The sequence below is a fragment of the Thamnophis elegans genome, chromosome 3 (assembly GCF_009769535.1).
Source record: "Thamnophis elegans isolate rThaEle1 chromosome 3, rThaEle1.pri, whole genome shotgun sequence".
In the NCBI taxonomy this organism is placed as follows: domain Eukaryota; kingdom Metazoa; phylum Chordata; class Lepidosauria; order Squamata; family Colubridae; genus Thamnophis; species Thamnophis elegans.
In genome coordinates this window covers 126,539,922-126,684,100 of record NC_045543.1, presented here as the reverse complement: position 1 = coordinate 126,684,100, position 144,179 = coordinate 126,539,922, and the positions used below count along the sequence as shown (strand labels likewise).

The 144,179-nt window shown below is 40.3% G+C and overlaps 3 protein-coding genes across 3 annotated transcripts; 2 read left to right on the top strand and 1 right to left on the bottom strand.

Moving 5' to 3' along the window:
* Positions 1-37,617: 37,617 nt before the first annotated feature.
* Positions 37,618-118,510, bottom strand: OXCT1 (3-oxoacid CoA-transferase 1). Its single transcript, XM_032214461.1, has 17 exons — positions 117,926-118,510; positions 109,999-110,107; positions 106,800-106,890; positions 89,890-90,025; positions 87,803-87,952; positions 87,064-87,170; positions 83,423-83,483; positions 77,348-77,455; positions 67,741-67,855; positions 67,538-67,632; positions 67,250-67,298; positions 65,361-65,433; positions 64,610-64,685; positions 49,079-49,168; positions 45,272-45,352; positions 43,511-43,612; positions 37,618-39,666 (listed from the first exon to the last, which is right to left on the bottom strand). Exons 1-17 carry the CDS (start codon positions 118,034-118,036, stop codon positions 39,631-39,633), a joined length of 1,590 nt encoding a protein of 529 aa, XP_032070352.1. The 5' UTR covers positions 118,037-118,510; the 3' UTR covers positions 37,618-39,630.
* Positions 118,511-123,367: 4,857 nt separating this feature from the next.
* On the top strand, positions 123,368-133,397 carry C3H5orf51 (chromosome 3 C5orf51 homolog). The gene is made up of 6 exons (XM_032214576.1): positions 123,368-123,505; positions 126,448-126,554; positions 129,664-129,810; positions 130,462-130,593; positions 132,181-132,295; positions 133,066-133,397. Exons 1-6 carry the CDS (start codon positions 123,412-123,414, stop codon positions 133,329-133,331), a joined length of 861 nt encoding a protein of 286 aa, XP_032070467.1. The 5' UTR covers positions 123,368-123,411; the 3' UTR covers positions 133,332-133,397.
* Positions 133,398-134,542: 1,145 nt separating this feature from the next.
* On the top strand, positions 134,543-142,535 carry FBXO4 (F-box protein 4). Its single transcript, XM_032214575.1, has 7 exons — positions 134,543-135,448; positions 136,264-136,499; positions 137,757-137,977; positions 139,705-139,777; positions 141,187-141,353; positions 141,436-141,611; positions 142,412-142,535. The coding sequence occupies exons 1-7, from the start codon at positions 135,251-135,253 to the stop codon at positions 142,487-142,489; spliced, it is 1,149 nt and encodes a 382-aa protein (XP_032070466.1). The 5' UTR covers positions 134,543-135,250; the 3' UTR covers positions 142,490-142,535.
* Positions 142,536-144,179: the final 1,644 nt, after the last annotated feature.

Genomic DNA, 144,179 nt, shown 5'->3' with positions numbered 1-144,179 from the left:
TGACTGGGAGGATTTTAACATAAATTATGTTGGGGTGGAGGTGGAAATGAAGCCTCTGTAGTAAGCACTTTGGATAAAGAGCTGTGCGCTGTGGTAAGTGACTGTGTGCTGAAATAAACCATGTTTGAAAACCAGGAGGACTACTAGCTCATAAAGTTAACAGTTCATTGTCTATGATCACGGGAGCAGGGGAAATAAAGATCAGATGAGCTTCATCTCAGATGAGCCTGTCACAGAGTGGCAAATGTGATTAATGAAGGGTTGGTAGGCTGATTCCAATGCCCGAAATAGAGCAACTGAAGGATAATACCTGTTACAGGGAGGTAGAGTCTGAGTGAATGTTAGAAGATATTTCCTAACAATAGGAATACTTCAATGGTGGAGCGAATTACCCAAAGAGATTAGCTGCCTTTCACCAAATGTGTTAAAGTAGAAATTAAACAGCCTTCAGCCAGAGATTATTAACAGATTAGATTAGATTAGATTAGATTGATTTTATTTATATGCTGCCCTTTTCCCCCGAAGGGGACTCAGGGCGGCTCACAACTCAAAACCAGGGAAAGGGGGGTTACAGACAGAGTTAAAAACACGACAGAAAACAATACATGGTTTAAAACACACAGCAGTCATACCATTTGAAGCGGGGGCAACGGTTCTTTAGCCCCAGGCCTGTCGGAACAGCCAGGTTTTAAGGGCTTTGCGGAAGGCCTGGAGGGTGGTGAGGATTCGAATCTCCACGGGGAGTTCATTCCAGAGGGTCAGAGCAGCCACAGAGAAGGCTCTCCTCCGGGTAGTCGCCAGTCGACACTGGCCGGTGGATGGAATTCGGAGGAGGCCTAATCTGTGGGATCTAATCGGTCTAGTGGAGGTAACAGGAGGGCAAACCTTTTCGGCACCAAATGCTGAAAAGGGAGCACTTCGCACACACGTGTAGGCTTCGTGCACAGGCTCATCTGGGCCACAAACAGGAAGAGGAGCTGCTCAGAGGGTATGCGTGTGCCTAAAAATGAACTTCCGCTTTCTGCATGCTGGTTAGCTAGTCTTTTAGGTACTGCCATGCATGCACATGGGCCCATCAGCTGGTTGGCACGCACATTCATGCCAGAAAACGGAAGACCAGCTCTTCCAATTTCCAGCACTGCCGCACATACAAAGGCCAGCTGATCGTTGTGTGCACATGTGCTAGAAACCCGGAAGAGGAACAAGCAACACTGCGCGTGGCAGGCGAAATGGCTCCATGGGCTACTTTGGGCACACATGCCATGGGTTTGCCATCACAGGATTATTACATCTGGCTTCCTGCATTGAGTAGGATGATTGGACTCAGTGGCATGGATGGGGCATTTTGAACCCTACCGTTCTTTGAGTATATGAAACTGTTATGTTTTTAATAGATAAAATAAGATCTAGCCGCAGACAGGTAAAAGAGAGAGAACAGAAGCAGCATCTTAGAGGAAAAATTGCAGAACAGGATAAAGGGCAACATTTATATTCAGAATCCTGAGCTTCCACCTCCACCTCATGGGCCATTTGCCCCTTGAAGGTTTTAAATGCTGATCTAATACTGTTCCATTCTCTTGTTCCATGGAGGGAATCCATTAACGATAATAGGACCCTTTTAAGCCAATAGATCAATTGCAGAGGTTGCGCAATGAGAAACCCTGCATATTTAACCTGTATTCCCCCTCCCAAAATCTATACCAGAGTTAAATAATCCAGAGTGCCTTCATTTTGCTGAACAATCTTGAGTATTCCCTAAGGCAGCTGGATTTCAGTCCATTAAGAACCAAGAGGACAGAGATCATGCCAAGTTTATTTTTAGGCTTGTCAGTAGACATCCTAGAAGGCTGCTTTAACACTGAATCTATTCCTCCTCTCTCTTATATGGAAAGGGTTTGAGGCTGAAGCACAGTTCTATTAAGTAGTGATGGCAGATTGGTGTGATTTTCAGAAATGCATTTTCCTTTCAAAGAAGTGCGGACAAAACCTCTCTGTGTGTGATTTGGTATATAATGCATTGTTTGCAAACAAAACATCCCAGTAACGGTAAAGGTTCCCCTGGAACATATGTGCTAGTCATTCCCGACTCTAGGGGGCAGTGCTCATCTCCGTTTCAAAGCTGAAGAGCCAGCGCTCTGTGGTCATGTGGCCAGCATGACTAAATGTCAAAGGCACATGGAATGCTGTTACCTTCCCACCAAAGGTGGTTCCTATTTTTCTACTTGCATTTTTTACGTGCTTTCGAACTGCTAGGTTGGAAGAAGCTGGGACAAGTACGGTATCTCACTCCGTTATGCACTGCTAGGGATTCGAACCGCTGGACTGCTAACCTTCTGATCAATAAGCTCAGCATCTTAGCCACTGAGCCACTGTATCCCCAGTTTTTATCAAATTATTGTTGTTATTTCAAATAGGACAGTCCAGAAAGGTTTGTACACTCAAGCTTGAATAGCCTCATACATTGAAAAGTTCTTAATTGCTTTAATTGCTTAAGGCAAAATAATAAACCTTCCTTATTTCACTGCCACGCCCAATTCAAACTGCGCCTTATCCACAATTATCCAAATTATTTTAGCATTTTATGTGCTAAAACATCTCCTTTCCTTTGAAATAAACCTTTAATACCAATACATGAAAAAGTATGTTTCTCTAACCCTTCATAATAGTCAAGAGGCACCCATCTTGATCTGCCAATCACTGCATTTTGGTTGAAACCTATTTTGGTTGACAAAGTCGTTATGTTCTCATGCATGACTTTGTAATTGTGTATGATGGTTTAGAGTAGGGGTGTCAAACCCAAGTCCTGTGGGCTGGATCCAACCTGCAGGGTGCTTAGATCTGGCCCACGTGGCCATCCTGGAAATAGCAAAGGATCAGCCCGCAGTGCCTCTGCGGCTTCATTTTCACTGGGAGAGGGCTGTCAAAACAAACTAAAAACAAAACAAAAGGAGAAGTGTTTCCCTTTTTGCATTTGAACATACAAGAAAGGAGAGAAAAGGAGAAATAAATAAAGAAAGAAAGAAAGAATGAAACAAAGAAAGAAAGAAAGAAAGAAAGAAAGGGAAAGAGGAAGACAAATAAAAAAGGAAGAAGGTAAGAGAGCAAGGAAAGCAAAATAAGGAAAGAGGTGTAGGAAGAAGAACAGAGAATGAAGAGAGAAGGAAAACGAAGGAAGGAAGGAAGGAAGGAAGGAAGGAAGGAAGGAAGGAAGGAAGGAGATTATAAGGAAAATGAGGGCCACTACTTGGCCACCACAGGTGCCCCCGACATGGGTCCTGTGTAACACCCACCATGACCACACTCTCCCTGACAATGCCCACCCTGGCCACGTCCACCTGCCACATCCACCCTGGCCATGGCTATACCCTGGCCCTCCAAGGTAAAACACAACCCTGATGCACCCATAATGAAATTGAGTTTGACATCCGTGGCTTAGGACCCTTCCCTCCCTGTCCCGTGGAAAGTCTCTGCAAGAGCACCAGGCAAAGTCACAGAAATTCATAGAAAATCCAATGAGCTATTAGACAAGAAATTCAGTATCTGGCAAGATTTCCTTGCCAGATACTGGATTTTTCAAAACTCCCAAAAGTTTGAGGTTATTTTTTCTTTCTTTCAAGAACTCTTATAAAATGGTAGGTTGAAATGGAAAATATTGGGGGAGAGGGACTTTTCCAAGAGATCCTCCTGCCTATTATTGATAATGTGAAGAACATTCTTAGAATAGAGTAGAATTCTTTATTGGCCAAGTGTGATTGGACACACAAGCAATTTGTCTTTGGGTCAGATGCTCTCAGTGTACTTCCAACCAGTCAGATGCGAAGTCAGATTTCCCTCACTTCATGAGAGTTCAGTTTGGGCTAATTAACTATTATTTTTTGTCCAAGAATTTGCTTCATGCAACTCAAAGAAACACAACCCACGGTTACGCAATTTGTGCCAGTATAGTCAGTTTGTGCCAAATGTCTGGATTTGCCAGGATGTCTTCCAGCCCAAACCATGTGAACATTTTCCCATCAAGCCCCTTTCTGCCCTCATTCACACATGTACCAATGATCATTTACCACTTATTATTTATTTAGGAGTTGTAGGCTTTTTTGTTTTAATTTTTATATAATTGTCTGTCTTTCAACCTATTCTGGAAGGTTCCCAATCAAACATTAAAAGAACATATAAAATTGTTTTGTGTGATAGTTCTAATAATATGTTCCCCACTTACTTCCACAGTTATAATATGTACCTACCTTATTTTTCAGTCTATAAGATGCACCTGGCTTTTGGGGAGGAAAACAAGGGGGGGGAACTGCCTCTGCCCCCCAGCATCCATCCGGTATGCATCTGGCCCATTTGCCGCTGCCCTTTCGCTGCCGCTGCCCATTTGCCACTGCCGCAGCCTGTTCACTACAACAGCCCATTCACCGTGATCCATTCGCTGACTAAGAAGTCAATTTGTAGTGGTTCCATTCAGTGGTGGGTTCCTACCAGTTCGGACCAGTTCAGCTGAACTGGTAGTGGTTTGGCAGCCTGGATCACTGGAACCAATAGCAACCCAGGCCTGCCACACCCCTGAACCAGCCATAGGGGCCACCAGCTTGTTTTTATCTACTCCAATAATGGAAGCAAAGTAAATCTGGTGATGGATCTTCAGCTCTAGGTTCAGCTTTTAACCTAGCAAATCTACTGTGCATAATATAATAAATAATGCTTGAAAAAATAAATACTTCTGTGAAACTTTCTGCTTTTTGTCCACCATCTACATTAGAAATCCAATCGTAGAAGACATGGAAAAATGTTTTTACTGTACACTGAAATGAGGCAAGGAAGAATACATATTTCAGTAATATAGTGCTTATGAATAAGATTTTAAAAATCTCGGTGCATATTTGTTAGTGCTTTTGGGTTACAGAATTTGACACCTCACCCGGCAACTCACTTTTTACCACTGGTCCAATGCCTTATTTTATGAGAAATTGCTTTGTGAGAGTTTTGGGGATAATATAATCTTAGCATAAAGTATTGCTATATTTTCCCACTAGTTCTCATTCCATTTGATAACAACAATACAAGGAGAATTTATTTAGAATTATTCTTGAAGGTGGAGCCTGAGGCTCTTGCGTTTATTTAGGGGGCCGAGTGCCCTATCACTTAAAGGCATTATAGAGGAAGAAGTGTTAATATTACCACTAAGGAGATTCCTGATTAATGGATTGATCAGTTGATTCCATGTGTGGTCACTGACCTGATGGCACATAAATTTTCTCTATGACAATCTGTCCCTAACCTGGTCTTCAAGTCTTGCAATGGTGCATCCATTCATCTACCTTTCAGCCAGTTGCCTTCTTCCTCTTTCCTTCCATATTTCCCAGAATTAGAGTGTCTACTAGATCAGTGATTTCCAACCTTTCTGTCTCAGTGGTCTGGTAAAAGCAGTGGGGGAAGGGAGAGATGATGGTTTCATGTGTGCATCGCTTTCACAAGTGCAGCTTTATGCACATGGCCACTTCAGAGGTGGGTTCCTACCAGTTCGCACCTATTCGATAGAACCGGTTTGTCAAATCTACCGAACCGGTTAGAAGAGGTTCCACCAGTGGACCCGGAAAGCAAGCCACACCTACAGAAGAGGTTCCAAACTTTTTTTGAAACCTACCACTGGTCCTTGGATATGATTATTCTACACTATCATGCTCATATTTATAAAACTCAGTGCCTCTGTGAAAGGTAAGGATGACTGCTGCGTTTGTGGTGCAATCAGAACATTGCATGTATTGAAGTTGTTTTAACGCAAACCAAAGATGCCTTTTAAAAAACAAGTTTACATCATATTCTTATGCATGCCTGTGCTGTGCGTGAGGTAATTTAAGGTGGTTCTGACAAGTGTCGTCGGCATCTTCATATCCGGTCACATGGGTGGCGGCAAGCCACTCCCATCCGGTCACATGGGCGGCAAGCCACTCCCACAAAGGAGACCACACCCACAGAGTAGGTTCAAACAATTTTTGAAACCCACCACTGGGCCACTTCCACGGCTTGGTTCAAAATGGTCTGTGGCCTGGCACCAGGTTACGTAGTGAGGGTTGAGGACATCTGTTCTAGACAGCTATATGTGAGAAGAAGAAGAATTTGAGCCTAGTCATTTGTGACATCCATAAATGAGAACTCTGGGTTGATTTGTTTGGTGATCCATTTGCTTGTTTTCTTGGCTGTCCATAATATTCTCAATATTATGTTTCAATACGTTTCAAAAGCATCAACACTCTTCCTATCCTTCTTTAAGGTCCAACTGCTGCTTCCATCAAATACGGTGGTTTACATTATTCTGACCTTTGTGCGTATAGACCAGTGGTGGGATTCAACTGGTGCAACAACCGGTTCGCTTTGCACGGGTTTTGTGCGTACACATGGACCAAATGCACACTGTGCGTGCACACATTGCATTTGAAATCAGCACTAAATCTTACCTTTTCCTGCAGCCCCGTTGAATAAAACAGCTGAAACATGGCAATCCGTTCTGCCTCGCTGATCAGCTGGGCTTCAAACAAAGGAAATATAGTTCGGAAAAGAGTAGGGGTGGGTGGGCAGGGCCAACTGATCACTGAAACAACTGGTTCGGTCGAACCAGTGCGTACCGGATGAATCCCACTCCTGGTATAGACCCAACATAGTATCTGAATATCTTTTCCAATGCATTCGTGGCTACAATTGTTTTCAAGTGCTAGTCTGTAATATATCACCTGACAGCTTGTTCCTTTTTATTGATAGTTGATCCTAAAAGGCAGAAGCTATTCTACCACTTGAATGCCTTTATTGTCAATTCTTGGGGTGGCTGCTTTGCCTGTACTCATTAGTTTGATCTTCTTTACATTTTACTTCCCTTCTTTCATTATGCTCTTGGACTAGAACTTGCAGTTTTTTTGCATTTTCGGCTATCATAGTAATGTCATTAGCACAGTGCAAGTTTTATTGGTGTTTCTTCTTCCAGTTTTAAGATGATCCTCATATTCTTCCAATCCAGTTTCCTTTAATATAGATTCAGCACGTAGGCTGAATAAATAAGGGGAGAGTATACAGCCTTGTTGCATTCTTTTGCCAACATGGAGGCAGTCTATTTCATTATGTTCTGTCCATAATGTAGCTTCTTGACCTGTAGTTTTTCATGAGAACAATGAAATGTTCTAGGATTCCCATTTTTTTAGCGCATTCCCCAGCATGACATGATCGACATAATTAAAAGCCTTTCTATAATCAATGAAGTACATACTGACTTCTTTTTTTGTATTCTTTGGCTTTCTGAATTATTCATCATGTTTTGGGAGTAATGTCTCATATTCCTCAGTCAAAGCCAGCTAGAACATCTGCTATCTCTTTTTCCATGTAGGGTTCCAATCTGTGCTGGATGATCCTAATCATTATTTTTCTAGCATGCGAAATTATGAATATTCCTTCCATCCTCCTCTGATCTCCTTTAATTGGTTACTTCTATCCATTGGCTTCATTTTGTATACCAATTTGAGAGTGGCATTTCCTTCAGAATTCAGAGATTTTTAAAAAAGGCTTTCCTTGGTTTTCTATGTCTGTGTCCATCTTCTATGTCTTTAAAGTTACTGTTGAAAGATCATTTTTGTTCTCTTCTAACAGCTCTTTGTTAAGTTCCTTTCTGAGAGTTTTGACTTTCTTGGCTTCTCTTTTCTCCTTGGCAATTTCCACAATATGTTCTGATATCCAGCTTCCTTTCTTGTCTTCCTTATGGCAGTCTCATTTCACATAATATCTTCTTCAAGTTCATTCTATAATTCCTCTGGTTAACTATCAATGAGTTTCAGTACTTCAAAGCAATTTCTAGTGTTTTTCTTCAAAACAGTGGCTACATGCTCAATAATATATTGTGGATACTGACTGGTTTTCTTCACACATCAGCAGTGATGTTCTGTTCTGTAGGCAGCACCTGAATATGTCTTTATGTTATTATTGTTAGCTATGAAAAAATAATTGGAATGGTATAATTTGGGAAGTCTTTCTCCCCAACTTCCTTTCAATTTTTTATGCCATATAATTCAACTATGATTTCCTCCTTAACATTTTCAGCTTTGGCATTCCAGTCCCCAATTTCATCTATCCAGCAAATTCGATCAATTTCAAATTAAACTGTGTTATAAAACTTAATAACATTCTCTTATTCTGCATCATTGGTTGGAGCATCGACTTGGATGATGATCATATTAAAGAATTGCCCATAGGGTCTAATTTACATTATTTGGTCACTGAAAGCATTATAGTCAAGCACTGTCCCTGCAATACTCATCTCTAACTATAAAAACAATGCTTTCTTGCTTTGTATTTTATGCCTTGAGTAATAAACAAGATGACCTTCTGACTGGAAGTGTCCAATCCCCGCCCATCTCAATTCACTGATGACTAAGAAGTCAATTTGTAGTGGTTCCATTTCATCTTTCGCTGAGACAGACATTGCTATGTTCCTGCTTCTTACAATTCATGTTTCTAGTATAATTCTATTTTTGCAGCTTCAGATTTTATTTTTCTTGATGGCAACAACAGCAAGCATACATCATAAAGGCTTTAATCTAGCCATAACATAAATAGCATTAGTATTCCAAAAGATTCTCAGCATTTAGCTCAGCTGCATGCCGTCTGACCTGAGAGATCCATCATCCAGCACTGTAGTCAGCTATTTTATATTTTTCATCCATGTGGTTTTCTTCGTAAGAAACGAAGAGTTGCCTTTACCTTCTCCTATGTAGTATGAATTGATGTCATTGCCATTGTCATTAAACTGATAATTTGCCTCCAGCATCTTCCTACATGGCTGTTCTCCAGCACAGGCAACTGGTTACTTCAGCTGGGCACCTGAGATGGCCTTAACACCTTGACTAATCATGATGGGAACATATACTATACTCTTGGTGTGCACCAGAGGCAAACCAGTAAGGGAAAATTTGAGTAGTTCGGAGAACTGGCAAATACCATCTCTGGCTGGCCCCGCCCCCCATCTATTTGCTGCCTCCCGAGTCTCAGCTGATTGGCTGGGTTTTCTTTTGTGCCCTGCACAGGAGAATGGAGCTGGAATGCAGGTTAGTGGGGTGGGGTGGGAATGGAGATTTTGCAGTATCCTTCCCCCAGGAGTGGGGAGGGAATGGGGATTTTGCAGCATCTTTCCCCTGACATGCCCACCAAGACATGTGCACCCAGACACGCCATGCCCACCCAGCCATGCCCACCCAGCCACACCACTCCCACCAAGCCATGCCCACAGAACTGATAGTAAAAAAAAATTGAATCCCATCACTGGTGTGCACTCCTGGTATTCTTCACTCATCCCTGCCTGGAACACCCCACTCCCCAACCGCAATGAGGCAGCACAGCAGAGCCTGTGGGGGAAGGACAGTCCTTCCCTTTCAAAAATTGTTGAATAATTTTTTTCTTCACTGAAGAAATTTTTGCACCCATGAATGTGATGCAGAATTTCAAAAGTTCCTTTGTGTCCAACTCTGATCATAACTAATTTAACTCCTGGGTGTTCTTAAAAGGAAAGTTAAAATTAATCATTTATTTTTCTTGGCACCGTGGAAGCTTTACTTTACAGAGAAAAAGATAATCTTTTCTGATTTTAATAAGGGGGATGTGGAGCATCTCTCCTGAACTGTTCCGAGACAGGAGCAATATGCTGACGAGTATCAAATGATGACACATCCCAAATTCTGCTCTTCTTGGGTTCACTTTGTGGCTGTTAGCCAGGGACCTGCTTCTTAATGTCTCATGGAGCTGACATTTCAAAAAGGTTTCTCAAGCAGCCAAGCAGTCTTGGTTTCAAATTGCTGTTGCAAATTAGTTGAGCTTAATGATTTTGATTTAACACTATGAAGAGGAGCCAAATAATGACCTCAGCACCCAAGATGTCAGTGAAGAAAGAATCACAATGTTAATAGGCCAGAATAATGGGCCAGCACTCCTGGTCTTGGCCATTTTCTTTCTACCCCACCCCATCCTTGTCCTATATATGATGCTACTATGGCATACTTCCACTTAAGTTTCTCTCTCTCTCTGCATGTCTTTAACTGAGCAGAGTGAGCAGTGAATACTGAGACAACAAGAGAACCAAGTTAGATTTTTCCAAAATAATCCCACTCTGATACCTTTCCAAAATAAAAGTTGAAAAGGGTATTCCTTAAGCCATGGGTCCTCAAACTACAGCCCAGGGGCCAGATGTGACCCGCCAAAGCCATTAATCCAACCCACACAGGACCACGAGGCTGCCCTGCCCACATCACCCCGCCTACTCTTTGTCCAAGCACTGGACTTATCTTCACAAGCCCCATGGGCTGGAACTGAAAGGGAAGGCCAATTCTGGCCTACAGAGATGTTCTGGAGGCAGGGGAGGTGAAAAATGTGCCCACAAAGATGCCCCAGGAGGCCAAAAACCAGGCTGTTTTGATCTGTTTTTGACCAAAAAAACAGGCCATTTTTGGCCATTTTTTGCCTAGAGAGATATTCTGGAGGCAGGAGAGGTGAAAAATGGGGCATGCAGATGCCCCGGAAGGCCAAAAATGGACCCATTTTTCACCTTCTCCATCTCCAGAAGATAGAGAAAGAGAGAGAGATAGACAAAGGGAGAGAAAGACAGAAAGAGAGAGAGAGAGAGAAGGAGACAGAGAGAGAGAGAGGGAGGGAGAGAGACTCGTCAATTTTAAGCTCCTTGGGGCTGAGAAGAATTGCTTCAAAACTGTGTTTCCCAAAGTGGACCACTAGACTCCCAAGCAATTTAAAAAATGATCTAGTAAAATGAAAAGTCAACCAAAAGAGCAACATGCAAACAAAAGCACCCCCAGGAGCGAAACAAAGTTCAATTTCTTGTCTTTGTTTAATGGATTGTTAAATTGGCCAAACCCAACTAGTCACATGACCTAGCCATGCCCATCAAGTCACATGACCACTTAGCTATGCCCACCCAGCCAGTCCGGACCCCCAACATCTGAGGGACCCTGAATTGGCCTCCTGTTTAAAAAGTTTGAGGACCCCTGCCTTAAGCAGTTCTTTCAGTCCTGTGCCAAACACCCTCCTTCAACTCCCCTCAAATTTTCTTTTCAAATGTAGCTCCTGGTTTTGTATTTCAGTCTCTGAGTGCTTTAGAGCATGGGTCTCCAACCTTGGCAACATTATGACTTGTGGACTTCAACTCCCAGAATTCCTCATCCAGAACTCCTTAGGATGACCGAGAATCTCTACAGACTTTTAGCTATGCAATTTGGGATGAGCACTCTTCAAATGGTGTGGGAACTTGAACGGATTTCCAGAAAAATTGCAGACAACATGACTCATTAGCACTACTCAGGTGACCCTGAGGACACAAGTAAACCTCCAAGTGCTTCAACGACCTTCTAAAAGGATGCAAATGACCAGCATTCTGCAAGGAAGATAAATCCTTCCATTCCCCACCATTCAGTCAGAGCTGAAGAAACTTCTCGGATGAGAAGCAAAAGATCTTCAAAGAAAATACAAGAAAGTCTAGTTGCCTCCTGAAAAAGGACCTTTGGGACAACCATGACCAGGATGACTGAGAATCTCTACAGACTTCAAAGAATTCAATTCTCGTGAATTCTGCACAAAGGTAGTATGGTAAGTAGCGATAACACATCACAACTGTGGTTCTGAAACTGATATAAAATTGGTTTCTGGGTTCGTTTTAATCTAACTCAGGTTTTCCAATCTGGTACCCAACAGAAATGCTGAAAATTAGAACTCCCAGAATTTTAATCCTGGAAATTGCTAGTCTAACATAGTAGGGGATATCTAATTACAGAGCAGTTATCTGTTAAGACAGTTTCAAGTACTGCTTTCTGAACTCAGTAATTCCTTAACTTAAAATGTCTTTATAAATTTTCTCTTGGTGGTGACTCTCTTTTCTAAATACTGCACAAACTTATTGTCATTTTTTTAAAAAACAGGTGCTATGTACATTTACTTACGTGCTTGTCAGCAAACGTGCTGTGAAGCAGAAAGATTATTTGACACGTTATTACTAAATTTATTTTGCACTGACACATAATGACAAACTCCACTGGCTATATTTTCAATCATTCTATTTAAAAAAGAAATGGGGGGGGTGGGGGAAATCTGTTTTACTTTCTCTGTGCTTAAGTTTTCAACCGAGATAATTTGATGTCATTTATCAAAAACTGAAGCCTGTTCGCTATGTGACACTGTGCTAGATGAGTTACTGAACAATGGCCAATCCTTGGAAAATAACACAGCCATTCAATTACAGGTAGTCCTCGCTTAATGATAGATTGCCTCTTGACTGTTGAAAGTTACAACTGATTCCCCTCCCAAAAGGTACTTATAACCTGGTTCTGGAGTTCTGATGGTGGCACACACATACACGGCCACAGGTACTCGGCAACTGGCTCAACTTTACAATTCAGTTGCCAAGTACCTCAAAATAGTCCTGTGCCCATGGGTGTTTGTGTGTGCCACCATCAGAACTCCAGCTGGCAGCAAAGCACACCCATTGGAATGTGTTTTCTCACTTGATGACCATGATATTAGCTTAACAGCATATTTGATTTACAATGCCCATGTTTGCTGTAGGTAAAAGGGGTCAAAATCAGGTTGGTCACATGGGTGCCTTGACATAGGAGCATTGTGACTTACAATAGAAATTCCAGGCAGCATTAACAGTCATAATTTGAGGACTTCCTGTATTTCTCTAGTCCAGGGACGTGCAGTCACTAGAGGCAGGGGAGGCGGGGCCTCACCAGTCTCCTAAGGGAAAAGAAAGAATTTTAAATAATTCTTTTTAAATAATTAAAGCCAGGGTAGTTGCTACCAGATTCAAAGTCACAGTGGCTTGGTGTCTGCTCTCAGTGTTAACTATGGGAGGAGTCCAGAGAACTCGGAGCCTCTTTTGCCTAAGGAATTGTTCGCCTTTTAAAAGTTAAGGCGGAGTTAACAAGCGAACACTTTCATATGCAAAAGAGGCACTGATTCTCCTGCCTCCTGATCGGGGAGCAGCGAATCATGCCTTATGAGCACGCTTACGTTAGCACGCTTAGGTTGGGCGGACAAGAGGAGAGTTGAGAGAGTTTCCACAGCTGGAAAAGGTGGATCGGACGGAGGGAGGGGGGGATTCAAATTTATTGTAATTTAATTTGTAATTTTTTTATTGTGAGGTGTGTGTCTGTGTGTGTGTGTGTTTTTTCTTTCTTCACAGCGGTGGGGTCGGAGGAGGCAGGGAGGGGCGAGGTGGCGGAGCGCAGAGGCGGCAGGGACGTTCTTGCCGCTGTGTCCCAACAGGCCAGGTGTCCATAAAAGTGAGACACCTGGCCTGTTGGACACAGTGGTGGCAGGGGAGGAATGGGCTGGGTGGGGAGGCTGGGTGGGGAGGGGGGAGCCCTTTAAAGCCCTGCTGCCGCGCCCTCCCAGCAAGACTTCCTTTCGGCTCATGGTTTCCCTTGCCTGCCTTAACCAAAGCTTGGCGCCCTGCATCTGCTTTCGCGCTCTCCCTCTCTCAGCTGTGCAGCAGCTTCGGTGGCAGCTCTCAGCCTATGGCAGCAACATCGCACAGGCTGTGGAAGGAGAAGGAGGAGGAGGAGGGAACCAAGAGAGGCGTTTAACGGGCGTGCGCCCCACAGCCAGGACTGTCATTGCGCCTCAAGCTGCGTTTCTTCCTGCAAAGCCCTTCGGGCATCAGGCGGAGCTCTCGGGTTGCCCGAAGGGCTTTGCAGGAAGAAACGCGGCTTGAGGCGCAATTACGGTCCTGGCTGTGGGGCGCACGCCCGGTAAACACCTCTCTTGGTTCCCTCCTCCTCCTCCTTCTCCTTCCACAGCCTGTGTGATGTTGTTGCCGTAGGCTGAGAGCTGCCACCGAAGCTGCTGCACAGCTGAGAGAGGGAGAGCGCGAAAGCAGAGGCAGGGCGCAAAGCTTTGGTTAAGGCAGGCAAGGGAAACCGCGAGCCGAAAGGAAGTCTTGCTGGGAAGGCGCGGCAGCAGGGCTTTAAAGGGCTTCCCCCTCCCCAGCCAGCCAGCCCACCCAGCCCATTCCTCCCCCACCACCACTGTGTCCAACAGGCCAAGTTGCTGGGAGGAGAAAGTTTGGGCTGCAGAGCAGAGTTTGAACTGCTGAGTGACGTATGGTGAGCTTCATGGCCGGTGAGGGTCCTGCTCTATGGCGGACGCGGTGCCGGGGCTTTGGTGGGGCTTTCACGCTTGCCTCACTGGCCATGAAGGTCACCGCACATCACTGCTCTAGTCATTTGGGGCTGGATTTGGAATTTCAAATCCCAAGCACTGAAGCTTGGGGAAGGCTACAGGAGCTAATGTCAGTAGAATCCCATACTCCATGTCTACTTTGGAATAACCAGGCCTACCTTGGGAAACTGTTTTCAAAATACGAAGGAATACTATTGTGATCATCTCTTATTTCACTCATTTTCTCATCTACCTGCTATCCTGAAAGAAAATAAGCTGGATTCAGTTGCCTATTTCCAAATCTTTAGTCTGTTATGCCAAACTTTACAATCAGGATAAAGAACTGGTGGACTTTTAAAAGGGAATGTTTCTGGGTTGATCTCCACTCCTGGAACTTCCATAGACACATTCATTGAGTTTTCTTCACAACAGAAACACATATGTTTTATCATTGCCTTCTATGGGATGTTTTCAAACTTCTCAATGTAATCTGCAACCCTGGGATTTTCTGGTAGAATCACACAAACACAAGTAAGCCTGACACTTGAGAGTTTCTGAGCCCAGATAAACTCAACCAGTTGCTGGTACTATTTCTTGACCAACCTCTCCTGGAAAATGAACATTCTGAATACTATAAAAATTACTTATGCTTTCACCTGAAAGTCCTCAACTCCATATGTTGGTTTGCAAGCAAGTAGATCTGCCTGGCTTCACTGCTGGTCTGCATGTGCACTTCGCACACTGGATGTGCGCTGCACACTCATGTACAGTTCAATTAAAATTGTTCTGTGCATGCACAGAACCAAAAAACAATATAACGGCGATGACAGCAACAATGAGGGAACCAGTTTGAGGGTGTGGCAGACCTGGGTTGCTGCCGGTTCCAGTGATCCAGGCCACCATACCAGCTGAACTGGGCTCAACCAGTAGGAACCCATCACTGGTATGGATAGGAGGAAGCCACACTGAAATGTGTTGTGTTACAAATCTTTCAACCTGAAGCTAACCATGTGCAACTTGACCCAGCAGAAGTATTTTGGGATGGCCTACAGCTCATCAGTCTGTCCCTAATGAGATGAATAGCCTTGACCAAGATGAATGGCCTTCACCATCCATCAAAACACTGATCTGTCTTCCTCGTTTCTCTCTGCTTGAATAGCTTCCATTAGATAAATCCATATAGATGTTGTATGACATACTAGCTATGTTCTAGTCTAGTCTAATCTGGTCTATTCAGGGACTTTCAGCTTTCAGGACTGCAGCCAAGAAATTAAAAGGTGTTTGCTCCTGGGAATGAAACCTATTGCAAATCTAGACAGCGTACTAAAAAGCTGAGGCATCACCCTGTCAACAAAAGTGTGTATAGTCAAGGTTATGGTTTTCCCAGTTGCAATGTATGGCTGTGAAAGTTGGACCATAAGAAAGGCTGAGTGGAAAAGAATTGAGGCCTTTGAACTATGGTGCTTGAGAAGATTCCTGCAAGTCCCTTGGACTGCAAGGCGATCAAACCGGTCAGTCCTAGAGGAGATCAACCCTGACTACTCTTTAGAAGGCCAGAACTTGAAGATGAAATTCAAATACTTTGGCTACCTAATGAGAAGGAAGGACTCACTGGAGAAGAGCCTCATGCTGGGAACAATTGAGGGCAAAAGAAGAAGAGGATGTCAGAGAATGAGGTCGCTGGATGGAGTCACCAAAGCAGTAGGCATGAGCTTAAGTGGACTTCAGGGGATGGTAGAGGACAGGAAAGCCTGGAGGAACATTGTCAAAACATGTAAAAGGACTCAAAGATTATCCCTGTGTCCTTACCTGCTCCAGAGGACATTCCACCTTCTGCTGGATCCTTCTCCAGACTGGTTGCCATCTAAAAATGGTAAGGTTGTCTCTCCAGGACAGCAATTTTCTCTTCTGCAGGTAAGGTCTGTTTTAGTTCTGGGTTTCATCTTGAGCTGAACACAACATTGTTCCAGTCAATTTATTTTTCAGATGTTTTCACTTGCTTGATTGATGGATACACTGCCTTTATTTCATACAACTTAAGGCTAGGTGTACAAAATGTTCCTTCCTCCTGTTTTCCCCACAACAGTTCCTAATAAACGTAGACAGCACATTCACTACTTTTCACTACTTCTTCTATTATGGCATCTACAGATTTCTGTTTGTTGGCCATGCTTGAGTCAACCAGTCCTTCTTATAGAGGGAAGGAATGGAAGAATATCTGAAAGGTTATTGGGAGGTTTGTTTGAGGCATCTGACAGGTAAAATTGCTTTGATCTGCCCTAAGCTGGCCTCTGGTTTTGTAAGTCCTGCTGAGTTGATTGAAGCATGGTCTATCTTGATTATCTGGTAGGAATTTGAGCATGTTAACCTCAAGCAAATGGATACGGTCTCCTCAGGCGATGAGCACAGCCATCACTTTATGAGATCCAATGTTGGTTAAAATTTCTCAGTACGACAGCATGTGATGATCAGTTTTTCTTATGTGAGGGGGTAATTCTTCCTGCAATGATCTGCCTTTATTCAAGAAGTCATTGCTGAATCTAAAATATGTTAGCTAGATCTCTACTAGCCTCCAACCCAATGGTGAAATGCAATTTTTTTTACTACCGGTTCTGTGGGCGTGACTTGGTGGATGTGGTGTGGCTTGGTGGGTGTGGCTTGGTGGGCATGGCAGGGGAAGAACACTGCAAAATCTCCATTCCCACCCCACTCTGGAGTCAGCCAGAGGTGGCATTTGCCGGTTCTCTGAACTACTCAAAATTTCTGCCACCCGTTCTCAGAACCGGTAGCAGAACCTGCTGGATTTCATCCCTGCTCCAACCCTTCCCTTCTGGGGAACACCGTTGAGAAGATTATTGAACTGTGGAGGAAGTAAATTACCCAGATTTCTTCCAGTTGAATTTCAGGCATGAGCAATTTCAGGCATTGATCTTGCTTAAGGGATAGGTATGGTCTGACTGTCCTGGATCTCCCTGGACTCTCTGTGGGCGTGACTTGGTGGATGTGGTGTGGCTTGGTGGGTGTGGCTTGGTGGGCATGGCAGGGGAACTTCAGCAATCTTGGTATCCTTCTCGACTGACTCAGGGGGCTGGGAGTAGAGGCCATGGAGTTTCAGTGGTTGCCTCAATTCCTTCTCCATTCAATGAAGGAAAGATCTACCCTTAGGCCATTGCTTTGCAATCTCCTTATTCTTACTTAGCATCTATATAAATCCATTGTGTGGGGCCATCCCTCAGCATATGATTAGGCACTAAAATGATTAGGTACTAGCAACCTATAGCAATATATACTGCATAAAACATAAATAGAGCAAAACCTTAGGAATAAATATTTCTTCTCTCCTCCCAGTTGTCTGGATCTCATTTTTATTTTTCTTTCACAATCCCTGCCCAAGTTGGAACATTCTTCTGACAACCTATAGCAATTTATTAGCAATATTGTAAGCCAAGCCTAGACAATATATGGGCCACATGTGGCCCACCAAGGAGCTTTGTGCACTGTTGTTTTTTCAAAAAAGAAAGCCCTCAATAAATTGAATGCTGTCAAATGTGATTGCTACGAGGCAAGATCCCGCTGTTGCCACTGCCTGAAAGACACACTCAAATGCCTCCAACATCTCCAGGCCACATCAATCCCATTGGATCCAGAATTGCTGATGCTCTGGTAGCTGCCAAATAACTGATCTATGTTCTTTCATTTTGAAGGTAGACTTTCCCAGTATTTTTAAGACTTGTTATTCAAGGATTTCCAACCACTAAAAATTAGTTAATGAACAATTTCCACTTAGTGTTCTTGTAAAAACTCCAACTATGATTTGAGCAAGATGGTTATTCTCTCGTTGATCCCTGTCCTCAAAACCCACTGAAAACCACTGTGTCAGGGTTCCAAGTAATACACCCATAACAAACAGAACTCCGAGGCAAGTACCAGTAACTTTCTCAAAGAATTGGTTTATTGGACATATCATATTGGCATAAGCTGGTGAAAACCGACTCTGAATATTCCTGCAATTTTCATCTAATTAAAAGTAAAAGTTTCTCTCTTTTCCCAAACAATCAGTCATATTGTCCAATCAAGGTCCCGTCCGGTTGTCAGGCAACATCGCTTCTCCACTCTCCAGCCACCTGTGAGAATGTCCTTGGTTCCCAGGAGAAAGTATTTTGTTTTGACTACAAACCCCGACTATCTCTATTCCCCCCTCCCTAACCCTCAGTTCCAATGTGGCAACACTGAACCTTGAAATGCCCTCGGTCAGGTCAGCCTCAGGGTTGACACACTGTCTTGCAGTCTCCTTGTGAGGAACAACTGTTTAGAGGACTTGTGGGTAATTTCCTCTCTTTATCTGGAGAGGTTCAAATAGCTGATCTACTCATCAGCTCTTTGCCACCATCATTGGCTCTACTTTTCATCAAACTGTCTTCTGTGGTAAAAAAAAAAAATATTAAGAAGGAAATTTGTTCTTCTTTAAAAATGAGTTGCTACCAATATGTTAATTGCACAGGACATAATTAAAGCATCCACATGTGGATCTATTATCACTTTTGTCTCAGCAAAAAAAAAGAGGCTCAGAGATGCTAATTTTATTCATCTGGAAAAAAAATAGTTAGACTCATTTTGTTATATACCAGAAACCCCACAGATGAATCATATCAAGTATTTATAGCAGCTAAGGTTAAATTGGGTCTACCCAATTCAGAACAATTTGAATATTCCTTGAGATGCATTAATCTGAACTCCTGGGAATAAGGAGAGAAAACTGAAAAGTTTATAAGCTTATGGTTTGAAACAAAAACAACATTTTATATCTAGAATTCTGGCCAGTATTGGTCACTTACAAACTAAAACAGAATCTATTAATGATCAGTTTTATATTTTTTGTAGAGAATTACATAGATTATGGATAGCAAATTATTAATGTCTCGAGAAGAAATGTAAGTGATCTTTCAGGAACATAAAAATCAACTCTCTCAGCCACCAACATGAGAAATTGCAAAAATGAATCAAACTAGAGCCAAGGTGGCGCAGTAGTTAAATGTAGCACTGCAAGCTACTTCAGCTGACTGCAGTTCTGCAGTTTGGCTGTTCAAATCTCACTGGCTCAGGGTTGACTCAGCCTTCCATCCTTCCGAGGTGGGTAAAATAAGGACCCAGATTGTTGTTGGGGGCAATATGCTGACTCTGTAAACCGCTTAGAGAGGGCTGAAAGCCCTATGAAGCGATATATAAGTCTAACTGCTATTGCTATTGCTATGAATCGGAGAAAGCTCCTGGACCAGACAGTTTTCCATTTGAGTAGCACAGAGGTTTCATAGACCTATTGGAACCTAGATTGTCAAAGGTACATGATCAATCATTTATTATCACTATTATTTCTCCATTGTTGTACAAGGCTTGTATTACAGTAATAATAGTTCTGTGATATAATACTATTAGTAGTACTATATTAGAGAAAAAGATTCCACTAACCATGGAGATTATCTTTGCTTAATGTGAATGCTGAAATATTAATTGCAACACTAGACAGGGAATTACAGAAAATAACGGCATCATTGCTATGTCCAAGTCTATCCAAGACTGGATATATATATTAAAAGTAGAGAAATGACAATAGTAACTGCTATTTTGAATATTGCCACCAATACTTTGATATTGGCTGAATAATGTTGAATGCTGGAAAGGCCTTTGATGTGGTTCAGTTTAAATTTATCAAATCTATCCTAAAAAGATAGGGGTTTCTATCATTTTTCATTTACTAGATTACTATTTCACACTTTCCCTTTATGGCTGGAATTATTACAAAGGAATTTGTTATGCCATCCATCAAGGGGCAGTGGTGGCACAAGTGGTTAGAATCAGGGGTGAAAATTCTGGAAGATTCTGGAGAACCGATAGCAGAAATTTTGAATAGTTCAGAGAACTGGCAAATATCACCTCCGACTGGCCCCAGAGTGGGGTGGGAATGGAGATTTTTCAATAACCTTACCCTGGAGTGGGATGGGAATGGAGATTTTGCAGTATCCTTTCCCTGCCATGCCCACCAAGCCACACCCACAGAACTGTTTTTTTTTTTTTAATTTCACCATTGGTTAGAATGCAGTATTGCAGGCTAACTTCGCCCTTTGCTAGGAGTTCGATCATGACTTGCTCAAGGTTGATTCATTCTTCCATCCTTCCAAGGTCAGTAAAATGAGGACCCAGATTGCTGGGGGCTTAGAGAGGGCTGTAAAGCACTATGAAGTGGTATATAAATCTAAATGCTGTTGCAACCCCCATTAATGATGCCTCGGTCTTCTTAAAATTTTTGATTAACTTAAGCAGTAGAACAGTAATAGACTTGGAGGGGACCTTGGAGTTCATCTATTCCAACCCACTGTTCACGCAGGAGACCTGTACTAGGGATTCTAACTGCCGTACTGCCGACCTTTCTGATCGACAAGGGCAGTGTCTTAGCCACTGATTTCTTCTATTACAGTTAGTCCTCAGTAACCACACATTCAGTGACCATTTGAAGCAGTGATGGGATTCAAAAATTTTTACTACCGATTCTGTGGGGAAGGTTACTGCAAAATCCCTATTTCAGTGGTGGGTTCCAGATCCCATTGCAACCAGTATGCTGCAATGGGCCCAGGCGTCCACCATGTGCATGCACATAGTATGTGCCCAAGGCACACATGTGTACTTACTGCCCGTGACACTCTAGCTGCTCAGTGAAGCGTTGTGCAGGTGCCATACGCTCCGTGCACGTGTGCGAAAGCCCCGATCAGCTCAAATACATTTAACGAGGGCGGGCGGGTGGGCCCTCCGGAGCACCATACTGGAACGGTACCTGGTGCTCCCAGCAGGCACCGGTACACCTGTACCAGGGCATTCCGATCACTGTCCCATTTCTTCCAGATCATCTGGGACTTGGGAGGCAAAGAATAGATGGGTGTGGGGTCAGTTAGAGGTGGTATTTATCAGTTCTCCAAACTACTCAAAATTTCCGCTACCGGTTCTCCAGAACTGGTCAGAACTGGCTGAATACCTCCTCTGATTTGAAGTTATAACACCACCGAATGAGGAGTCTTGCAGCTTTGACAACAGCTCTGCAGTCATGCGATCATGATTCAGATGGTTGGCAACCTATACACAATTGCAATGTTCACAGCATCCCACAGTCACATAATTGGCATTTGCAATCTTCACTGCTGACCTCTAACAAGCAAAGTCAGTGGAACCGCCCCAGGGAGGGGTGGGGTGTCACAAATTGCAGTCCCAAGTCTTATACAATGCTGTGTGGTTCACTTAATGATCACAACTGGAAATTCTGGACGTGCCATCATAAGTTGGAACAGTGACATGATGTTTTTGCTTAACAAGTGTGTCACTTACAATTAGAGTTGTTAACTGCAGACTACCTATAGCGAATCTTCAGATATTTTGGGCCGTGTAGGCACTTGATACTGAGCATATATTTTTATATGCCGATGATATTTATTTTGGATAATATTCTACTGTCATTAGCAAAACAATTTGAGATTTTATAGCAATATAGTTTATACTCTGTTTATACCCTCCGGTTATACTATTACTTGGGGGGGGGGGATAATTTTCTGTCTTTGGAATTTACAGTATCCATAACTAGTAGGACTCATATTTTTTAGAGACTCTGTTTAAAAAACCTTGGGTTTATATTTTAATTGAAATATATCATAATACTTAGAATTAAAAGTGTTTAATGACCCAGATGCAATTTCATTAGATATAATTTAATGACTAAAACTTCCATTACTATAAGTCTTTGGAGAAAGGATGATGCAATTAAAATGAAGATTACATGAAGATTAGTGTATATTTTGATGATTCCTATGGTACTGCCACTTAGATCCTTTATACAAATAGCTACTTTAATAAGAATATTTTTTATGACAAGCTAAACCCATTGAATATCTCTGGCCAAAATGGAGGTTGCCTTTACCCTGAAGTTAGCTTTAATCTATCAGATCTTTAATGGTATTATTGGGCTTTCATTTTAATATTTTGAAAATGAAATGTTTATGAAATCCCCTGCTCACTCTGCCCTACTAGAACAAGCATATATTCCTCTGTATTCTTGGCAAGTTGAAGGTCCAAGTATATTAAAAAGGGATTTTTGTTTGAACCTTCTAAGCTGCCAGACACATTTGGTTATTAATTGGCAAGCAGATACATTTTGATCCTAAATCACATGAGAAATTAACGTCATGGATGAATCCAAATTTGAAAAAAGCAGCATGATGTGACTTAAGGATAGTGGTTGTATTTTTTTAGCCCCCTAAAGGACAATATTTGTAGGTTGAAATGAGGGGTCCTTGGTGCTCTCTGAGCTTGGTTAAGCACTGGCACTGATGATGTAACCAGGGTTGGGTTCTGGCCAGCACTACTGCCGGTTCGCTTGTGTGCTTGCTTTGCTGCGTGCACAACTGAAAAACAAGATGGTGGCACCAATGGTGCCAACTGGGGAACCGGTTTGGGGTGTGGCAGGCCTGGGTCGCTGCCAGTTCCAGTGACCCAGGCTAGCAAACTACTACCGATTCTCCTGAACCGGTTCGAACCAGTAGGATATAACCACTGGATATAACCTAGTTTGGGTAACGAAGTATCTGCAAGAAAACAACCAAGCTCAGAGACCACCAAGGAACGCTCCTTTTATTTTTTTTATTAACAAACATGTAAAATACATACACACAAAACTTAGACGTACACCACATTTACACAATACAATACGAACAGGGGCTTCCTCCAAGACTGAGTGGCCGTGGTTTCGGTCATCCCGATTTGTGCATCTTGTTCCATCTTTGATGATAGGGGGAGAAACTTTACCCCCCTCAGAGGGGGCCCGCAATCTGGGAGTCCTCCTGGATACGCGGCTTAGTTTAGAAGAACACCTGACGGCCGTGACCAGGGGGGCCTTTTACTAGGTTCGCCTGATACGTCAGTTGCGCCCCTTTCTGGATTGGGATGTTCTGTGCACAGTCACCCATGCCCTCGTCCTTTCTCACCTGGACTACTGTAACGCTCTCTACATGGGGCTGCCCTTGAAGAGCACCCGGCGGCTTCAACTGGTCCAGAATGCGGCTACGTGGGTGATCATGGTGGTACCTAGGTGCTCCCATGTTACACCCCTTTTAGACGGCCTGCACTGGTTGCTGGTTGTCTTCTGGGTGCGATTCAAGGTACTAATTATGATCTTTAAAGCCTGGCTTAGGCCCAGGATACATGCGAGACCACCTACTGCCACCAGTAGCATTCCACCGTCCAGTGCAATCCCACAGAGGTGGCCTCCTCAGGGTGCTGTCAGCCAGTGTCAGCTAGCGACCCCCAGGGGGAGAGCCTTCTCTGTGGGAGCGCCTTCCCTCTGGAATGAGCTGCCCCCAGAACTTTGCATAATCCCCGACCTCCGGTCCTTCCGACGCGCCCTAAAAAGTTGGCTTTTCCAGCAAGCCGGCCTGGCCTGAATAGAATAAAATATAGGATTAATTAATTGTTAATTTTAATTTAATTTTTAAATTTTTATTGTAAATATTAATTGGGGTTTTTGGGTATACTTTATTTAATGTTCCTTTTAATTTTTGTAATATGTGTTTTCTTTTATGTTGTACGCCGCCCTGAGTCCTTGGGAGAAGGGCAGCATATAAATCCAATAAACCTGAACCTAAACCTAAACCTTTCTAATAGTAATTATCAATTGATACTGCTCACCTTATATTATTTTGCCCTTCTATTGTATTTCATTCGGATTTCACCATTCTTAACTCTTATTTTACTCATAACTATTATTTTTGAGTTTTGTTATATTCCTTCATTGATTCTTGTTTCTTTCCTCCATCCACCTATACCATTTATCCCATACCTGGTAGAAAAAGCCCTCCTTTTAGATCCTTTGCTAACCCCCCAATGTCACTTGACAAATGGGCAGCCTGAATAAATAAATCATCTACTTACCTACACACCTAAAATAGCAACAAACAGCAGGCAGTAAACAGTGGTGGTTGGGACAAATAAAAAACTTGCATGGGTAGCAAGAGAGAAATGAAATGAAAAGATCTGAAAGAACAAAAAGGCTGGTTCTAGCCTTGAAAAGAGAATAGACTTGGGAACTTGTGTGCTTCTCTGAGGAGGTTAGTTCAAAAACTGGATCCAGTGCTGATATCAGAGAAGCCACCGGGTGTTTCTTGAACATGGAAGACGAAGTGAGAATATATATGAATATGCTAATGATTAAATCCTTTTTCTTTTCAATCTCTCATATTATTTTTCCTCGTCTGCCATCACATTCCTTTTTTTTAAAACCATTTTCACATACACTGAGCTGCAATCTGAACGGATTCAGGACTAATATGCGCGCCAGGAACAGGAGCCTAGTAAGTGTGAATCAGAAATCTTCTAGTATATGACCTTTGAAACTTCCAGACATCAATTTATTTATTTTTATCCCACTTTATGATCTGTATATATGTAAGAATGGGATGGGATTAAGATGGGATTGGGAAGGGATGGGATCAGTGGTGGGTTCCTGCCAGTTTGGACCAGTTTGGCTGAACCAGTAGTGGTTTGATGGCCTGGGTCGCTGGAACCAGCAGCAACCCAGGCCTGCCACGCCCCTGAAGCAGTTCTCTGGGCGGTGCCTACGGTTCCGCCATCTTGTTTATTGCTTGTGCACATGCACAGAACAGTTTTTATTGCACTGCACATGTGCGCGCAATGCACGCACAGCACGCGCACAGAGCACACCCACAAGTGAACTGGCAGTAGTGACTGCAGGAACCCATCCCTGGATGGGATAGGATGAGAATAGAATAGAATAGAATAGAATAGAATAGCAGTTAGAAAGGACTTTGGAGGTCTTCTAGTCCAACCCTCTGCTCATGTAGGAAACCCTATACCATTTCAGACAAATTGTTATCCAGTCTCTTCTTAAAAAGTTGTAGTGTTGGAGCATTTGCAACTTCTGGAGGCAAGTTGTTCTACTGTTTAATTGTTCTGCCAGGAAATTTCTCCTTAGTTCTAGGTTGCTTCTCTCCTTGATTAGTTTCCACCCATTGCTTCTTGTCCTGCCCTCAGGTGCTTTGGAGAATAGCTTGACTTCCTCTTCTTTGTGGCAACCCTTTGTTATTTATGGAGTCAATTTGTTATTTTGACAAATTATTGATTTATCCAAGTCACATTGAATATTGACCATGGGTTTGTTTTCCTTTCAAAATCCAGCACAAAGTTGGTGTCCGTAACCAAAACAGGCAAAAGATAATTTCCAACTGCAATAATTGCTATTCAACTGTCAGACTGCTTATAGTACTGCACCAACCAATTTTGTAACCCTATTTGTAGAAAAATTATAGTGGCTCTGCAAATGTCAAAATATTTTCCACTCTCATATTATTCAGGATAATCATCTTATATTTCTACAAATATGAAATGAACTATTTGAGCAGCTTCTTGTTCTTTCCCTTCAACAAGGACACTCATTTTTATGCAACTCTGTAACTTCACTTCTTCCTTCTTTGATGACTGTACGGAAGTGATTTGCCATCAACTTCTTCCTGGATGCTTTCTGACTTTTCATAACAACATTTGTTCAGAAAAGATAAGAGGATATGAATTATGGAGTTTTTAAAAAGTGACAAAGCTCTGGTACTTTTTCACAGAAGTGAAAAATGGAAGGCCTAATGAAATATGTTTCCTTGTGTGTTCTAAGATCCTTGTCTCCTTTCATTAATTCTGGTTCCCTCTTTTATTTCAAGCATAAATAACCATTTTTGGATGAAGGAAAATCAGGTGGAAAACAAGAGTAGTTGATTTATGATTATGTTTCCTTAATATTAAATTTGAAAATCAGATAAGCTAATATGGTTATTTCTCACAAATTTTAGAATCTTCCCCTTCTTCCATTAAAAAAAATAGTGTACTGATGTTTAGGGATTACATAGACTGTTTTAGGGGATACATGTAGTTCTATTGCCACAGATTTATTGATAAGGTTTTATTGACTTGCAGAAAATAAAGAAAATAACGCTAATATCATAATAGAGCTAATTTTTATTTTGTATTTGTTTCCACATTTTTGCACATTTTTGAATGTGTGTGTGTGTGAGTGAGTGAGTGTGTATGTACACAAGTATTTCCACTTATAAATTTACCAGTTTAAAAAACTATTTTATTATCATATGTTTATGAACAAAAATGATGAAGAACTTCAAGCTTCAATGATAAAGTTAAAAGAAGCAGGTATGTATGATACAATTTACAACACCGGATCTGGGTTGAATTAGGGGAACATGGCCATTATAAATAACGGTGTGGTTAATATATTCCAAAGGAAATATAGTAACGATGAATAAATCATAAACAAGATGCTTGTCGATGGAAAAGCCTTGCAGCTATTGTTCTTGGCAAGATCATGTTCTCTGAAGTAGAACTGCTCTAATTGTATTCTTGTATTCTAGAAATCTGATAGAAGACTGTTGACAAGCTGTGTCTCAAATGTGGAAGTCTACATTTCTTGCAATATGCATTCACCAAAGGTCACATGAAATGTTAAATTGAAATAAATAATACACTTTTTGAAAAATGGCTCAAGTGAAGCGTGACTGAAAGAGCCGATACCAAAATATAAATATGGTCAGAGCATCAACTGAAACGTATTCAGATATGTGTTCTGGGGTGTGCAAAAAAAGAGGACCAGATTCAATGTTCCATAGAAGACAATTTTTTGGAAAAGAAACCAGCAGGGACAGGATTATACAAAACCAGATAGTCGAACTAAAAGTTAGAAAAAATGTAAAAGCAGTAAAAACTAGAGTGATTGCATTAAAAATGCAGCAGGTTCTCTTCTGGATGTCTTTGAGGGAAAATTAGGATCTGGGATGCTTTCATTTGAGTGCTTGCACTAAACATGAGATTGGATTCGGTACACTGAATGATCCCTCCCAATTTGTGGTTCTATAAAATCATTGAATTTTGGCTGAATCGTTTCTTGGAGAGGCCCCTAGTTAATTATATGGCTCTCAATATAAGCCATTTAGGGGTTGGTTGCTGGGGATTTGCAAGGGTTCGGGAGAACCTCTAGCTAAGATTCTGTGCAGTTCAGAGAACCCCCAAATCCCACTCCTGACTGGCCTTGCCAACCCTCCCCTCCCAGGGGTCTCCACGTGGCCCGTTTTGGATGCAGATAAGTGCTGGGTGCTTGGGGAGGGTGAAAAATGGGCCTCCCACCCTCCCACCTGAGCCTCCCACCCTCCCACCTGAGCCTCCCACCCTCCCACCTGAGCCAAGGTGGCGCAGTGGTTAAATGCAGCACTGCAGGCTACTGCTAGATCAGCAGTTCAGCGGTTCAAATCTCACCGGCTCAGGGTTAACTCAGCCTTCCATCCTTCCGAGGTGGGTAAAATGAGGACCCAGATTGTTGGGGGCAATATGCTGACTCTCTGTAAACCGCTTAGAGAGGGCTGAAAGCCCTATGAAGCGGTATATAAGTCTACTGCTATTGCTATTGCTATCTCTTATTTCTTACCAACAGCCATTCTTTTATCCTTACCAAACAGCAGACTGAGAAATACAATTTGAAATTTAGCAGTCTCGGCCAGTAGTGGGATTCAGCCAATTCGCACCACTTTGGGAGAACCGGTTACGTTTCTGAGAAGTTTGGTGAACTGGCTGTTGGAAGAAATCATTAGGGCAGAGAACCGGTTGCTAAATTATTTGAATCCCACCATTGGTCTCGGCCTTCTCTTCCCTTTGCAACTTGGAGAATTTTATATTTAATTCTTGGTTTCTTGCCTGCCATCTAAACTGTCTCTTATCTGACCATTGCATAATCTGCTGCTATTTCTCCTGGCTCTCAAAGATATGGTTCTTGCAGACCATATTTTCAAGGGAGATCCAGATTTGTATTTGTATTTGTATTTGGTTTATTTGTATGCCGCCCTTCTCCAGGAGGGACTCAGGGCGGCGAACAACTCAAAGGGGAAAGGGAACATAAACAACAGTACACATAATTAAAATACACGAAAATCACACAGCCATACCAGTCGAGAGGGGAGGGGAACTCATCAACCCCAGGCCTGCCGGCACAGCCAGGTTTTGACGGCTTTCCGGAAGGCCTGGAGAGAGGTGAGGGTCCGGATCTCCGTGGGGAGTTCATTCCAAGGGGCCGGAGCTGCTACAGAGAAGGCCCTCCCCCGGGTAGTAGCCAGATGGCATTGGCTGGTGGACGGAACCCGGAGGAGGCCGACCCTATGAGATCTGACGGGTCTTTGGGAGGTAATTGGCAGCAGGCGGTCTCTCAAGTACCCAGGTCCAATACCCCCCCGAAGCTGATTTAGGACAGACCCCCTCTCAATTTCCTTTTCAGGATTGTGAGTGAAAGGAAACTTGGGAGAAAGAGTGTTGTATACATCACCATTGACTGTAGAATTTAAATCTAACAAATAAATAAATAACAGGAGATTTTGTGACAAGGTACTACAGATAATCTGGTTTGTGCAAGGTCTTTCATTTGCCTTGATGTAGAGCTGAAGGAGACAACAAGACTCTGCCAAGTCAAGCAAATGGCACCATTTGATAAGGCACATAAGAAAAATATTTTTCCAGCATGGCCAATAAGACAGAAAATGCCTTCTAAAAGTACAATCCAGGCTTACTGAATATACAATAATCGTAGATTAACTTAATAAATTATAAGAGCGTTGAAATAATAGTTGAAGCCTTTTCATGACATTTTATCATGAGGATAATCACGCTCAGCAATTCTTTATCAAAATGTAAGTGAATTTAAGAATTTAATCTAACCATCATCTTTTAAAATGAAAACGAAAAAATCCGTTAACAAGTTAATGCATTTTAGAAATATCTTTGCAGCCAAAGGTAAGAGAGAAAAGAACAGGTAGACAATTACTTGGAGATTATTTTTAAAAAACATGGTCTGTACCAGTGGTGGATTTCAAAAAATTTTAGAACCTCTTCTGTAGGTGTGGCCTGCTTTGTGGGAGTGGCTTGCCGGCCATGTGACCGGGTGGGAGTGGCTTAGCAGTCATGTGACTGGGTGGGCGTGACCAACTTATAAAACGTGGTGAAACTCACTTAACAACGCTCTTGCTTGGGAACCAAAATGTTGGCTCAGGAACTCTGGCATTTAAAGCATGAAAGTCTTAAAGCTGTCAGGTTACAAGACCCTTGTACTCCTAACCCTTTAGAAAAAAAACCCAAATTTGACAGCTTTAAGACTTGTGGACTTCAACTGAGAGACCACCTCCTGCCAATTACCTCCCAAAGACCAATTCGATCACACAGGCTTGGCCTTCTCCGGGTTCCATCTGCCAGCCAATGCCGGCTGGCGACCCCCCGGGGGAGAGCCTTCTCTGTTGCTGCTCCGGCCCTCTGGAATGAGCTCCCCATGGAGATCCGGACCCTTACTACCCTCCCGGCCTTCCGTAAAGCTACTAAGTCCTGGCTGTTCCGGCAGGCTGGGGGCTGTTAAAGCACCCAGCCCAGACTGTTATGGATTTTAAAATTGTTTGTATTGTCTTATTTATTCCCTCCCCTGTTTATTGTGAGCCGCCCGGAGTCCTTTGGGAGTGGGCGGCACACAAAACCAATAAACCAACCAACCAAACCAAACCAACTCCCAGAATTCCTCCTCTCGCTCTTCATCTTGATGATGTGTGGATGGGTGGGGGGAGGGAGCTGGAATCGGTTCTAAACGGCACTGTAGATTTGTAGAACCTCTTCTATAGAAGAGGTTAGAACTGGCAGGAACCCACCCCTGGTCTGTACACATAGTCCTTGAGTTATAACAGTTCCTTTAGTGACCGTTCAGTTACAACGGCATCATAGTTACCTTTGCAGTATCCCCATGATCATGCGATCAAAATTCAGATGCTTGGCAAGTGGTTCATACTTACGACCTTTGCTGTGTCCCAGGGACCTTCTGACAAGCAAAGTCAATGGGAAAGACAAGTTCACTGAACAACCAGTTACTAACCTTTCAACAGCAGTGATTCACTTAACAACTGAGGCAAAAATGGTCTTAAAATGGGACAAAACTCACTTAACAATTTATATATTTTCGTTTCAGTTGTGGTTGTAGGTTGAGGACTACTGTACTTTTCAAAACTAGATTAGATCAAAACCAGGTTCCACAAAGCTTTGATTCTTGTACTTCATATTCCAGGAGTGTGAACGCAAAGACAGCACATTGCACCATAGAAAAATGAAAAAGAAGAATTTTTAATAATTAGAGGCAGCTTGCAGCCACTAGTTTAGCAACCATTCAGTTATGACAACACTAAAAAAATGACTTATGACTGGTCCTCACACTTACGACTGTCATAACATCCCTTGTCACATGCTCAAAATTTGGATGAATTTGGCAATCAGCATGTATTTATGACTGTAGCAGCACGCCGGGATCATACTGTGATTATTATGCAGAGTGTGATCTCCCAGGTGACTTCTGACTTTTCAGCAAAATAAATGGGAGAAGCTGGATCCACTCAGTAATTATGTGACTCACTTAACAAATGCAACTTACTTAACAAATTCACTTAACAACCATGGCAAAAAAGGTTGTAAAATCAGGTACAATTCACTTAATAATCACCTTGCTTGGTAAAATAAATATCTGGTCCCACGTATGGCCATATCTTGAGGACTACCTGTACTTGCAGCTTGATTGCCTAACAAATTATATATCTCTAGTTTGATGAAAAGAAGGACTAGGGGAGACATAATAGCAGTGTTCTGATATCTCAGGGGCTGCAATAAAGAAGAGCGGGTCAATCTATTCTCCAAAGCATCTGAGGCAGTGGTGGGTTGCAGGTGGTACACCCTGGTACAGGCATACCGGAGCCTGCCCAGAGCACCGTATACCATTCTGATACAGTGCTCTGAAGGGCCCACCCACCCTCCCGGGCTCCTTACCTGTCCTTTAAGCCTTTGGCGCTTTCGTGCACGCGTATGGTGTGTATGGCACGTGCGCGACGCTCCATTGAGCAACTGGAATGTAGCGGAGGCTTGCGGAAGCATCACGGGCAAGAACGACGCATGCGTACGCCACGCACGTCTATGTGGGTGACACCGTACCGGTTGGATTGGAATCCAGAACCTACCACTGTCCTGAGGGTAGGACAAGAAGCAGTGGACGGAAACTAATGAAGGAGAGAAGCAACCTAGAACTAAGGAGAAATTTCCTGACAGAACAATTAATCAGTCAAACAAGTTATAAAATGCTTCAACACTGGAAGTTTTTAAGAAGAGATTGGATAACCAATTGTCTGAAGTGGTTAGGGTTTCCTCCTAAGCAGTGGGTTGGACTAGAAGACTTTCAAGGTCCTTTCCAACTCTGTAAGTCTATTCTATTCTTATAATGTACCCAATGACAGAATTCCTGAAAATGATAAATTATTTTAAAATATCCAAATGAATTCCTACTAAACAGCCCAACTTCACTCTATTGTGTGTTCTGCAAAATTAATGGAGTTCACAGCCATGGCCAGGCTAGCCGACTAAAATGAAAGATTAATGCCCAACATCTGGAGAATGTGCAGGTTGAAAAGGATTGCTCATAGGTGCTATTATCCCTTGAAAAAATACCCAGAATTATGTGATTTGAAAATATTGAACCACGACAGCAGCATCAATAACCAATTTTGTCAGCTTGTAATGATTGCTGATGAAAAAATCAGTTTTGATTTTCTTTGCTTGCAAGAATATGTCCTGGTTTAAAGGGTTAGATCAGTGGTGAAATGCATTTTTTTTTACTACTGGTTCTGTGGGCGTGGCTTGATGAATGTGGCAGGGGAAAGATATTGCAAAATCCCCTTTCCCTCCCCACTCCAGGGAAATGATACTGCAAAATCTCCATTCCCTCCTAACTCCAGGGGAAGGATACTGTAAAAATTTCCATTCCCTCTCCACTCCAGGGAAAGGATGCTGCAAAATCTCCATTCCCACCCCACTCCGGGGGAAGGATACTGCAAAATCTCCTTTCCTCCCCACTCCAGGGGAAGGATACTTCAAAAATCTCCATTCCCACCCCACTCTGGGGCTAGTCAGAGGTGGTATTTGCGGTTCTCCGAACTACTCAAAATTTCCACTACCGATTCTCCAGAACCTGTCAGAACCTGCTAGAACCTGCTGAATTTCACCCCTGGAACAGATGCACTTTAAGAAAGATTCGTTGATGAAGCCTACAACACCTTCACTTGGCAGAAGAAAAGTAGGCTCTCCGTTTTCTGTCATCCATGTTGCTTGTGTTTAAGGAAGAAGAATGATTTTTTAATCTTGAGATCTCATTTCTTGCTATCAGAAGAAGCTTAGAGCTGCCATTTTGCTTTACTTCAACACTCTCCCTTTGGGTGGCCAAATGAGGAAGGGGCACACAGCATTCCTGTGGGTTCTTGTCACTTTAACCTCTAATAAATCTTTGAAATAAATAGATCTCTAATAAATCTTTGAAATAAAAGCAATGAAATAACACTACAAAAATGAATCAAATTATTCTAAAACACCAAGAAATGAATGCAACACAAAAATGGACATAGGAGCTGGTTATCTAGTTGCACAGCCCATTAAATAAAGGATGAGAATGAATTAACTTATCTGCAGTGCCTAAAGACTCCAAGTGATGTACTATAACATTAAATTCATGCAGACTCATGAGACTGATAGAATCAGCATACCCTATAGTGAAAAATGAGCAACATTTAGGATACTCACTGAAGAAATAACAATACTGTAGTTGTTGCAATAAATAGTGTTAAGGAGACTTGGGCCTCATCTACTGTCAAAGAGGAAGTTTTATGTTTTGCTCCACCCCATTGCCCCCAAACTGTAACAGCCTATTATTTGCTACTTTAGGAAATAAGCATGCTATAGTTTTCAACACCACTGACCTCTTATTGGCCTTGCAAACAAGACCCTAGAAGAGAAGATCACATGTGCTCAGAAACAGCTTGCAAGTTTGACCACATCATTTGAAATCTTCCCCACTTTCTTTTCTATGAATTGAGATGCAATGTTAGCATTGCTTAAGGTCAAGAGCGTCAAACTGAAGGCCTGGGGGCCAGATCTGCCCCACAGGGTAATTAGATATGGCCCATGGGGCCACCCTGGAAACAGTGAAGGACCAGCAAAAACAGAACTTGGGGGTAGACATCCACGGCCCTCCTGGCACGAGGGTTGCAGGAGGCTGTTGTAGCCGGAAACGGAGCTCAAAACTCTGTTTTCTCTAGGAGAGGGTTGCAAGAGGCCATCGCAGCTAGAAACACAGCCTGGGAGCCTGTTTTCACTGGCAGAGCACTCAGGCTATTACAGCCCCCCCCTCGGTCACATGACATCGAGCTGCCCCCCCAACACACACTCACACACAAGGTCAAACACAACCCTGATGTGGCCCTTATTAAAATAGAGTTTGATACCCCTGCTAAAGATAATCATATCACAAGCCTTGAAACAGGTAATGGGAATGGTAGGCTGATACATTTAAGAACTCAGATTGGACGTTGGATAAATTTGCCATGGTAGGGAAAGATTTTTTTTACTGGCCAAATTTTCAGTGTGATCAGGCCTGTGAATGTGATTTATCATTTCCTTAGTTTGGGTTCATTCACTGTTTTATCGTAGGATTTTTAGAAACTCAGTAGAATGAATTTTCCTTCTTTCCATCCATCAATCTGATGGGGTAGGAGAGTTGACCATTGTCAACATCCATTAGCACTCACAGCAACAAATACACTTTTTACTTCTTTTATGTTGTTAAGCATTTGGGAATGCTTTCCCTCTGGTAGAGCAAATAATATGTGACAAATAACATCAAACTTCCTGGCATGTGCTTCAAGAACAAATGTATTTCAGTGATTTTTTTAAAAAAATTCTACTCAGTGGTTTATAGCTGGAATGGTTGTGTAGTGTGAGTAACCCTGCACGCAGTCGCTCCAAACCATTAACCTATTTAATCTAAATTGCTATCTTTTATGCCTGAAGGAGCTGGTTGTTCCTTCTCAATCTTCCTAATGTCACTGGTTTTTATGTCTCTCTGTATTATTTTTCCATTCAGTTCAAATGAGCCTTTTATATTTTTTTGCATAATTTTACAAGATATTTTTAAAAGAAGATAAAAACTCATAAAGGGAGAAATTGCAATGAAAGAAATCAAAGAGAAAGCTGAAAGTGCAAAAAAAAATGGAAGAAAAGAAAAATAGAAAAGTATGAAAAAGGATACAAAGAAGTCCTTTCAAATCTTATTTACCGTGTCCTATAACAATTGTATTTTACCTTACTCTTATTTTAAATTGTTTGTATAAGATTTTATTGGTGATATGTGTTTGAACCTTGTGCTTTAATATGGCCCATAGGCTAATCAATAAAACTATCAGATATATACTGTATACATTATGCAGTAAGTACAAATATAAACTTACTTCTTACTCTATAGTTATAACTCTCTTCTGGCTGGGTAATTCTGGGAATTGAAGACCAGAATTCCCCCACAAAGTTGTGCGAACTTCAATTCCTGTCTAATCATCAAAAACAAACATCCTAAATTCATTTTTTTCTTGCTTTATGCAAAAAAAAATTCGTAAGGGGCTTCCAGTCAGCAATAACTGTGGAGAAATTATCCCCTCACAAGTTACATTCTACTGAATGGCATTTCTTTCAAAAGAAAATCCTTTAGGCAGGTTGGAAAGTAAAGAAGCTGAAAATTCCAATTCAGCAAGCTGAAGGAATCTCAGATGTTTTCTATTTCTATTGGCACAATACACAGTAAACTATGCAACGGGTTTTAGCTTAGCATGTTGTGCAAACGCAGGCCATATGGACAGTTAATGACTCAGGGTGTGGCAAACCAAGAAAATGTGGTTGACTAAATCATGGATCACTGTATCAAGTGAACAAAGCCAAAATAGTCTTGCTTGAAATACACCCCCGAGTAGCTATTTCTAAACAAAAAGCAGGATAACCATATGGTGCTTATAATATTTAGGCTGGGTAGTACAAGCAACACCGCTACAGGAAACTAAACATTAATTCACAATATCACACTGCTAAGCCAAGCGACCCAAACGTTTTGCTCACTTGACCGTAACCAGTGTTAAAGCTAATGCTCCAAATCCCAAGCATACTCAGCAAATTTACTTAGGGGTAAGCCCTACTGAAATCAACACATACAATTGCTCTGGAACTTTCTGGGGATCAATTAGAATTAGAAGAGTGCCCATTTTGGATGGTAATCAAAAAGCACCAAAATTGCTTTAGATGTTTAATCAGAGATACATAATCTGCTATCCCTAAAACTTAACTGTGGGCTTATAGTAGTGGTGGGTTCCGGCTCCCGTTGCAACTGTTATGCTGAAACGGGGCCGGGCTTCCACCACGTGTACGTGCGCAGCATGCGCATGCGTACCCACCGCCGATGCTCCAGTTGCTCGGCGGAGCATCTCGCAGGCGTCGTACACCCTGTGTGCATGTGCAAATAGACGTAAGGAGAGAGGGTGGGGGTTGGGTCCTCCAGAGCACCATACCGGAACGGTACCTGGTGCTCCTAGCAGGCACCGGTACGTCCATACTTGTCGTATCCCACCACTGGCTCATAGCCTCTCCAAACATTGTCACTGAACTGAATTATGTGACAAAAAAGGAAAACTATGGCTAGTAATAATATTCCTTGTATTCAATTACATGCAGTATATTGAAGCACATTTTTTGCCTATCCCTGGCTAGCTCTTTGTCCTGGCCCCAACCAATTGTTCAAGATGTTCCAGGCACCTCTCTCAAATGCCCAGAATAGCCATAGGCTTCCAAAGTTGTGCATTGCTGCATTTCATATCTATTAAGATGCAGTGGTTAGTGTGCAGTATTGCAGGCTAATTCTAGCGATGCCAAGAGTTCGATCCTGACCGGCTCAAGATTGACTCATGCTTCCATCCTTCAAAAGTCAATAAAATGAGGATCCAGATTATTGGGGGCAATATGGTGACTCTGTAAACCACTTGAAGAGTATGTTCTGACCTAGGCTTCTCCAAAAAGCACAAAGCAGATTCTTGGTCCCAACAAAACCCCTTTTATTAAACAAATGTGAATTCCTTTCATTTACATTCAGCAAAGGCCTGATAAACAATCTTTCAAAGGTGAAGTTATGACCACAGACCTTATCTAGCTTGAAAAGCTGCCATGTAAATATTTTCCAAATGCAGTGCTGTGCAAGGAAAGACTTGGCACAAAGTCTTTTGAGATTCAGGGACAGATCTTCACACTCCTGAAACAAATGAACGAACAAATTGTTTCCTGCAAAAGCCCACTCCCCTTTCGCTCCTCTTTTATTTCCTATGGGAGGGGCCATTCAATGTCCACCTGTGGCTTTACTCCCAAGTCAACCCTGATCTCTTAGCTATTCTTTTCTTCTGGCAGCTCTGAGCATGCACAACTGGGAACAGGCTCCAGCTGTTCTTCTGCCTCACTGCTGTCTAGCTCGGAAGGCAGCTGAGAACTGCCAGACGGCCTTGGCCCCATCTCTGCCTCTGATGCAGAGCCCTCATCTGAGTCTTTCCTAGCCTCCAGGACTGACCCATGTTCCTCCCCAACCTCCTCACTGTTCGATTCTACTGCCAGGTCCGTTGGCCACTGGTGGACCACAATCAGTGGTGGGATTCAAATAATTTAACAACCGGTTCTCTACCCTAATGATTTCTTCCAGCAGCCAGTTCACCAAACTGCTCAGAAACTTAACAACTGGTTCTCCCGAAGTGGTGCGATCTGGCTGAATCCCACCACTGTCCACAACACTGTGAAGCACTGTGAAGCGGTATATACGTTTAAGTGCTATTGCTATTAAACCTGAATCAGAGGAGCTGGATTGGATTCAAGGCATAAAGCATTTCCACTATGCATGTTCATACTTAACAAAGGGCAGTACACAACCATTGTGCGCTTTGTTTTATTATTTTGAAAGTTACATATAAAAGATCGGGCATACAGTATACAGCACATTCATTTAGTCAGTTCACTTTTATTCCTTATTAGTAGGCAGAGTGAAACATTTGACAAACACAAGGCATGAAAGAGAAGGGCCAAAAAAGAAACATTCTACTGAAGGACAAAAGTACTATTATATTAGGTGTACAATCAGGAAGGGTCTCTCCCTGGATACATTGGTGGACAAGACTAGAGGATAAACTCACATATTATATGCACATTTCCCAAATCTCCAGATGATTTGGACAATAATAAATTCAATTTTTTCTGCAAATTATTCATTCCTATTTGTGCCCCTAGAACTTGGTACTACCATCCAACTATGCTAAAAAGTCACTAGAGTGTCCTGCTAATTATACTTTGTGTACAGATTGCTTCCTTTGAACCTGCCTTCAAGTTACTCCATAGGTTTCATAATAATCTCTGGGTTCAGGTGAAACCTTCTTTTGTACCACTTCATTAAATGTTAAATATAGAATGAGAAAAACTGAGATAAACTAATATTTAAGAAAAAGAAGAGGAAAGAAAGGTCAGAAGTGCTACTTATTTGTAATAACTTTCAACATCTCTTATGTTTTCCCCTTTAGCAGTCTTCTCCTCCTGCAAAATGCCTGTTCCTCCTGAGAACACCAACTTGAAGATGTGTGGACTTCAACTCCCAGAATTTCCCACCACCATGCTGGTTAGGGAATTCTGGGAGCTGAAGTCCATCCATCTTCCGGTTGCCCGAGGATTAGAAGAACTGTCCCAGGGGAACAAATATCACTAAGATGCTCATTAGCCCATAAGCAGGCATTCAACGCTTCCTACATCACCTAGAAATTAAGTTCATCTCATCACCCAAAATCTTTGCTTAGATGTTGTTCCTTAAGTTCTGTGTTTCAGATCAAAAAGGCTTCTTGGGATGGGAAAAAAAAGATCTACTTCAGATTGCACTGGGAAATAGGCACTGGTTACTGAAAACCAACCTGATTCCTTTGCACTGTCACATAAAAAAGGCAAGGACCTATCTCACTGGAATGCTAATGACCTGGCCAAACTTTAATGCTTCTACAATCAGTGTTTAGGTAGGAAAGAAAGAAATGAGGAAAGAGACTTTTACCTGGGATATTTTTTTTTTAAATCTCTCAGAGCAAGCAAGAAAAGCAGATGCTATCTGCTATTATATGAAAACCTAAAGGAAAAAAAGTCAAATTCCAAATAGCATCTAGATTGATGTAATTAAGAATCTATGTGAACAATTAATTTTGGGTATTAGTGAAAATGTGGAATCCACACATTAGATGTATGAATATGTGCATCTGAATAAATAAGGTTGGTAAGAATAAGAAAGTTATTGTAACAGCATCATAACAAAGTTCCATTGCAACAAAGCTTCTGTGCAAGATGGATAATTTATTGTACGTTTTTATACAATTCAGGGCCGTAGTTATTTGGCACTTAAATAAACAATTTTTTGTGCCAAACCAATCCAAACGGATTGATAGATACTGCAGCCAGTATTATTTCCACAAATTAAGCAATTTTCTCCCCAATTTATCTTGCACATTTTATCCTGCCAGACATTTAATTTCTAATGCATATATTCATGCTTTCAGCAAGTAAGTGCTACTGGATAACCCATCAGAAAGTGCTTATAAGTTACACAGAACAGAATCCGTGTATTACTGCAAATCATGGAAATCTAGACTTTTGGGGTTCTGAGATCTCAACAAGCAAATATATGCTCCAGTCATCTAAACTCATATTTCTATTTCACAGGATGAGTAACTGGAAGGTTTAAAAATGCTCACTGTGTCAGAGAATATAAACAGCCCTTACGTTGCCCTTTTAGCAATGCAACCATGAAAATATAATGTCTAACTGTCCTAAGATCTGGTGAGTCACAAATTTTAGGTAAACAATATGCGCCTGTTTGGGTTCAGCTCTGTGTTCGTATCTGTGTCGTAGTGGTAGTAGTAGTACCATAGTAGCTAGTGTATAGGCACTCTCAAATTGCTTTTCTGCTTGTAAAAGTAACGTTAGCATAAAATGAGTCCTATATGGCCCTGGGCACATTCAGAGGCACTGAAAATGGCTGGATTATTCTGAAGTTGGTAAATATAACCTAACTGCAATTTTTATCTGTTTGGAAAAGTTTGTGCATATTTCAACTTAAGAAGACAAGAGTATGTTCATCTTAACTGAGCCATTTCCTCTGCTACTGTTTAATAACAGTCAAACCTGCAATACTATAATTAAAAATATCTAAGTACCAAATGAAAATTTAAATTTGGAAACTGTACTGTACTGTTGCATACAAGTAAATGTTTACAAGTCAGCTTGATGCTAACTACTTAAATAAAATCTGCTTTACAAAGATCTCTGAATAATGCATAAATGCAAAAACAGACATTTGATTCCCCTTCCCCGGAAGTATGGAAGAAAGGACCACTCTACATTTCAGGTTCAAATCTGCTTCATTGGCATGAGGTTTGGAGAAACCTGTTAAGAAAGGAGAGACAAAAAATAAATTGACAGGTAATTACTAGCATTGCTGCAGCCTTCTGGAGTAGCTACTGATTACAGCCAGTGACTATCACTTTCCAGTGTTTATAGTGGTGATAAGATGACTAAAAAAATGCAATGTTTTTTTTGTCTCTGATAGAAACCTGAGTCTCAACTTCAACTTTAACTTTCCAGAAAAGAGAAGGAGAGGAGAAACAAGAATAGATTCTGGTATCATGAACCAGGAAGCCCTGAACTCTGGTTTGGAGATTCGGGAGACACTGCTGTAGTCACTTGCTTTTTTTCATTATCTAAGAATACTGACGGGACCAAAACAACTTGGAAATAAATACTATGTGGATCGGAGTACTAAAAATAACTTAGAACCCTCATGCAAATAGGTGGGGGGGGCGGAATCTTGCTTTTTCAGGTATATGAACTGGCAAAATAAACATGTGTTATGGGAGACAATGCAAGTATTGTGAATGCTTAGGTCTAATTCTACCTTCTAAATCTATGGGTCCGGAATTTGGTCCTTCTAAACTAAACCCTTATGTGGACTTTAACACCCTGAATTCCCCAGCCAAAAAAGACACTGCAGAGTTGAAGTGCCTTTAACCTGGAAGACGCTTAAGTTGGGATGTGTGTGCTAATTTAGACAAACAGCTTTTGCATTTGCACAGCTCCATTTTTTCCAATACCCCATTGTATCATAAGAGACTATAGTTTGATATCAGCTACTGCAAATTGAGGATGGAACAAGTTTTAGGTAAACTGTCAGTTACCATAAGAACAATGAGCAGTTTTATTTGATGTGTTGAATACTCAAGAAGCACTGTGCAAATTCTATTTTTCATGAGAAAAAGGCTTCAAGAATGAAGACCAGAGCAATTACCTAAAATAGCAATAATTAAAAATAAAGCCCTTGCTTGCTTCTTTTGAAGGATGGGTCAGTGCTAATTTTTGGCAGCAAGGCAGGGGAGAAAGTGTCCCATGTCTCTCATGCTCATTTAGAGAGCCCCATAGATTCTTGAGTGCTTTCTGATTTCAACCAGGTCTGGATTGCATACCATGTCTGGTGTGAGTACAGTCTCACACCCAAATTTTCATTCTACTACTACTGATTTGGATGTGCAATGTAATTCCCAAAGGTAAAACAGACCCAGCAATATTTTACATTTTCTATTTCTATTTCTGGTTTGCCCTAACACTAAAGCTGTCATGTCACAAATCACTTTCAACTCTTAAAAAAAATGACCACCTGTCTTTAACCAAAAATGATTGGTGCCTACACAACAACAACATAATCAGGACATGAGAAATGTTAGGTGCTGGAGGCAATAAAGGTTCTAGCGCATATTGATGTCTCTTCATGCATTTCAGCAGAATGGAACAGAAATAAATGTATACATGGATTAACTCAGTTATGCACAACTGTCTCCGTGCAGTGAAGCAAACCAAAAGCTTCCAACAGCTTTCCTCAACTTTGTGCCCTCCAAATATTTAGCACGAAAGTTCTGGGACTTGATCCAACACATCTGGGGGATACTAGATTGAGGAAGTTAATCCATGTATAGATTGGTTTCTCTTCTCTTTCATTAAAATCCCACTGAGTTCAGTGGGATTTAAAATACATAAGCTTGAATAGCAAGTGTGTGGGCAAACTTCTCTTGCCTTCTCTCAGTGGTAATCTGGCAAAGACTACAAGGTCTGAAACAAGCAATCAACAGGGCTTCAGCCAACACTGGTGTCATTATTTGTCGCACCCTTTTTTTTCCTCTTCCTGACACTTTGTCTCCCCACTCCTACCCATAAACAGTAGGCATCAGGTGGAGACAAAGAGCTTTTAACGGAGAGGGAGAGGTTTGATAGAGCTCTTCCAATGGATGAGTAGGCAGAAAGACTGAAATTAGGCCAAAGTCACAGGCAGCTTTGTCTACTCTTTCCAGATCTTTCTAGCTGTGATGGAATGTGCACTTGCAGAAGTGCAGGAGAGTTTTAATCTTGTGTTTTCTTCCTAAAAGTCATCTATATATATATATAAATATCTCTCCCTCCCTCCCTCCCTCCCTCCCTCTCTCTCTCTCTCTCTCTCTCTGTGTGTGTGTGTGTGTGTGTGTGTATGTGTGTGTAAGTTCCAGCATACTTTTGGAATGGCTCAAGCAATTTCAGCCAAACTTGATACACAGATGACTTACTCTCTGAAAAAAAATACTGTGGGGTAAGATACCCCAATACCCCTCAGTGTGTGTGTGTGTGTGTTCCAGAGTTATGCTGAAACACACACACATACACACAGATACACACACACACACAGACCCTGGGCCACTGAAATGAAAACGAATAAATTATATCTATAGTGTTAAATCACAGTACTTTTGACAGTGATAGTGTACCTTTTGAATTCAAGTTCTGTTAAGATGTAGCATGTTGTGCCTTAAAATGGCTTCTACTGTACAGCATGACTTGTAGGTAGAAAACACAGGATCAAAACTGATTAACTTTCAGGAAGTCCTATTTTTGTATAGTATATTCTATTTACCTCTAAGTTTGTAGAGGCAGGCCAAGAAGCTTTTCTGTCTTGGAGGCCAGATCTGAAGTTTGGGATTTTAGTTGCTGAGCCCTCTGTTTGTAAAATAGTGTCAAAATCCGTGTTGTTACCCAGATCATTTTGCTACTTTTATGTATTTTAAATACTGTATTTTTGGAGTATAAATCACACTGGAGTATAAGATGCACCAAGATTTTGAAGAGGCAATTTTTTAAAAAAAAGTTTTTGCACTGCAGACCTCACAAAAACGACCCGTTTTTCACAAAAAGGGGCTCGGGTTTTTTAAGTGCATGAATAGCCTTTAGGAGGCTTGTAGAGTGCTCCTGGGGGCTGGAGGGAGGCAAAATTGAGCAAAAAACAGGCTGTCTTTCGCTCTTTCTGCCTTCCCCAGCCCCCAGGAGTACTCTGAAAACCTCCTAAAGGCTATGCACGGCCATTTTGGTGAAGGGGGCAAGGTTGTGGGAGGCAAAAATATGCTATATTCAGTGTATAAGAAGCACCCAGATTTTAACACACACACACCTTTTTTTTAGGGAAAAAGGTGTGTCTTATACTCCGAAAAATGTGGTATGTTTATATTCCTATAATGGTCAGTTACTCCAATCTTCTTTCACAGCATCTTATGAATGTAATTAAAAACATGCAAGCATAAGACCACATTGTACAGAAACATTATAATATTGCCAGAAGATGGGCTCACTCTAAGTCAAGCCAATGAACCATCTTTTTTAAGAAACTGAAGTAGACAAATTACTTTCCTCCCCTTAGTCTGTACAAGTTGTACCACCACTGGCTTTTTTTAAAAAAAAAAAACAACTGTTAACTTTTTGTCATTCACATTTGAAAGGCCACAGCCTGCATTGCACTAGGCCAGGGATGTCAAACTCAAGGCCCACAGGCCGGATACAGCCCATGGAGGGCTTAAATCTGGCCCATAGGGCCGACCTGGAAATAACGAAGGACCAGCCCATGGAGCCTCTGCCAATGAAAACGGAGCTCCATTTTTGCTGGCAGAGGGTTGCAGGAGGCCGTTGCAGCCGAAAACGGAGGTCGGGAGTGTGTTTTTGCTGGCAGAGCACTTGGACTGCCATAGGGACCCCCCAAATGAGTGATGTTGAGCTGGCCATGCCCACCCCAGCCCCCCCCCCCGAGATCAAACACAACCCTGATGTAGCCTTCAATGAAATCGAGTTTGACTCCCCTGCACTAGATCAAGAGTAAAGGACTAAGAAAATCCTGTCTTCTTTAACAATTTATTTCTCCTCTATATTTAACTAGTTAAAGACTTACAGTAAAGTCGGTACCAGTGCATTTTTTAATCTCATCTACAGACTCGCCATCCCAGATTTCGATCAATGTCAGTCCTTTTTTCTTATCGACATCAAAAACAGCCTAAAGGATTGAAAAAAGTTATAGAGAGGTTTAGTTAGAATGGAAAACTCTGCTGACCTAGAAGCCTGATTCAAACTCTGAAAACCAATCCCTGCTCTCGAGTCCTGATGTATGGGTTGCCGGTCCCTCTGTTTTCCTACACTTATGCTTCTTCCCTTCTACCTACTTCAAAAGCAGCAATTCACTCACTCAAGAAAACTGGGTGTTGGTACTACAATTCCCAAACTCATATGACATACTGGTTGCCAGATGGTGTCATTATTAATTGCTTGGTGGAAAGAATAAGCATGGGCGGCGGAGGCCAACCAGAGTTAAGTATCTGAAAGAAATTACATTATATTTAAGCTCATTGTAAGTAAAAACCAGGAGAATGGAAGGAAGTGCTAAACCCAGTTATTTCCTTGACATGCTGGTTTTTAATCTGTCAAGAGCTTTTTAGCCCAACTATCAAGATATCTAGCCTTCCTCACCAACAATTTGTAAATGGTACAGGCCTGGCAACAGCAAGATGATAACAGATTACTATCATACGGTATGAGAAAAGAATATTATAGTCCCTTCCTTGAAACCTGTTGATAAATGAAAGGTTTGCTTCAGCAGAGCAGTCTAATATTTTCCCAGAAAACTAGAGTCAGGTAGGGGAAAAGAACCTCTTTAGGAAAATGGAGGATCACACAAAAATAAATAGATCTCAAAGAGTCCCCATTGAACCAGTCGGGAATCCGTATTCTCTAGCCAAGAGCCCACAGATGGTCTGGGATTATACTTCTGAGCCAGCAGAGCCAAAATCTGCCAGGTCGGGGAATCAAACCATAAATAATTAGGCACCCTGGAGCAATAACCTGCTAGCCTGAATGACAGCTCTAGTTGAAAAGACTAATTCTCCTTCTCGGTAAGCTTACATGGTGAAGGCAGACATAAGTTGGAAAGAAAAAAAAATGAAGAGACTATTATTTAAAATATACATTTATATCTATTAATTCTAATCTTCAGGCTGTTTCCCCTTATTAGTTGAACTGAAAATAACACAGAGCAAAAAAAATGCAGGCCTTGTTTTCTGAGACCAAGATAAAAATGGTCATTTGAACAAAACAATACCTGAATATTATTATTCAAGGGCTTACCTTAGGCAATTTATTTCCTGCTCTGACTTGCAGGTTTGTTATGAAGATAACAAGGCTCCCCTCTCCCAAAGTTTTACCGTGTTTCCCCGAAAATAAGACAGGGACTTATTTTTTCTCCCCCACGCCCTGAAATAAGCACTGGGCCTTATTTTTGGGGTGGTCTTATTATTTTTGAGGTGCAGGAGGCCCCTTAACCTCGGCCCGCAGATCAGCTGATCCAGAGAAGGCCGGAAGTTCTGTCTCTATTTCTGGCACACTCTTGCCAGCCCTAGCATCACTGGGTGTGCCAGCCACCACTACGAGAAAGGGCTCAGTAACTAGGGTTTGTGGGAGCGGCCTCCACGAGGCCGTTCCACGCAGATTGCAGGTGCATGTGGGGTGTGTGGGGCATGTCCCCCCCCTCCCCACCCAGGAAATGGCAGGGACCCGCTGCTCATGCAGGGGAGGGCTTATTTTCAGGGGAGGGCTTATTTTGGGGAAAACAGAGTATGTGAGAAAGGAAATAAGCTAAAAGTAACCAAACCAAGTACTTTACCTTTTCCGTTATGATGCGATCGACACACTGTTTCCCAGTAATCGGCAAAGTGCACTTTTCCAGTATTTTGTGGGTGTTGCCCTGCAACCAAACACAGATTTTACTTTAATAAATCTTCAAGATTTCATTCAAGAATCCTACTTGCTTCAATATCAGAAGCATGTTGCTTTTCCAATGCTACAAATACAGTACAACTCTTCAGTTAATCTTGAAGTTTTCATGAAGGATTTGGGAATCGGTATAGTCTAGGCAGATGAGGACTGCAGCCAAAAAATTAAAAGACGCTTGCTCCTGGGGAGGAAAGCTATGACAAATCTAGACAGCATACCAAAAAGCAGAGACATCACCCTGCCAGCAAAAGTGCATATAGTCAAGGCTATGGTTTTCCCAATTGCAATGTATGGCTGTGAAAGTTGGACCGACCATAAGGAAGGTTGAGCATTGAGGCCTTTGAACTCTGGTGCTGGAGAAGACTCCTGCGAGTCCCTTGGACTGCAAGGCGATCAAACAGGTCAGTCCTAAAGGAGATCAACCCTGACTGCTCTTTAGAAGGCCAGATCTTGAAGATGAAACTCAAATATTTTGGCCACCTAATGAGAAGGAAGGACTCACTGGAGAAGAGCCTAATGCTGGGAAAAATTGAGTGCAAAAGAAGAAGGGGACGTCAGAGAATGAGGTGGCTGGATGGAGTCACCAAAGCAGTCAGCATGAGCTTAAATGGACTCCAGAGGATGGTAGAGGACAGGAAGGCCTGGAGGAATGCTGTCCATGGGGTCACGATGGGTCAGACATGACTTCGCAACTAACAACAACAATATAGTCTAGGCTCATTTTTGTCGTAAATTAGGGCTTGGTCACAGAATATTTTGTAAAATCTGACTACTTTAATCCTTGCATTTCCTGTCCTCATTCCTGCTAATTTCCACTGTGTCATTAATAGGTTTTAATGAATTAAATTCACTTTTCTGTAGCCTGGCCTTTTTAAGGTATACTAGGGTGCACATACAACACATCTGAACCATGCTATGCTGGAAAAGGCCAACCTACTTCCTTCTATGCTAGCTATGTCCATATGTTCAGGAGCTTACCAATCTTATCTTGAGAATATGGAGTAGAACAAATCCTAGATCATGCCAATTAAGGGGATCCTTTCTTTTATGTCATCCCATTTGAGAATGTAACTTCTCAGTAATTGAACATTGGGTTCATAAGATAACTCTTCCATAACACCTACAATTTCAGGCATCAAAAACTCTGGGGACTCTGAGAAAGCACCAACAGTGTTTTAAAGTTAGTTAGCAACTTTGCCTATCTTCTAAAGTCTTTAGTTGGCCATTAACAGATGATAGATCAACAGGTTTTTTTTCAGAGTTAATCTAAACTGTAACGATGGCAGCACATTTTCCAGGATCTTGATATACCTGTCTTTCATAGCCCAGATCTTGGTTTTGACTCTTACTGAATGCCCAAATTAGGAGGTACTTCATTGTCCTAAAGCCGTGATGGCGAACCTATGGTACGAGTGCACCCGCTGGCATGCGGAGCCATATTTGCTGGCACACCAGCCAACAGCTCTGGTGCACATATGCATGCCAAGGTGGCGCAGTGGTTGAGCCAAGGTGGCGCAGTGGTTAAATGCAGCACTGCAGGCTACTGCTAGATCAGCAGTTCAGCGGTTCAAATCTCACCGGCTCAGGGTTGACTCAGCCTTCCATCCTTCCGAGGTGGGTAAAATGAGGACCCAGATTGTTGGGGGCAATATGCTGACTCTCTGTAAACCGCTTAGAGAGGGCTGAAAGCCCTATGAAGCGGTATATAAGTCTACTGCTATTGCTATTGCTATTGCCAGCCAGGTGATCTTCGGCCTTTCGGGGGGCAGGGGGAGGCCGTTTTTGCCCTCCCCAGGCTTCAGGAAAGCCTCTGGAGGTTGGGGAAGGCGAAAAACAGGCCAACCGGAAGTTCATTCCCGACTTCCAGTTGGCTTGTTGGGGCTGTTTTTCGCCTTGCCCAGGCTTCAGGAAAATCTCTGGAGTCTGGGGAGGGGTCGTGCACAGGTGGACAGGGAAGATTGAATTGGTGTGGGCACGCATGCGTGTGCAATAGCATGTGCATACACAATTGTGGCATGCCATAAGAAAAAGATTTGCCTAAAGCATGTCAGCAATATTTCTTTTTGGAGACTCATCCAAACTTGCATCATAAGCATCATGTTAATTATCTGGCCTATGTTATGTTGTGCCCATTGATGTTACTGACACATTCTGAGGCTTGATGTTCAAGTGTGCATTACAAAAATACCCTGATTTTTTAAAAAAAATAATCACATAATCACAGCTCCAGTTTATAACAAGAACATTTTACTTTTCTAGTATTATTTTACTTCTTAGATAAGTAAGCTACATTTCGTACATTTTGTCATCTGAAATACATAAGGTTTCTGTTTAATACAATGATATGACTACATTATATTCCTCTACCAAGGAACAGGCAACACATGAAGGTGTAAAATGATGTCTTGGGTACTATTTTTCACTTCACTCAAATAATATAAATAGATCTGCAAAGTTCCATGAAAATATTGGTACTGTAAAGAAGTAGATTTACTACCAGTACATAATCAATGACTTCCAGATTTAACTTCATCTTTCACCATGAAATTCTGAATGACAAATCTATTTAGAAGTACTTCAAAGCTGGAATTTGTTTTCATACAGCAGAACAAAATAGTTATTACATGACATATGACTGCATTAATAGGTGGAAGATTCTCAAGTATTACATGTACTTATACACAGTATTTATATTATGTACTTACAGTAACTATAAATAGTATTTATATTACGCTATCATTACAGGCCCAACTTTATTTATCTTACATCAAGGTCATATATTGGAACATCCTTGTCTATAAAAGGGTAGCAGAAGACCAGGGATCAAATGTTTCCCTGTAATTTCTTCCAGCTTGAATAGCTTGTTGCCTTTTGGGCATGTTTCTTTCCCATACTTCTGCTTCTCAGTTGCTATTATTATTGAACTTTTATTTAAACTGATCTCAGCAAGCATGAGTTTTATACCGTGAATGTGATATGATGGTATCATGTAAATAGATGTTAATAGTGATTGATATAGTATTAAATTTAAAATGAGAAAAAGAAATGATGCCTTCTAATTGCGAACACTTTAATCTGTTTGCTGGTTGCCTGAAAAAATTTCATACTTTTACTAGTAATTGCTCAGATATAGGTGAGCTAAGTTGATAGTTCTCCACTTCTGCTTTCCAATTTAATTGGTCATTTGGATTAAGTATTCTAAGAAGCAACTTGAAAATACTTTGCAAGCTTTAATCAGTGATCATTGTGTAGAAATTTGCAGTAATGCTAACTTTTCTTTATAGCTGTGCATATCACCTCTTTTTTAATTTAAACTCTTTGAAACATTCTTTGTTATGTCCTTTTCTTTTCTTTTTACTACAGAAAACAATTACTCCATTCTAATCCATTCTAATGTAAAAAGGGATGTCCACAGAGTGTAATTAAGAAAAGTCAAGAAGATATCCACCATAGTATAACCAAAAGTCTGCTTTTTTATGTGAAAAGACACCCAGAGTTGCCTTGAACCACAAGATGAATGGCATATACTGCAACATACATACATACATACATACATACATACATACATACATGCAAAGGTCAAATTAAAGATGATGGTCATGACCATGCAACCACAGTCCTTGTACATACATTGACACAAGAGATGAGGTTTCCTCTCCATGATTGCAAACAGAATTTTGACGAATATTGTTTTTACCTTTGCTGAGTGTTCCATAGTCACTACTACTTTAGTTCTTGAACTGGACACCAGATCCATGGCACCTCCCATTCCTTTCACCATCTTTCCCTAGAGAAAGAAAGAAAGAAAGAAAGAAAGAAAGAAAGAAAGAAGGGAGGGAGGGAGGGAGGGAGGGAGGGAGGGAGGGGGGGAGGAGAGGGAGGGAGAGAGAGGGAAGAATTAAAATACAAATATTTCAAAAGTTTTTGTTTTTTAACGTTAATTCCTGCAAATATTAAGAGCACTCCCTTTGTCTCGATCCATCCTCCATTACCAAGGGAAATGGATCACTAATAAGACACATTTCAATATGAGGAAGTAAGCTCAATACACAAATGACAAACTTTCTATTATCTTAAAGCAGATATAATTTCACATTTGAGATACATAATCTAAGATTTGCTTGTTTGCTTGAAGGCTCAGTGTATCTGCCAATTTATAGCAGCAGTACAGTCAAGATGTCAAATTAGAAATGTCATTGATTTTAAATAAAATGAGACAAGTTCATATTAATCCTGTTTGTTGCTGATTTGAAGAACATAGACATTTCACATTAAACTGATTTTATTCCATTGCTTTTTTGTTATGCTTACATTTTATTGATGGATTCCAGGTTTTCATATTATTATGATGCTACAAATTCTACATATAATCATTTTTCTCCTTTATTCCTGAGTTCCATCCTGTGGATGCTTAAAATCAATTCTGGGTGTTCAAATGTAAGGGGTAGGAAGGGGAATGCACCAGGAGCGGGGGGGGGGGGGGGGTTGCTGATTAAAAGAGAGAGGAAGAGTGAAAGAACACTTTTCAGTGTGTACCAGTACTCAAAAGGTGTTAAGCAAGATTTATTTATATTTTCCTTCCCAGGAAGGAAATCAAAATAACTGTATCAAAAAAAAAGAAGAAGAAGAAGGCCTTGGCAATATGTTATTTTTGTATGCCTAGAGACCATTAATCAAGCACTAGCACTTCTTCTAAGGAGGCTGAAAGCAAATATGTTCCAAACAGAAAATTCTCTGTAAAATTTGAAGAATGTCAATAACCAATGGGCAAATGCTATAGCTTGAGCTAAAATAGGAGTTTGAAATAGCAACTTTGTTAACGTTGGGGTTCTTTCAAAGTCAAAGTCAGATTAGAATAATGTTTTGAAGGCGGCTTTAAAAAGCAAACAGATCAAAAGGTTCAAAACCATGTACTGCAAGAGTGATAATATAAAATTTTGCCAAGGAAAAGCAGTTCTCAAAAGCAAGCATATAATAGCCGTTATTTTCCAAACCAGAAGAGCAAATAAAATTAAGAAGTGACATTTCCATATATTCACATATTCCCTGAAAAATGTTTGCCACATGTTTTTCTTTTGGATTCACTGATTAATAGCCTCAGAGTATCTGTTGTTGGTTTGGTAGTTTACTTACATTGCTGCACTATATCATCAACATCACTCTTTCTGTTATTAATATTGAAAGGGTCCATAGGAAGATGTCATCTATCACCTTGTCTCTCTTCCACCTCTAAATATTTTGCTCTTAAAGTAGGATGTTTAATAGCATGGGGCTAATCTAACATTAAAGGTAAAGGTTCCCCTCACACATACTGTATGTGCTAATCGTTCCTGATTCTAGAGGGCAGTGCTCATCTCCGTTTCAAAGCCAAAGAGCCAGTGCTGTCCAAAGACATCTCTGTGGTCATGTGGCCGGCATGACTAAACGCCAAAGGTGTACAGAATGTTGTCACCTTCCTACCAAAGGCGGTTCCTATTTTTCTACTAGCATTTTTACATGCTTTTGAACTGCTAGGTTGGCAGAAGCTGGGACAAGTAACGGGAGCTCACTCCGTTACGCGGCACTAGGGATTTGAACTGCCAAACTGCTGACCTTTCTGATCCACAAGCTCAGCATTTTAGCCACCGAATCACCACATCCCATATCTAACATTACCAAATGTAATTCCCATCACCCCGGGAAGCTAGGAGAATGATAGAGAGGCAACCTCACTTATTTGTTTTCTGGTAAATCAGGGATGCGTTATTGGAGATATCACTCCAGCAGCCATCTTGGAAGTTCACAGCATGAACTCAGAATTCTGAATCTGTTCAATAGCCCCAAACTTTTGGTTAGATGGACTGGACTTCAGTATGATAGACCCCTTCCTATTAATTAATTATCATATTATAGATAAGCCACAACTTGCCTCCTCTTGTTCAAAGTTACAACTAATCATCCCAAAATGTATTTACAACTTGGTTTTGAAGTTCTGCATCTCGAGCCTGCATTTATAGCATCCCATGATCATTTGACCGTGATTTATGTTTTTTACCTAAAACTAGCATTTACTTCTAGTTTGGGGCAGAAACACTCCATAGTGAACAATGTGTTTGCTTAATGACCATGGCATGTAGCAATAGCAATAGCAGTTAGATTTATATACCGCTTCATAGACCTTTCAGCCCTCTCTAAGCGGTTTACAGAGTCTGCATATTGCCCCCAACAATCCGGGTCCTCATTTTACCCACCTTGGAAGGATGGAAGGCTGAGTCAACCCTGAGCTGGTGAGATTTGAACAGCCGAACTGCCAAACTAGCAGTCAGCTGAAGTAGCCTGCAGTGCTGCATTTAACCACTGTGCCACCTCGGCTCATCATGTGCTTAACAACCGCTGGAAAAAAGGTCATAAAATTGGGTTGGTCACGTGGATGATCTGCTTTATGACCATCACGACTTATGGGGCAGCTCCATTATGCATATGACATAAATGGGCAGCTCCGTTATGGTCTTTAGTTGAGGACTAAAGTATTCCTAACAGCCGGAGCAATATTTCACCTAATGTTACAAAGCTAAGGAAACGTTTACACAGTGGTGGGATTCAGCCGGTTCAGGAGAACCGGTAGTTCCGCCAATCAGTTCACCCCACTCACAAGCCCCTGCATTTGTCTTATATTTCTTTTGTTTGAAGCTCAGTTGATAAGGCCTGGCAGAGTGGATAGCCGCGCCTCAGCTGTTTTACTCACTGCAGTAGACGTTAAGTTTTCAAATGCACTAAGTGCGTGCAGAGTGCGCATTTGGTGCGTGCACACACAAAGTGCACACTCAGAGAACTGGTTGTTAAACAGGTTGAATCCCACCACTGCGTTTACATAAACATTATGGAAAGGAAATCCATGTGTAAAAGTGCAATATTAAAAGAGATTAAAGAGACTGAATGACTTCAGGCAAAGAAAGTTCTGCAACCTACAAAGTTCTGGGCTGAGGGGGGAGAGGGCTATATGAGATTTTTCTAAAGTTTTGACATCCAGTAAGACCTAGAAGAGTCAGTATGCCCTAGAACAGGGGTCAGCAAACTGCGACTCTGGAGCCGCATGTGGCTCTTTCCTCCCTCTGCTGTGGCTCCGTCACCAGTCGGCGCCACAATTTTGAGAGGAGCTTCCGGGGGGGGGGGGAGAAGCACAGTGCTCCAGGAGAAGACTCTATGGCAAGGGGAGGATTTTCCAGTGGCCTCCACAATTAATAAGGCTTTCGGTTATGACAGGTAGAGGAAAAAGTATGCCGCGCTAGGAGGAGACTCTATGGTGGGCGAACTGAACTTCCGGTCAGCTCCAGAACTGAACAGGGGGCTTCTGGTTAGGACCTTTGTGGCTCCCGGTGTTTTCTTTTCTGTGGGAAATGGGTCCAAATGGCTCTTTGAGTGTTGAAGTTTGCCAACCCCTGTCCTAGAACCAATGTGTTAAAGAATGTTATCTGTAGGTTCTCAGTGGCAGCTCTGTGTGGAGAAGGGCATTTTTCCCCCAACAGCCCAGATGGCCCCTTCTCTGCTGGTTTTCATAAGGACCACAAAGGCATTACTTTCCCAGCAGGCTTAGAGCAGAATGATCTGGAATCCTGCTCAGTGACTGTTTTTATGGTATTGTTGGCGGGACACTTCTGCTGCTTTATATATCTTTAACTTGTGTGTGCTGCCTATAGCTATGACAGTGATCGAGGTGGCTAATAAATTAATTAAATGAACAAACTACTAGAGAAAGAGCTGAGCATAACAACAGGTACCAGAAAAAGACAGCTGCAGTAGCTATGTGAAGCCTACAAAAGCAATGAGCATTCTAGGAGATGTAGTAATTTCCAGGGTTGGATTAATTCCTAGAATCAGCAAGGCTGGTCTTCGAATATGATATAAACAGCTCCTAGTCAAGTAAGGCATTTAAAAAGAAGTCAGCACAACTGCATGGACACAGCCTAATTATCCATGCCTCAAGAGAAATTTGCTTATGTCTCTGCATCTTAATCAAATAGCCCTGAGTGACTAGCAAGAATAGAAATAGAAATACATACCACAAAACTAATTGAAAGAACAATGAGACACATCAGGCAAAAAATGAAACTCTTCAACCATCACAAAGGCAAAAACACATAGTAGACACCCCACCTCCTTGCCTTTAGAATTGAGGGAAGAGTCAGGGATTTTAAGGCCTTCAGTGTTGGAATCATCTGAACCGCAGGAGAGAGGCCGTTCCACAGGGCAGGTGCTTGTGAAAGGAAAGCCTGTCTCCTTGGTCCCAACAGGTGACAGCATTTAACAAAAGGGACCTAGCACTTTTTCATCCTGCCCCACTCTGATGGTATGGGTGCAAATCATCAGGGAAACCTGGTCCCTCAAGTATCCTGGCCCTGTGTGCTGTACAGTTCAGCACCTTGAATTGCTCTTAGAACCTTAGTAGAAGTGACTTGAGTGCAAGTGACATAACAGTGGTGTGACAGGGCCATAATGTGAGTGCACCCAAAACTTTCCACACCAACACATTCCGGAGAAGTTGCAGTTTCCAAATGCTCTTCAAGACCACCCAATGTAGACTTGCGTTTTAATAGGTTATGGGAAGTGATTAAGGCATGAGTAACTATGAGCCTCCCAATCCAAGAAAAGATACATCTGGCTCAAAAATGGATTTGTTGCAAAGATCTCCTTGGCCACAACTATCACTTGCTTATTAAGCTGTGAATCTGAGAGGATGCCCACTCTGAAACAATTTTGTCTGAGGGAGCTATACCTTATCCAGTACTAACAATGGAAGTTCTCCAGATCCAGATGCCCTAAAACCCACAGTTACCCAGTCCTTTGTCCATCAAAATGATGACAAGCCAGGGATCCATGAAAGATGTAATCTGTGGAATATATGAACCTTCCATCTGCAACATCTAGTTTATGTTTGACCTTCTTTTCACTATCCTGCCTACACTTGCTTTCAATTGGCTATGTTACTGTGTAAGAACTGAGTCGGAAGAAAATAATATTTATCATCATTTTGCCTTAACAAGAAGCTTATTCTATACCATCTGTTTCACTTATGCTTCTGGCTTTATTTTAAAAGTTTATCAATAAAGATCACATGAAAAGATGGCAAACATAAATGCAAAGTCTCAAATCTTTCTTTAATTCACTTTTAATGTAACATTTAGACTAATATCTTTCAAACAGATGCTCCCAGTATAGTTGCAACTCACTTGTGCCTTAAGCATGGTAGGAGACTTCTGTTGAAGGGAAGTAATAAATATTAATAAACCCTAATGACACTATTATGCACATGGAATACAACTTAAAATGAAAAAAAAAATTTGTACAATGCCATGTGACATGCCAATGAAGAAGTAAATATCACTGACAAGGCTTCTATATGCAAAGAGATGGAAGAAGTCCCATTTACCCAAAATGGAAGAATGGCTGGTGAAGTTAATGGAGTTGGTGGAGATGGAGAAATTGACTGCTTTAATTATATGGTACAGGGTTTCCTACTTCAGCAGAGGGTTGGATTAAGAGATCTCCAAGTTCACTTTTAATTCTCTTCTTCTGTTATTAAATATTATTTAGCTTCATTTCTACTTGGAAATCACTCATGGATATTTGTTAGAAACTGAAAGAAATGAAATTTTAACCTTGGGTTAAAAACGGCTTGTGGTTATTAAATTTGTTTATGAAGATAGAAGTACTGTTTGTTATGGTTTATTCCAGTTCAAAAAGTCATTGATTTTTAGGTTTTTATCTATACTGAAGAAAGTCAAAAGTTATCTTTTTTTTATATAGCTCTTTTCCACTTTTATTTATATTTCCCAATTTTGCTTTTTTCCTGCTCCTTTCCCTTTTCGTTTGACTTTTTTTTTTCTTTTTTAAATTTTATACTTTAAAAAAAATTAATGGTGTTTTTTTTAAAAAGAAGCAAATATCACCCTATGCAATTGGGCTTTTTTAAGGTACTTGAGCACCTGACTGGATCCTAAAACTTTTCAAGCAAGAATAAGGCCAGTCTTACCCAGTCAAATTCCTTCCCAAATAGTTGGATTACCACTCCTGTTCTTTCTAAAGTGGCTGCGGTTGACACAAATTGTAGTGAAAAATATTTGGGGACAGTGGTTAAACAAGAGAGATTAGATCAGGTCTGCCTCATTCAGTATTTAAGAAAGAAAACCCCCAAATCCATGTAATTAGAGAAAAGGTACTTTTACTGGACAATAAATGAAAACAGCAAAAGTGAAGCAAGATCTGAAGCAAAAAAGCACAAACTTGTACATATCAAACATTTACCCAAATCCAGTTACCCCGACCCAATGTCCAACCCCCAAAGGTGTCATGTGGGTCGCATCTTCAGGTGGCCTCATTCAGTTGATATGCAAAGACAGTTGGCCTTGACCAACCCCAAACACGAGCCATCAGCATGCGCAGAAGATGGTGAGAACAAATTTTTTCATTTCATTTTCATTTTCCCTTTATTTGTATGCCGCCCTTTTCCCTGGGGGGACTCAGGGCGGCTCACAGTTCAAAAAGGGGGGGGGGAGGACAAACAATTTCTAACATAAGGACAATACAACATATTAAAAGAAACACAACAGTCACACAATTCGAGTGGGGTCAGAATCTTAACCCCAGGCCAGCCGGGACAGCCAGATCTTTAGGGCGGCGTGGAAGGGCTGGAGGGTGGTGAGGGTCCGAATCTCCATGGGGAGTTCGTTCCAGAGGGTCGGAGCAGCCACCGAGAAGGCTCTCCTCCGGGTAGTTGCCAGCCTACACTGGCTGGATGATGGAATTCGGAGGAGGCCTAATCTATGCGATCGTATCGGTCTAGTGGAGGTAATTGGCAATAGGCGGTCTCAAGTAGGGAGAGAAGGGAACAAATTTCCCTTCTTCGAGGTATCTCCACCAGCACATTTTCCCTCCCAAATACCATGAGCCCCCCACCCTCCCCATTACTATGGCAGCTGATAGCAAGCATGCAAGATAGAGACTGGTATTAGGCTTTAAAAAAAACTAGTCAAGCCTAAAAAATTTGCATAGCTTCGGCCTGTTTCTTTATATGGACAAACCAATACAGGGAGAATGATCTGGTCCTTAGAAATCACATAAAGAAAGATAAGGAAAGAGACAAATGTATCTCCATGAACAAGAGAGTTTAGTTTTAGAGGCATTAGTTCTTGGCTTATGACTATTTGGTTAATGACAGTTCAAAGTTACAAAGGCATTGAAAAAAATGACTCACAACACATCTTCAAAGTTACAACTGTCGCATCACCTCCAGAGTGGACGCTTGGCAATTGGCTCACATTGACAATAGTTGCAGCATGCTGCAGTCATGTGACTGCAATTTGCAACCTTCCCAGCCAGCTTCCAATAAGCAAAGACCATGGGGTAAACTGGATTTTCTCAACAACCATCTGATTCACTTAATGACAGCATGACTTGTTTAACAATCATGTGTCAATACTCGAAACGACTTCGGCCGTGCTTATTTTCATTTCGTTTCTCAGTTGCTACTCTTAGGGGGGGGGAGGGGGGAAGTCAGAAGGTATTGGAATGTGGTGCTTAACCTGCTATACAAAACATCGACCAGAATCAGTGTGAGAGCCAAGGTCATGGCAATGAACATCTCCTGAGACCAAAGGGGAAGCTTCTGTTGGACTGATCGGTAACGTGACCTAAGACACCTGGGAAGATTCTATTCTTTTAATTACCATAGCTTCACCGTTCTACGTGCCTATATGATGTACTCAATAAAAGGTCTTTTGACCCTGACGGAAGCCTCAGAGTCCTGATTTGATTGGGTTCATTACTTGGAACCAGGACAATGTGGTAAAAATAGTCTTAAAATTGGGTTCAGTGTGCGATAATTTGTTTAACAACCATATTGCTTAACAAAAGAAACACCAGTCCCAACTGTATTTATCAAGGACTACTGTCTTGAGAAGGCCCTGTCTCTTCTACTAATTTGTTGAATCTGAATATTGGACAACATCCATAAAAACAAAAAAGGATCCGACAAGCAGATTGATTGGTTAAAAGCTGACTAGAGTCAAAATGGAAATGGGAAGCTATATAAATTAAATGAATAAAATGAGAATAGGAAGCTATATAAATTAAATGAATAAAGACAATCTAATAACTCTTCTTTGATTGCACACAAATCACAGGTTAATTTAAATATGACTTTTCCAACCTAATTCACCCGGAATATATTAGGACTGTAAGTCTCAGATTCCCACCATCATAGCTTTTATAGGTGATCAGTAAGCTGGTTGGGAATTAAAGTTCTAGTCCAAATGTATCTATACAATACAATAGCAGAGTTAGAAGGGACCTTGGAGGTCTTCTAGTCCAACCACCTGCCTAGGCAAGAAACCCTATACCGTTTCAGACAAATGGCTATCCAACATCTTCTTAAAGACTTCCAGTGTTGGGGCATTCACAATTTCTGGAGGCAAGCTGTTCCACTGATTAATTGTTCTGTCAGGAAATTTCTCCTTAGTTCTAGATTGCTTCTCTCCTTGATTAGTTTCCACCTATTGCTTCTTGTTCTACCCTCAGGTACCTTGGAAAATAGTTTGACTCCCTCTTCTTTGTGGCAACCCCTGAGATATTGGAACATTGCTATCATGTCTCCCCTAGTCCTTCTTTTCATTAAACTAGACATACCCAGTTCCTTCAACCGTTCTTCATATGTTTTAGTCTCCAGTCCCCTAATCATCTTTGTTGCTCTTCTCTGCACTCTTTCTAGAGTCTCCACATCTTTTCTACATCGTGGTGACCAAAACTGAATGCAGTATTTCAAGTGTGGCCTTACCAAGGCATTATAAAGTGGTATTAACACTTCACGTGATCTTGATTCTATCCCTAGAATCCCTTATGCAGCCTAGAACTGTGTTGGCTTTTTTTGGCAGCTGCTGCACACTGCTGGCTCATATTTAAATGGTTGTCCACTAGGACTCCAAGATCCTTTTCACAGTTACTACTGTTGAGCAAGGTACTACCTATACTGTACCTGTGCATTTTGTTTTTGTTGCCTAAATGTAGAACTTTACTCTTTTCACCATTGAATTTCATTTTATTAGGTAGTGCCCAATGTTAAAGTTTGTCAAGATCCTTCTGTATCTTTAGCCTATCTAGTAGACACAAAATTAAGAGAGTTTTGTTTAGATAGACTTGTTTTTAGATAGACTTGTTTTATTTAGATAGAGACCATGAACAAGTCTTAATAGAAACCATGGGGCCTATCCAACAAAATGAAATTTTAAAAGCAAGTCTTACACTTAGACAAGAAAAACCAAAAGTACAAGTACATATTAGATTAAACCTGGCTTAACAGTAATAACTGCGAGAGGGATCTTGGATTCCTAGTGGACAGCCATCTAAACAGGAGCCAATAGTGTGAGGCAGCAGCCAAAAAAGCTAATACAATATTAGGTTGCATTAACAGAGGAAGACCATACTTGGAATACTGCATTGAGTTTTCGTCATCCCAATACAAAAAAGATGCTGAGATTTTGGAAAGAGTTCAGAGAAGGGCAATAAAGATTATTAGGGGTCTAGAAGCTATAACATAGAAACAACAATTACAGGAACTGGTATACCTAGTCTAGTGAGAAGAAGAACCAGAGGTGACATGAGAGCAGTCTTCCAATATCTGAAGGGTTGCCACAAGGAAAAGGGGCCAACCTATTCACCAAAGCACCTGAAGGAAAGGCAAGAAGCAATGGATGGAAACTAATCAAGGAGAGAATCAACCTAGAACTAAGGAGAAAATTCCTAACAGTAAGAAAAATCAACCAGTGGAACAAATTGCATTCGGAGGTTGTAGGTGCCCCATCAGTGAAGGCTTTTAAGATGACACTGGACAGTAATCTGTCAGAAATAGTATAGGTTTCTTGCATGAGCAGGGGGTTGGACTAGATGGCCTCCAAGGTCCCTTGCATATCTATTACTGTTAGATCTCAAGGAAACCACAGAGGGTCTATATCATAAGGCAGCTTTAATCTTCCATTGGCAAGCCTTGAGAGTGAGACAGCCGACTTTTTCGCTGAATTGCTAAGCTGATGTCGGATGAGGATGCATGAAAAGGCTTCACTTCCAATAGTGAAATATCACACATTGCTGGCTCACAGCAAGAAATTTATTGAATCTTAACTCCAGCCTTCCACAGTAATAAAAGAGAATTCTTGCAAGGAGAAAACTGCCAAGTGGATTTTTAAAGTTTATTTCTCCCCAACTCTCTTTATAATGAATCTGTTTAGCTCTGAAAATTGATTAAATTACTCCTGTCACTTAAAATTTAAACCTGGCAATGAATAGCTGAATGCCAGCCTGGAAGAAATCAATGAGGTATGGAAATAGGTAAAATACAGAACAAGGAATAAAATGTGCTTTAATTGGTAAACAAAGCATTCAAATCAATGCCCTTTTTTGTTTTGCTTTTTAAAATGAGAAAATATATCAGAGCTTTGTCCTAAGAAGCCCTCAAGGGTAGGAGATGCTTCATACTTATGACTACTGTATAATAAAATTATAAAAGGGTAACAAGATGTTTTGCTGAAGGCAATTATGTTTCCTGGGTATACGGTTAGTCAGCTTAGTGAAGAGATAGAGAATAATTTCCTTTTTTGATTGTAACAGATTATTGCAATGTTGTAGACATAATTTATCTTCAGCAGACTATTTAAGTAAATGCTTCAATACTTATTGTTTAGTAAACGTGGGCTAGGTTGCATGACAATTAAATGACTTCATAGCTGGTGTCAACCCTGAAGCTGGCCTGACGAAGCCATTTTGTCTGCTTCAGTGTTGCCACACTGGAGCTGAGGGTCAGGGAGGGGGACTTAACATTTTAAATTCCCAACATTGTTTAAATTACCTTCAAAAATTAATAGTATTTATTTAATTGTCTACTTTCACATTCTCATCTACTGATCTAACTCATTATTGAATTGAATTGAATTTTATTATTTGTATGCCACCCTTCTCCGGGAGGATTCAGGGCGACGAACAATTCAAGAGAGGAAAAGGGGAACATAAAACGACATACAGATAATTAAAATAAGCAAGAGCCACACAACCATACAAGTCGAGAGGGGAGGGAACTCATCACCCCCAGGCCTGCCGGCAAAGCCAGGTTTTGACAGCTTTTCAGAAGGCCTGGAGAGAGGTGAGGGTCCGAATCCCTGCGGGGAGTTCGTTCCAGAGGACCAGAGCTGCCACAGAGAAGGCCCTCCCCCAGGTAGTAGCCAGATGGCATTGGCTAGTAGATGGAACCCAGAGGAGGCCAACCGTGTGAGATCTAATGGGTCTGTGGGAGGTAATTGGCAGCAGGCGGTCTCTCAAGTATATATGTGTACTAATATTTACCCTATAATTATACCTCTTTTCTGTTAACCTTTTCCTCCTTATCCATCATCTCTTGCTCTTTTAGGAATCCCATTTTTTTCCCCATCATACATACGCTATTTTGCCAAAAGTATTCGCTCACCCATCCAAATAATCAGAATCAGGTGTTCCAATCACTTCCATAGCCACAGGTGTATAAAATCAAGTACCTAGGCATGCAGATTGTTTTTACAAACATTTGTGAAAGAATGGGTCGCTCTCAGGAGCTCAGTGAATTCCAGTGTGGAACTGTGATAGGATGCCACCTGTCCAACAAATCCAGTCGTGAAATTTCCTCGTTCCTAAATATTCCACAGTCAACTGTCAACTGTATTATAAGAATGTGGAAGTGTTTGGGAGCAACAGCAACTCAGTGGTAGGCCACATAAACCCGTCCAACATCAGTGTGTGGCCTCACAAATGTGCTTCTGGAAGAATGGTCAAAAATTTCCATAAACACACTCCTGAACCCTGTGGACAGCCTTCCCAGAAGAGTTGAAGCTGTTAGAGCTGCAAAGGGTGGACCGAAGTCATATTTAACCCTATGGATTAGGAATGGGATGTCACTTACAGTAAATTCATATGCAAATAAAGGCAGGTGAGCGAATACTTTTGGCAATATAGTGTACTTTATGGACAGAGAGTGGACCAGATCACATCTTATGCATCATATTTATAATCATAGTTTCAATATATTCTAAACTTCCCACTTTTATAAATATTCATCTCTTTTATATAACCCTTTATCTTTTTCCATTAATTCATTTAAGTTTACATATCATGACTAAACACACTTTTCTTTTTGTTGTCAATTAATTACTATTAATTCATCTTTACAAATTAATTATTTTTAACCATAGCTTTGCTATTCCAACTTCCACAGTATTATTCTCTTTACATAGTTCTTTATCATTTCTTATTCAATTTTTACAGTTAACATCACTGTACGCCCTGCATTCCACCTTTTTTTACAGTTTTCCCAGTTATTTACTCTATTTTTTCTTCCCCCAAAAATAGAATATATTGAAGATTAGAATATATTGAAACTATGATTATAAATATGATGTATGTATGATGGAAACAAAATTGCAATAAAACTTGTCTTTAAAAAAAAGAAGGGGGGAATTTGAGAGAGATTTTTGTAGCCAAAGCAAAATACTTTCTCTTGGGAACCAAGGACATTCTCACACCTGGTCGGAGGAAGGCGGAGTGATGTCGGACGGCACAGTGATTGGCCCATGTGACTATTTTGAGAAAATGGAAAATCTTTTTACTTTTAATATGGTGAAAACTGCGAGAGTTTTCAGAGTCGGTTTTCACCAGATATGTGCCAATATGATATTTCAAATAAAAGTAATCTTTGAGGAATTCAATTGCATCGGAGTCTTGCTTGTAATGGATTTATTACTTGGAACCCTGTCAACTGGCTTGAAAAGCATACCTAAAAGAGTATTCATCAATAGTTCCTGATCAAATTCTTGTATTATCAAATGGGATAATGCAAGAATTAATCCTGGGTCCTTTAATCTGTAATATTTTCATTAATGATTTGCACGTAGAAAAGATGGGGATGCTGATAAAATCTGCACATGAAACAAAAATGGATATATGACAGATGTAGAAGCTAAACACTTTCTGCATCCTCCCATATGATTTTCCAGGTAGACAAGCTGTTCCTAGAGGTTGTAAACCCAATCTGAAAAAATAATTGCGAGAAACCAGCTTGCAGACAACATGCACAAAGACGGAGCCTCTCAGGAAAAGTGGGGAGAAGAAGCTGAAATGGGATAAGGAGCTAACAGGGAAAGTATCTGAGGCTTATGAGTGGCAAACAAAATTGGATTTAAGCAGTTGGATTTAGATAAACTATGCTGGTTTGGAGGCTACTGTAAGATCGTTGGATTCCAGGGAAGACCAAAGAGCCATTGAAGAGTTTCTGGGTTAAGGAAGATCATCAAAGGTAGAGAAGAACCAGATTTTTAGAATCAGCCTATTCTGTGCAGAATTCTCAGGGGGAAGTAGAGCATCTGAAAAGAAAAATATCCACAAGAGATTGCCAGCTAAATTTTCTCTAAAGCTCTTAATTAACCCTAAGAAGATTAGCTATAGCTGCAGACATAGTTTAGAAGTTTTATTATTGCAGGCAGTGAAATAGTTGAGCTCTGAATGATATTGCAATAAAACTATAATACAAGTTGCTGCATTCCAACCTTTCATCTAAAATTTTTTGCAGGCAAGTGAATAAGGAAAAGGGGGGGGGAGGTGTTTATATCTCTGCTTACATTTATCATTTAGTTAACATTTACATGATTGGCCTTGCACAGCTGGAACAGAAACCAATGCTTTCTTTCAATGCAATGAATAATGAAAATAACTGAACTGGTTCACTACTGTAGATGGGTTATTATGTACTGTAGTTTTTATCAGTTTGGTCTTCAGAACCCCAACATTCCCCTCCATTACAGATAATTTAAAAACCCGGAAGTCAGAAAATAACATCTACAATTATCTTGAAAAGTATCCTAAGTAACAGAATGAAATCTAACAAGAGAGAAGCGTGAAGGTTTTCACTTCATTTAGTAATAGAACAGAGGTGAGTTGCAAATCCCGTTGCTACTGGTTCGCTCGTGTTCACAATTTTTCTGTGCATGTGCAGAAGCGTCCAGGCGGGTAGGTGGAGCCTCTCGCCATCACCACTACCACCTCACCCGTTCCAGGCCAAACCGGGAGCAACCCACCCCTGTAATAGAAGCTATGAAAAAGATCTTGGAATAGTAGTGGATTACAAATGGAATGTATGTAATTCTGTGTAATTATCTATCATTCTGTGTTATGTATTCTGTAATGTGAAAGCAAAAAATAATAATGTTTGTTTAGGCCGCACCAACAGAAATATAACCTTCAAATCACAAAAATAGTTATTATTCCTCTTTATTCTTAGTCTCCTTAGTGAGACACACAGGTCACAGACACACACAAAGTACCCTGTCTATTCAGGCCAACATCTTCTAAGATGAATTTAGAGAAACTGGAACAAATTGAAAGAAGAGCAAGACGGAAGACTAAGGGATTAGATATTAAGTCCTATGAAGATGGATTGAAGAAACTGGGTATATTAAGCCTTGAGAAAAGATGATTGAGGTATAATAAAATAGTACTGTTCAAAAGCCTGGATGGATATTACAAAGAAGGTCAAAACCTGTTCTTTCCTCCATGGAAAAATGGATTTAAATTACAGAATCGATCAAATTCTGACTGAATGTTATAAAAAACTTTCTAACCGCAAGATCGATTCAGCAGGGATCAAACTAGCACTTTCTCACTTTATGAAACCCTTGGTTCTACTCTGGAATTTAGATGTCTTGGATTACAATTTCTATTGTGACCATGACAGAATTCTCATCCCTCAGAATCTGGAATCATTGGTTCCTCAACCTGAAACTAAATAACAAGTTTCAAAATTTCATTTTATGTTTATATGAATATAGCTGAGCGATCGATTGATAAGTGTAGGAACTACACTTAACACTGAGGAGCCCCTAGTGGGAAGGGCGATGACACAAAACATATTGAACCAAGATTTTCCTTTTCTTTTTCATTAGAATTATTAGATTAGATTTCGTTAGGATTAGATTTCTCAAGGAAATCTTCAGTTACAAAAGACAAATATAATATTGTGATCCCTTCTGAGCAAATCGGAAGATGACTGATTTGCACAAGTTATATTCTCCTTTTTCTGGCACATTTTTTTGAAACATAGATGTTAAGAAAGATCTTTAGTAAAGATATATATTAGCACTTCAAATTATTCTCAGCAATAAAATAATATAAAATTAAATCTACTTACAGGAATCATCCAGTTGGCTAAATCACCATTTTTAGATACCTGCATTGCCCCAAGCATAGTTAGATCAACATGTCCCCTGTTAAAACATCAAAGCACAACATCAGTGCACAACTGGAAGAACAACTACAAACAGAATTCTAGCACACTAGTTACTTTAATCCTCATGTTGCTGAAAAATTAAATAGCAGTGAGATTAAAGAATTGCTTGTTTAAATGTATTTGAATAAACGTAAGACTGAAGTTCCAAAGACATTTATAGAAGGCTATATCTGTCTGAACGCAGTAATAGATTAAAATGTGGCATTAATTAATTGAATAAATCACAATTGGTTGGGAGTCTAAACCATGATTCATAAACCATAATGATTGGGTTCATGCAAATTGCAAGCCCAAAACCAACCAACTGGTACCACTGGTGGCTTGGTACCAGAGCTTTGATCAGCAGATGTTATAAATAAACAAATGTTAACAGCTAATAAATAATAAAGTAACTTTCATGCATTGCATATTTAGTTATGAAAACATCCATGCTATGAAACTCAGCTCATAAAATAGAAGGATTTATATAAAGAGTTAGTTTGACAATTCTTAAAACTGCTGGAGCTGCTAATATAGCTCAAATATCTATCAACTGCATGACTGTTTTGATGAGTAAGTATGAAGTCCCTTTGGGATGGTTAAATAATAAATTCAACTACCAGTTGGGGCAGTGCCTCGGACAGTTAGTACAATTAGGATGATCATTACATACCCTCTAATCATTGCAAAAGATTCATCACTAGAGAAGTAGGAAGCACCTGGCAATACAGTGACTGTTTCTTTACCTGAAAAAGAAATTGGGCATAAAACCAGAGAACTTTCCAGGGTGGTACTGGAAATTTATTCTGTCAAATCAACTCATATCAACTTCATACATTATTATTCTTAATTAGTACAGAAAGAAAAATGATTCCCTCTACATTAAATAGAAATTTTCTTGAAGTATCTCACTGTTAAAAAAAAAGGTTATTGTATTCAGTAGGTCCAAGGGGGCTTTTGCAGGAGGACTTTCTTGGGGGTTTTTTTTTTTGAAGACGTTTCACTTCTCATCCAAGAAGCTTCTTCAGCTGTGACAGGATAGTGAGGAATGGAAGGATTTATATTCCTTGTAGACAGCTTTGCAAGGAATATAAATCCTTTCATTCCCCACTATCCTGTAAGAGCTGAAGAAGCTTCTTGGATGAAAAACGAAATGTCTTCAAAAGAAAAAACAAGAAAATCCAGTTGCCTCCTGAAAAAGCCCTTTTGGGACAACAACCATGACCTGGATGACCGAGAATCTCTACAGACTGTATTCAGTAAGGCAGAAAAATGTACAGAGAAGGTGTACCTTCATAGTACCTATTCTAGTATTTGAGAAAAAATGAATACAAAAGGAGGAACCACGCACACTTTCAAGTACTTCACATCTTCCCCAAAGAGAATGCTTGATACCTTGCATTTTTTAAATCAAGTGGTTTATATTTGAGTCCATTTGAGGTTATTGCAAACGTCCAAACATCCATAAATCCTGTGCTGCTGAGCACTTTCTTCATGAAATGCAGAAATGAAGCCAGTGAATCAGAAAAGGATAGTTACATGGTTCATCTTTAAACACAGATATTTTAGCATAAATACTGTACTGTAATACTGAAGTTGAAAAGAGCTGAAGGACTGTAGTTGAAGGTACTAAATAATGAAGTCGGGAAGTTTGGGTTAAAGTCCTTTTTCAAAGATTAGGCTTGGACAAAGCCCATGGGGCAGCCACTTCAATGGATTGTTGAGGTGATGAGCAGGGTGGTATAAACTACAACTGAGAGAAGGATCCAAGAATACTAAGAAAAGCTTCAGAATAGACGCTCATGAATCAGTCAGGGACCCTGGTGAAAAATATCCAGGAAATGGCATTGTCCAGTTCACCCAGCTCCATTGGAACCAAGTAACTCCCATAAGTTTTGTTTACTTCTGAAAAGGCAGAAGCACCTCCTATGGAGAAGCTTAGAGAGAAAAATACCCAGATACTACTGAGTAATAATTATAGTATTTTATCAGGATGGAGATGTGCAGTACTAAACTGGGAGAGGAGGAAGAATGGTATTTGTGATGTTTTTACTTTATAACTTGGCGACTAAAGCTAAGAATTACTAGAGTTACTCTGATGTGAGTAACTAAAGTGACTGGCACTAAAAAAAAGCATGTTAGGTACATGTAGTCTACATCCTCCTAGCTTTGTGTGAATCCTGAATGTCTTGGTTCCCAAACACACGAAACTTGTTATTTTAATATAACAGAAGAGGAAGGTTTTTTAAAATACTTAGTTGGGATTTAATCTTACTATCTACTATATTTAAGTGGCAATGACATTAAGTTTAGTCTTTGCATGGCTGCTACTCTGAACAAATTTGTTTTGTGGTGCTACTAAAAGACCAAGTAGATCTTTGGCTCAGAAAAAATAGTGTGCTCCTATGCTAAAGCTACTTCTTCTTCTACATCTCTACATCTGGAACATTTCTTTCTGGTCCTCCCCATGTATTCGATCTGGAGTCAGACAATAGGTTGCATTAATCTCTCTGAATGAAAAAGCAAGATAGAAATGTAAGTAACAGAATAGGGAAAAGTTACCTGCATTGATGAGATCAGGGTCAACTTCATTTTCAGATGGATAGGGTCCCTAATTCAACAACAACAACAACAAATATTGAATCTTTCTTTTAACCATATATTTAATGAACTCATTCGTAAGTATTAACCTCTCCAGCCATATTTACAGCAGTCTGCAACAAACTGTTGTCCTCAGCTGAACTACAGGTCCCCTTTCACACAAGGCCGTGATAGGAACTGTAAGTCCTATTAATCTGGAAGGTCTTGGCTGGAGTAGGTTAAAGGATAGGTTTCTGTATTATCTCTTACCAAACCAAGGACGCCATTTTCACTCTGTAGATGCACAGTTATATCCGGACTGATGAAGTTGCTGGCAAGTAGGGGAATGCCGATACCCAGGTTAGCTTTAATTAATTAAGTTAAGGTTCCATTCAACTTTTATCTACATTGCTTGTTCTGTTGTGCCTTCAGAAACAAGGAAGCAAAGAACTTTCACCGTGGCTAAAGGATACCATACATGCCATCTGCAAATTCAAGAGCTGCCCGCCTGATAATTCTTTCTCTTACATTATCACCACTTTTCTTTGATTTGCTGTGAGATTCCTCAGCTTTGCGAAGTGATAATCTCTAAGAAAAAAAAGGAGAGCAAGAAGTTGGTTGAGACATTTGGAACAAGCAAATGACACCTCAGGAGTCTTAAATAAACAGATGTTCCTTTACACTCAGGTACTTTAAAATAGTAAGAAATAACATTAAGTGGGCCTGGTCTATGTATAGCAGCGATCACCAATTGCTAGTCTGTGGACCACTGGTGGTCCACAAGAAAATTTTGATGGTCCGCAGAAAAATTATTTGCATTTTTTATTTTGCACTAAATCGGGGGTCCTCAAACAATGGTCCCTGGGACGTAACCTTAACCCTCAACGTTGGTTTGGTTTGGTTTATTGGATTTATATGCCGCCCTTCTCCCAAGGACTCAGGGCGGCGTACAACATTAAAAAAACACATATTACAAAAGTTAAAAAAAAAAATTAAATAGAATATCCAAAACGAACCCAATTAAGATTAACAATAATATTTTTAAAAAACAAATTCGATTAAAATTAACAATAATCAATAATTTGTTTTGTTTTGTTCAGGCCAGGCTGGCTTGCTGGAAAAGCCAACTTTTCAGGGTGCGTCAGAAGGCCCGGAGGTTGGGGATTATATGAAGCTCGGGGGGCAACATGAGTGATATCAAGTTGGCCACACCCACCCAGTCACATGACATCCGCCCAACTATGCCCAGCCAGCTGGTCATTAGGCAGATCATATTAGTGGCCTGAGAGATTTAAAATTATGAATTTAGTGTTCCTTGAGGACCGAAAGTTTGGCGACCCCTGATTTATAGCAATTTTCTCTGAGTTGAGAGATGTAGTTGGTTTTTGAATAAAGTCTTGGGAACTGTACGTCAAAAAATATCAAGTGAAAAAGCGTCAAAAGCTTACTTTGATTTTTATATGCTCAAAGGTGGAAGGACTTATAAATATCTACAATAGTAGAATGGATGGTGAAACTGGTGGCATTAGCAGAGATGGTGAAAGCTGTCGCTTTGATGAAAGATTTTGACAAATTTTAGTTTTACTTGGAAACCATTATTGGACTTTTTGAGAGAAACTGTAAGAAATGAAAAGCTGATTTTGGAATTTCATTAGTATTACACGGGATTATGAAAATAATATTGAGAAATGTTGACCTTAGAGTAAGACTTTAATGCATTTTTATATTTATACCTATATCAAAGAAAGCCAGAAATAATTATTTTTCTATTTTTCTTATTATTTTTCTTTCTGCATTTTTTATTGCTCTCTGAGCCATTTTCTTTTCTAATTTTGTTTATTTTCTTTTCTATTTGTTTATCTTTTAACTTCATTTCTTTTTGGAAATCTAATAAGTTATTAAAACTGCTTGCTTTGATTATTTTTTTAAATGTGCATTTAATTAAAATTAATAATAGGCAATATTTTTGCATGAAAGGGACAGAATGGAAGAAAGGTTGCATTGAATGTTGAATGTAGTAGAGAGGATCTGAATTAAACTAAGCGGAGGAACAAAAGCAGACAATTCTATTATTCATGTCTATTATCATCATGCAACCAAGGAGATGATGCACATCATGTATTCTTAACAGCGGAGGCAAAATAGTAGACTTTAATTAATTAAATAGCTGTTAGGGGACAAGACCTTGCTTTTTACTTTATAGAGTATATAATATGTTCTCTCTATATCCGTGATGGTGAACCTATGGCACGTGGGCCACAGGTGCCACGCATAACCCACTCTGCAGGCATACGAGCAGTCACCCCAGCTCAGTCCACTGTGCAAGTGCACATGCCTCCCACCAGCCAGCTGATTTTCAGATCTCTGGGGGTGGGGCACATGCGGCGCTCCCCCTCCAGCCCATTTTTGGTCCCAGGAGGCTGCAGGGAGGCCTATTAGGCCCAAAACAGGGCATGGGGGGGGTGTCACATGTGCGTGCATGGGGGATGGGGGGATTGCAGGGGTTCAGGGCATGGGGTGGTGTTGTGCGTGCATTGCATTATGGGTGCGGGTGCACGCTGTCGTGCATGCTGCACATGCTTTCGGCACGCAATGACAAAAACGTTAGGCACCACTGCTCTATATAGAAGCAAGGAGAGAAGCAACTTAGAAATAAGAAGAAATTTCCTGACAGTTTGAAAAACTTGCCTCCAGAAGTTGTGAATGCTCCAACACTGGAAGTTTTTAAGAAGACATTCGATAACCACTTGTTTGAAATGGTATAAGGCAGAGATGGAATTACATTGCATTGTTGATATCTTTATAACCCTAACCTTCTATCCTTTCATCTATATGGTATATTTAGACAGGAAAAAAGAAAACAACCCTAAAACATGGTCCAAACAAAATAAATCTCTCTCTCTCTCTCTCACACACACACACACACACACACACACACACACACAGAGAAAGAGAGATTTGAAACCCATATGTGGTAAGTTCATAATTTTTCTCAGGTTTCAAAGTTCTGCTACATGGTTAAGCAAGAAAGGAAAATCTCTAAATTTTATTTCTCCTCCTGATATATAATTTCTGGGTGTGAGTACCTGACTGTAAGTCAATTCGATTCCCGGGAATTGCTTGGACATGTCCCCTGCAGCTCTCTTTGTAACATTTTTTAGATGCGATTTGCCTTCTTAGAGCTCACAGAATGACTGGCCCATGGTCACTCAACTGGCTTCATACTTCATTCTGACTTTATTGGAAGTGATTGGGTGCTCTTCCAACCGCTGCAGAATTTGTTAATTAATTTTCGAGATCCCCAGAAGGTTGTACGGGAGCTGCATGCACCCCTGGGCCTTCAGACTGTAAATCTCTGGTTTATGCTAAGACTTGTATTAGTAGTACAGTCAGCTGTAGACTAAGGGTATTTCCAGAGGGTTCTATCCTGATTATACCTTTGTAGTACACAGACATTCAGATTTTGTCAAGGAATAGGTGCCTAGGCTGCTCTCTACTCTATGGCTGTTCGGGTGCGAGGACTTGTTTACTAATTGATAGAAGTCAATAGTCAATAGATTGATTAGTTAGATTGGGGGTGATTTCACACAAGAGAAATATCAAGGGTAAATAGTTCTTATGAGCCGCAGTGGTTAGAGTGCAGTACTGCAGGCTACGTCTACTGACTGCTGGCTGCCTGCAATTTGGCAATTCAAATCTCACCAGGCTCAAGCTTGACTCAGCCTTCCATCCTTCCGAGGTAGGTAAAATAAGGACCCAGATTGTTGGGGACAATATGCTGACTCTGTAAACCGCTTAGAGAGGGCTGTAAAGCACTATGAAGTGGCATATAATTCTAAGAGCTATTGCTATTGCTTTCCCTATTCTGAGATCAAAGGACAAAGAAGGCAAGTTTAATATCACTGCTGAGCTCAACAGTATTTACAGTACTCACATTTGTTTTCCACTCCCCTCCCTAGAGTCCGAGTGGTGAACATCAAGCAATAAAAACAGAAGCTGACACTAATAATAAAAAGTTCAAAATTACCTGTTCGTGTGCATTCTTTTCTGCCTTCCACAGTCACTGCTGTGTTATGGATTTAATACCCATTTGGGACAACTAAGACCCAACACTGTATATTATTAAAAGGCAACACTCTGTTCCAAGAACTGAGAAATCCATGAACTAAGATGATTTCCTATAGGGAGGGAGGGTGTTTGTGTGTATGTGTGTGTTGAAAGAGAGGAGGGGGTGCATATAAAAAAAAATCCGCATCCAGTAAAGCTACTTTGTGCAATTTAATTTAGAACATTTAGAGAATATTATAAATCAATATAAGTAAGTGAATAAAATGGGAGGAGGGGAAACCCTCATCCTTCCCTATGTCAATTCATGGCCCGACTACTGCTGTGCACTCTACATGGGGCTGCACTTGAAAACCACCAGAGGCTTCAATTGGTCCAGAATGCAGTAGCACAAGCAGTGATGTAACTCCTCTGCTTCATGGATTTCATTGGTTGCCAGTTTGTTTCCAAGTGCAATTCAAGGTGCTTGAATAAAGGCCTACAATTCCTTTAATTAAACCATGCCATCTATTGGGATCCCGGAAGAGTGCCTTCTCTATAGCAGCACTGCTACATGAGGTTCCCCTGAAGATCTGGATGGGGTCTCTGCTGTTGTTCAGAAGAGCAGTGAAGACTTAGTCCTTCATCCAGGTCTTTGGCAAGGGAGAATGAAGCTCCTCGCCTCATTCCATCTAGTCTGTCACACTTGCCAGCTTTTATTGTTTTTATTGCAATTTATTTTATTTGATTGTTGTAAGCTGCCCCAAATCATTGGGAGTTGGCTGACATGCAAGTTTGATAAATAATAATAATAATAATAATAATAATAATAATCATCATCATCATCATCATCATCATCATCATCATCATCATCCTGAAAAAGTCACCAAAAATCAGATGGTCAAGATCTTGTGGGATTTCCGTATACAAACGGACAAAATACTGGCGCATAATACACCAGACATCACACTGGTTGAGAAAAATAAGGTCATAATCATAGACATCGCAATACCAGGTGATAGCAGGGTCACCGAGAAGGAACATGAAAAAATCGCAAAATACCAGGACTTAAAAATCGAAATTCAACGACTATGGCACAAACCAGCAGTGGTAATTCCAGTGGTAATTGGCACACTGGGTGCTATTCCAAAAGCACTGGAATTACATTTAAAACAGTTAAAAATTGACAAAATCACCTTCAGTCAAATGCAAAAAGCCGCACTGCTTGGATCTGCACGCATCTTACGAAAATACGTTACGACGTCCTAGGCCCCTGGATGGGGCCCGACTAGTAACCAATGCCAAATCCGGCAAAACAACTGGCCGCTGTGATACAATTGTATAATAATCCAATAATGCTCCACAATATCAGTCCTTTCTCATCAACTGTTCCATAGTTTTTTCAACACGAAATGCCATTGTTTGAAGTGCAAGGGATACTCAAAGTGAAGAAGTCCTAAGAATTATCCAAATGTAGATTCTGCTTCTCTCCTTCCCTCAACAAGCTTTTTCTAAGCAACCCGAGCCTATTCACCCAGACAATATAGCAAACATAAAACCTTTTCCAACTTCTGCGTCAAGACAAGGCAGGGCCTCATCTGCTCTGAATAATGCTCTAGACTTAAAGAGTAATATTTGCAATGGCAGCTCAGAAAAGAAATACAATATACTATGTTTCCACGAAAATAAGACAGGGTCTTATTTCCTTTTGACCCCTGAAATAAGCACTTGGTCTTATTTTGGGGGAGGTCTTATTATTTTTGAGGTGCAGGAGGCGGAGAGTGTGGTCACCTCATGGCTGCTGCTGTGTTGCAATATTTTTGGGAAGGGCTTATTTTAGCACTTGTGCTCAAAAGCCCAATTGGGCTTATTATCCAGAGAGATCTTGTTTTCAGGGAAACATGTTTATCTTATTTGCTTTGGTAATAGATATCCCTCTCTCTGTCAAGGCCATCCGCTGAGCTCTTTACAAAGGGTAAGAACTCTTCCAGCCTCAGTGCGGAGATCAACTCAGGAATGAATCAAATATTAGATAGATACCTGTTGTTGTTGTTGTTACAACACAATTGTATCACAGCGGCCAGTTGTTTCACCAGATTTGGCATTGATTACTAGTTGGGCCCCACCCAGGGGCCTAGGACGTCATAACGTATTTTCGTAATATGCATGCGGATCCAAGCAGTGCGGCTTTTTGCATTTGACTGATGGTGATTTTGTTGATTTTTAAATGTTTTAAATATTATTATTATTATTGGGGCTGGTTGGTAGCTCATCAGCTCGAGTCCCAACCAAGAAACTGTTAAGGTAACGTTGGAGGATATAAGCTGGTCCAAGTAGGGTGGTTTTTTTGTAGAATCAGAATGTTCAAGTCTGATAAATTTAAAATTTCCAAATAGCGAGGTAGCCCTTTAGGTATTGCTCCAAGGGCTCCAATTACAATCGGGACAACACACGATTTCTTTTTCCACAGTCAACTTCAATTTGCAAGTCCCAGTACTTTGTGATTTTTTCTTGCTGTTTATCTTCAATTCGTGCATCTCCAGGTATTGCAATGTCAATGAACAATACTTTTTTCTTTTCAAGTATTGTTATGTAAGGTGTGTTGTGGGCCAAGTGCCTGTCAGTCTGAATTCTGAAGTCCCACAAGATCTTGACTTTCTCATTCTCTAAAACCTTCTAAATCTGATGTTCTCAGTGGTTTTTGCTGTACTCAAATCCCAACTTTTGGATGAACTTAGCAACGTGGTCATGGCATTGTAGGTAGTCAGTTTGTGAAATTTTGCTGCACCCACTGATCAAGTGGTCGACTGTCTCATCTTTCTCACTACAGAGGTGACATTTGCTGTTGGTGGTAACAAGTTGAATTTTTGCAGGCAATATTATTATTATTATTGTTGTTATTATTATTCACAGTATTACTGAAACGGACAATTGTGCAATGTGTATTTTGCAACAAGCAACACCTGCACAGATGTTTGTCTATATTAGATCCTAAGAAGGATGTTACAAACTTTGAGCAATTCTCAACTTAAAGTGATAAAGTTAAAGTTATACTGACAAGGTAACTTAGAGCAAGTAAGCAAAATAATCCACATTGATTATTGCAAAGACTTACAGACATCAACCTGAACGCAAGCCAAAGATTGTTTGTTTGTTTTTTAAATAAAAATTAGGATTGCTGCTGTTGTTGTTGTTTTAAATCATTTGTTGTCCTGGTGGAATAAATCAGTGCTTGGTCTAATTCAAGGCAGATGGTTTTATTTGGCAGAATGGATTTTCAACAGGGGTTGCAAAAGGGGAAATGAAGTTTTATCATCTCCACGGTTGCAAGAACAGTGGATGCGAGAGCCCGGAATATTCCTATATGCATTATGCAGAGCTGTGGATCAATGGTCAGGCTGCTACTGTGAGGTCCAGGGACAAGGCTTCTGGTGTAAATCTGCAGCTTGTTATCTTGCCCTCTGCTTCTTATTTGAAATTTGAATGTCAAGAGCATAGATATCTTAACACAGTTATTGGGAGGGGGGAAATGGGATAAAGAGAATTTAGGTATTTCTTTGGCTATTTTATTCACACAGCTGCAATCGGGCCACATATACCACTGCAATTATTCCTCCTTTAATAAGATAAAGGCTATCTTTCTTTGCCAGGCTCCCTAGTTAAATCTGCTTTATAGCAGAATCCTCACCCAGCAGGCAGTGGAAAACTGTATTACGTCCAGTATAATTTCTATCCGAAAATGCAATCAGTACCTTATAGATGGATGCTATTTTTATAGACTCTTTCCGCAGTTCCTGTTCCCCTCAACACCCCACAACTCGGTAAACAGGGAAGCTGGAAGCTTCATTGTCTGTTTACCAAGAAAGATCCCAAGGAGGATTAAAACAAATAAGCAAACCCAATTCAATCCCAGCTGCAGCTGTGATCCAGGCTACATAAAAATTTCAAAACAAGAGAACAAAAAGAAGGAGGAGTCACAAGGGTGAAGAAAAACAGACCCGAGGAAAAGGTGAAGGGCAGCTGAAGATGTGGCTGAATAATAAGATGGAGAATCGACAGAGAGACCTTTTGACTGAATGTGAAGAAATAAAGAAACTGCAGGGACTTGCTCAGACAGATACCAAGAGTCAACATTGATGCAAAGGTGAAAGCTAAATAAATAAAGTAAAATGAGAGAGAGACAGAGACAGAGAGAGTCAGAGAGAGAGGGAGGGAGGGAGAGAGAAAGAGAAAGAAACAGAGACAGAAAAAAGGAGATGGAAGAGGAAGAGGGAGGGAGGGAGGGAGGGAGGGAGGGAGGGAGGGAGGGAGGGAAGGAAGGAAGGAAGGAAGGAAGGAAGGAAGGAAGGAAGGAAGGAAGGAAGGAAGGAAGGAAGGAAGGAAAGCAATATTAGAAAACTAGGCTCAAACTGGGAATGTGAAGAGCTGTTTTTAGCAGAATTAAAATGTTTTTTGGCATTTTTGTGGAGTCAGTATTGACTCCTGGTGATTGCTTGGACAAGTCCCTGCAGTTTTCTTGGCAAGGTTTTTCAGAAGTAGGTTGCTATGGTCTCTTTCCTAAGAATGAGAGAGAATGACTAGCTCAAGGTACCCAGCTGACTTCATAACTAAAGCAGGACTAAAACTCACAGTTTCTCAGTTTCTAACTTGGTTTCCCAACCGTTACACCAAACTGGCTCTCATTTTTGGCACTACCAAATATAAAAAGAGAGAGCAAAACTGTTTGGGCTGTCACCCCTCTTTTGTAAGCTTCTCTTAAGAAAGAAAAAACAGTGCCAGGGACACAACTGCTATGAACCAATCATTTGACTACAATTGCAACAGGTAAGGTTACAATAACAGATGATGCTTCTATTAATGGTCTAATTTCCTTCACAGAGCTCAAGACGGTATACATAGAATTCAGAGCAATCTCAAAGTGAGGCTTCCTTAATATCAGCAAATTTGATGAGGCCTCCTTAATATCAGCAAATTTGATATATCACATATCCTGTGATGCTGAACCTATGGCATATGTGCCAGAAGTGGCACACAGAGCTCTCTCTGAAGGCACCTGTGCCATCGCCAGATGCTCTTCTGGTTTCTGGAATGCACTTGTGTGCCAGCCAGCTGGTGTTCACAGACACCTGAGTGCTGGAAAACAGCCTGAAAATGCCCCCAAAAAATGCCCTCCAAAAGACTGTTTTCGGTCTGTTTTTTTGGCCATTTTTGGGTCCGTTTCCAGATCTGTTTCCGGGCCATTTCCAGGCTGTTTTGGGGGGCCATTTGTGGGCTGTTTCCAGGCCACTTTGGGGGCTGGAAAATGGACGGAAAAGAGCCTGAGAAACGGCCTGAAGATGGCCCCCAAAAAACCCTGAAAATGGCCAAAAAAGGAGGCATGCGCATGGAGGTCAGTTGGTGTTCACGAGCACCTGAGCGCTGGAAAACAGCCTGAAAATGGCCCCCAAAATGATCAAAAAAGAGACTGTTTTAGGGTCGTTTTCCAGGCCGTTTCTGGGCTGTTTTAGGCCATTTTGGGGGATGGGAAACAACCTGAAAACAGCCCAAAAACAGCCTGAAAATGCCCCCCAAAATGTCCTTAAAAACAGTCTGAAAACATCCTGAAAAACAGCCGAACCCTAGTTTGGGTTTCTAGTGCTCCGGCAAGTGCGCATGCATGCACATTCCAGTTTGGGCACTTGGTGCCGAAAAAGTTTGCCATTAGTGCCCTAAGATAGACCCCTGGACCAAAGTTATTCATTAGAAGTGATGGCTCCCATAAGGGAATCAAAGATTATCATTGTTCTATAAGGAAATGACTTTTAAAGTTATCTGCTGTCTCACACACGATTTTGTATAAAGCATAGATCAGATTTGCCTGTGTTGAATGTCTGGAGGTGAGAGGGATAGGAGATTACCTGTCTCTGGAGACTCAACACATGAAACTGTTCCTCGGCTGTCGCTATAATCACCACATCCAAACTAACATTGCCAGTGGAAACATTTTGCAAGCGCAGCCATATCCACAGACCAGTTCCAAACCCACCTAGGAGTTACCTCAATTCTTTTTTCATACTTCTCTCCTTTGATGAGACGATGGACGTAGATTTTGGGGACATGGATATCTTCAGGGTGAAATGACCCTACATCAACAATTTCTTCTACCTGAAATAATAGAAAGATAAGAAAGATAAAGAAAGAATTTAGTGCATTATGCCACATGATTTCGACAAGAATAAGGAGAGTGCAGTTTTCCCTTATTTAGCCCTCTCTTCCAGATGTGCTAATACTACAATGCCGAGAAATATTAGCACGGATTCCTAGCAAGTTCTGCTTGCTAGGAATTATGGGATTTCTCAAACTGGCAGCCCGCAGGCTGGATGCATCAGGCACAGGCCACGCCCATCCCAGCTCCACAAAGGTAAAAAAGTCAAGTGACATCACATGACGTGATCAAGCTTGACACCCGTGGGCTACCAGATAGATCTGAAGTCAGAGATCTAGCTAAATATATTGCAGCAATGGGGCACCATTCAATTTTATAAATGTTCAGTTGAAATTCTATGCATTTCTATTGTGTTCAAGTGCTTTTGGTTAGGCACCAAATGCCTATTATTCTTGGCACCATTTTCTTTTTTCACATTCATTCTATTTAAAGATCTTTATATTTCCTTATTTTTAAATCTTTTTAAATGATTTTTTGTCCTGCCTATTAATTTCATAAATAACTCGAAATGGCGAACATATCTAGTATGTTCCTCCTCCTATTTTCCCCACAAGAACAACAGCCCCCTGAGGTGAGTCCAACTGAGATAATGTGACTGGCCCAGCTGGCACTCACAACTAAATCTCAGTCTCCTAGTTTCTAGGCCAGTTGCATCACCATTAGACCCAACCAGATCTCTTTTCTAGTTCTTTCCCAACTATTTCCCTTCTATTCCAATGACTGCAGTGTCAATTATACATGCGTGCTTCTTCATAACAGCAATCATATATGGTTTATTATGAGTTAAATGCTTATCAGTTTGTATCTGGAAATTTTGAAGGTTCTTAACCAGTGGTGGGTTGCAATTTATTTTACTACCAGTTCACTCGTGTGCACTCACATGATGCTTCTGCACATGCGCAGAAGCATCCGGGCAAGTGGGCGGAGCCTCCCGCCGCCACCACTACCGGTTCGCCCAATCCGGGGCGAACTGGCAGCAACCCACCTCTGTTCTTAAGCTCTTTATTCTCAACCACTTTTTCAATATTGCAATTCTACCAATTCTTTCCATTTAATTTATAATTAGGTAATAACTTCCAATGAATGATTCCAATGAATGAAAATGGCCTCTTTATTGTGTCTTTACAGATATACCACCTGTACCATATTCTTACTTCCATACTTAAGTGATTTAAGACTACAATTGGGACCAGAATTTCAACAAGTGCAAGTGTCAGAATTCAGGAAAAAAAGGTCACAAACAACAATCACATGACTTCAGGATGCTTCAACTAGTCCTAAATATGAGCCAATTGCCAAGTACATATTTGCAATCATGCAATCCTGGAAGTGGGTGCAAGTATAGATTCTAAGTCACTTTTCCCAAGGACGTCATAATTTTGAACTGTTATTAAGGGATCAGTAGTTAGTTGAGAACTACCTGTACTGGGTTGTTCTTTCCCCTTCTCCTTCTATTATTACTTTAAAAGACCTTTTACAAAGTGCCTTCCTCCACCATTGTCATGTAAACGAACCTATAAGCTTTCTCAGGAAATTAAAAGATGAGCAGCTAGAACCCAGTGCTTTGAAGGATACTAAAGTGTTCCCCCCCCCAAAAAAAAAGTAAGATAGCCAGAGCAACCTATGGAGGACAGGTGTCTAGAAAGGTGGCAGAAAGCAGAAAATGTGTCTTGTAACTGAAGATCCTAAGACTGTGATGATGAACCGATGGCACATGTGCCACAAGTGACACGCAGAGCCCTCTCTGCAGGCACACAAGTCATTGCTCCAGCTCAGCTTCACCGCGCATGCGCGCATGCCTCCCACTGCCAGCTGGTTATTAGATCTCTGCTGTGCATGCATGGGGAGTGGGGCACATGCAAGAGATGCGCACACATGTATGAGGTTTGGGGGCCACATGTGCATGTGTGGGGATCACGCACGCATGCACAGGGGCAGGGTGCATGTGGGGGGGTCGTGCGCACATGCAGGGGGAGCACGGGGTTGTTCAGGTGTGCGCATTGCATTATGGGTGCGTGCATATGCACGCTGTCAGCACGCAACGACCAAAAGGTTAGCCATCACCTAAGATCTTCACTTTGTTATATGGATAAATTCTCCCTGTCCTCTGCAGCAGCTTTCATAAGTGCCTGCAATGCATTTTCAAAATTTCAAACCCCTCTACCAGCTTTCAAAGGCTAACAAGCCTTGTTTAAGTTTTTAGTACTTGTAATAGCTAGATTCTCACTAACTTGGGAACTTGAGAAGGATTTGATGGCGGTTTATCTGATCAATTTTCATTTGGCAATCTCTAGATTCCTTTCTGTTTTTATCATTTTTGTTATAGTACATTTAATGCATGTTTTCTACAAATGTTTAGAAAAAATAATTGACAATAGGCTGCAGTCAGTAGGACACACATAGCAAACAGATGCACAGAAAATACATCTAAATTGAATGGGATGATTTGACCCAGAAATCCAACTGGCTTGATAAAGTTGTTTTATGCTAAATGTGCTGGCTAATATCATATGAATTAGATGAATTTATGGACTTTCTTTTTAAGTTGTTTTGGGATCTGAAAAATGTGCTTCCTATACATTCGTTTGGGAAGTAAATTCTTATAATTCTGGAAAACAAGTGAAGCCAAAACTAAGAAAAATTAAGATTGAACAAACTATGTTGTGTAAACACTGACCCTTTTTAAAGAATCTTCAAACATTCAATAAAAACTATGAAAATTCCAATATTTAGGTGAGAAGTGGAACTCATTCAATGCTGCCACACACCGTAATGAGATCCATTGTACCTCAGAGAGCAGAATAATAATGGAACAGGACAGCTGTTGCTAAGCAACCTGGGATACATTGCAGGATTTTTAATTACATTTATTTAATTAGTTATGGGTGAAAGAATTCTACACTGTGTAGAACCCGCATCCTCAAAATTCATCTTGAATCTGTCAAAACTTAAAGAAAATACAGACTTTTGTTTTTCTAGCTTCTTCCATTGACGAGGGTGGGGGGGGGAGGACACAATTTGCGAAGAACATAACGAAAGGAGAAGACAAGGGGAAGAAAACCAGAGTGGAGAGTGAAAAGAATAGAGGGAGTAGAGGCAAATATGGGGACTGAAATACAGAGTGCAAGAAGATTCCTGCTTTAAGTCTTCTTCAACCTGGTCCAGGTACATTGGGCTACCAATCCTGTAAGATCAACACAGACGAAGGGTACCAGTTTGGTGAAGACTGTTCTTAGTACTGTTTTTTATTCAATGTTACATCTTTCCGTGATCAAAGGCAGGAAGCCCTTTCCGCTGTAGGATTGGTTGAAGACATCAAAAGACCAAGCAAAAAGACCAGGCTATCTACATTCAATAGCCTCTCTTCCCAAGTGGTTCTCTGCTGCTGAATTTAATAGATGACAAGCTTTATAAGCAGATGTTCTATTTGACTCCATCCAGCCCTTCCTCCCCCATCGAGTTTTTCCTTAAGACTACATTTACAACATGTTAAGCCTTTTTGATGGAAGCACATAGTCATTTTCGATTAGATTCAGAAGCTAAGCAAGTTTGGGCTTGGTAAGGATTGTGTCAGTGTCCCAGTGTCAACCCTGAAGTTGGCTGAACTGTGGCCATTTTCTTTTTGTGTAGTTTCTAGGGAGGTTTGCCAGAGTTTGTTGCAGCAATCACATCCAGAAAGCACACACAGTAACTGATTCAGCAGGATTCATTAACTTCTCTTTATATATAATCTAACACCTGAAATAAATATAAAATACCAAAGGGAGGTTTTCCAACATGGTAGTAAATAAAAGCAAAACACAAGCAGAGGAGAGAACAGTTTCAGTTCAGAGCAGCAGACTAGTTTTGAGTTCTGCACAGACCCAGAGCTACAGAGCTAAGCCACACCCAGGCTCCGTGCTGTCTCATTGTTGCTCATACCGAAAATACTGTTTCCGTTTCCAAGCAGCCCTCATTGGCTGACCTTGTTACTAAGCCTTATTCCAGTTCATGAATTCTCTCTTACACTGACAAGGTTTCTTTTCTCATGGCTTCAGGGCTGACACAGCCTGGAGTGAAGAGGCTGAGAGGGGGGGAGGTGTAGAGATCAGTTGGGGTGTTGCAGCCTAAATAAAATTCTTTCCCCTGGGAATCAAGGGCGTCCATGCAGGTGTCTGCAGGGCAGAGACTGAAATAATCTTACAAATGAACTGTATGCTGATTGGATCGTGTGACTGAGACTCTGGCGGGGAGGAAATAAATGAAGTTTTACTTTTAATTGGGGGGGCAGAGTCAACTTAGAGCTGATTTTCCACCAGGAAGTTGCCAATTTGATATGTTATAATAAAATGTTCTTTAAGTAACCTGCCCGTCTTGGAGTTCTTACTAAATGGGATCTATTACTTGGAACCCTGAAAGCCAGGAGAAAACAAGAGACAACCATTCAGATGTGTCCTATTGCCATTAAGTGTCAAGTTCAACTTGAGAAAATCTTTCCATTACTTACAAGGTTGTTTTAGCTATATTGTCAGGCCTGGGAGCCATCTTTTGCATTGGATCTTTAGGCCTGCCACATTCAATGCCATGGGAAAATGGATGGGGGGAATTATATGGACTATGGGAGATATATAGTCATAATAACATTCCTTTCTCAGAGAGTCAAGGACATCCTGTCCTGCGCTTGGAGTGGTGTGACTGGGAGGCATCTCCAGTTGGGAAGGTTCCTGATTGGGTCATGTGATGGACATGTGGGTGCTGGGCAGGAGCTTGGACTTTCTTTTGAGTGGGGAAAACCTGGAAACTTTCAGATTCGGGTTTTCTCAGATTTGCAAATATGACATCTCTAATAAAATGAAACTTTGTGTGACCCGTCAAAACCGCGGACAAAATCGCGATCGACGAAAGCGCGCATGTGACGTCATCACAGCGCGACGAAAAAAATTAAAAATTGAAATAAAATTAAAATTAAAGCAAGCCGATTCACATAAAGGTAAGGGTTAGGTTTAGGGTTAGGGTTAGAGCGTTAGCGTTACGTTTAGCGTTAGGTTAAGGGTTAGCGTTAGGTTTAGCGTTACGTTAACGGTTAGGTTTAGGGTTAGATTTAGGTTTAGGGTTAGGTTTAGGGTTAGGTTTGGGGGGGTTAGGGTAAGGTTTTCGCTTTATTTTTACATTTTTCGATCACAGCGCGATGTTTTCGTCACGCTGTGATGACGTCAAATGCGCGCTTTCGTCGAGCGCGATTTTGTACTCCGCGGTTTTGTGGTGGAACCGAAACTTTGAGGAACTTCAAGCCTTGGAGTCTTATTTCATTGGGGGTGTTACTTGGAACCCTGACATATATTGTACTGTACCCCACTTAATTGTTTCTAGAGGGGCAACTATTAAATACATTTATAAAGAAAGAGTTAATAGAAACAGGATCGACATTCCTGCATGCAAAGGATAAAAGCTCAGGCTTCAAAAAAAAAAAAAGGAGCAATTCTTTTCTTGAAAACAAGGATTCAGCTTTTTAGGATTATATAAATGCCTCTGCTAATTCCCTTTCTGCTGCGCACAGATACAGTATCAGCATTTCCCCATTCTCTTCAACTGCTCAGCTTTAAATATATAGATACGTCATGCATCAATTCACCAAGGCCTGTAGGTCTTTTACATTTGTCAAACGAAAGCAGGGGGATACTGCACTCTCACATCTTCATCTCTTCCCAATTTTGCTTAAGGCTGTGCTTATGAAAGAGGATTTTGATTTTGATGTAAAAACAAAAAACAAGGGAAGAGGAGCCAACCATGTCTGAAGAAATTTGGTATGGAAGAAGATGCCGCAAACACAACAATCTCATTCCCTCAAAAAGCTGCAGAATAGGGAGGATAAATCCTATTTAGCCCAAGAACCACTGCTGGGGCTGGGAATAACTTTTCGGCCTTACCTCCACCACTGTTGTTCTGGCAGCTTTACACATAGGCTGGTTGAAGTTTCTCGCAGTTTTCCTGTTTGAGAAGAAAGAGGGCAATGTATGCTTAATAGAGCTGCAGTTATCATTTTCTATAATGTCAAGAAACATTGTGGTTAGTCGCAAAGTCATGTTCGACCCATTGCGACCCCATGGACAATGTTCCTCCAGGCCTTCCTGTCGCCTAACATCCCCAAGAGTCCATTTAAGCTCCCGCCGACTGCTTCGGTGACTCCAAGTAACATTAGGAGAACAAAATTCAGTGTATAATCAATTCAGAGTTGAAAGTGGATTGGCCTTCAGGTCCAGAAATCCCAACCAAAGCAAACCCACTTTGCTATCTAGCTTCTGTTTGAACATAGCCAATAAAAGGACTTCCCTTTGTCCTTTCAGTTTACCAGTTTACAGAGTCAACATCAGTGTTGGGATTCAGCCAGTTCGCACCTATTCGGGAGAACCGGTTGTTAACATCTAAGCAGTTCGGAGAACCGGTTGTTGGAAGGAATCTCATTTTGTTTTTTTCCCACTTTACAGGGCTAATCCTGTAAGGAAGGTGGGAAGGAAACATTCTGGTGTTGTTTCTAGCCTAATCTTTATTGACCTGCTTACAGAAACTGCTTCTCCGGTTAACCATTATTACATTGTAACAGCTAAGGCAAAGCACCCATCAACAAAGTGATGTTGAGTTGGCCACGCCCAGCCAGTCACATGACTGTCGAGCCACACCTACTCAGCTGGTCATTAGGGCAGATAACCAGTTGTTAAATTATTTGAATCCCAACACTGGTCAACATATTATCCCCAACAATCTGGATCCTCATTTTACCAACCTTGGAAGGATGAAAGGTTTGAGCCGGTGAGAATTGAACTGTTGGCAGTCGGCATAATTAGTCTGCAATGCTGCATTCTAAGCATTGCACCACCACGGCGCTTCAAGTTACTGAGCTGAGGAACACTGGTTTAGGGGGACTACTATGACTACAACATCCCTCCAATTCTTAATTCTGCTCTAGGTCTATTTACCAACTTGACATTATTATTATTTTTTTTTGGGGGGGGGAGGTTTTTATAACACCATCAGTAAAAAATGGTTCTCTGTTTCTGTTTAGCTAACTTTCTCTGTCCTGGATACACAGCCTTAAAATAATTGCTTTTTATCAAATGCTAGCATTGAATTCATATGAATGTCAGTGTTTTTGACAGCATATCTCCGAATGATGTCATGCATCTCTTTAATATTAAGAAAAGACTTAATGTTAAGGCAAGAATGTTACTTTTTTTAATAGTGTCTACAGCTTCACCTCTTGCAAAGCTGAAAGTTACAGCCTTCTACTGCCCTCGTGTGGTTTTACCTTTGCTTCCTGGGTTTGTTCAATACGGTAGAACAGAGCGAGGAGCAAAAACCGCAGGAAAGTCTTTGCTGTTCAAGAACAGCTGCAGACAGGCAGCACTGCCAACATAGAAGAAATAAACTACTAGAATAGGACAACCATCATCCTAAAAGGGGAAGTTATTTTAAACCCCTGCCTGTTGTGGCCTGTCAGCCGCCAGCAGAGCTGGCCACAGATTCGCACAGTGAGGAGGTTGAGGAGGAACATGGGCCAGTCCTGGAGCCTGGGGAAGGCTCCGATGAGGGGTCTGTGTCAGAGGCAGAGAGCGGGCCAGAGCCGTATGCCAGTTATCAGCTGTTGTCAGAGTCAGACAGCAGCGAGGCAAACGAACAGTGGGAGCCTGTTCCCAGTGTGCACATGTGCAGAGTTTCCATTTAAAGGGAAAAACAAAAAAGCAGGGGTCGATTTGGGATTATGGATGGCCGATGGATGCCCCCCACAGAGGAAAGAAAAGCAAAGCAAAAGGGGAGTGGAGTTTGCAGGAGACAATTAGTTCACTTAATTGGTTCATGACTCTCCGATACTCCTTGCCAAGTTTTGCAGATATCGGCCTGCCAGCTCTCCAAACCAGATAAGGTGTGTGACTGTAAATCCTCCTTTGAAAGACTTTGCTAGCTGTGAATGAGCAGAATTCACTGTAAATTAAAAGGGGTTTTTGCCGGATCAAGGAGTTTGTTTCATGCTCTTGGGAAGCCTCAGTCAGAATACTGCCCTCATTAGTCATGATGAGCAGGAAGAGGCTAGCTTTGCTATATCATCTTTCTTCCTACAGCCCCTTTTTTGAAAAGCAGCCTCACTACACAGAGACAGAAGCTCCTGTGTTGCTTCAAAGGATTCTGGGACATAAACTAGGACAGGAATGCACAACCTTCTTCAGGCGGTAAGGGTTAGGGTACACAAACCTAATTTTGGAAATGGTGTGGAAGGGGAAATCAGCTGCGAAAAAAAACCTGTGAATTTTTGGTCGGAACCTGATTTGGTCGTCGTCAGAAGCGTTCATGACCAGAGGTTCTACTGTTCTTGGATTCTCAATGGTAGGTCAGTGAATCTTCTATATATAAAAAAATGGCTCTGTGTGTGTGTATGTATGTTAAGCATAACTCTGCAGCGCCTCGAGCAATTTCAACAAACTTGCTACAGGGATGACTTACTCTCCGGAAAAAAATATTGTGGGGTTAAGACATCCCTAAAACCCCTCGGTGTGTGTCTTCTGTTAAGATACAGCTTGGTGTGCCTTAAAATGAATTCTACTGTACTGCCATAAAATGTACAGCGCAGTGAAGTTGCCATGATAATGGCTTCACAGTACTCCACAAGGGGGCTCCCTCTGGTAAGAGGGAAAAGCATTAGAAATTACGTTCAGTCTGGACATTTTCTCCCTATAAATAAATACCTGGGCAATGCCAGGTTATCCCCTAGTACATTCTAAAGATGAATGAAACTCGGATGCAGAAATGATCAGGCTAAAATGGTAGTTCTCAAACCTTTCCTCATAACAACGACCTTGTGAGGTGAACTGCTGGGCTGAGAGAGAATGACCAGTCCAGCTTTCATGGCTAAGGAGGGACCTGAACTCACAGCCTCCTGCTTTCTTACCTGGTGCTTTAACCACTAGACCAATTTGGGTCTCTAGTTTGCTTAATGACCTTAATTAATGATTTAATTACTGTAAAAAAAGTCATATAATTGAGTTGGTCATATGATGACCCTCTTTATGAGCATCATAACTTGCAGTGATAATGGGAAACTGTCATTACAATCCTAAGTCAAAGACCGCCTGTAATTTTCTTCTAATAAATGAACAATATTTCCATTTAATATCAGCTTTTAGAAAGAGGCTGGGGTTTTGGAAAGATCTTGAAAATTTTGGAGAACTGTTTGCAGTTCTAGGGCTTTAGACTCTGCACTCAATACTACAATATACTGCTGCTGTTTCTTTTCTTTTCTTTTAAAAAATTATGGTGACGTTCTTTTTTGTTTCATTTTTACTGTCTTTTAACACCTCACATTGTCCTAGTTGGGGACTCAAAATCTTTTAAACTGGAACTCAAAATATATTATTTGAGCTGAACAACTGGGCCTCCCCTGTTGTTGCATGTAATTAAAAGATGCATTCTAACAGAAACAACAACAAAAAATTCCCCTAAGCTATAGAATGTTCCTATTTCCCAGAAAACTCTTTGAAAGCAAAGTTAAAAACATGCTTGCTCTGTGAACATGCCATACCTGAAGATAATATTTCCAGCACGATCAGACTTCCATGCCTTTACTAACGCAAAATCTCCTGTAATTGATTTCTCCATAATGTAATGCCGACCATCAAATTCCCTCACCTTTAAAAAAAAATTGGGGGGGGGGTTAAGAAATTTTGAAAAAGTTTGCTCTCTTTAAATTATCAACTCACAGTACAATTTAAGATGCTCTTCTTTGAGCAAAAACGAAATGGAGTGAAGATACCATTGACAGTAATGAAAACTGGAAATCAAAGGTGCAGACTGAATAAAATCAGAAGCACAATATGATCTGCAGAGTGGATTTATAATCTGTTTAATGGATTTATAATCTGTTTAATATATTGCACTAAATTAGGACTTATTCCACTTTGTTTTCCTGAACAGGCCTCAAATCATCCTATCCAGAAGTTCGGACCGGTTCAGCCGTGTAGGTAGTAACTCGGCCGGCCACGCCTCTGAACAGGTTCTATTGGCAGCGCCATAGGCATAGCCATTTTTTCTTGCTTTTGCACATGTGCAGAAGCAATTTGTTACTACTGCACAAGCGTGCATTGAGTGTGTGCACGCCCAAAGCAAACCGGCAGTAACAGAAGCCAGAACCCATCCCTGATGCTATCATGTTACTGGCAAAGTGAGTTACGTCCTGAATCTGCCTTAACTCTAAAAAGTTTCCAAAAGGCTTGTGCCCACCCCCTCATTCACAACATTATTCAAATCCCCAGGAATGTTACCTCTCTTGGCTCACTAGCCAGGGCAACAGTGCCATCGCTGTTGTATTTGATTGGAGACCCCCCTTCTTGCACTAACGTCCCATACCCCGTACTGGTGAAGAAAGCTGGGATGCCAGCTCCTCCTGCTCGGATCCGCTCAGCAAGGGTACCCTAGAAAAAACAAAAGGCTTAATGGCTGGCAAGACAAGACAGATGTAAAGGAGGCCTGTAACTCATAATAGTACATCAATTCTTTGACAATTCAATTCAATTCAATTCAATTTACTGAACTTGTATGCCGCCCTATTCCTGGAGGAACAAAAGTTGCTAAGGGACCTTTTCTTCTTTCCTAAGTCCACTGAGATGGCTCCCAAATACTGCAAGAGGATTTCCATAGAATACTCATTCCTAAGAAATAGGAACAGAGATTGAAACTTTCTAATTTTTAATATTAGTTTATTACTAAGCAATAATAAAATAAGGTCAATGATTAGCAGGGTCAATCATCATCATCACCTTAATGTTACCAATATTTCATTTCTGAAACACCTGGCATGTACTTTCCAAACTTTTCTCCTTATTTAATGTTCCTTACTTGAAACTCAACATTAAGAAAACTAAGATCATGGCCTCCTTCCCTCTCAATTCCTGGAAAATAAATGGGGAAGAAATGGAGGTAGTGACAGATTTTATTTTACTGGGTGCCAAGATTACTGCAGATGGGGACTGCAGCCAAAAAATCAAAAGACGCTTAATCCTGGTGAGGAAAGCTATAGCAAATCTAGACAACATATTAAAAAGCAGAGATAATCACCATGCCAAGTGCATAAAGTCAAGGCTATGATTTTCCCAGTTGCAATGTATGGCTGTGAAAGTTGGACCATAAGAAAAGCTGAGCGCCAAAAAATTATGACCTTTGAACTATGGTGCTGGAGAAGACTCCTGCGAGTCCCTTGGACTGCAAGGTGATCGAACCAGTCAGTCCTAGAGGAGATCAACCCTGACTGCTCTTTAGAAAGCCAGTTCCTGAAGATGAAACTCAAAATACTTTGGCTACCTAATGAAAAGGAAGGACTCACTGGAGAAGAGCCTAATGCTGGGAAATATTGAGGGCAAAAGAAGAAGGGGACAACAGAGGATGAGGTGGCATGAGCTTAAATGGACTCCAGAGGATGGTAGAGGACCGGAAGGCCTGGAGGAACGTTGTCCATGGGGTCACAATGGGTCAGAGATGACTTCGCAACTAACCCCCACCCAAAAAATTTTTTTTAAAAAAAACTATTTCCCAACTTATTATAGATTTTTTTCAGGCAAATTTGGCTTCTTTACCATGCTAAGTACAACACATTTCAAGTTCAATAGAAATATTCCCAGAGTCTGAAGATTTTGAGGAGAAGGCAGCCAGAGCCTGTCTGGCTGTGGTTAATTTATTTACTCAGTGTGGTTGAGCTAAGAAAAGATTAACTTACAAAAGGTGGTAAATATGAAATGAGCTTCTTATATTCTTAACTTTGGCATAGGAGGGAAGTTTGCCTGGCAGGCAAGCAGTCTATCTTTTTCCAAAAGCTAGTTAAACGTGCATGAAGAATGGAGTGCAGTTCAGTCAAGCACAGCATTGCAAATACTTAAAGGATTTTTAAAATGCGACGTCATGCCAATGCAGAATGCAATTAAAAACATCTCCTACTTCTCCTACTCTTAACTAACTGGTACATGAGTATCTATGGTTTCTTAGTAGTATTTCAATACTGTGTTGTAATCATAGTGTGTCTGTAGCCTGGGTTCCAACATAAATCAGGCTTTAGGGTAGATTCAGAATCTGGCCAAAGACTAATCTAGTCCAGTTTCCTAATTCCTATAGTGGTGCAATTCAATACACTCCCAAGATAGGAAGTCTGTCAACCCCTCTTCAAAATGCCAGAAATGTGGAAAGCTGTCTGATCCTTACGGCTTGCAACAGACACAAAAGGACCATGCAATACAGTAGTTACACAACCAACATTTCAGTTTCTGATGTGGAAATCCTGCAACTAGAATGGAAAACCGAAGAGTTGGTGCCAATAATTATAAGGAGCCTTCCTCCAAAAAACAGGCAGTTCACATTTTACCTGTGGGGTAAGCTCCACTTCCAGTTCACCAGATAAGTATTGCCGCTCAAATTCTGCATTTTCTCCAACATAGGATGACACCATTCGCTTGATCTGTTTGGTCTGAAGTAGGAGTCCGAGCCCAAAGTTGTCTACTCTGCAGAGAAAACAGGGTTAAGGTTCAGAACCAAGTGATGGAAAATTTAGATTATGCCTACAATATTGTGACTAGAAATAAAAAAAAGAAAAAGTCGCACTGAGCCACAATTTAGTTCAACTGCAGCCTGTGAAATAAAATACAACTTGGCTGGCTTGTACAGTAAAAACCTTTTCAGGGTGTAGCAAAAAAATACTATATATTGGAAGAAGACTAGAGAATACAGAAAGTAAACTTCAGTAGACAAGAACAAATATGTCTGCTTTGTAGAGAAGGGTTTTTTTTATACTCAGCGTTGATTATAGCGTTGAATAGCCCAGCGTTGCACGCGTATTTATTTATAGGGAAGAAATGTCTGGACCAAACATAATTTCTAATGTTGGATTTTCCCCCTTACCAGAGGGACCCCCCTCGTGAAGTACTGTGAAGCCGTTACCATGGCAATTCCATTGCACTGCACAGCAGAAGCCATTTTATGGCAGTACAGTAGAAGCCATTTTAAGACACATTAGGCTGTATCTTAACAGAATACACAGCCCAAGGGGTTTTAGGGGTGTCTTACCCCACAATATTTCTTTCCAGGGGGTAAGTCATCTGTGTACCAAGTTTGGTTGAAATTGCTTGAGGCGTTCTAGAGTTATGCTGAAACATACACACACACATATCCATTTAGACAGATGATAGATAGATAGATAGATAGATAGATAGATAGATAGATAGATAGATAGATAGATAGATAGATAGATAGATAGATAGATAGATGGATGATAGATAGATGATAGATAGATAGATAGATAGATAGATAGATAGATAGATAGATAGATAGATAGATAGATAGATAGATAGAGCGAGCTTTATTTCAGGCCTTTCCTATCTCAAAACATGGGAAAATATGCCATCAGTTTTCAGCAACTATAGTCAGAAGTAGCTCTGAGGTCTGCAAGAATGGGGTGGCTGGTTCTCAAGTTATTGACTTCAACCTTAGACTATAAAACATGGTTTATGATATGAATTATAATGGGCATGGTTTCTATGGACACATAAGAACAAATCATATTTGCACACCATTCAAGAGACAATAAAAAAAGCTAAGAAGGAAACAAAAAGAGCAGAACACATCTTCCCCAGCAACCAACATTTCAAATAAGCAGGGATTAACACCAGACAAAGAATCAAGCAGAAAACAATTCCTAATCAAGGAGAAAAGTACACCTCTATCAATTCTGGCAGGGCAAGCTACTATATAAAAAATAGGGAACAAAGCACACGCTCACACTGATGATGTTATCTAGTAGGGTAATGAAACATCTGCAAACAAACAAGCACAGAAATCACCAAGGATTCTACAGATGAACCCTGAGCTACATACATGTTCTTCTATTGATTATGTAATTTTCCAGAATAACTATTCACATTTTATTACATATGTTGGCTTAACCTGCCTCCAACACATAAAAGCTTGTTCCATCTCAGATTGTGTACATTATTCTGTAATATTAAAAAGGGATGGGATGAATGTTCAGAAATTTTAACCTTTCTCAATCATGTGTCTTTTTTAGCATAGCTTATAACTTGAAATGTAGAAGAATGCTAATTCGCAACTTCTATATTTCAAAAACAAAGCTAAATTCAAGGGTGGTTTTTTTCCCAAATAAAAGAAAAAACTCAGTACTTTGAGGTATGATAAACCATTTTCATCAGCTTCTGATTTGTTTCCAGGATAAAATCAAAAGCTATAACACTGTTTTGGGACCACAATATCTGAAAACGAGAGAGATTTGATTGGTCTAGTGCAGGGGTAGTCAACCTTTTTATACCTACCGCCCACTTTTGTATCTCTGTTAGTAGTAAAATTTTCTAACCGCCCACCGGTTCCACAGTAATGGTGATTTATAAAGTAAGGAAGTAACTTTACTTTACAAATTTATAAAGCAGAGTTACAGCAAACCCCTACCGCCCACCATGAAAGCTGAAACGCCCCCTAGTGGGCGGTAGGGACCAGGTTGACTACCACTGGTCTAGTGATTTAGCTTCAAATTAGAATTCAAAAACTCAGCATTCTATTCCAGCCTTAGGCATGAAAGGTGGCTGGATAACTTTAGGGCAGTCATTTTCTCTCATCTCACAATCTCAGGCTCAGGTGACAAGCCAGTTAATCAACCAATGGACCAGTGGTGGGATTCAATTTTTTTTTACTACTGGTTCTGTGGGCGTGGCTTGGTGGGCGTGGCTTGGCTTGGCAGGCATGGCTTGGTGGGCATGGCAGGGGAAGGATACTGCAAAATCTCCATTACCACCGCACTCCAGGGGAAGGTTACTACAAAATCCCCAATCCCTCCCAATCAGCTGGGACTCAGGAGGCAGAGAATAGGTGAGGTTGGGGCCAGTCAGAGGTGGTATTTACCGGTTCTCCGAACTACTCAAAATTTCTGTTACCGGTTCTCCGGAACTGGTCAGAACCTGCTGAATACCACCTCTGCAATGGACTAATACACAGTTGATCCGGGGGAAAAGACGACCCTTGTGCACTTGGGAAGAAAATGCTAGGAAGAAAAATAAAGTATTTGGAAGTAAGCATTTTCCCCGAAGACTCATTCAATCCATTCTCCTGAATATTTAAAAGGAAGCTGACATGTTAGATTTGTTGAAAACATAGCAATGGAAACAGACCACTTTTCTCTGTGGAATCACTCCTTCTTAATAGACGATTATCTTTAAAAAGGGGGATCATCCTTCTTTCTAGTAAATGTAACGATTGCTGCTGTTTGTGTTTATTATTTTTAAATGTTTAATCTTATTTACTGCAGCTACACTTTCTCCTAAGAACTCTCAATAATAGCAACTGGCATGTTGTATAAATAAGGAAACCATGATGTAGCCCCTCTAAGCTCTTGCGGCCATTTTGAAGGAACCTTTGGCCCAAAAGCAGCCACAAGGCATTAGCCTACAGATGATCCTCAACCCAGGATCATAATTGGGACCAGAATTCCCATCGCTTGTCAAGTGTATTGTGCCTGGTTTTTATCACTTTTTTCCCCATGGTTTTTTAACAGGGGTGGGCTTCAAAAATTGTAGCAAGGGTTCCCTGTCCGGTGCTGGGCGGATGTGGCCATTGTGGGTGTGGCCTAGACAGCCTCCTGCACCATGGCTGGGAGGGCATTTTGGCCCTCCCCGGGCTTTGGAGGCTTTTCTCGAGCCTCCAGGAGGGCGAAAACGGCTCCAGAGGCCCTCTGGAGGCGGGAAACAGGCCCATTTCTGGCCTTCCCAAACTTCCAGAGGGCCTGTTTTTCACCCTCCCCCAAGCCTCCGTGCACGCCCTGCACTTATCTGCATCCAAAACAAGGGACTCCTGGGAAGGGTGGGCAGAGCATGGGGACTCCTTGGGGGGGAGGGTAGGCAGAGCCAGCCAGGAGTAGGATTTGGGGGTTCTCCAAACTGCACAGAATCTTAAGCTAGAGGTTCTCCCAAACCCCTGCCAACCCCCATCAGCCCATCCCTGGTTGTTAAATGAATCACTGTAATGGTTAGGTAAAATGCATCATTAAGCAAATCTGCCCTCCCACATTGACTTTGCTTGTCAGATGTCAGTTGGTAAGTCACAAATGGTGATCACATACCCCAAGATGCTGCCAACATGATAAGCACATTCTGGTTGTCAAGTGCCCAAATTTTGATTATGTGTCTATTTGGATCTGCAACATTTGCAAGTGTAAAGACCAATTGTACGTGGCTTTTTAAAGTGCTGTTGTAAGTTTGAACGGTTGCTAAATGAATAGCTATAAGTCAAGGGCTACCTATATTTGTACAAGAGAAACACGAGCTTCTTATTACAAGTATGAAATAACTTTACCCAGTTAATAAGATAATGTTATCACTTTCGTTATCCTCCTGCTGTTAATGGGTTTGTTCTAAGTTTGTGTATAATTTAAAGGTAAGGTTCCTCTCGCACATATGTGCTAGTTGTTCCCATCTCTAGAGGGTGGTGCTCATCTCTGTTTCAAAGCCAAAGAGCCAGCGCTGTCCAAAGATCATGTGCCTGGCATGACTAAATGCTGAGGGTGCACAGAACACTGTTATCTTCCCACCAAAGGTGGTCCCTATTTTTCTACTTGCATTTTATGTGCTTTCGAACTGCTAGGTTGGCAGAAGCTGGGACAAGTAACAGAAGCTCACTCCGTTATGTGGCACTAGGGATTCGAACTGCCAAACTAGCAATAGCAGTTAGACATATACCGCTTCATAGGGCTTTCAGCCCTCTCTAAGCGGTTTACAGAGTCAGCATATCGCCCCCACAGTCTGGGTCCGCATTTCACCCACCTCGGAAGGGTGGAAGGCTGAGTCAACCTTGAGCCAGTGAGATTAGAACTGCTGAACTGCAGATAACAGTCAGCTGAAGTGGCCTGCAGTACTGCACCCTAACCACTGCGCCACCTCGGCTCATCGACAAGCTCAGCATCTTAGTCACTGTCCCTAAGTTTGTGTATATCTTAGAAATAATGCCTTGAAAGAGTGATATGGATAAAGAAATCTGATTTTACCCTGGAATACAGTGAACATACCATTACCTATTCCTGACTTGATTAGGTAGAATTTTAAGAATTAAAGATTGGGACCTTCAAAAAGATGCAGTGGGGTGGGAGGGAAGCTTACAGTATTTTCTTGCCACATTATTTCCATGTAGATTGTTGAAGCCAGCCTTCTGCATCGTAATGCCTTCCAGATGTTATGAAGCTGTAATTGCAGATAGTCCTCAACCTATGACCACAACTGAGCCCAAAATTGCTAAGCAAGACATTTATTAAGTGAGGTTTGCCCCATTGTATGACCACATTTTATGTCCCACTTTGTTAAGTGAAGTTTTTAAGTTAGTAACACAGTTGTTAAGTGATTCTTTTCTCAGTTTTCCCATTGACTTTGCTTGTCAGAAGGTCACAAAAGCTGATCACATGACCCCGAGATATCAAAACTGTCATAAAGATGAGTCAGTTGCCAAGCATCTGGTTTTTGATCACAACCACGGGGATACTGCAACAGTCATAAGAGTGGAAAATGGTCATAAATCACTTTTTCTAGTGCTGTTGTAAATTTGAACGGTCACTACATGAACTTCTGTAAGTGAAGAACTACCTGTACATCACCAGAAGTAAGACAGGGCTACACAACTACCTATCTACCTCTGCATTTGTTTCTTAGACCCTCTGAATTATAAGAGCCCTAGCGGCACAGTTGTTAGAATGCAGTATTGCAGGCTAACTCTGCCCACTGCCCGGAGTTCATTCCTGACTGGCTCAAGGATTCCTTCCATCCTACGGAGATTGGCAAAATGAGGGCCTAGATTGTTGGGAGCAATATGCTGACTCTGTAAACTACTCAGAAACGGCTGTAAAGCACTATGAAACGGCATATACTGTATTTTTCAGTGTATAAGACGCACCTTCCCCCCCCCCCAAAAAAAGAGGGTGAAAATCTGGGTGCGTCTTATACACTGAATACAGCATTTTTGGCCTCCTGAAACCCCACCCCCTTCACAAAAATGGCCGTGCAGATGTTTTTGGAGGCCTGCAAACTGTTCCTGGGAGCTGGGGAGGGGAAAAACAAATGAAAATGTCATTTTGCCCCCCCCCCACCTCCAGCCCCCAGGAGCACTCTACAAGCCTCCTAAAGGCTATGCATGCCCTTTGGGGGGCAAAATTGGAGTCATTTCTGTGAAAAATTGGCTATTTTTTGCTCGTTTTTACCCCCACTCCAGCCCCCAGGAGCACTTTGCAGGCCTCTCAAACTCTCTGCATGCCCCATTTTTCACAAAAAAATGAGGCGTGCAGAGAGTTTGGGAGGTCTGCAGAATTTAAAAAAAAAAAATTTTAATTTACCTCTTCAAAATATTGGTGCGTCTTATATTCCGGTGCGTCTTATACTTCAAAAAATATGGTGAGTCTAAGTATTATTGCTATTATAGTCATCAAGGGAGGAGAGGAAACAAAGGTATCGGGTGTTAGCTGTTTCTCTTTTCATACTCATTATGCACACCATGTGCCATTCCTTCGCCTAGCAAGTGAAATCTGATATGGTCTACCAGCCAATGTTAAACTTCATTGTCACTTCTGTCCCAGCGCAGAGGTTGATTTCATCTTGGAAAATCTCCCAGGTTTCCATTTCTCAGGTTGATGCAGGCTTGTCAACAGAACATAGCTCTGTATTTTAGGAATATTCCAGAGCAACTTGACCTGACATATTGGGAAATAATTTTCCAGCTAAAATTAGGAGCAGCTAATCCTAAATATAGGAATAACATTATCAACTCAAACCATTTGAAAATTAAAACAGATTAACTAGTCTGGAGATTGTTTTAAAACTATTCATTTTTTTTTCTTTAAAAAATGCATTCACAATTAGTAAAATAATCTGGCACCCGTCAGATGTGTGGACTTCAGCTGCCAGAATTCTCAGCAATGGCCATGAATCTAGGGAATTGTGAGAATACATGTCTAAACATCTCCATGGCCAGGATATACAGGGCCCGTAGACTGCACGAGTCAAAAAGAGGGCTGTGAAAATATCTACAGACCCCACATCTGGACATAAATTGTTTCAACTTCTACCTTCAAAATGACACTATAGGGCACTGCACACCAGAACAACTAGACACAAGGACAGTTTTTCCCGAATGCCATCACTCTGCTAAACAACACTGTCAATAATTTACTAAGAATGTATTAATATTATTCTCTTCCTTCCTAGTATCTATCTCTCTCCACTTATGACTATAACCATGTTGCTTGTACCTTTCAATTTATATTGTTTTTATTTCCTAGTACGATTTGATAGCTTATTAGTAACCTTGACTATCAATAAGTGTTGTATCTTTTTATTCTTGATAAATGTATTATTCTCCTTATATATACTGAGAGCATCTGCACCAAAGACAAATTCCTTGTGTGTCCAATCACACTTGGCCAATAAAGAATTCTATTTCATTCCATTCTATTCTATACTTTGTTGAATTTCAACACAATTATTTATTTTACAAGCATTTCTATGTTGATTTAATTCAATTAAAAATAAAGATAGCAACCCACTTCCCAATTTATCACAGCATTATCAAATCATCCAAGAGTTTTTTGAAAGTCTGTTTGAAAAGGATGCTTTTCATCATCTTAAAGAAAGTGAATGGAAGAGGAGAAATAAGAGAGATTATATCGCTTCAAGAACATGGGGAAAAACTCATATTTTTGAAGACAGATGATGCTATTAATTCATTTTAAATCTAGACAGAAATCTTCTTGGCCAATGCTAACTATTCTGCTTGGACTTTCTTGATGGAAAAAAGCAGAATAAAGTTAGTAAATCAGGGCTGTCAAATTCATGGCCCACAGGTCAGATGCATCATGTGCTGGCTATTAGGTAAATCATACTGTAAAATGTGATTGGTTGCTGTTTTCCTCAATCGGCCATAAGAGGGAGCCAGAATGACTGTTAGCTCTCTGTTTGTTAGATGCTGGGCTGATCTGATCTGAGTGTTTTGGAAGCTGGCTGTTAGAAAGTGCCATGAGCTATTGTAAGTTTTGCAACTGCTAGCAAACTTTGAGTACTGAACTGTTTGTATGATTATGGACTATGTTATTTGGATTATCCCTTAACTAAAAGACATTGATGACTGACTGTCTTATCCGTGTATGACTTGGACTGTTTGATGGACTCTGATACCTCTATTTCCATGAAAGTAAAAGCCTATTTAAACTGCAGAGTCTCTGTATGCTGGTTTGTGTGTTCTCCAACACAACTCTCACAATGCTTCTCTGAATGCACTCGCTCTCCCAATGGGGAGCTTACCTAACACTGGCCATGCCGTTTAGTAAAGGGGCAAGGGGAGTTGTGATACATCACGTGATGATGCCATGACGCCGCAGGTTTGACATTCCTGTAGTAAATGAACCATTTCCTTTACTAAGCAGTACATCTTTTTGGCAACCTTGAAAGTATCTGCTTTCAAATTCACTGGAATTAGTTCTAACATTTTTCCCTTCAATTATTGAGCACATTCTTGATTTTATAAATAACCTTGATTTTATAAATAATTCTTGCTTGTCCTCTTAGGAACATAGAAATTAAGGCTCAGCAAATGTTTTCATAGGTATGGTGTAGACAACAGAGCAAAAACGAGACAGGAATGCTTAAGCTTGTGACAACACATCAACTGATGGCAAATTAAGAATAGGTCACACTGAAACTTACGCAATGCTACATATTCCCACAGTGGCTTGTATGCCAAGCCAAAGTTACAAAATAAAAAACATACCGGGCCCCCAACCAGAAGAGAATTCACACTGCACAGACATAATTTGCATAATATTATGAATTATGCTTTCAAAAATGAAATTGGAAGAAATACGGCGTTTATGCCTATCTACTACTCTGAAATGTGGGGCAGCTACTTAAATCTACTTGGTCTTTCTTATATAAGGACAAATATTTACATCACTTATAAAATCAATAATACTAATTTCAACATGAAAACCTATATGAATCAAGATTACATGTACAGAGGGGAAAAAAACCCTGCATTTGCTTCTTTTAATCCTAAGAATCAGTCTAGCACATACTATATATATCTAGTCAAAATTCCAAAGTCAAAAAAAGATATATACGATCAAAGTCCAGATGTGACACATGAGGACAGCTGGTTCATCAAAAAGGCTAAATGAAGAGAAATTATACATTTGAATTCTGATGCTGGAAAAAGTTATTGAGAATACCTTGAATTTTAAAAATGTACAAACTAGCTGATAGCATGGCATTGTCCAGGTATTTATTTATAGGGTGAAAATGTCCAGACCAAACATTATTTATTGGGGGGAAATGTCCGGACCAAATGTAATTTATAATGTTGGATTTTCACTCTTGCCAGAGGGAGCCCTCTTGTGGAGTATTGTGAAGCCATTACCATGGTAATTCCACTGTGCTGTAAAGTAGAAGCCTTTTTATGGCAGTACAGTAGAAGCCATTTGAAGGCACAACAGGCTGTAGTGTAACAGAACACGCTCCCCAAGGGGTGTTACGGGTGTCTTACCCACAGTATTTGTTTCCCGAGAGTAAGTCATTTGTGTACCAAGTTCAATTGAAATTGTTCCAGGCATTCCAGTTATCCTGGAACATACATACATACACATACACACACACACACACACACACACACATATACACACAGAGCCATTTATATTGTGTGTGTGTGTGTTTGTGTGTGTGTGTGTATATGCATGTATATATATATATACACAAAATGAATTAAAACCAGATTGCTCGCAGGATATCCTAATAATGACCTTGAAGTTTAGATATTTTGAATGTGTACTAGAAAGGCAACACTCCTTGGAGAAAACCCTGTTGCTTGGAGAAAAATTCAAAGGCAATTGGAAAGGAGGCTAATACGAGACAAGGTGACTAGATATTACCACTGAGCTAGGAAGAGCATTTCAGAAATCAAAGAATCAATTGATGACAGTATTGGAACAAACATGTTGATCAGATCAGAAGAATTTTGAAGAACCAAGACAAATTAGCAACAAAAATGAAGGGATCAAGTAATTAAAAGAAGAAATCTTACCTTTTGTGGAGATTTCTCTAACTTCTCGTCCTTTCTCATATACTGTAGACAGTGGCAGAACATGCAATTATCTTTCCTGGATATAGTACTACAGGTAATCCTCAACTTACGACCACATTAGAGCCATAAAATTCAACCATAAGACACTGAAGTCATAAGTGGAGGTTGACTATATAATCAGGCTAGAGTTCACAACCATATTTATGGTGGTCATAAAGCGGGTCACCATGGTTGTCAAACAAATCATGTGGCCATTAGAGAAACCATGGTCAATAAGTAAATCCAGCATATCCAGTGGCCATTTTTGCTGGAAAATGGCAAAAAAAAAAACCTGTTGCAAATTTCAGTATGACCATGGGATGCTGCAACCCATAGTAAGCCAATTGCCAATGCACAAAATGCAATCATGGAGAGTGTGTTTGTGCAGCAGTAGTAACCTCAAGGAAGGGTTGTAAGTAGGATATTTGGAGTCAATTATAATTTCAAAATTCATTAAGTGAATGTTCGTATGTTGAAAACTACCTGTTGCAATTTCTGTCTGCCAACTCGTTGTAATTCATCAAGATGACCTATATTCTTACTAAATCCACAGCAAAGGCAGTCTACAGCTTCCAGAGGAAACTGTTCCAATTACAGGATTAGCATACACCCTGTTTTAACAAATGTGCTTAGCGTTTTTAAATCCCCTATTTTATTAATATTTTAAAAAATTCTGGGATTCTACCGGCTACCTCCTGAATTAACCATAGAGGATCATTCTCGAAGTCATTCACCTTGCCCATCCTTCAGAGGTGGGTTCCTACTGGTTCAGCTGAATAGGTAGTAACTCGGCCGGACACATGACTGTACCTGTTCTATCCTGGGTGCCACCATATTTATTTTTTATTCCCCACATGCGCAGAACAATCTTCATTGAAAAAATGTAACTTTTCCCCTTTTTTAATGGTGTGCACATGCCACTCCGAGATGGGCCTTTTTTCACAAAATGGAGGCGCTTTTGCTTTCCCCCAGCGTCCAGAAGCACTCTGCAGGCTTCAGCAGGGCTGGGAGAAGGGAAAAATGCTGTTTTTGCAAAAAACAGGTGATAAACGGCCCATTTTTCTCAAAACCGTAGGCATTTTTGCCTTCCCCAGTCCCCTGAAGCACTCTGCGGGCTTCAGCAGGGCTGGGGAAAAGGGAAAATGCCAATTTTTGGGAAAAACAGGCAAAAGCGGGCCATTTTTTACAAAAACTGAGGCATTTTTGCCTTCCCCAGCTCCCAGAAGCACTCTGCAGGGCTTCGGTGGGCATAGCTTGGTGAGGGGATCATGTGACTGACTGTGCATGAGTGATGTCAAGTTGGTCACACCCACTCAGTCATATGCCCCCCACCTAGCCATTCTCACTGAACCAGTAGTAAAAAATTTTGAAACCCACCCCTGCCCATCTTCATAACTTACCTGGAAGCTATTGCAATACTTTGTTTTTCCCCGAAAATACAACCTGTCCTGAAACTAATGCCTTGTTACATTTTTCACGTGGACAAAAATATAAGCCCACCCCCGAAAATAAGCCCCCAGGACAACCCCCCCTCCAGCCAGGCAGAGCGCCATTCATCGACCTAGCGGTATCCTGAAGGCGTTCTATGGTTGTGGGCTGGCTGCTAGAAGACTCTCTTTCCGGAAGACTCTCTGTCCAGCAGCCAGCCCACAACCATAGAACGCACTCCACAGCGGCCACTGCTGGAAGACTCGGCAGCGGAGTTTTGGAGTTTGGAAGCAGGAGAAGAAGTTATGCTCGGAGCGCGGCGGGGGTGGAACAGGAGCTCACGCAACCCCCCTCTCCAGCCGGTCAGAGCTCCATGCACTGACCTAAGGGGGGTATCCTGAATGTGCCAAGTCACGGGAGCTGGGGAGTGGGCAGAGCGCCATGTGTCTTGGCGCCTTAGGGATACCCCCTAGGTCAGTGAATGGCGCTCTGCCCGGCTGGTGAGGGGAGTTGCTAGGTGGCTGCTCATGAGCGTGGTCACCTCCTGGCTGCTTCACTCCTGAGACTATGCCTGGCTCTTCAGGAGCCAGTTCGCAAGGGAGCAGCTGCCCGGCAACCCCAAAACAATAAGCCCTCCCTCTATAATAAGCCCAAGGCCATATTTCATGGGGCAAAAGAAAATAAGACACTGTCTTATTTTGGGGGGAACACAGTAGGACACAAAGAACTTCCATGTTGGATGAGTCAACAAGGATCCCTTTGAATAAATTGAGCAGCTTTTGCTTTCCTTGTCACTGTTACATATTTTTGGTCATTTTTCTTTGCAGGATTGATAGTTATACTATGAGCAGAATGTATTTTTCCCACCAACATATGTTGCTAAAGAAAATAAAACTAGAGGGTGATATTCAGTTGGTCTCCTCTGTCAACAGAAGGCATATGTCAACAGTTGGTTTCAATTCTATACTTTCCAAATCTTTCAGAAATACAGGGGAGTTTTTTGAGCAGATTTGAAAGAGGAGGAATTTCAGTCGAAAGAGGGGAGGTCACTAAACCTCCCTTTGCTTTCCTCCTTCATTTATTTGTCAAATTCCAGGTTGCTGACCTGCAACTCTAGGAAGCTTTACGAGGCATAAAATAGTTAAATTTAGTAGCCCACAACATCTGGAGGAAGATTCCATGGGGAAGAGCCAGAATTTAAAAGCTTATTTAAGTGTAGACAGAATGTGAAACCATACAAAGCTCTAGAGAAATGCGGTTTCAGATAGTAAGCACCACAACAAAGAGGGTTCACGACCTCATGGACCATGTTCCTCCAGGCCTTCCTATCCTTTACAATCAGCCGGAGTCCATTTAAGCTCAAGCCTACTGCTTCGGTGATTCCATCCAGCCACCTCATTCTCTGTCATCCCCTTCTTCTTTGGCCCTCAATCTTTCCCAGCATTAGGCTCTCCTCCAGTGAGCCCTTCCTTCTCATTAGGTGGCCAAAGTATTTGAGTTTCATCTTCAGGACCTGGCCTTCTATAGAGCAGTCAGGGTTGATTTCCTCTGGGACTCACCAGTTTGATCGCCTTGCAGTCCAAGGAACTCGCAGGAGTCTTCTCCAGCACCATAGTTCAAAGGCCTCAATTCTTGAGGGTCTATCAAATACAACTACTTAATCAATGGGACCTAAAGCAAATAAAATCTGTTGGATTACATGGGATGGACAGGCTTTCACTACAGATGAAAGATCATCCTTCAGATGACCAGATTATGGTATGAGTCACATTAAGTAGTAGTTAGTAGGACCTTGAATTGCACCCAGAAACTTACTGATAACTATTATAGTCCATGGAATAGAGATATCAAGCTTGCTTATAACTCTTAAGTCACTGCACTCTGGACCAGCTGTAGCCATGGTGACCAAAGCACAGGGAAAATGATTTTCTAGTCCAGAAATGAGCCCAATTGGCAGATTGCTGCCAGTTGCTCCTTGAGTAGGAGCTGGGATTCTCAAAGAATCACAAACATTCTGTCTTGTTATGGTTGAGCTTCAGCCTATTCCTCTCCATTCAGACTTCAAAGCCCAGGACATGATCCTGAGAGCATTGCTTGGTATACTGATGACATCTAACCCCAAACCGATGAATGACCTCTCTTACCATTTCTATTTAGCTATTAAACAAGAAGTCTAAGAGGGTACGTAGCTTGGTAACACCTCACAAATTAGGTATCTTGGACTTGACTTTTCGCCACACCTATACCAACTGGAATCAGTCACAGAGAAAGGAGAAAAACCACCATAACACTGTATTTCCTATCCCCACTTCCCCGCAGCTGGAGAGCATGATGATTGTAACACCCCTGTCCCAGCTCCAATGTTTGCTATCTCAATACTGTGTACTATGTCCTGGCCCAAATTCTGATTTAAAAGACTGCAGATAATACGTTTCTCTTAGAGACCTCTGCAACTATCTACCTTCTCAACAAACTTCCTCAGAAGGGAGAAGGTGGAGACAGGATGAAAATTGTCTAGGAGGATCCATTGACGGCACTCTGAGGAGAGTGAGCCCTTGTGCAGCCCACCACTGCTCAGCCACTGCAACGGGAGCAGCGGGAGAAAGAAGATGGCGGTCAGGTGGAAGATGGGAGTGGAGTGTAGGATGGCCAAAAGGGGAGAGATGAGGGAAAGGGAATTTAGGCTGGTAAGGAGAGATAAAATGCACGCTGCAATCTTAAATGCAGGCAATCTGCCAAGTGCCAGAATTTGGTTCACATGACCACAAGGGCATTGCAACAGCCATAACTTTGAAAACCAGCCATAATTACCATTTGTTCAGCATTGACATAATTTTGAACAGTCACTGAATGGTGTCTGGTGATCAAGAAAGGAATAGCTGATTAAGGCCCTCAGAGAAACCCTCAGAGAAATGGACCAGCGTATCTCAGGAAAAACTCATGCTCATTTTGAAACCCATCCAGTTTCTAGGGTAGGCACATCTCTTTGATGGGAGAAGAGTCGCCAACAAACAAAAAACCAATCAGAGAATGACCTGGCTGTGACAAAAGACACTATCCTTCAATCCTCAGGTCAGGTTGCAAAAGCTCCAAGATAAAACTAGATTTAATGTACCACCTCTGGTAACTCGTAGCTCTTGATTATCTGGGTCAAGTTCGTGGTTATCACAAACCAGTCCCAATTCAATGCCATCTAGGGCAAATTAAAATCCCACAGATTATCAGCCTTGCCAACACAGCAATGGAATCAAATAGCATTGACAAGCCTATGGCTGATTCAGCAGCAACAAATCCAACTACAAAGTCTCAAGTCTATTTCTCTACAGCACAAAGCCTCTAAAAGCTGTCAAAGCTTCCTGAGTGACAGCTGCCATCTCGCCAGCCCCAGGTCATAGCTGTTGTCAGAATACAATACCTAGGGACTCCAGGCTGATCCCTCTTTTAATTCCGCCCCAGGTTCTGCCAGTCCTTCTCCTACACACTTAAAATCTGGGATTATCACACACACAAAAAAGAGAACGCCCTTTATAAATGGTTACCAATAACAATTTAGAGAAGTTTGCTACCATAAATTTAAGGATTTCCACACTGAAAAGGCAAAAAGTACAAAATACAGTGCCAAGTTTCTCAATTTTACAGCAGTGTCTAAATCTTTCCCAACTCTCAACAAAGAGGTTTAGTGAACATTTTTGGTATTTCATAAGTATCCTGGTAAAGTTTCACATAGTTCTGGTGCACAGTATCAGATTTCTGAAAATAGCATTCAGACTAGGAAACGAAAAATTGGTAAAAGTGTTTGAATGACTGAAAAGTGGACTTATCTAATCATTTAGTTGCACTGTCAACAGTAGCACTGATAACTAAGGGAGAAAATCTTTCAATGTTTAACCTCAGTATTACATGCAAAAGTGTTAAAATAGCCAGTCTAAATCACGTTTTCTATTTTATAGAACTGTTATTCACCTCCTTACAATATTTGGCCTGAAATGCTCACCTATATCAATAAAAACAGGGAAACATTTACTTACAAGAAAAATCTAGGATTCATTGTTTTGTATATAGTGCATAATGAAAGAGTTATTAATGTAGGTTTTTTTCCCTTTTAACATTTTTTTAATGTTTTAATTTCAGAGGATCCAAGAAAAGATTGGGAAGCCATTTATCTAGTGTATGATACAAGGACTTTTGTAGTGATCCACTATCAGAATTAAGAATGCACTGGATTATTTCCAAGGCAATGCTTCCATAGTTAAACAAAGGAATAAACAAGACTTTTGTGCTTTAATATGGACAAAACACAGAAAGATTTTGGTTACTCCTCCAAGGATTAAGAAAAGGTTAATACAGAAAGTACCTCAAAACCTAACTTCTATTGTGACAATCTTCCTAGTACTATTTGAACATTCAAGTTAAAGGACCTGACCAAGAATCAATAAAATTTAAATATATGGGTATATATTATAAATGTATATAAATAAATACAGCCTGGTTCATAATTTAGCTGTTGGTTACACCTGCTAACTATGTTTTCATATTTTAAATAGATGCCAGGCTAAGTAGGTTGGGTAAATAGAGTTGTAGAAATCTATAAATTGTGTGACTGCTTCACAAAGGGGGAGACGTTATTATCTTTGAAATATATTTATCAGTATTCAACTGGGGGGGGGACAATTTACATATATATTTGTTTTGTCTTGTTTATGCACTTTTTTGGTGTAGTCTTGTTTAGCTTTGTTTTGTTTTTGTATTCCTTTTTTGGGGGGTGTTGTATTTTAATGTTTTAAATAAAATAAAAATTGAGTTGAGAAAAGAATAAAGCCCGATTCATAAAACTAGCCATTTTGCAATATTAAAACATCATGTTTTTCATGGCCAGTTTTACACTGTGAAAGCAAATTCATCCTTCCCATTTAAAATACAGTTTTACGTTTTATTGAAGTAGTTTAAAATTAAACTATTTTATATTGCATGGCTACAATGTTATATTATTGCTTCTTGTATATAGAGATAAAAAAATTAATTATTAAAGAAAAATGTGCATTTGTTTCCTTCTATACCATAAGCTCAGAAAGCTCATTATGCATTGTGGTGGATGCTGAATTCATTCACTTTATCATTTTACAAAGTCACTGTATTGCTGAATTGCAGTTGGAGAACTTCTGCTTTACATATGAATACTTAAAGAACCGAGCACAATAATAAAGTGATGATTTTATATTACAAAAAATCAACCTTTTTTCAGGCAATGTACAAACTTCAGTTTTAAACTCCTGTATTTAAAAAAAAAAAAACTCTGAATGTTTTTGTATTTGTGCCAATCATGTTCTGGCATTCTGTCGTCCAATGTCTTATTATTTCAAGCACATGTCTTTTATGGGTGACCAACCAAAGTTTATAGCAGATATTTAAAAGAATGAATAACTTAACCTCTGCAAAAGGGATGACAGCAGCCCTGTTTATGACATGATTATGCACCACTGCTGGGTAGTCATGCCATTAACAGGTGCAGCAAAATAAGGAGAGAGAAGAATACAGCCAAAGTTCACACTTAATTGAACTTGCAAAAAAAAAAAAAGTAGCCTCATCGGTTGCAAAATAGGTTCTTCCCAAAGCAAAGATAAGGAATTTCTTTTCCCTGTGCAGCATTACTAGGGATGTTTAAAATAATCCTAATAACTGATATGGGAAGGGGGGTGGAATACCTACCCTGCATTGTTACTGACAGCGGTTATTCCTTTTACACCAGTCTTCAACAAAGCTCCTATGAGGTTCTCTGGAATTCCACAGAGCCCAAAACCTATGTGACACAAATTGTTCAGCAGTAAATAACTCTTATTTTGAAAATATAGTTCTCCCATGCCGATCCACTGACCCAATTCTATTTCCAAATTCAGGAGAAGGCATCCTAGAACTTGGATTTTGGAGCAGCCTAAACTTTTAGTCAATAATCAAAATAAGACACCCCAACACTATAGTTTGTCATGCACAAAAGACCTGAAGAAGCTGACAGAAATTCACTGATAATTCAAACCCTAGCATCCCAATGAGCTGTGAACTGTGTGAGCTGTGAAATGAATTTTTTTTTGGGGGGGGGAGGGGGAGAGACCTGAATCATAATTGAAAACAGAAAATATTTTCTTGGTAATATATAAGCATGTTATACACTGAAAAGTCTTAAAAGATGTTTAACACCTTAGATCTCAGTCTATTTCTGCAAAGGTAGGACTGAAATATACATCACATGACTGATGAAAGTTATAATAAATTTGATAATTTTTGTAACCAAAAACTTTACAGTAAAGGAAGTTACCAAATTATTATAATAGATTTATTAACATTGCTAGTAATCTTTATTTAGTGACCATAATTGGGACTGGCAACTTAGTTATTAAGTGAAGCAGTTGCAAAGTGAAAAATCATGTGGGCACAAATCTGCTTATAATATTACTTCAGATTTCCTTTTCTTTACAAACCTGCAGAGGCTGTACATTCAGTCATTGGTCACAAAGTTACCTTTTCACGATCATCATAACTGAATGGTCGCTAAGCAAGAGCTATTTGTATTCAGAATGCATATTTGCTCACTGCTTTTCTTATACATTTAATTTTATACTGCTTTAATCTGACTGAGAATGAGTCATGTAATACCTCAGCTTTCACACTAAAACAATCTACTAATTTATTATCTTGTCCTATTTTCCAGGCTGAAGCAATTTTCTTGTTCATAAATTTGTAGCTCATAAATTCAAAGCCATTTAGAAGGACAATAGACAATGTTGAACAACCTTATTTGAGGGAACAATCATATGTAACTTTTGAATGTGATATCAGAAGACACTGCCCAATGATAAGTAGGATCAGAACAAAATTAGAAGTTAGAAGTAGAACAAAACATAAACCATGATTTAATTTGCATCAATATTTTAATGAGATAAATAAAAAAATATTATTATTCCACCTATTGTATTCAAAAGACATGATTGAGTGGTAACTTCTAGAGAGTCACTGGTTTCTGCGATCTCAGGGTATTGCACCCATTATTTAAAATCTTTACAGTCAGCTTTTCAGGATTTTTTATGGAGTATGGAACTAATATCTGCATTTTGGTCCATACTGTTTTTGAAATATTAAGTATTTTTTCCAAATTTATTTTACCCCAAATTATAAACAGAACAAGCATATTCAGTCTCACTAAGCCATGCAGCTTCTACATGCTTGAACAGTTCTGCCATCTTAGAACACAAGGTAAAGTCTTACTCAAACAAGACTTTTTGTAACAGTGTGGAAAACATATGCTATTGTCTCTTTCTGATGTGTATTTCTGATTCCTTGATTTCCACTAAACCGCAGGGCCATAGACTAAGTAAATCTACCTGAGAAAAAGACAGTGGGACAATAGTCATCTCCCAATAAAGTACTAAACAGTTCTTATTCTGTTTAGTTTTTTTTTAATCAGCCAAAGTATTATATAACCTATCTCCATACATACATCACAGCAGTGGTGGGATTCAAAAATTTATACTACCGGTTCTGTGGGCATGGCTTAGTGGCCATGGCAGTGGAAAGGATATTGTAAAATCTCCATTCCCATCCCACTCCAAGGGAAGGATACTGTAACATCCCCATTCTCTCCCCACTCTAGAGAAAGGATACTGCAAAATCCCCATTTCCTCCCGATCATCTGGGACTTGGGAGGCAGAGAATAGATGGGGGTGGGGACCGGTCAGAGGTAGCATTTACCGGTTCTCCGAACTACTCAAAATTTCTGCTACTGGTTCTCCAGAACTGGCCAGAACTTGCTGAATACCACTGATATACCTCTGCATATCAGGTGTACATAATCTAGATGTACCTCTTATAGAGGCATGCATGAAACATTGATAATTACAGAGTTAAATACACACAGTCCCTGAGACTAGTAAATCAATCAGTAAGTGAGGCAGTCACTAAATAGGAAATCACATGATTGAGACTGTGCTTTCCAGCTGGAAAGAAACAAGACTTTTGTTCTGACTTTCACACCTTCAGATTTTGTTCACCTAACATTTCCCTGCCCTTTGGAATGCTCAAAGTGCCTGCTTACTATCTTGTACCCATCGAAAGCAATGAGATTGCATCACAGCTCAGGGCTGGGAGCCGCAAACATGTTACATGAACATCTTACTCTCTTGAAATATCTTGCTCTTCCTCTGCATACCCTAACAGGGGAGGTGTGGCAGCAAGGATCAGGCAAAGGAGAGGCTGCTTGCAGAAATTGCTTCTTTTTACTCCCCGCTTGCAGAGCAAAAAGATTAGAAACAAGATCTGTACAAAGTAAGGTGATCACATTTATTAATTATTTTTATTTATTTATAAAATTTATTGGCCGCCCATCTTACCACAGGGTAACTCTGATCAGCTTACAATCATAAAATATAAACATAGATATATACTCACATAGGTAAGCTACACAAACAGCTTACTCTCTTGAAATCACTTCTTCTCCAGTCTTTCCACTCTGGCAAAAGCGGGGGGAAGAGGTCAGGCAAAGAAGAAATTGCCCATGGAAATCACTTGCTTTTTTATTTCTATCCCTGGCAGAGCCAAGAGATTGGAGAAGAAGAGATTTCAAGAAAGTATTGTAAGCTGTTTGCAGAGTGCATCCATGCTTCCCAGCATGATTGAATTGCTTTCAAGCAAACAGCTTACTCTCTTGAAATCTTTCTCTCCAATCTCTCAAAGGGGGGGGGGGAGCTACAGCTCAGGTACAAGACACCCCATATTGGCTATAATGGAGATCATGTGACTGATGAATTGTAAATTTCTTTTTTCAGCACCATTGCAACTTTAAACAGTTGCTAAAAAATCAGTAAGTGAGTACTACCTGTCGTTTACATTAGAAAAATAGTGGAATTTCACTACTTACCACCAACAAGGAGAGTGGACCCATTGGGTATGTCTTTTACTGCTTCTACTGGATCAGTATAAAATTGGGTATTGTGACAGGAACTGGTTGAAAAATAGCAGCCACAAGTCTAAAAGTGAAGAGGGGAAAAAAGGGGAGGGGGAGGAAGATGAGAATGTCAAGGATCCAACATTATACAGTTAGTGCACATAACAGATTTCTGTATAACCCATTCAGATGTACATAAAGCAATTTCCATTGATTTAGAATTGCAAAGTATCCACAAAATGCAAATTGGTTTTAGATCACACTAAAACCTCACACACACATACACACACGCACACACGCACACACACAAACATAGAACGCAATACTCTCGTTATTCTACTAATGAATTTAACAACCAAAAATAAAAACTATATATATATATATATATATATATATATATATATATATATATATATATATATATGAAATAAACTACAACTTAACAAAGAAAGATCCAAATAATATACAAGTTCAGTCTTTGCTTATTATTAAATATAAATCATATAGAAACTTACTGCGCCTCTTTTGCATTTCTACCTTATAAAAGAATCTCACAAATTTACAAAGCACACATCTCTTGAATTCAGTCTTTAATATTTAGTGTTAGTTGTTGTTTTGCTTGGAAAGATGATTTTCATTTAGACTCAGTAAAGTCAAGTCTTCAGAAAAAGTAAATTCCGTATTTTTTAAGTATAGTTCAACATCATATTCACACCTTTAACAACTACATTTTTTGCAAAGTTGCATATGTGTGTGTGTGTGTGTGTTGTATTTGTGCTGTACTGGGATTCGAATCCCAGTAAGGGTATGGCTAGCTGATGAGAGCTAAATAACTTAAAATAGATCTATACTAGTCTCCCTTTATTTATTTATCAGCACAAATACAACACAAATGTAACAAAAGGCAACAGTAAAAATATTGGGTTTCTGTCTGGATGGTCTCTTGTGACGAGCCAATGGACAGAGAATGGAAGTAGTGAACTTCCTCCCATATTTGGGCATACCAGGGGTTGTGACTTTAAATATAAATATAAATAAATATAAATAATATAAATATAAATATAAAAAATATAAATATAAATAAATATAAAAAATATAAAAAATATAAAAATATAAAAAATAATAATATAAATATAAATAAATATAAATATAAATATAAATATAAATATAAATATAAATATAAATATAAATATAAATATAAATATAAATATATAAATATAAATATAAATATAAATATAAATATAAATATAAATATAAATATAAATATAAATATAAATATAAATATAAATATAAATATAAATAATATAAATATAAATATAAATAATATAAATATAAATATAAATATAAATATAAATATAAATATAATAATATAAATATAAATATAAATATATATATATATATGTATGTACACATACATACATACACATACACATACGTGTGTGTGTGTGTGTGTGTGTGTGTGTGTGTTGGAGACCAAAAAAGGATCCTAAAGAACATAACTATCATATGGGATAAAGAACCCTTACATTTCTTATGCCAACACAAAACCTATATGAGATCACATTTCATCAGGATATATGTGAAAGAGTTTACAGAACACAGTAAAGTCTCAGAAATTAAAGGGACCTCGATTACGGACAAAATCTCAGTTTCTATACATCTTGTGGGTTTTCTTATGATGAGCTGTAACAGCAGGTGTTCCTGAGTAACAAAACAGCCAAATGATATAACTTGGGGGGGGGGGGAGAGAGGGGGGAAAGAAACAGACACATTATATGTGTCAGTTGTATGTGTATAAAAAAAATCTATGAATATATGAAATCAGATTATCAGAAAGCAAGTGTCAAACGCTGGAAGTTGGATGTCCATTTATCCTATTTTACTAAACAGTCAGATAGGTCTCCCATCCAATTTAAAATTAAAGAACTGAAATATGAGAACTTGCTGATCAGCAACAAGCATCTGAACATTTGACAGGCAAGCAAGTCATGTTCTCACATTGCGTTACACCAGAACTGGTTTCTTTAATTCTCACTTAGCATGTACAGTACAGGATTATGAGCACAGCCCTAGGGATTTGTAAACCATGATTTATGATGTAGGATCATATGAATCATGGCTTTGTATCATACGTAACATTATACCTAAACACGTAATTTTGTGTACACATATCTTTGCATAAACCTCCATTCTTTTTTCTGGTGGTGCATATTTATTTTTTATAACACTGCTGGGCAGAAGAGGACAATTCTTAGCTATCATCTGATAAAAGGAAAGACCACAAACATGTAAATTGGGGAGAAAATGGTCCAGATATTATACATTGCTGAGGAAAAGACCCAATTCATTATAGTCAACAACTGAGAGCCTGTGTGTTGGACTAGGAGCAGGATTTTAATGTTCTGGGTAACTTTGGGCCAGTCACTCTCTTTCAGTCCAACTGATATTTTCCTTCTCATGAGGAAAAACAAGAGGGAAGTGTTTCCCTGTTTCCCCGAAAATATGACCTCCCCGGATAATAAGCCCAATTGGGCTTTTGAGCACATATGCTAAAATAAGCTCTCCCCGAAAAGAAGCCCTTCCCAAAAATATTGCAACACAGCAGCAGCCATGAGGTGACTACGCTCACCACTTCCTGCACCTCAAAAATAATAAGACCTCCCCCCCAAAAAAGGCCAAGCGCTTATTTCAGAGGTCAAAAGAAAATAAGACCTTGTCTTATTTTCAGGGAAACATGGTACATAGATCTCTCTGAGTTCCCAAATAAAAGGAGGGACATACCGTATTTTTCGGAGTATAAGATGCACCAAGATCTTGAAGAGGCAAAAAATTTTAAAAACGTTTTTGCACTCTGCAGACCTCCCCCCAAAAAGGGCATGAATAGCTTTTAGGAGGCGTGTAGAGTGCTCCTGGAGGATGCCCCTCCACAAAAAATGAGCAAAATAATGGCCCGTTTTTCATGAAAACTGCCTATTTTTTTGTCAAAAAAAGGGGCATGCATAGCCTTTAGGAGGCTTATAGAGTGCTCCTGGGGTCTGGGGAGGGCAACATTGAGCAAGACCTGTTGTTCGCTCATTTCTGCCCTCCCCAGCACCCAGGAGCACTCTGAAAGCCTCCTAAAGGTTACATGGCCATTTTGGTAAAAGGGGCAGGATTTTGGGAGGCAAAAAAATGCTGTATTCAGTGTATAAGATGCACCCAGATTTCCAGCCTCTTTTTTGAGGGAAAAAGCTGTGTCTTATACTCTGAAAAATACGGTAAATCTACTCAATCAAATAATAACTTATAGAACCCAGTAGAAAAAACTCCAAACAAAGACATGAGTATTACGTGCCACTCTCGGCACTAATTCTTGAGGGCAACTTTCCGCAAACTAAAACCCTCCCTATGTTGGGATCCTAGGAGGGCCAGGAATTCTGTAAGGGTCAGGGTGTGGGGAACAACGGCCCCTTTAAGACCCGTGGACTTCGATTCTCAGAATTCTTGAGCCAGCCATGGTCTAGAACAGTGTTTTTCAAACTTGGCAACTTTAGGATAGGTGAACTTCAACTCCCAGAGTTCCCCAGCGACCATGGGAGTTGTGGTCCACCCATCTTAAGCTTGCCAAATTTGCAAAACACTGTTATAGAGGGAGTCACTTAGTCTAGGGCAAAAGTAGCAGACATGGAACTGTCTGTTATAAGGATATTAAGAGATTGGCCGTTCATTAGTTCTCTTATATCCTGAACCTGCTTGAATTGGCTTTCACGTGGAAACAGAATCGTTATATTAGAACCACAATAGTCACATTCCTAGAAGGGTGCTCCCTTGGGAAGATTGCAATAAGGAGCTGTAGTTTAATATAGCATTGCTTCTAGTACTTTTACCCTATATAGTATCCTTCCAATAGCTTTCATCATCTCTGCTAACATTAAGAATACTTCCTCCTCATTGCCCATCCTTATTATGCCTGTTCCTTATTGGTGTCACATACTTAGAACTGTCGTCTCATCTTTCTTGAACAGCAAATTATTTAGCACTAAATAATAGCAAGTTACCAGGTACTTCAAAAAAGAAAAGTTAACTAAGAAAAATATTGATATTTCTTAGGAATTGCTTGAAATGGTGTTCTCCCGAATACAAAAATCTGCTGAAATGCTGCTTTATCAGAATATGAAAAAGACATACAAAAATCTAGTGCGTAATGCCTAGCTCTTAAAATCACCTGAATATTTAAGACAAGTAATAACAACTTTGAGATTAATGCACAACTAACTACTCTTTAATTATTCAGAAAAAAAGGGTACTGCATAGGTAGAAAAATAGAAATATTACAAATAATAATACTCTTAACGTAACAAAAAAAAACCATCAAAAATGAGGATCTTCTTACAAGGTGAAAAAATAACTGCAACATTTTTGTCTATGCATGGTCCTATTCTTAAGAAAACACAACTTGATATATAAACAGTGATTACTATCTTAAGCAATACCTAGACATAACAAGAACAAGTGTGAACCTATTTACAATGCTGGCAACTGACAAACCAAAACAACTGATTTAATCTAATACTCCAGTTCAACAGGTCCTGATTGCGTATCATTCTTCTAATAACATAAATACCAAGCAGCAAAATAATTGCAAGCAAATTGAATGAGTTTTAATTCCAAATTAGGATTAAACTGTGTGACCTGTTTTAGAATTGTACAGTATTCTCACAATCATTCTTGCCAGAAATTATCAACTGAGGGCACAAGTTGTCAAAAGTTAGGCACTGAAGAAATGAATCTTCCTATCAAACTATTATTATTTTGTAATCAGAAAGAATGATATTGACAACCTCCAATCAATACCAACATAATTGTCACTAAAAGTGGGCATGAAAAATGTGAATGAATGAATGCAGTGTTTTATTATTGCAGGCACTGTTTTGTATTACATTGTTATTGGCATTTTTAGATTCTGTACTTTTTAATCTTATTTATGTAAACAAGGCATGTCAGTCACTCAGTTTTGCCTGCTGTCGTGAATTACATAGGATTATTGTGTGTAAAGGAGGCAGCCATATAAGTTCTATAAATAAAAAAATAAAGTACTTAATAAGGTATGCCTGGTAACATGACGCATGCCACAAAGCTCTTGAAACTGAAAGAAGCAGCTCAAACAGTTTGTTCTCCCTGGCATGGAAAATCACATGGCACATGCTATGTTTCACTAATATTGGAGTAACAAAACAGCCAAGCGAACAGTTCATCACCTTTTACTGAACTAATCAGACGTGCCAGTTAACTCAAAGAGCCTTTTATGATTAACCCACCACTACATTATCTATCCATCTATATACTATTAAAACTCTTGTTCCCACAACCTTTAACTGGGCAGAACAGTGCGTCATTCGGCAGCAATTTTTCAATCAAGGTACCTCAAAAGGGCTAACTTACAGAATGTGTCCAAAATGGATCACAGGTTGAGAACTATCAATCTAGGACAGAGTGTCCAACCTTGGTAATTTTTAAGACTTGTGGGCTTCAACTCCTAGAATTCATGACTGGCTGGGGAATTCTGGGAGTTGAATTCCACAAGTCTTTAAAAGTTGCCCAAGGTTGGACATTCCTGTTCTAGGAGATAGAAAAATAAATAATGTGACATGATAACTTTTGTTACTTCCTTATTAAGGCTGCAAGAAGGAAATAAACCTCAGTGAATCTTGGGGCTGACAGCCCCAAATCTCCAGCTGCTTGTTGCTGTAGGAAAAATACAAGGACTGCTATATTTGCCACATTAGGTTTTTGGATGAAAGGCAGAGATATAAACCTGACAATACACAACCCAATGATAGAATACGTTTTATCCTGTGCTTCTCCTCAAATATTGAGAAGACAGTCACTTCCTGAAGAAAGCTTTACTGTACAATGGCCTTCAGGATGTAACAAATACCGTAAGCTCTGAGAAATCCCAGTTAGGATGGTCCAGGGGAATTGTGGCCCCACTATATTTGGAAGACAGCAGGCTTAAGAGGACAGATATTTAGGCTTTTAATTATTTAAATCTGAAACAGGAAATAATTAATATTGTGGCAAAGATATTTCCAAACCTATCTCCGAAAGACAGATGACTATCAGTAGCTCCAACTCTTGACTCTTCCCAAATTTTTTTTTAATCCTTGTATGCTTTCATCATTTTTATTTTCACTATCAAGGAACTTTGCTGTAAGCTACATTATCCCAGACAACTAAGGTAACTACAGATAGTCCTCAACTTAACAACTATAATTGAGCCTGACAATTACAATCAAAAGTCATGATGACAGTAAAATAGGTTACATCCCCTGATGTATTTTAGAACTTTTGTGATCAGTTGCTTCCTGTTTCTGGCAAAAACATTGTACATTAGGGCCACCTGACCTAGCCATAAATGTGGGCAGGTTGCAAAGTGCCCAAAATGTAGTCATGTGCCTGCAGGGAGGGAATCAGAACTTCAAAATTGGATCATAACTACTTTGTTTTTTTTTGGGGGGGGGGGTCTGTTGTAACTTTGAAAGGTTGCTAAGCATCGGGTCATAAGTCAAGGACTATCTGTATTTCTGGAACTTCCACTGAACTGGAACATTTATTACTAGCCCTTTTCAGATCAATAGGAATCAGTAGTAGCTGCAATTTCTTAACACCCTCTGATTTAGAGGCTAACTCCATTGATGAGATTCACTGTCCCAATAAGAATTTAGTTCTCTTTATTTTGGGATCAACCAGTTTGTTGCAGCTCAGATATGGCAACCCAGTGTTTTACAAACCTGGCACATTTAAAGAGGACAACTTCAATTACCATAATTCCCCAGCCAACATTCTGGGCCTTGAAATTCCCCCATCTTAAAAGTTGTCAAGTTTGAAAAACACTGCCAAAGCCCAGAGCAAGCTGTCACAAAACACAGCTTTAATAAAAGACCTCCAATATATATTCCTGCGAGGAGAGATGCAGGTGTTTTTTTTGTTTTTAAACTTTCATTTTCCAGACAGATAAGGCCTCACAGAGGGAAAGGCTGTTTAAGAGGAGCAAGCTTTATTTCCGAGTAAGCCATGCGCAGAATCGAGCTGTAAGCACCGTTCCGTTCAACCACCGTTAATGGATCTTCAAAGAGATCCATTAAAGCCGCCTCTCGATCTGGCCCACCACTGGATCTCCCTTCTTCCGTTTTAAGTAAATGAAGCCCCTAGTTGCGGAAGCAGAGCTGAAAAACCCCTGTTCCTCTTCCTTCAAGGTCAGGTCGGCGCACAGTCCCTTTTCTGCAGCCACGTCCAAGGACGCGCCGCCCGTAATGCGCTGACCTCTCCAGCCAGGCGACAGAAGAAAGGATGCAGGCGCGTCATTCATTCCGCAGCAGATCGGAGGTCACCTTTCCTGCCCCGGCTGGGGTGAAATATTTTCATTGCATGGAAAGAGCCCCGGAGTTAGACCCGATCCTGGTGGGAGCCAAAGAAACAGGCCCAACTAGTTGTCGTGGGAATCCGCGTCACAGCCAAGAAGGGCGCAAAGAAACGCGAGGAGGGCGAGACGCGACTGTAAGCCGTCCGACCGGCTCTTCTGCCTGCGAGAGCGGCTTGACCCCGCCAGACCAGGCTCAGGTTCTTCCTGGCGCGGAGCTGGACTTGACCCCCCGCCAATTGCTGCGGATCAAGTGTGCTCTTAAAGAGACCGGTTAGAGAAAAAGGATCTCCAAAGGGATGGCTGCGCTCCCGCGCGCGCCCTCGGCCAATCCGGGAGAAGCCACCCGGCCCCACTTTGCCGTGAACCTGGCGAAGGATGCCCGAATCTACCAACAGCGGGTCATGTTCGGCCAAAAGCAAAACGCCGCTGCAAGCCCGTAAGGTCCCCACACACACACACACTGCGGGGGACCCAAACCTCCCGACGTGTCCGCTTTACCTTCGCTTGCGCCCCGAGAGCCAGTGGCACCGTCCTGTGCCCTGATCCCCATCGGGAAGCGGCGGGCAAGAAGCAGCGGTGCAAGCGGGCGAGGAGATGGTGAGCCGCCATCTTCGGGCTTGTGCGGCGTGCAGAGCGAGGAGGAAGGAGCTGGGCGAGCGGCGGTGGCGGCGGCGGCGGCCTTGAAGAGAAGGCGGCAGCGGATGCCCAACCCCCTTTGTGCGATGCTGCTGGAAAGAAACCGCGCCCAGCTGGCAAAAGCTGCGCTGGAGATCTCCGTAGAGGCTGGGGAGGGTTAGGGGCTCGGCCCTGACGTTTTCCTTTAACCCTTTCCAAAACTGCACGAGAAGGGCCCGTGGTTAATAGGGAGTTGAACGAATCATTAGAGGAGAAATTCTCCAGGCCAGAGATGGAGGGATTTACAGTAAAGTAAGTAAACCTGGTTGTGCTGAATGGAGCTTACTCCCAGGAAATAATACATTGGAAACTAGTACAGACAGCCCAGAAAGTTTGTTTCTTAGCTATCTTAGATAGGGTAAGAAAAAATGGGGCAGATCACTTGGAAGTAACCATGTTTACATTTTTGCAGTGAGAGTAAACAAAGACATGTTTCAGACTGCAGAGCAGTGACTGAGACTAAAAACCACTGAAATGAATGGAGTTGGGGTTAGAAGTAGAATTCACACATAAATATTTTAAAAAAGTGAATCTTAAACTTTAAAACTTGCCCACTTTCCCATTAAGCCTGGTAGTTTATCCCTTTTGAATTGTAAGTTTGCTATTTAAAAACTGCCATTTTGGTTTCATACCCTGTGAAGGGTATGAAACCCTTTTCTCCAACTGAAACCCCTGTTAAAGGTGGAGAAACAGGCTAAACTGGCTTCATGTTTATTTTCTGCCTTTTCTGATGTTGCTAGGTTTCTACACAAAAGAGAAAATAGTTGAGGGGTCCTTGGTCGTGTTACCTAGTTGGAGTAATGAAATGCCTGCAAGAAAACAACCAAGATCTGAGAGCACCAAGGTTCCCTTATTTCAATGCTGAGCTACAAATATTCTCCTTTATCAGAGAAGATAGTTGTTTAGAGTCTATAATAAATCATTACATTCAAGCCCAGATACCTTGAGTTGGCTGCAATTTGGCAGAAACTGGGAATGTTCTTCTTTGCTTTGGATATCAGATGGTGCAAATTTGTATTTTATGTATTTAGAAACCACCCATCTCCCTCACAGAGGGATGAAATCCAAAGGGGTGAAACACATTAGTGTGGGTGGAATTGTGTGTGAAGTAAAGATTCATGTTCTTTGCCTCTCAGCAATTCCTCATGCATTTCCCACTATTGCCTTCCTTTTCTGTCTCTCCCAGCCCAAAAATATCTCCCTGCCTTTATTATATCCTCAAGCCAATCTTTTCTCTTCTCCAGTCACCACTGATGTAGTGACCTGTGCTTCTGTTCCATACCACAGTCTGAACAGTAAAGAAGAGATTCCCAGAAAAATATATGTTACCAGCCTGCCTGCCTGCCCACAATCTGCTCTCTGCCTTCTCGTGTGGAGTGCATTACAATAGTCCAGTTGTCCGATGACTAGGCACTGAACAACTGAGAGCAGGGAATTCTGATCCAGGAAAGGCTGCAAATGTGCATAGAACATTTGTCCTATCCCTTAAATTTTTCCATGCATAATTTTATAAACTTGGATTTTCTTGTTAAGGTTTTCCTTACCTATCTATCTATTTATCCATCCATCTAATTTATATTGCTGCCTATTCGCCCATAGCGACTCAAGGCGGCTTACAAAATATAAAACCACATTTAAAACAATAAAAGCTAAAAAAAAGAATCAAATAAATTAGTACAATATAACAAAATCACCCCACCCACTCCCACCCTGGTGACAGCAGATCACACGAGCCATTTAATGGGCTACATCCCGCTCTGGGTTCCCCATTATTTGCACCTAGCCATGGTGCAACCGTTACCTAGGCTAACATTTTTTCCTGTAAAATCCCCTTATTTTCTTCTTCATTTCATTCTCCAGCCCTTTTAAGTCATATGTAGCTGTACTGATGTTAACCCAGTTTTCACTTAATCTGAGAGCATCCAAGAATAACCACAACATGGGTAAAATCTGTTGCATTTTGCTACTAGTTACAGTGGCACTGAAATTTAGTGGCCAGAGGTAGGTGGAATCAGAGAGGCACTTATTGGCATTTCAAGCACACTTCCTTCGCTCTGATCTCTGGTCAGCTTTGTCTGCCCTCATTCTGTCCTTGCCTCCCTAAAGAGCACGGCACCGTGGGACCGTGGGAAAGCAAGCTATAGGCCATAAGTGGTTTTTAGCAGCATGTCTGAGGAGGAAGCGGATCTACATGGCAACATCTGGGGAGAAAACAGAACTGTAGCCAAACATAGAAAGGCAGTAAAAGATCACCTGGTCCTAGTAGAACTCTTAAAATCACAGCTTGAAACCAGGGCTTTAAATTCAAGTCTACATTACACCGGCTTTAATCCTGCTGGCTCTTTATTAGAGCTGTCACATAAGGGCATTGAAAATCCAAGCAGCAGATGGCAGCAAAAGCTTGTTTCTATATCTCTTTGCTGCCATCTAATGGTCATGTAGATTTTTGCAACCCAGATGTCCTCTATTATTTGCTGGCTCTGCTTGCTTGATAGTTTCTTCTCTATAAAAATCAGCATTCTCCATCACGTTTTCTTCTACAAACAAATGTGTTGATTTGTTTGAACTTTAACAAATTATAGTGAAATAATTATAAACTCAAGAGATACTTTGCATCCATTATTTTTGTCAAACTCCAGTGTTTGGGTCAGGTGGATAAAAGAACTGTTTTATTTCCTTTTGATATTGGTAAGTAGAGTTATTATTTATTTATCCCTGGACACTCTGGGATATATTTGGTGGATTTGAGCATTTTAATACTGTAAGCCTGCCAGTTACTAAACATACTACACGCAGGTCCAACTTAAAGTTGTGGCATTTTTCAGGCTTGGGCAGCTTTAATGAATAGCAGTGACGACATAATTGTGTTCAGAGGAGACCTGAGGCATTTTTTTAAATGTGCACAACCCTAATTTAAAAAGAAACACTAGGATTATTCCACAGCTTCCCAGATCCACTATAGAGTGAGTTAAGGGAGATCTTTGACAGTATTGGACTCTCTAAAATAATAAATGTATTTCTGTGAATCTCCCTAATGAAAACATTAATTCTTTCATCAGCTGTATAATTCAACAAGAATGATAGATTCTATAATCTATTGAACAAATGATAACTTTAATCAGAGGTACTCTGGATTAAGCAAACTTTTATTAGTTTTACCAATAGGTCATTTTTAATTTCGCTGTCAGTCTTCGACTTATGTCTGGTTGGCTTAATGACCATACAAAATTGCAATGGGGCCAGAAGGGTGTTTTACACTAGTGCTTTTAGGAAAGCATTTCTGGCCATAGTATACACATGTGCATTCACACATGTGCATATACATACATGGATACAAATACACACACACACAATGATGTGACTACATTTCAGGTGCATTGAGAACTGGTTCACCTTTATGGTAAGTTGCAGCATCCTGTAACAATATCACCACAATTTGCGATGTTTTATATTGGCTTCTGGAAGATTTAAATCATGGGCTGGATTGTGATGTTTTTGCCTTTGTGGAGCTGGGATGGATGTGGCCTGCATGTGATATATGGTACATCTTGCGGGCTGCCAGTTTGACAGGGCTGATTTAAAAGAATAGCTTCACACTTATGACATTTCTTAACTGCTGCAAAAAATGTCGTAAAATGACTCGTCATGTGGGTGCTTCAACTTACAACTGCAATGACTTAGAACCAGAAATCTGATCCCAATTGCAGACATAGGCCAAGAAGTACCTGTACTATCCAGGAAAACACTTTTCTAGTCTTTGAAAGACTGGACCGTAATGGATCTACTATCACATACCATGTTAAAAGTCATCATCTGACTCAAGCCACATTTTAACTTTTTTGACCTCCAAATAGGCCTGTTTGCAGTCAACTCAGAATTTGCTCTCCCCTTTGCCTGTGCAAACTACTGTAAATTAAGCCAAGAGCAAGCAGAGGCTGAGATAACAGTTTAGAATAATCCTACAAAGTAAAGGTAAAGGTTCCACTTGCACATATGTGCTAGTCGTTCCCGACTCTAGGGGGTGGTGCTCATGTCCGTTTCAAAGACAAAGAGCCAAAGAGCCAGCGCTGTCTGAATATGTCTCCATGGCCATGTGGCCATCATGACTAAATGCCAAAAGCGCACCAAAGGTGGTTTCCTATTTTTCTACTTGCATTTTTACATGCTTTCGAATTGCTAGGTTGGCAGAAGCTGGGACAAGTAACTGGAGCTCACTCCTTTAAGTGGCGCTAGGGATTCGAACTGCCGACCTTTCTGATCAACAAGATCAGCATCTTAGCCGCTGAGCCACCTTGTCCCTCTATCCTACAGTGTACTTCAGTGTTATTCTCAGCTGAGGTCAAATAACTGCAAAAAAATTCAAAACTCTCACCCAGTTATTTTATTAGTAAAAAAAAAAAATGCTGAGATAAAGCACATGCTAAGCCAGTGTCAAGACTTTCCTTAACTGTTACACTAGCATGATTATACATTATTATAATTCTGTGTTAAATGGTTCCTGGGAATCCTGGGACTTATTTAAACTCTCATCATCAAATTCTCTATTCAAAATGACTCCCAGCAATCATCCTTTCCCTACTTCCACTGAGACTACAATTTTATACATTTTTTTCTTAAGAAGAAAAGTTAAGTGAACTCATTGAAACATAAATAGCCTTGAAGAAGCAGGGACTTTTGTTCCAATTCCACCGTGGGGGTGCACATGCAAGACTTGCAATCATTCAGAAATGTTATTTGATTGACCTCTGTGGAAGTTTGATTTAGGAACAAAATCCGAAAACGATCTACATTAAAAAGTATAAAAACATGCTTTTGAAAGGGAGGGGGGGACCGCTTCTTACACAATCTAAATCCAATAAACAAACATAAATCCAATAAACAAACAAACAATCTCATTATTGTGCCATTCTGATTTTAAAATGAGAAATAGAAACCATTTCAAAGGCAATTTTCCCTTTTTTCTTCCATAAAGGAGAGGTAAAGTGTCTCCGTGTTTAGAGATCGATCCCTGCGCGTGAAATTTCTGAACAAAACTGCTTTTGCTCCACCGACCTCTATGGATGCTTTTGAACACATGACTTGTCTTGGCTTTACGAGAGTAAGGAGCACCTCTACAGGTTTCCTATCTCTAGCAACCAAAGCCTCCTCTTAAAAAAAAAAAAAACACGTCGCGTCGCCCAACTTTAACAAGAGAAACCTTGGGCGCGAGCCTCCCACGTGATAGAGGGTGGGGATCACGTGGCTGCGGCTCGGAAGGCGAGTCACGTGATGCGTGTAACTGAAGCTAAGCCCGGCCCCGTTTTTTCCCTATGGCCGAAGCTCCCTTTGCCGGTCTCCTGCAGCGGCGGCTCGCCGAGTTAACGGAGAGGCTGAACCGTTGGCGAGAAGGCGGAGAGTTTGGCGGTAAGAAGGGACGGCGCGGCTCCCGGATCTGCCCCGATATGGCTCTCCTTGTTGCCGCAAAGTGGCTGGCCGCTTCTACGGCACGCCAGACCTTCGCATCCCGTGGTCTGTTTTTCCCCTTGGAGTAGAGCAGGGCTGGATACGGAGGGTGGAAGAGCGTGTTTTCTTCACGAGGTGCTTTCTTTGAATGGGTCGGATGGGGAGTCCGTTTCTGGAGCAGATTAATTGCCGTGGCGTGATTAGAAAATTGAATCTCGACGGGGTCACACCAAAATCACTTTTCCAGTATGGTCTTTATTGTTATCATTGTTTACCTCTTGGAAACCCCATAACCAGGACATGCCCAAGTGCCCTCTTGGAAGAATAGTTTTCTCCCTTCAAAAGCCTGGTTCGTACATTGGGATAAGCCTTTGTGTGCTTAATTGTACAAATAAAGGTAAAGGTTCCCCTTGCACATACGTGCTAGTCGTTCCCGACTCTAGGGGGCAGTGCTCATCTCCGTTTCAAAACCGAAGAGCCGAAGACGTCTCTGTAGTCATGTGACCGGCATGACTAAACGCCAAAGGCGCACGGAATGCTGTTACCTTCCCACCAAAGGTGGTTCCTATTTTTTTATACTTGCATTTTTACATCCTTTCGAACTGCTAGGGCAGAAGCTGGGACAAGGAACGGGAGCTCACTCTGTTACACGGTGCTAGGGATTCGAACTGCCAACCCTTCTGATCGACAAGTCTTAACCACTGAACCACCCTATTACTGTACAGGTAGTCTTCGACTTACAGACTACAAGAAAACTATAAAGATACATTCTTGCATTCAGCTGGGATTAAGCAGAACTCCAAGGAATGATAATGATGATATTATCTACAGATCATATACTTAAAGCATATAGGTAATCAACTTGCAACAATTTAGTTACACCAACACTGAAAAAAGTGACTTATGACAGGTTTTTCACATTTAAAACCATTACAGCATTCCCAGTGATCACATGATCAAAATGTGGATGCTTGGCAACTAGTTTATATTTATGACTGTTGCAGTGTCCCAGGGTCATGTGATCGTCTTTTGCTACCTTCTCACAAGCAAAGTCAATGGGGAAGCCAGATTCACTTAACAACCGTGTTACTAACTTAACAGCTGCAATGATTCACTTAACAATTGGTAAAAAAGGTCCTAAAATGGGGCGTAACAACATAAATGTTGAGCTCAGTTGCAGTCATAAGTCAAGCAGTAAACAGTAAACCTGTAGTTTACTGAATGATTTGGAATGACTTGGTCTTGTATGACATACGTAGCTATAGATCCTGTTTTGCAAACCACAGAAACTGGATATTTTGAATGACAAAACAACAAATATTGTAAAGCAATGTGTACTTTGGTATACACTGTTGTGTGTTCAGCAGCTCTGTGATTTGACAGCCCTGCAGTTTGGCTGAGCAGCCACTGGGGGAGAAAACTCTGTAAGAAGGAACTCCTGTTCTATTCCCTTTGTGACTTACAAGTTTTTTTCTCCCTTTTTAAGATGTGGTTTGTTTAGTCTACCATAGCAGGCCCTTGAGTACTTCAGCCTCAAACACTTTATGATGACTTTGTAAAAGCAGGTCAAACATGTATTGGAATCTATGGGCAAGACTTTTATACCCAGGAAACAGAATGTATTTATAATCAAGTGAAAAGAAAATATAGGATCATAAAGTTATAATTCTGAATTATAAAAAGACAATGTTTAAAAGGACCCAGTTGCTACGCTTCACCAACTAAATCTACTGCCTAAATGTCAAATCATAACTTCAACTACTTCTAGCTACTCCAACTTCCTTTAGAAGCCTAACCACAGGGGCAACATTGAAGCTATTATATGCCTACATATAATTCTTGCTTAACTCTGGCAATTGGGATCAGAATTTCTGTGACTAAGCATGTGGACATGAAGTGACTGTGAATATTAAACAAGGATCTCAAATGACCACAGCTTTGACTTTCTCCAGCTTCCCACTTTGCTTTTGAGAAGCTTTGAGAAGCTGGCAAATCATGATCACATTACCACAGTAATTAATGAGTAGTCATTACCCAAAGACCCCCTCTACTTGCATCTTTTGCTTGATAAGTATTTGCTTAAAACCACTATCCCCAAACTCTTCAAATCATTTATCTCTTCATGAAATTGTCAGATTGTTTATCAACCACTAACATTTATTATATGAAAATACCTTAATAAATGAAAACTACTGCTTTTAAACTAATAATATTTTGAATAATAATCATAACAATGATAATCCCATTCACCCATGAGAGTAGATAGTGACCTCCATGGTGAACACTCCTTAAAACATTTATTAATATTCAGTTATTTTTTTTCATAATATCTTGGAACTTAGTTCCATTGTCTCATTTTTATGGCACTGTAATTCTCTCCCAGAGTCTGTGGCAAGTCAGGCTTCACTTCATCCCATATTGGCTTTAGTTCCAGATTGCTGGAATGCCTCGTTTCTGGTATTCATTACAATTCCAGTTCTGTTCACTGATTTGACCTTGCCTGACTCATAATACTGGAAAAGTGATTTTGGTCTCATTATTCTTTACCTCTGGAAACCCCACAAGCAAGATATGAACGTAGTCATTTTTCTTAATTACATTTTTCCAGTAATAATACCCAGAAATTTGTGTATTCTTAATTCTTTCAGTTAATATAGAGCCATTGTAACTTGTAGCTTACTGACTGTAACCTACAGCTACTTTGTAAGCGCCAGTATTTTAAAGTAGCTTGTTTTGTAAGTAGGCATACATTGAGCTTGTATTTTCTGGCCTTCAGTATAGACTCAGATAATATGAATATTTTGCTATCATGCTTTGCTCTTGAAAAATAATATAGCTGAGTTTTTATTGCATAGATAATTTTGCTCTGTTTCATTGAAATATCAAATGTCTTCTTTCGATAGATGCTTTCTTAATTCAGGCCTCTACTACCCTGGAAAACCTAGCAGAATTTTCGGAAGAATCCGGGGACAACTACACATACTCTAGACTTATACAACTTTATACACAGGTATTATGAATTAAAGAATTTTCATCATGCTTGTGGATATGGTTCATTGAAATCAAAACATGTTTACTTGATCATGGAAGTTAGGGAGACATTCAAAACAAAATATGAAAGGAATTTTGAACCAATTGATTGAATTATCTTCCCGGTTGTTTTTGAATTAGAATAGAGCTAAAATTAATACACTGGGAATAAAAATCAGGATTGTATGTTTAAATATTATTAAACCATTCCAACCTGTCTAACCTTTGAACTAGTTATTAAAACACTGAAAGTGAACTGGATGATTTAGGATTGTATATACATTCTGAGATCATCATTGATTAAAGCTGTTGTCAGTGCATTTTTTTCACTTGTGGTTACATAGATGACACATTTTGCAAATATCATTGTTTTAAACAGGTTATTAAAACTGGTAAATGCTCATAGAAGTTTTAAAAGCTGATAAGTGTTGTGCATCTTTGTGTACCTAAATCCCCAACTTGGCAGCTTTTCAGATATGTGGACTTCAATTCCCAGATTTCTTTTTTTTATTATTTTAATTGAACAAAAACACACAAAAAAGAATCATCCATTACATCTTGTAGAAAGTGTGTCAATTGGTTACAGATAACTTTCGTGCATTTCTTCCACAGTCATTACTTATAGTTCATATTAGATTTACAACTTTAAATCAAAAATCTTTGTATATCTTACTAGCAATGTACCACAATTCTAATTTGACTACAATTATTTGAACATGCTTTTACCTCAAATCATTCATACTTAAAAACACAACCACATAATGGCATTCATTAGCTATTTCAAAAAATCCTCCAATAACATTACACCTGTATAACATCTTTTAAGTAAAAGTCACTTAATAAAGTTTCTAAATCTCCCCCCCCGCTTTTTCCCCCAACTCACTGTTTAGAATTTATATCCAAGTTACTTTTGCCAATACCATAGCATGTATATATTGTTAAACAATGTCTATTGACATTTCTTTGTTCTTGTTATAATTGGCTAAAAATCATTTACTATTTATGTCCCATCTCCTCTCGTCAGATCCCCTCCCCCCCCCCAAAAAAAACCCCTTACACCTTTATAACAAGATCTAAATAAAAATTTGTTAATAAAATTTATAGGTCTTTTTCTCAAGTCACAATTTGCAATTTATATCCAAATTTCTTTTACTAGATTGCCAATACATGTATATATCATTAAGCTGTATGCATTATAATTTCATTATTGTTATTATAGTTAATTAATTGTTAGCAAATAAACATTTGATAACAATCTAAAACAATCTAAGAGTTATAAAATTCCTACTTATTAATCACCAAAATCAACTATTTTTTTATTATCAACTTTCATTGTCAACCTGTATCTTTCCAGTAACAAAACAGTCTTATCTCTCTTGCCAATTGTGGCGTCAGTCTTCTTTTTATCTCCTTTATAAGGTTTTTATAGACTTCTCTCTGCACTTTGTTGCTTGAAGGATCTCTCAGGTAATCTCGTTGCCCACCAGCTGCTACTAAAATTAGCTTGTCTTTGGTTGTCAATCTTACTTCTGAAAAAATTTATCTTCTTAAGTCCATCATCATTACTATTTTTTTTTCTTCTGTGTCCTGGAATCTGGGGTAGAGCTCCAATTCGTCGAATTCCCTTTTCCATATTCCCTTCTTTCCACCTTCACCCACATTTGCTCCATTAATAAATTCATCTATTGTCTTATCTTTATCTTCTATATCTTCATTCTCCCCTTTAATTTTTGAGGCTCAACCCCATCATCTCTTGCTGTGAGGAAGACTAGTCTTTCCACTTCTTTTCAATTCTCCCATATCCTTCCAATAGATTTTGAATTCCAGCCAAGATATTTTGGAATTTTAAGGTTTCCTCATCTGAATATTGATCCATGTTTCCAAAACAGAAGAAAGATAGAAAAAGAAACTAATAGTCACTGCCACTCTAGCCTTCCAGGCCTCTTTTATTTTTTTTTATTTTAGAATGACTTGAACACAAGTTCTTTTATGCTCTTCAAAGGAGAAGGGTTCTGTTCCCCTCCCCTTTCTTTCCTCTGCCAAAATAGTTCTCAAAGTCACCTGCGAAAACAATTCATGTCCTTGGCTCTTTATCAGTTTCTGTAAACAAGTTGCAAACCCTTCAGCTACAAAGTCAGTGAAGTCAAAGAAGAAAATAAAAGAGATACATTGTTTCAAAAACCCCAGCCTCTAACTTCTGAGTGGCAGTGTGCTACTTTTCACTTTCTAATATTTATCTCTGGCTTATAGGAAACAAAGTTCTTTTGATTTCTTTTAGTGAAATTTAATAACAAGTAATAGGAAGAATTGTTAAAATAAGAAGGAAGGTTTTAATCCAAAAGTCAAAAAATAAAGCAACAAAAAGCAGAAGAAGAAAAAATCAATCCGTTCACTTTAAGAGGAGAAATGAAAAATGTTGCGAGCACTTCAATCCACAAAGAATAGTTACAAAGAAAAAAAAAGCTTTCCACAGCAATCCAATTAGGGTTAATTTTGCCGCTCAGCTCTTTTACTTAAGGATCTAATTTGGCTTTAAAGAAAAATTTCTTTGGGCAGTCTTTGGCAAAATAGAAAAATACCTCACCAGATGGACTCACTTTCTCTTTTCACTTCCTTCCTTCTGAAGCGTCCCAATTTCATCAGCCTGGGGGCTGCCTGTTTACCACCGGCTTGAAGCACTTCCCTTGGGTCGATCAGGGACTCTGTGATGTCCCTGAGACCAGCAAGGCTTTGTCTTCCTGATCACCATCTCTACGGGATGGTTTAGGTCTCAATGGACCATCCAGCAGCAAAAGTGTCAACGGCGGTCTTGGAGTATCGAAACCGTACATTGTGACATCGCGACATGGCTCCTCCTTCTCACCCTGGCTGGAGATTTCTGACAGTTGGAAGTCCACATGTCTGCTCAGGGCCACATATGTGTTCTGACCCAGCTACCAAACATGACAAACCATCTGTAGTTAAATAAATGTTCCCTTTATTAGGAGCACCAGCACCTTTTATTTAATACAGCCATATTTATTAGCCAAGTTAGGAAGGTCCAAGCAGGCTGCATCTAACAAAACCTAAACTCCTCTATCTCTTTAAAGGCGCTATTAGATATCACATATTTTGAAGAAAACCAACTTGTTGATGAAGAGTTTCCAGAAGAATCCTCTCTGCAGAAAGTTGAGGAACTAATTGGTGCACTTTCCGAGCCAGAAAACCTGGTCAATGAAAGTGGTATTTTCCAAGAAGTAAGTGTTAAGTCAGCCATAATCATTCAAATAGACTTTTTGTTCAAGAATAGAATCAACATTGAATAAAGCCCTTCCATTATCAAAAAACTTGCCGATCTTTCATTCCTGCACTTTTTTATTGTATATTTACAGCAATCATACTCAGCAGTGTGTTTCTCTGTTAGATCAGTATAAGCTAGCTTAATGTCTGATTGGCTTTTGTGTGGCCACTTAACTTCTTTTTAAATTTTACCAAGTAGAAAACAGGTTTTTAATACTTGGAATTGATGTTGTAATACCTGTGAGCACCATGTGCCACATAACACCTTACTTTATGCCTTATTGGTTTACAAATAATAAGAGTTTTTAAAGTGAAAGATGCCCCCCCCTCCCCCCAAAAAATAGAATAGCTTTTTCAAGCTATCACGAGGCTGGCCTTATTGAACTTTTAAATATTTAGATTTCTAATACTAACTTTTTAATATATATATATTAATATTTTGACCATATAATGCTACTAGTAGGTGAAATTATATGATAATGCCAGATATTTGGAAAGGATGCTGATCCCTATTTTATAGGAATTTGCTCTACCTACATGTTTGAAGCATCTGTTCTTCCCTTTTATATGAAGCTCAAGTTTTTTCACTGATGGGCATCTTTTTCTAGCCGCTTGAAGTACTTGGAATTGAGTTGCTGGAATGCCTTTATTGGAGAAGAGGAGCTTTGATCTACATGTTTTGCCACACAGTTAAAGGAAGAAAGGAATGGCTGAGGAAGGAGACTGACTTACTTAAAAAGGTACATTTTCCCATTTCATCACAATAAAAATATTGCCCCTTCCTTCAAGAATAATGCCTATTTTTCAAAATAAGTTCCAGGTTCAACTACTGTGCTTCCCCCAAAATAGGGTCTTATTTTCTTTTGACCCCTGAAATAAGCACTTGGCCTTATTTTCAGGGAGGTCTTATTATTTTTGATGTGCAGGGGGCAGCGAGCGTGGTCACCTCATGGCTGTTGCTGTGTTGCAATATTTTCGGGGAGGGCTTATTTTCAGGGAGGGTTTATTTTAGTGCATGCACGCAAAAGCCCAATTGGGCTTATTATCCAGGGAGATCTATAAGAGCCGAGATGGCGCAGTGGTTAGGGTGCAGTACTGCAGGCCATTTCAGCTGACTGTTATCTGCAGTTCAGCGGTTCTAATCTCACCAGCTCAAGGTTGACTCAGTCTTCCATCCTTCCGAGGTGGGTGAAATGAGGACCCAGACTGTGGGGGCGATATGCTGACTCTGTAAACCACTTACAGAGGGCTGAAAGCCCTATGAAGCAGTATATAAGTCTAACTGCTATTGCTATTGCTGATGCCAGTTGAAATTTGGACTGTGAGAGATTGACAATTCTATAAATATTTTTCCAGTACAAATAAAAGGCAATGAATCAAAATGTATGGCTTAGCATAGATTGAATTTCCTCTCGTTCCCTTAAACCAGTGTTTCTCAACTTTGGCCACTTTAAGATGAGTGGGCTCAAAGCTCCCAGAATTCCCTATGCAGGATGGGGAATTTGGGGAGTTGAAGTCCACCTATGTGGAATGTCCAAGATTGAGAATCTGCTTTGTAGTATAGACCTGATCATGACAGAAATACTGTGTGTTCCGCAAATATATGGATTTCAACTCCCAGACTTCTCTAGCCAGCATTCTCTCATTGCAGAGAATTCTAGAAATGTAAAGGTCACATATCTGAAGGATGCTCAGGTCGAGGAAAGTGCTAGTTTTTCAAGACAGTGATCTCCCTTAGTAGAAACTGCTTCCTGTCTTTACTTTATTCTAGAGTAAACAAAGTGCATTTGGGTGTGAACTTTTAAGTTCTTTATAGAGGAATACAGCTTCGTTTTTTAGTAAAAGTAAAGTACCAGAAAATGTCAAATAAAGTCATATAAAATTACAAAAGTTAAAATCATATTTATTTAATTATTTATTTTATTAGATTTTTATCCCATCTATTACAAGTTATTCAAGGTGGCAAACATAATGATGGTGTCAGTGGCTTAAATTCCACCTCAAGCCTGATCTAACAAATCCTTATTGCTAAAATCTAGCAAGATTTGATATCAGCTGTAAATAGCACAGAAAGCATTTCAGGACACATGTATCAAAAAAAGCTAGCCTCTTGTAAGACACAAATAATTGGCTTAGTTATGTATTGATAGCATCCATCAGTACATTGCTTTTTTACAGAGAGTCTTATTTTTTAGTCTGATGATAAAGAGAAAGTAAATATCACTTTTATAGCATGGAAAATTGTTCCTGTGTTTCATAAAGATTGTTCTGTTGTGAAGACTATGTATTGAAACACTATCTTAAATGCCATTTATTTTTCACTTCAGTTCCTTAAGGAAGGAATCCATTACTTGATAAAGATGCTTGATTTTAGATGTTCCAACAACCCAAATGAGGAATTTGTAGTTCAAGATACAGGCACAGCTATATTGGTCAATGAAGGTAAGTGTTCCATATTAATACTTCCTTTTAGAAAGGATTCTCAGCTGTACATTGAAATAAAGGCACTTTTTAGAGAAATCTGCTAAATCTTGCAAGCTGGAAGCATTTATTTGCAGATTATTTTCAGATGCTTTAGGTCTCATTTTCTCTAATATCATCCATGTAAAATAAACCGGGAACATGGGAATTCTGTAATAATTATTGCTTAATACAATTATTACTTCATGCATGCCCTTTCTTATTCAAGATCCACCCTCACTGTACCCTTTAATTTCCCCACTCCAAAACCCCTCATTATCTTGTCATAGCTTTCTTTAGTGTAAAGCTTTCTTCATGGTTTTTGATGAAAGTTTTCAGTTTTGTGCAAAAAGTGGTTTTTTTTGCCAATTACACTCATATAGAATGAAAGCTGAGGAAAGAGGGGGGGAGAGAGAAATTTGTAGAAATATAGTGTACATGATTTAATTAGGCTGGTTGATTTCTGTGCTGCAGTCTTCCCAGCTGCAGCTCACTACTATGACATTGCATTTTGACTGCATATAGTAATGGAGATCCTGCTCCAATTGTTGTCATAACTCGAGGACTACCTGTAGTATGAGAATGCACGTTTTAGTCTCTTACATATCACCTTTACATTCATTATGATAATGTAATGGAGGCTTTTATCTTTTTAGATACTAGAAAGGGAGGGTGAATAACTCTAACCAGGCTTAGGGTTTGCTTGATGCAAATGACACCTTCCAAATGTTGTTTTCTTTTCCCTCTGGCAGGTATTTTTAGTGATACTCACCTGTTGGCAATGATGTACTGTGGAGAAATGTGTTACTGGGGGCTGAAATACTGTGGAGATCAAGGCACAGAACTGCATAGAGAATTGCCCGGCAGTTCAGAAAACATCATCATGGACTTTCAGGAAATTGGAGAGAAAATGTTAACAAAATATATTACAGTGTGTGAAGGACCTTTAAGATCACATGGTTGGGATACAAAGAATGCAAAGCGCATATTGGATTATTTTAAACAATTGGCATCCTAACTCACATAAGCAAATGGTGCATGTACTGAAAACAAGTATTAAAATGAAGAAAATTATATAAATTTATGAAGCATAGGTGTGTATCTTTTAAAATGAGCCAACAATAATGTGCATTTCTTGATTTCAATTACTCAGAAATTTTTGGATCTGTAATACAAATTACTCTGGAATAATTTCATAAGGGTTAGTGGGTAGAGATAGATTTTAAGTAAGAGGCAGTTATGAATTGTACATGGCTCCTCCTAGCGCCTACTCTTTTTGTATTCCCAGGAGTTCCTGAAATAATTATGAGGGTTGGGAAAAATGCCAAATACTTGTGCTGCAATTTTCTGCCTAATTTGGGCAGAAAAGGTTTGCTTAAAGCAGTGTCACTTTTTTGAGGAAAGAAATGGATGTCAGAAAGGGAAAGAGCTGAAAATGTGGTCCTTAAGCAAACTTGGTCTCATTAAGCAAATCAATTGTCCCCAACTGGTGTCATTTGCCAGAAACTGGAAGTAAGTCTCAGAAACCAGCAAAAATATTGCAGCCATGGTCATGTCATTGTGGCATGCTGCAAACAGTCATAAAGGTGAGCTGGTTGCCAAGTGCCCGAATGACCACAGGAGCTGGGACAGGCATGTGTGGCCATCATAACTTTGAACCATCATTAAGTAACCAGTTATAAACCAAGGATTACCTGCAGTTGTGGAGCAGTAATAAAGCCAGTGTTCAGGGGTGCTTGAAACCTTGATCAATTTTTATTTTCAGGGCGTAGGCCACTAAGATTTGTCTACATAAGATAGAGTAGGAGCCTTTATTAGGGTTATGCAAAACCCCAAAAGACACCTTGCAATGGATGCTAGGAGGACTCTTCAGTGCTAAAAGTGGTCATTTCCTTCAGAAACCTATTGGGCTGTTTCAAAAATTAACCCCAGCTGTCTGAATACAGATGCACAGCCATGAAGCTTTGCTGATAGCCCCACCACAAAGCTTGAAGGCTGACTTTCAAAGCAGTCATACCAACCTTCCAAAAAACACTGGCCGCTGAACGTTTCAAGGAGTTGCTTTGCTTGTACCAATGGCCTCTGTCCTGTCCTCCTAGCTCTTCTATCAACCTACCAAGAGATTCCTCATACACTCGGTCTTCGCTTCCTATGGTAGGATGGAATTATGTCATAGTCCAGGGGTACATTAGCTGCAGGGTCCCAGTATCTTGATGCTTTGATGCTCTAGGTACATAATCTCCATTTTGCACTGCTTTGCCCTATTCTTTGCCATGGTGTGTTAAAAGTAAACTGCTGTTCAATGTAGCTTTCTATGACATTTTTAGAGCTAGAGATGGCTCTGCACAAAGTATTAATCCCCCAAGACTTATTCAATGGAAAATTATACGGAATGACATGTCTTTCTGGCTAAAATGGAAAGAAATACATATTTCAGTATTTGAGGGGTTTTTTTCCACCTTTTTTTTAGTGGATTAGAAGGTTTCAGTAAATTGAAATATAAAGAAATATTCCATGAAACGTGGCCAACGTCCTGAGAACTGGTAAAGGGACTGAAACGAATACAGCATTTATTTTTTTTAAAAATCCTCAGCATCATTCAAGACATACAAATACTTTGTCTTATAGCTTTACTTTGAAAATTACTGAAGGCCAATACAACTGCGTAAGCCGGAGGCTGAGCATCCTTTTAGGCGGGGCAATCCCGGCAGAGGGCGGGACGCCCGGAAAGAGAAGCGGGTTGGTTGATCAACCCCAACATTGCCACCAGCTGATAAATCACCGGCCAGGAGAGCGCGCCGAGAGACCGGGGCTGGGCTCTTCCATCAGTCCGGACAGCAAAGTCACATCACCCCCCAGCCAAAGACGCCCTGCAGCGTAGGGGGAGCCGAAGGCAACCCGCTTGTTTTCGCCAAGCAAACCAGGCGTAGCTTTACCATGTCCGCGGATGCCGGCGGGGACTGGTGTGCCTTGGAATGCGCGCTGCGCAACAGCCTCCAACACCTTCGGGACAAATGGGCGCAGCGGGCGAGGCTGTGGAGAAACACCGATTATGCCCCGTGGGAGCAGGAGGAGGGAGCGAAGGGGGCAATCGGGATGGACGCGACCCCGTGCAGCGCCCTGGAATGCCTGCCGGTAAGCCAGCGCACCAGTTCCAACGCCGCCGCTTCCGGTTACGTTGGGGAGGGGATGGAGAAGCTCTACGTTCTTCCGAGACTCCCATTCACATTTTCATTGGCCACAAGGCTTCGGGGGTGGAGTCCTGATTCAGCCAATCGCACTCTTGCAGAGTCAGTGGGGGAGGCGGGTACGGTATAGAAGCCCCATTCACAAGAAAGTTGCTGAGCTTGAGTGAAGGTGTTCCCGGCCCCTCATCCCACCCTCCCGGCTGCTTTTCTTTCGGAGGCAAAGCAGTGGGAGGATGCGGAGAATGAATTAAGAGCTTGTTTTCCAGCTGACCATTTGCTCTCCAGATGAAGTCAAATAAGGCACCCCTGTGTAGCATCTCAGATCTTCATGTCTCCAAAATGAAGAAGTTGTAGCTCAGTTTGGTGAAAAAACTGAGATCTCCAATTTCTCTCACGCAGTTCTCAAATCCTGCAGATGTTAACCCACGCTGCTTTTATAGCAATAGCACTTATAATCCGCTTTACAGCCCTCTCTAAGTCATCATATTGCCCCCAACAATCTGGGTCCTCATTTTACCCACCTCGGAAGGATGGAAGGCTGAGTCAACCTTGAGCCAATGAGATTTGAACTGCTGAATTGCAGCTAGCAGTCAGCTGAAGTAGCCTGCAGTGCTGCAGTCTAATCACTATGCCACCTCGGCTCTTTATCTTGGGAGCTTTCAATAAAATTTTGTGGTTTTTCTTGAAGTCAAAGGTTCTTATGTTTTTTTTAAAAAAAATCAGCTGTTTTTTTGGCTGAACTGCACTTTTATTGTCTTACAGATCTATGTGAAATTATACATTTTATCCTTTCTCACACCAAAAGAGCTGATTTATTTGGGAAGCACCAACCGCTATTGGAGAATAACGGTCCAGGATCCTTTGCTTTGGAGATATTTCCTCATTCGGGATCTTCCTTCTTGGAATTCCATAGATTGGAAATCCCTCCCAGATGCAAAGATATTTAACCAGACTTTTGTGGAGCTAGATAATATTGGCCACTGCAATTTCATGGCAGCGTAAGTATTTGATCATCTAAGATGAAAAGCAAAGTAACAAATTAATTCCATGCACATTTACTCCAAAATAAAATTCATTTGGTTTAATGAAACAAAGCTTCATTGAATATTAATTGCTTTGCAGGCTCTCATTTTCAAGTACATTTTTGAAAAACTCATTAGTTATACAGTATGGCAAGTCTTAACAGCCATTTAGCAACCATTCCAAGTTATAACAGCACTGGGTGGGGGGAAGTGACTTTCAACCAGTCTTCACACTTATGACTATGGCAGCATTTCCATGATCACATGATCAAAATTGCGGAGCTTGGCAACCCAGCATGTCCTTACAATATCCTTACCCACATCCTGGGGTCATGTGCTCATCATTTGCATCCTTCCCAGGAGGCTTCTGGTAAACAAAGGGGAAAACTGGATTCTCTTTCAAATCATGATTAACTTAACAATTGCAGTGATTCACTTAACAACCATGGTCATTAAGATTAGGCACAGCTCATTAACCACCTTGTTTAGCAATGGAATTCCTGGTTCCAGTGATGGACATAAGTTGAGGACTACTTGTATGTAACATGGCACATATTTGGTATTATTTGTCTTTATCCAACTATATTATATCATGACAACTATACTGTATTATACTATGATAATTTCCAGTGGTGTGTGATAGAAAATTAACATTTTACCACATTTTGTATTTTTTTTCTAGTCAATTCCTCTCGCCCACCCCCAGGGACATCAATTTATTTATTTGTGTGTTTGTTTGTGTGTTTGTTTGTTTGTTTGTTCGTTTGTTTCATTTCTACGCTGCTCACCTCATCTCAGCGACTCTAGATCAAGGGTGTCAAACACAAGGCTTGCAGGCCGAATCCGGCCCGTATGGCTGTCCTGGAATATGTAAAGGGCCAGCCCACATTGCTTTGGCCCAGTCTACCCAACGCAAAGAGGAAACAGCAGGCCAGCATGGCTTCGGCCCGGTCTACCGAGTGCAAAGAGGTCACGTCCACCCAGTCAGCCACTCCCAATGAGTGGCATCAAGCTGACCACACCCACTAAGTTGGCCACACCCATCCAGTCGTCGTCCCCCCCCCCCCCCCGGTCAACCACAGCCCTGATGCGGCCCTGAATGAAATTGAGTTTGACACCCCTGCTCTAGATTCTTATGGGAGAAGCTGCTAAGGAAGAAAGTATAATACAGTAATACACTTATGTTTATTGAGCTTGTCAACTAACGCTGATTGCTATTTTTTTTAAATGCAGGTATAATAAATGCTGTTCGTTCAATAAAAGTTTTTTGAGATCCAATAGGACTACATATAGCACCATGTCTTCTCTTCTACAGTCACTAATCACGCAGACAGAGCCTTGCTTTGCTATGTTTGGGCCTGGTTTGGAAGATTTGGATCAATCTTTGGTATACACAATGATGGCAAGTCCAGACATTCTTCCGCTAGCTGGCATGCCTTCTAGACAAATACAAGGTAATGTAGTTTCCTTTTTCGCTTTTGTTTTATAAAGTTTGTGATAATATAAAATGAATAAAACTAAGACAAACTAATATTAAGAATGAAAGAAGAAAATAAGAAAGATAAAACTGCAAAAGTCAAAGAAAAGGGGGACAAATGAAGAAATGACTTCCCATTATAAGTAGAACATAAATTTATTTTACATTTTTATTTAGTTAGTAAACATATAGGCATTACTTTTTATTATTTGTTTGGTAAACATAGAGTATGTGTTGCCTTGTTTAGAGGTGATTCTAGGCAACTTATAATCATAAAAACAAGCTAAAATGTTAACATAATAAACAAGGTTAAAATTGGTTTATATTAGCAAAATGGGAAGGAAGGGAACATGATGCACCCAGGAAGGAGATGCGATCGTATCTCAATCTGCTAATCACCTCCAGGATAATATGCCCCCATTGGAGACCAAGGCCAATTGGCAGAACCAATTCTTTAGGCCCTTTTAGAAAGCCAAAAGGATGGGTGTGAATGTAGAGGGGTAGAATTCTTTGACTAATGGGATCTGTGGTGGTGCAGTGGTTAGAATAGAGTATTGCAGGCTACTCTGCCAACTGCCAGCAGTTCAATTCTCACCGGCTCACGATTGACTCAGCCTTCCATCCTTCCAAGGTCAGTAAATGAGGACCTGGATTGTTGGGGAAAATATGCTGACTCTGTAAGCCACTTATAGAGGACTGTAAGGCACTATGAAGCTGTATATAAGTCTAAGTGCTCTTGCTATCCACAACATGCCTATTCCCCCAGTGTGGGTGGGGCAGACCGATCCTATTGGGGCGATATGGTTCCTCAGATAGCCTGGCCCCATGCCATACAATTAATCTCTTGCTATATTGTTACAGTATGGTTTACATTTTTTCTATAATCCAGACTTTAATGACATTTTAGTCTCATAGGATTTAATAATATAGATATCTCTGAGACTAAAAATGCTGCTTGTCCAAAAGAAGGTGTAAATGAGTGTAATTTTAAATATTGTGAGAATGGATGCCAGGTGACAAATTGTATTTATATATTAACTTATAAAATGTTAGACGCAGCAAATCAAGAGCCAGGATTGAGTTCAAAAGCAGCATGAGTTTATTATTCCATGCAACCTATACACAAGAATCTGATCTACTAACTTTCAAGGCAACTTGGTGCCAATTAATAGTCAACAAACTTCAAGGTGGGCTGGACTTAGGTTTCTTACATGGGTGTAACAACTCCAAACTGATGTGTTTGACCCCATCCTCAGGTTCAGCCAGGTCACCTCCTACAGAAAATGCTGCAAACTCTATTATCCATTAGATCCCAAAATTACTCAAATCTTCCATGAAAACATTTTATCCATTTAAGACCATGTATCTAGGGTCTTAGTATGAGAAAGGAGATTTAAGTCATTTAATCTTACAATTAATCTTAGTTACAGTTTTCAGGTCAATATAATAGAAAGAGGAGATGCAGCAAATTTTCCTCAACCAAGGTGTGGGCATTTCTCTATAGATTTTTAATCATTTAATGATTAAACATTTTTAATCATCTCATCCGATCAGTTACATTAACTACAATTCACAGCTGGAACACATTTTCAGGCATCCAAAAATAATTAATTTTAGACATTTATATGAACCAGAATACATTCTTCATTAAAAACCAATGTTCTAATTCATACACTGTGTTTATTTTTATTTTTCCTCTAATAGGAATAGGCTCTGGAGTCACATTTAATTTGAATGGCCAGAACTTTAACATTCAGACACTGTATTCAAAAACTAGGTAAGATTTATTGAGCTTGTTCTGAGGTAAAGTTAATTTCAAAAATTTGTTTTGAATTCTTGGTGTTCTCTAAGCTTTGAACAGCCTTTCAACAACTAAGCTGAGAGAGCATTTTGAACTCTGTAGTTCAATCCTGAGCCATAGATACTTTCTTCTTTTGAAAAAATTATTTGCCTGGGATGTTTTTTTAAAGAACATTCCTAAATATGATCCTTTGCTGGAATTAAGGGTCATATCATCATATTTTTCAAACAACAGTTTTCTAGTGGCGAAGATAATTATTTAGTAGTACATCAGCTAGCCTTGAAGAGACCACATTCTTCTTGCAGAGTCAGTGACAGTGAATCTTTTGGGCTGGGCATTTTAAAAATTCAGAACATGTGAATCTTGATTCTACTGGGGGGGAAGGTCACACACACAGGGGAGAGAATGGGAGAGAGAGAGAGAACGAACAAAAACAGAGAAACATAATAAAGAGTAGGATTAATTTATTTAAATTTCTTATTGAATAAATAAATTAAAACTTTCAGACTCATAAATCTTTTTTAGAATGCCTGTCTTAGGCAGTTCCGGGTTATTTGAAGACTGAATGCTTTGAAGATGCTCTTGTGTGGCCTTGCTGCCTTCAAAACAGCAAGAAAGCACACCCCATTCTCACATGCTTTTTGGAACCTCCAGAGGACACCCTGTCTCAACTTCCAGGGAGACCAGAGTCCTGGCATGTCACAAAAAATGACATTGCATGTTATCTGTGACACATGTGTCATAGGTTTGCCCTCACTGTTCAAAACCATTTGCCATCAGATCATTTAAATCAAGGCTGTAAAGCTGGAGTAGGACAGGGATATGAGACTCATTCAAAGGTTATTTGGTGACTCTTGCTCCCTTCCACAGTTGTGATCAATTTGTAGTAAATTAAAATGAATGAGTTTTATGACTGAGCGCCAGATTGATGTAGTGGTTGGCAGTAGGCTAGAAACTGGGAGGCCACAAAGCCTTAGGAATGAAGCCATCTGGGTAATTGTGGACCTGTCATTCTCTCTCAGATCTAAGAAGAAGAAAGAAATGGCAAAACACTTCTGAAAATTTACCAAGGAAACTGCAGGGATTAATCCAAACAGCCACCAAGAATCAACATTGACTCTAAGACACACATAGAGAGAGAGTTTTGTAACTAAATAAGCTGAACTAAGAGTTGAAAGGAAACTTAAAATGCATTTTTAATGCTGGATATGTTTATTTTCCACGTTGATCATGCTAATCCCTCTTCTCCCCCTCCCCCCAGCAATTGAGACCCCTCATACATTCCATAAGACCCACATCTGGCCACAAATCCCAAAATAACTTATGCAACCCTGCTTTATTTTTTCCCAGAGTCTTTGAAATAATTAGTGTCTTTTTTTTTCCAGAAAAGAAAGACAAAGAGACAAAGCAGATACAAATTCCATCAATAAGATGTTCTACGAAGTGAGCAATGTAGATGGTACAAAACAATGTAAGCTAATTGAACATGTTCAGAATGTGTGCAGGGTAGCCGATGGATTTATCTACGTTGCAGATGCGGAGGAACATAAAAGTAAGAGTTTTTCAACGATGCTGGCATTTGTTTAAAGATGCATTAGGCAGAGGTGAATAAAAAGAACCGTTTCTCTTTGCAGGACACAATCGCCAAGTTGAATTTGATTGGATGTCAGCAATGCTTGATCCCACGCTTGGGCCTTCGGCCAGACCTCTATTGATTTTGTCTTGCATTTCATGTGCTTCAAAGGAAAGGATTCCTTGTGTTTACCTGGCATATCAGCTACAACTAAACTTGTTGGACCGACCATGGATGGTACCTTAATTTTTTTGAAGCTATATAAATTATCCAGTGGTGGGTTTCAATTTATTTAACTGCCCTTTGGCTCATGCGCATGTTTGTGCGACGCTTCTGCACATGCACTGAAGCATGTGGGCGGAGCCTCCCACCACCGCCACTACCGGTTCACCCGATCTGGGGTGAACTGGCAGAAACCCACCTCTGAAATGATCTAAGTAGATATTACTGGCACACATACACATTGCCAGAGTAGTTTATGTAGCTCAAGGTAGAAATCTAGGCCTGCACTCAAGCCTATAATCTAAAGACATAACAGATAAATAAGGAAGGAGGATAGATGGAGAAGGAAGAGGAGGAAAAAATCTGTCAAATGCCAGCTTTTTAAACTGATACTGAATATAATGAATGGCTAGTGCTGAATCTGTTCAAATGATCTGAAGCGGCTGCTCTTAAGTGATTAATGAAAAGAGCCAAGAGCTCAGATTTATTTTGCTTTGTTCTCCCTCTCTTATTCAACCAAATGGAATGGCTTCTGCTACTTCATTTGTCAGTTTTAAAGCATAGTTCCCTGCACTGTAGTCAACTTTTCATTACATAATTGATTGACAGTAGGTTAAGAAGGCATATTTCCCACATTCATATAATTAATTAATGTAATTAAGTTTTGTGACTGCTACAAGATGTGGTAGAAATGGCTACAGAATTTAAGGGTCATTAGGATCATTAAAACATTTTTTTTAAATTCTTTAAAGGCAACTGTAAACGCCACAATAATTGTTTCAGTTTTGGATCTGTTTTTTTCTTGGCTTTTTCAGGTTCAGGACATTGAAGCTGCCACACTGGTGGGGCTATTGGATGGAATTCAGTGGCTCCTGGAACATGTCAAACATTAAAATCCATAATATCCAAGTCAGTTCTAATAAAAAATTATCTGTCTTACATGGCCAAATATGATGTGGGTGTCATTTATCCCAATGAGTAAGATGGGAAATCTCCCTCAAGATTTAATGGAGACATAGAAATAAGGAAAGAAGATTATACAATGACAGATGTAATTCCTTTACATCAGTGGTCTCCAACCTTGGCAACTTTAAGAACTGTGGACTTCAACTCTCAGAGGAACTCTGGGAGTTGAAGTCCACAGGTCTTAAAGTTGCCAAGGTTGGAGACCACTGCTTTACATGTAATCTTTAACTTATGACTAAAATTGAGCCTGGAATTACTGCTAGCTAATTAACTCTTTCTGCACAAGTATTTCTTTATGTAAGGAAGCCCACACCAGTAATTCCTTTTCGATCTTTCATGGTGCAAAGCAAAACAAACATCAAACAGCTCTTGAAAATACATTCGCCTGTTTTTCCCCCCCATGAGTTTTTATTTTATGTTTTAAAAAATAAAGTATCAATGAAATATCTTAGGTTTAGTTACAATTTTGGTCATATAGTAGTAGCCAAAATTGTGGAAACCTTTTGGGAAAAGTGTATTTTTTAAAACTAGCTAATAACATCACTTTTTTTTTTGGAGTAGTATCATAAAATTATATATCAATGGAAAGATAATTTAATCAAGAATGTAATGCAGTAACTTTTATGAAGGATTTGCTATTAGAATAGCAGTTATAAAGAAGAAAAGTGAAATGAGATATACAAAAATTATCACCCTAGAAAAATGAGATATACAAAAATTATCACCATGTCAGTTAATACTTAGATGGGTAACCTTTAACATGAATTACGCCCTTACAACATCTTCCCATGGAATGGACCAAGTCTTTTAGTTCTGCAGCTGTTATAATGTGTAACCAAGATTGAATGATTGCTTCTATTAACTGGGTTCTATTGCTTCTGACTAACAAGTTTCTTTAGTCGGCTCCATAGATTTTCAATTGGGTTAAGGTCTGGGCTATATCCAGGCCATTCCAGCAGTGGAATGTGATCTATTTTGAAACTCAAAAAAGAAGTGGTGTTATTAGCCATCAAACTTCAAAAACACACTTTCCCCAAAAGGTTTTCCACAATTTTGGCCACTACTGTATGTAGCCCTGGGGAGCTTCATAGTAATATTGAATGGTCATTAGGCAATATTGTAAATTAACATCTTTATTGCAAATTATTTAAAACATGAAACTCCATTTCATTTGAACTTTCCTGTGGATGGTGATTGGAGCTGCTGGCTGGAAGAGGGGAGCAGAGAGAAAAAGAGGAGCAGGTAGTGGCAGAAGTTGTGAATGCCCCAACACTGGAAGTCTTTAAGAAAATATTAAATAGCCATCTGTCTGAAACGGTATAGGGTTTTCTGCCTAGATAGGTCTTCTAGTCCTAGGCAGGAAACCCTATACCGTTTCAGACAAATGGCTATCCAACATCGTCTTAAAGATTTCCAGTGTTGGGGCATTCACAACTTCTGGAGGCAAGCTGTTCCACTGATTATTTGTTCTAACTGTCAGGAAATTTCTCCTCAGTTCTAAGTTGCTTCTCTCTTTGATTAGTTTCCACCCATTGCTTCTTGTTCTACCCTCAGATGCTTTGGAGAATAGTTTGACTCCCTCTTCTTTGTGGCAACCCCTAGGATATTGGAACACTG

What these genes read in the sequence shown, in the direction of transcription:
- C3H5orf51 (XM_032214576.1), top strand. Translation starts at nt 123,412, where the DNA reads ATGGCCGAAGCTCCCTTTGCCGGTCTCCTGCAGCGGCGGCTCGCCGAG. An exon ending in TTATACAACTTTATACACAG is followed by an intron (nt 126,555 to 129,663) that starts GTATTATGAATT and finishes ATCTCTTTAAAG; the next exon opens with GCGCTATTAGATATCACATA. An exon ending in AGCTATATTGGTCAATGAAG is followed by an intron (nt 132,296 to 133,065) that starts GTAAGTGTTCCA and finishes TCCCTCTGGCAG; the next exon opens with GTATTTTTAGTGATACTCAC.
- OXCT1 (XM_032214461.1), bottom strand. Translation starts at nt 118,036, where the DNA reads ATGGCGGCTCACCATCTCCTCGCCCGCTTGCACCGCTGCTTCTTGCCC. An exon ending in TGGCTAGTGAGCCAAGAGAG is followed by an intron (nt 87,171 to 87,802) that starts GTAACATTCCTG and finishes TTTTTTTTAAAG; the next exon opens with GTGAGGGAATTTGATGGTCG. An exon ending in ATTTGCAGATGGCATGTATG is followed by an intron (nt 67,633 to 67,740) that starts GTATCCTTTAGC and finishes AATTAATTAAAG; the next exon opens with CTAACCTGGGTATCGGCATT.
- FBXO4 (XM_032214575.1), top strand. Translation starts at nt 135,251, where the DNA reads ATGTCCGCGGATGCCGGCGGGGACTGGTGTGCCTTGGAATGCGCGCTG. An exon ending in CACTGCAATTTCATGGCAGC is followed by an intron (nt 136,500 to 137,756) that starts GTAAGTATTTGA and finishes TTTTAAATGCAG; the next exon opens with GTATAATAAATGCTGTTCGT. An exon ending in ACACTGTATTCAAAAACTAG is followed by an intron (nt 139,778 to 141,186) that starts GTAAGATTTATT and finishes TTTTTTTTCCAG; the next exon opens with AAAAGAAAGACAAAGAGACA.